Source organism: Amblyomma americanum, chromosome 2 (genome assembly GCF_052857255.1).
Source record: "Amblyomma americanum isolate KBUSLIRL-KWMA chromosome 2, ASM5285725v1, whole genome shotgun sequence".
In the NCBI taxonomy this organism is placed as follows: domain Eukaryota; kingdom Metazoa; phylum Arthropoda; class Arachnida; order Ixodida; family Ixodidae; genus Amblyomma; species Amblyomma americanum.
In genome coordinates this window covers 84,035,595-84,179,773 of record NC_135498.1, presented here as the reverse complement: position 1 = coordinate 84,179,773, position 144,179 = coordinate 84,035,595, and the positions used below count along the sequence as shown (strand labels likewise).

The 144,179-nt window shown below is 44.2% G+C and overlaps 3 protein-coding genes and 1 long non-coding RNA gene across 4 annotated transcripts; 3 read left to right on the top strand and 1 right to left on the bottom strand.

The window, feature by feature from the left end:
* Positions 1-6,444: 6,444 nt before the first annotated feature.
* On the top strand, positions 6,445-12,733 carry LOC144118747 (uncharacterized). Its single transcript, XM_077651589.1, has 4 exons — positions 6,445-6,582; positions 10,073-10,131; positions 11,041-11,130; positions 12,092-12,733. The coding sequence occupies exons 1-4, from the start codon at positions 6,516-6,518 to the stop codon at positions 12,212-12,214; spliced, it is 339 nt and encodes a 112-aa protein (XP_077507715.1). The 5' UTR covers positions 6,445-6,515; the 3' UTR covers positions 12,215-12,733.
* Positions 12,734-54,094: 41,361 nt separating this feature from the next.
* LOC144121535 (uncharacterized) lies at positions 54,095-63,530 on the bottom strand. Its single transcript, XM_077654796.1, has 6 exons — positions 63,482-63,530; positions 60,066-60,085; positions 59,920-59,994; positions 57,599-57,666; positions 56,152-56,241; positions 54,095-54,309 (listed from the first exon to the last, which is right to left on the bottom strand). Exons 3-6 carry the CDS (start codon positions 59,984-59,986, stop codon positions 54,172-54,174), a joined length of 363 nt encoding a protein of 120 aa, XP_077510922.1. The 5' UTR covers positions 59,987-59,994; positions 60,066-60,085; positions 63,482-63,530; the 3' UTR covers positions 54,095-54,171.
* A 24,219-nt stretch (positions 63,531-87,749) lies between these two features.
* On the top strand, positions 87,750-122,091 carry LOC144119848 (sodium-coupled monocarboxylate transporter 2-like). The gene is made up of 13 exons (XM_077652370.1): positions 87,750-88,316; positions 98,837-99,097; positions 103,209-103,274; positions 105,123-105,174; positions 106,561-106,628; positions 108,888-109,045; positions 109,408-109,548; positions 109,625-109,754; positions 116,707-116,795; positions 117,396-117,505; positions 118,401-118,468; positions 118,558-118,644; positions 122,074-122,091. The coding sequence occupies exons 1-13, from the start codon at positions 88,206-88,208 to the stop codon at positions 122,089-122,091; spliced, it is 1,359 nt and encodes a 452-aa protein (XP_077508496.1). The 5' UTR covers positions 87,750-88,205.
* A 3,058-nt stretch (positions 122,092-125,149) lies between these two features.
* Positions 125,150-139,613, top strand: LOC144118746 (uncharacterized). The gene is made up of 4 exons (XR_013312122.1): positions 125,150-125,326; positions 127,949-128,053; positions 131,707-131,797; positions 139,468-139,613. It is a non-coding gene; the product is annotated as an uncharacterized LOC144118746 (long non-coding RNA).
* Positions 139,614-144,179: the final 4,566 nt, after the last annotated feature.

Genomic DNA, 144,179 nt, shown 5'->3' with positions numbered 1-144,179 from the left:
TAGCTCATTCACGGGTAGAAAGGTGTACCGAAAGAGATGCGGCACTCTGGAGGATGACATTTAGGGATATGCCTGGGAAGGAGGAAGAGTTTCGGAGAATTGAAAGTCTGGAGCTTCCGTACAATAAAAGAGTATAGACGTTATTCGTGTTAGGAGTTTTTGGTGTGGGAGGAAAAACGCTTTTTCAAACGACCTTATCATAGACTCGGCTACCTACACCTTCCGCAGTGATTCCTAAACCCTGGACTCGAATCCGATGCAGCACCACAACAAGAAAGTAGGTGTTAAATCGAATTAAAAGAGGCACGGGGAAAGCCAGCTGCCCTCAAAAACCACCAGCCATATCTGCACTGCCAGCCCACCCACCGTCACTGTCGACCCACCTTCAACGTCCTGAAAATTTTTGTCGAGTCTTTAAAGCATCCGTTTATTGCAGAATTATTCAGTGGAGAGAAAAAAGAAAACATCGAAGTTTATTGCAACTTCTTTCTTGCTTTTGGTCACTTATCGAATCAGATGCGCAAATTTCTATGGTATACATATATTTTTTTTTATTAGGATACCAGCCACTACAAGCCACTTCATGACAGGAAACTGTTAACACCAATTGTACTAAAGCCTACGCCCTAGCACGGTTCCAGAAGCACACCTCACCACCTATTTAACGTGGTTGGCGGACGGCGCTTTCAAAGGTCAGTCAATATCTTTAGTTAAAGAAGGGCTTCTACTAGGGCATTCATAACTCAATATTAGAAGATTTGATTTAATGAGATTTTCTGCAAGGTCTAATCCAGTGATTCATGACAATCTATGTAAGAAAATAGTGTGAGGCTTAAAGCGGAAAACGAAGACAACGGAGAAACGACGTGACAGAACAGTCTGATGAAATGCGTTAACACGGCAGCGGTGACGTAATACTTTGAAGGTCCACATTGTAATAGTGAGGAGAAGGCTTTTGTCGCTAATCTCTACAATGTAGCTAGGTAGCGCGAAATCTTGTAAACAACAAGAAATACGAGCCGTAAAAAACGCAGACATCGTAGCTACGAACGGCATCCTAACCAACAGTCAGAACATCTTGTCTGCGAAATGCAAGTCTACCAGCAAAAAGGGCGTTCACCCTGCAAATTTTCTTGAATTCACTTTGCTTTGTCACACTCACTGTGCGCTTTTTTTTGCTGAGCCAAGCTCTAACTTGCTCTTCTTTTCCTTAGACGTTTTTTTATTGCGCCATTCTGCTACCGACACTCCTTCGAGAAATTGCAATCCTAGACATTCTACTTACCTTCCTACACAGTACTCTGGCAGCACTGACTATTCCACTGTGATTAGCAGCATTACATTTGATTAGCACAAGTCATGGTATTAATCAGTCACCCAGTTTATACATTTTTCTCTGAAAACTTACAACAGCTTAAGTGGAGAGTCGTTCCTTCACTCAAGGGCTTCGGAGTGGTAGTAGTACGCTTTGGGGACACTGCATGGCTGACAAGAACATTATATGATTGCCTAGAAACCTTAGAAAAGGGTGGTACGTTCATCCTGCCTCTAATAGTGGTAATAATCGGATTGTTCACTTGAGAGAAAAAAAGACCGTATTCACAAGAGCTGCTGGCCTTTAACAGCGAAAGCAGTACTAGTTTTCCACCCCGTTCATCTTCCCAAACCTGGTGTCTCTTGAAAGGAAATTTGTAACCCAACTGAGGGGTATCAAACTCCACCACCGCCCTCCAAAAGCACCTCTAATCAGACACATCTCTATCGCACCCCTCTGGCTAAGGAGCCGCCGATCACCGCGTGCCACACTTTAACCTTCATTCCACCTCACCGCCGTCAATCTTTAGCCTACGGAAGCGCCATCCACCACTTATATACCCAACGCCACTCTTCAGAACCGCCAACACCTCACTTCCTTCGTCCACATAGCCTCCAGTACTAGAAGCCCATGCATCAGCGGAACCAAAAAACGGCATCTAAATCGAATTCAAAGCCACAGTAGTAAAGTCAGCTGCCCTCCAGAAGCAGCACACAACAGTTAACTTCATACTTGTTTTACTAGAGGTCTGCACCTATCCTTCGGCTTGCCCTGCCACCTGTGCCCACCTCATACCTCGAGCAAAATACTTTCGTATGTGTGCAGCCACGGCTTAGAGCAGAACAATTCATTAGCGATAACACATCAAAGTACTCGTGAAGGCTAAATCCAACTATTTTCGTAGAGCTGTCGCGTCTGATGTTTGATCACCCCTTTGATCACGACAAAGCATTAGGAGTGTACTGAAGACGAAAACTGTCTGGCGTCCCCGTCTCTTTGAAGCCCCCACATTCCAAGGGTCGCTGGTGAAAAGATGAAAAATCCTCCTCTCTACTCTTAGGAGCAAGAAGCGACAGACCGCATTAAGAATTACTCAGCAAAATTTACTATAAATAAGAATTACTGCATAATTAAAGACGACGAAGAATGCATCACCACAAAGTGAAGTTTTCGAAGCAAATGCTGTGTGTGAGTGAAACTTTCTTGCTTTATACACGTTGCATGTCTAACCACTTGGAACATTAACGACGGAGGTTGGACCATTTACCAGTGATCCAGAAGCAGCCCGTCGAGCAGAAAGAGCGGTAACAAATTTCTCAGATTAGAGCGTTAACGAAATTTATGTAGTATGAAATTTCATGCCTACCATTTAACTTGATCGCCTTTTTTATTTTTTAATGTGGTTTCTTTGCCTGAAGCCTCCGGAGACAACACTGCACCATACACATGGAATCGTCTCAAGTAAAGATTAAGCGCGTATCAAACGTGGTAAACTGGAACTCGGAAAAACATACAGATGCGTAGGACCACAAAATATTGTCTTAAGGTTCGCATAGATTGCCGAAAAGAGCAGAGTATCAACTTATACTTCAAGTTTGCTTATGACTCCATAATCATTGAAACCACTGAAGCTATTTTGTTAGATAGTTGGAATATTGATGTAACACGGGGAAATGGCAGCAACTAATTCCCTCTACGCAGCATTCAGGATACTTGAAATGAAATGAAAAGAACGTATTTTAAAAAAAAAGAACTTTAAGCCGAGGCAAGCGCCAGCTACTTTGCAAATATCGTTTCATTGGCAGTCAATGACTAAACATTGGTGCATAACTTTTTACTTTACCCAAACTCTGGTGTGAAGTACAAACAGTGAGCTCGTTGCATTGTCAGAACTATGCCAGATCAGTTTTTGGAACGAAAAAAAAAAACAGTTCTCTGAGGTCTGGTATGTTGAAATAATCAGCTTCTTCTGCACAGAACGTAACCTAAGCACGTGAGACACGCAGGAAGGTAAGAGAAAACTGAATACCTGCTCGTACTGTGCTGCACTATCTTGCGTGATTCGGACTGTGCGCTATTGTAGCCTGGCATGCACTTTCATTTACTTCATAACTCTCTAAATATTGGTCACGCAATTCGTGATGCTGATTCCTTTTTTGCAGGGAGAGACAAGAAAAGCATCATGCCGCTCTATTGTAGCGGAAGTAGTTGGGACTTGGCATTTATCCTGTGCGCGTTGCGTTTTCACTTTTCTTGCTGCGCAGCTGACCTGCTCAGTTTGGTTAAAAAATTAATGAAATTGCATTTTGGGCACTCGGCAAGGCACGTAATGGGAGAAATTCATAGCTGCTTTTCACACAATGGTACTGACAACCGATTCATGGTGAAGGTATCGGGAAAGAGGAAGACTAATGAAAGAAGCAAGACACAGCACGACCGCTGGTGTCGTGTCTTGCTTCTTCCTTTTTATTTATTTATTTATTTATTTATTATTACATAAACCTGCAGCGCCCAAAAGCATTATTTCAAGGGGGGGGGGGGGGGACACAATAACTTCTGCTCGTTTTGCCGAAAGTAGCACACGTTAACAAAAATACGACACAACTAATAATGGATGAGTGGAATCATGCAATGATGGAGGATAACCGCGCTCCATAAATACATATACTCTAATGAAATGAAATACACGCGCAAGAGAACTGCGCGCCACGTCACACATCAGATCAGAATGCGCGGAATTGATATTCCGTGCAGAACTCAGTGACGCCGGCTGACGGCCTGTTTCACTCATTGATCGGGCTACCTTGAACGTGAATTCGATTTAACTCGCCCAACTTCCCTCCTTACTACGGAAAACAGGACGTGCTCGTTAGGTTGGTAATCAATGCCGTGGTTGCTTGAGTGGCCCTTCATCACAGATGAAAGTGAGTAGATCAGACTCCCCAGCCTTATCCTGCTTTTCTCTCATTTTGCTTCCGCTATCAGTCGAGGATATTTGGAACGCCTGATTACCGTGTTATCTACCAGACTTCTGAGCACATGTTGGCTGCCTGCTGCAATAGAGCTGTTATCGGGGGAAGCCTTAAAGTATAATTATCAGTGCTCAGCCAAGGATACTGTTCTCGGTTACAAGTAGGCCAAAGCAGACCTGAGTTATCATAGCAGATACGAGATTTAGCGGTGGTAACGCATTTCTGTGGAGTAGCAATGCATGGAAGCTATTCTCATTACCTTTTATCATGGGAAATTATAGGCGGGCTATGTACAGCTAAGAGTGTTCGAAAAAACCATTCCCCTAAAAGATGGCAGTGCTATCCCAAACAAACTCCATTCACGTCTCAAGAGACTATTGAGCTTTACTGTCAGGGAAGGCAAAATCCCCACAAAGGGTTTTGTGCGGCGCCTTCAGTCATATAGACAGAATGTAGTGTGCATCAAGTGGAGCATTTTCCTGGTGTCATAAAGGTCATAATTTTTGGGGGTTGGCTCATTCCCGTCATACATATTGGTGCAGGCAGGAACGCTTTTGTTATGTTTTTCTCTTTTTTTCCTGTTTACATAATCAAAGGCTCTGGAGGGAATTACATGAGGAGAAGGGGCGATTGAATAAATAATACAGAACTTTTGACAAAACAGGCAATTACATAGATAAAACAACCACAAAAAAATGAATGCCATGTACAGGAGGCTGAAAGAGTGAAAAGAAGAATGCCCTACAGACACTGAAAGTCCAATGAAAGCATAATGCGGCAGTTGTTTGCTACAAATTCTTTTTCTTAGTCCTAATAGAGCATTTGCATGTTTGTTTTTTGGGCTTCATGTCGTTAAGCCTGACTTGCTAAACAATATGTGGTGTACTGCATAAATAACACACGAAACTTTGAATGCGAGCTAGAAGCCTAAAATTTTAGGCTCACGCTCTAAAACCAATCATGTTTTTTTTTTTTCGTGTGAAGCTATCATATATATATATTTCGAATATCAATGTGCAACTTTTTCTACCATGGTGAGAGGGCCGCGATTTCTATTTGCTTTCTCTGCTAGCTTCGAATTTGATATCATTTGACTCGCATGTTAATAGTGCGAATTTCTCGAATATGTGCACATGGGAGAATTTTATTGAAGATTAGGTCGCTTGGAGATGTAGAGGTAAATATGACTAGCAGTAACAGCTGCGCTGTACACGCAAGTTACTGACGTTGCACTAATAAAGGTCGTACTGACTTTGTCACCAGTCAGCATTAACCATTGCAGGCTTCGTTTGCTTATATTAGTGGCGTTGCCACCTAAAATTAAAGTCCCCCGGCTAGGGATGGGCCTTCGGTACAAGTAGGTCACGCTACGAAGATGACTCGTTTCATATATTCAGAAGACGTTGAATGTTTTTGAAATTTAATATTCATTCAATTTTTTATAGCCTCTTACAAAAATAGCAAAGCAATGCAGGCAAATATATGAAAGTCTGCAGAGTTTAAACTTGCAAAAACGTTTGTACCACTGACTTTTCAATCACGTTTCAGATATTAACTAGGAGTTCAGTTGCCGGTGAATGGCGACTCGCCAGAGACACGTGTGCTTTTTCTGGTGAAAAGCATGAAGGACTGACAAATTTAATTTAGCAGGTGTTTCTTTAGTTCTTGCGCAGCCTTCTTAATAAATCTTTTTGTCAAACAGGGTTCCGTATATCGGCCGTTATATTTTTCTACCTTGTAGCGAGTGAGTGTTGATCAATAACTCCTCGATTATTATTGGAAAACATAATAATTACTGGAAAGTCCTAAAATTCATATGAGTTTTTTTTTTACTTCCTTCCATTATGAGACTTTAGGAGCGCTGGAAAGACTAACTCAACTTATTTAGGGCACTTTGATAGGCACTTTTAGAATTACATTTCTAGGTACTTCTGGCCCAGAAAAAAAATTGCAAGCGACGCCTGTAATGATGGTGTGGCTCCATTCATAAAAAAAAGAAAACTAGAGCGGAAACTGCTGCCTGAAGAGAAAACATTCCACTGCTTTCTGGTATCAGCCTACGTCACGTGTCTGTCCAAAGGACAAGAATGTGTATTGAAAGCGACTGTTTGCCGCCCACTTTTGCATTGTAGACGCGCGGAGATGACACACTTTCTCGCAACATATAAAGAACAAAGCGGCTTCTCAACATCTCTAGTCTCAGTGTAGTCGGACACGCAGACGTCAAAATGAGGTTCCAATTTGTGGCCGCCTTTTTAGTCGGAAGCTGCATTTCAATCTCCCTTGCCACGCGAGGTAAGCCTTTCCTTTAAAGTAAGGAGCATTCTCTTTAAAACATCTTTCTTTTAGTGTAGCCTATCAGTGAAAGGCGCAATCCTGGTTTAACAAAAAGAAAATAATATGTTCATGACAACTGCACTGAGACGTATCCTTATTTAATTATTTGTGCGTGTGGTGCTCCTCGTTCGCAAACAGTATAGAAATTAGTTTGAACGCTGATGGGTTTTTATGAGGCGCTCCGTGGATTCACAAAATTTGCATATGTAAAAAAGGCTTGCTCAAAATGAACAAGACTGCTTACGGTAGCATACCCTACCTAAAATTTTAATAGGCTTAGATGATAACGTGCTGTTCCTAAATTTCCTTTTTTATATCATAGTATTCGAAGGCAGCTAAGGGTTTAACGAATATAAGATGTATTTTTTCGATGCCGTGAGAAGCCGCCGCGGTGGCTGAGTGGTTATGGCGCTCGGCTGCTGGCCCGAAAGACGCGGATTCGATCCCGGTCGCGGTGGTCGAATTTCGATGGAGGCGCAATTCTAGAGGCCCGTGTGCTGTGTGATGTCAGTGCACGCTAAAGAACCCCAGGTGGTCGAAATTCCCGGAGCCCTTCACTACGGCGTCTCTCATAGCCTGAGTCGCTTTGGGACGTTAATCCCCCATAAAACCAAACCAAATCGATGCCTTGAAAGCATCATCTGCGCTACATCACTGCGAAGACGATGAATAATAGCTGCTGCATTTCCCTCTACTTTTGATAGATATGAACGTTGCAAATCTAACACGTGAAACTGAACTCACTCACAAATGCCAACACTATTTTAATGCTTGACATGTACAGAACAGGCGCAAATCTGCGCACATGTGCACCTGTTACAAATCTCACGTTAGTTTCCACATTTAGAGTATTATAATGAATAACTCAGTGTTGAGTTTGCACAAATGACTAACGCTTTGATTTTAGGCGGCACTGCACGAAACTAAACTCATCAGCGGTAGTTTCATTAGAGGACAGAAGGAACTTATATGTATATTGTTATCGCACGCACGACAAGAGGCGAAAAAGAAACCTAGAGGACGGAGCGCGGATGTTCAATTGAGGTTTATTTCAGAGATACGTCACATTTATACGTTCGTCCTAATCACGCCTGGAGCTAACAAACAACGACCACAAAACACTGTCATGCTGGCGTGTGCGGGACAGATTTCCAACTAGATACGGAGCTCCTTTTTAGTGAGCGAGACTGATGTTTTGCGGACGCGCGAGACGAATTCCTTCTTTAAAGAGGGTGCTTCGAAAATTTATGGGCAAACTTGGGACGCGAACTTTTTCGAGATTCTAGTTCCAGGAGGAAGAATCTAGGAGAAACCGTCTGTCAGGGCCAACTCCAGAAAATTTTATCTGCTTATGCTGAGGGAACTAAACGAATTTAAATGAAGCGCTCCTCGTGCTATGAGATGACTAAGCTAGATTAGCTCGAAATGCTATTAACCCTTTGTAAGGCAGCGGTACACGTATCCCACTTGCTTCAAGTGCCGACGAATGAAAAATGGTGTTATTTTCTGCCAAACCCTGCCGAAGATTCAAATGAACCATTCAGCGCGTTTTTATTTTCTCCCATAGTCCTCCTTGGCGTTTTTTGTACTAGTGCGGGTGTGAAGTGCGAAAGCGCCAAATGAGCAGAAAAAAAAATAAAATTGTTGAGCTCTTGATCTTCTCCATCAGTCAACTGCCACATAATACTTTTAGAGCAATTTTTACATCTAATGCAAGCTGTCTCATACATCCGAAACATTGACGTACGGATACGTACCATATCTGAGGTCGTTTTTCGAAGTCATTGGCACAACTTTTTGCCCCCACTTCACGTAGTCTAACCGGCTCATCGAGTTTGCCTGAAACTTGGCCTTGAGGCTGACCGTGGCTAAACCATAAGTAAAAAATAAACAGATTAAATATTGTGGCGACTGGGACTCACACCTGCGGCGGCGCGAACAAATCAACTTCACTCGGCAGTGCACGGGAGTGCTATGCTGTCGCTGCAGCCGATGACGCCTCGTGTTAAACTGCGACACACCCTCGCTCTGTGTATTGATCGTCATCGTCTTTTTCAACTGACATTAATACGTTAAAACCATAACACGTTTTCCCGACAAGACCAGCGGTCTAAATGTCTTACCGTCTTAAATGTGATGCCGTTCAGTTCTTAGTCATGTGGTATTTTACCTTTCGCATTCTTGCTAGACATGCGTGCTGCTCGCGCTTTCTAAAGAGGAATATATATCGACAGATTAAAGTATCAGTATATTTTCACAACCAGCATAAATTGATGTTTGCAAAAGCACCACTTTATTTATTTCGTAGTCGTTGGAGGAGTACAAAGCCCGAGCCCAAGATTAGCACGGGATAACACGTACTGCCGGCCTCTCTGCACTGCGTCCCGCGTTGGAAAAATGATTAGCCAGACTATTTTCGAAATGGGAAACACACCTCCTACTGCTTTCAGATGGGACATATCACTTAAAATATTATTTCTATTATCAATCCAAGCAACACAAGTAATTGGCCCAACATTGGAACCGTATTGGCAAAGGCCGGCCCTACAAAGGACCAGGATGGAACCATCATGTTGCAGTATTCGGCCGATTACCTGTATTGCTTGAGTTAACTTCTCTGCGCATATTGCTCATGATTTGCGGCCGAAGAGCAAGCCGATGCGCTTCCTCGCGTTTAGTGCCTGGTTATGCCCTAGTCTGGCCAGGTTAGGCGCGTTTATGGCTATCGCATTCCTGGCTGACCAACTTTTGTTTGCTAACCAGGCTGACAATTTTCACGCCTGTGAAGATTTGTAGCTTCTCTCTACCTTAAGAACCACTCGCTCACCCACAAACATTCTACGGTGTGCAGTCCACGTGAAAATAGACCTAAAGACAAATCACTTCACATCTTCGCTGTGGCTTGCTCTACAAGAATACTCCGAATAGAGAACGCGGAGCAGCTTTCATTCAGAGATGCGCAAGACTTGTATCCAGAGATAATATAACGTTTTGGGCAGCGAGTGTTACCTGAAGGCTAAAAATCAATCAGCAAGAGTTGGTACATACAGGCTATAAAAAAGATTTTCATTGGCAAGATACGGCCAGTATCGCGTCATATCAGCATGCTTGCACTTGCACTTCCAACACTACATCGAAACACGATCGGCACTCATACCTGGTCACCTAATTTCTCACCTACATTGGTGTCTTGAATTGGCAGTATTTATACGCAGACACGAACCAGCATATAAAACCAGTACGCGCGAATCCTTGTCTTGTCCTCTATTACTGTCCTCAACATGTGCGTGCGCTGTTGTTCTATACCATAAGGACGATATTTTTGTTTGCACTAGCACTGCGCGTTTAACGCTAAAAAGTTCATATGTTTTTAGCCCGGATTGTTTCAAAGTACACGTATTGACAACAAAAAGTTTTCATTAAGATTTCTTTATTATTTTATACGCAGGTGAGGCAATAAAAGATTTTGGAAACAAAAAATGTGAGAGAGCTGTTCCCTTACCGCCGGTAAGTATTAACATATGAAGAAAAATTGCATCTTTAGGGCTCTAAAGAAATCCTGAAACTGCTGTCTAAGACCACACAGTCGTCACTTTTTTATGTCAGGTTCGGCGCAACTGTTTTACTTGACAACCAACCGGTAAAACCGACCGATAGGCCCATTTTGTTTTCAAGCATCAAGGTCAGGTACGAAAACTATTGTTCGGCGGTCAAGCATTTTGATAGAAATACCGCCACTTATGATGGGACTTTTTAGAGTTACTAATTTTATTTATTTTCCCAGCGATGAATATTTGTAAATTCAGCGATAATGAGTATTATCTTTTTGGTAGCAAGAAATATTGGTAGGCGGATTGGTTCGTTAACTGCTAGAATGGAGCGAAACACACACGATAGGAGACTGAAGAAAGATGGTGCGTCGGGCTCCTTTGTCCTCGTCACAAGTCCCGCACTGCACCCCATCGAGATTTTATTTAAACGCCTTCAGTGCCCAGGCCGCAGCAGCCAACTCTTCACCCTTACGCGCCGTTTTCTGCTTGATTTCGAAAGAATGAAGTACAATGTTACTGATCAGAACACAAAGTCAGTATTTAGTTCAACAAACAAAAAAGAATAATGTTTTTACACAACCAATAAAAGGAATCTGTTCAGCGCTTGTCAAATAAAGAAGCAAAAAACTGAACGAGTCTCAGTGTCAGCAGGCTCATGTTTTGGTAACACACCCTAAGAGCGTTTCAGGTGGTGTTATTCCTCATTAGCTCCCAACATGTCTTGAGCAGTGGTGCAAGTAACTGTAATTAGTGAGAACAAAGATTTGCAACAACAGATCAGTTCTGCTGAAATGCTATCCTTTAGGGTCTCCTATAGCTTGTTGATTACAAAAGATTTTATTATGTTTTTTTTCGTGGTCATTAGTGGGCATCCGCCTACCGAGGAAAATGCACGTACATATGCAAAGGATGGCCTCTTCGTGTGGAAAATGAGCCTGACGGCATCGCTTGCGGGGTAAGTGTGTTCCTTGCCATGCGCTATGTGGTAGTAAAAGCATATTTTTGTCAGCATATTTATTCACACAAAATCCAACTCATACCTCTTCCTTTTCAAACTACACATAGGGCATTCGAGACCGCAGGGAAGTGTCCTAAAGGCCCACATTTTATTGCGCAGTCCTGACTAAATTTTTCATATAGATTAGGGCCATGCTTCGACAATAGTCTGTCACACTTCTGAAGATTTAACTGGTAATTACAATAGAGTAAGACGCAGTGCATATATTACAAAGTACAATAAATGCTGCCCCAGATGTCACGGAAAGCCGTGCTTACTTGCATCCCTTCCTGGCTTTGTGAACGCTTCATTCAACAAAACGGACTGCCAACTTCGTTATCTGCTGCACCTACTGCTGCACATCTGCTGCAAGTAATATCTTTTCACTCACCGGCTTGTATTCGGCAATATGTTTATTTCAGTTTTTTTTGTTTCTCAAAAGCTCCTTTCATACTTGCAATGAATCTATGTTTTAAACTTCTCTTCTTCACATCGTGAGGACTATTTTTGACAGTACTCTAGGCTTCGCGCGAATGCGATGCCACGTATCTATCCAGTTTGGCGGTGTGAATTCATGCCATCTGAACTGATGACCTGACACAAAGGCTGCGGCGGAAAGGCTGTAGTGAAAAATATTGAGCTGTCGTCATCTGCCAGGAGTCAAGAGAGCTGCTCTATTTTTCTTGGCAGACATATGGTTGTACTCGGATGAGTGGTACAGATAATTAAGCGCAATGATTAGAACAATAAATATGGCCCTGTGACTAAATTAGTATGAAACAAAAGTATGACGTAGATATGATGGCAAAATATGCATGAGCTGGTTTTTCACTGTTGAGCTTCCAGCCAATGCAGTCCTTCTTAGCTGCTCGTTGTTTTCAAAGTAATCATACTCTCAACGTTTTCATTTCACGAGCAGCTTGTCACCATCAACCCCAGGAAGCGGGTCTGCCAAGCCGGTCACTGCGTGAGAGCTGATTGGGTCAGCGGTCATCCGGCAGCAACGACAACCTTCATGCCTTCACTGTTCACCAAAGACTAGAGCTTCACACCCTAGGCACCATCTTGCGCCGAAAAAGGTGCGGCAATTAAGTTGCCATATGATACGAAAGTCGCTTTCTGAAATGAAAATGCCTATGAGACGCACTCATTGAAAGTGTTACGTTTTATGTTAAGCTTGTATAATATTAGAGGCATTGCATGTATGGAATGACCTATTTGTCAGAGATAGAACTGAAGTTGTCGGATAGTATAAATGGCAGATTGTTATTCTGGGTGTGACAAGCAGAAACGAATCTTGAACGCACCGCGAGGAAATGTAGGAAAAGATGCCCATTATTTCTGCGCTTATATAAATCCGAGGACTAAATACTCAATTTCTCATAGTTCCTGACATATTTTACCAAAAGTCTTTCTTGTACGTTCCTTCACATTTGCATGCGCGTTAATAAACTGATCTCTCTCGCGTCGCTGTGATGGATCCTTGTAGTCTTATAAATTATTTTTTTAACGAAAGAATGTGTTTTGTCACGTATGTGCGAGACTGCTTAAATAAAAAATATTGACGGTTACGAGTGTGTAACGAATGTTTCAGCGTCAGCTGTTGTGAGACAGCCAACAGCGATGCTCGGTGGTTCGTTTGAATGCATTAGCAGGAAACGTTCATTATACCCGAGGTGGTACATTTCGGTTCATTATATCGAAGGTCAATACACCATGTTCGTTAGTCTGAGGTCCAGACACGATAGTTCGTTATATCAGAGGAGGCGTGATTCGGCTGTGGTCTAGAGTCCGCCAAAACCCGTATTACTATGCAGAAAAAAAACCGTGTACTGATCTGAAAAAGCCAATTTTTAAATTTTATTGCCGGGTTATCGTGGAACACCTTGTATATTTTCTCCCTCAATAATCTATTTGCATTTTGAGCAGCAGAGAACAGGCCATGGCAAACAAGAGAATCTTGCTACAAAGAAACTCTATCTTAAAGCTCTTGTTACTAGAAACTGATATCGCGCAGTACGCAGAGCGCTTCTGTGTGAAAAAATTGTAACGTGACCTGTCACAATTCGTGCAAAGTTCACATCGGTCAATTCTGGCTTCGAAAAAATTGTTTACTAGAATATTCGCACCCGATGCGCTGTCCGCAACCGGCAAATCGTCCACACCCGCCGCATAGAATTGCATTAGGCATTTCACAATACGTGGGGCGACAAAGAGAATGAAAAATCTATATTCCCCGCACCGGTACTTAGTACGCAAAGCTCAAAACCTTGACTTTTAAATGCATATTGGAAGCGAGTTACGTACTGATATTGCGATACTATTACATCAAGAAGCAGGCCTACCGCAAATACAGACGCGTAAAGGAAACACAACTCCGAACTTCTAAAGCTCCTCAAGGGTTCGCGGAAACGACTGCCTGCTATGGAGGTACTATTTGTGGCAGCGGAATGCAAAAAATGAGGATATTCTGTGCTATGTCACCGTATTCTCAATAACCTCAAGTGAACGAAATTAGTCCTCAGTACTTCGACGCGGCGGCTCGCCTAGTGCAAAGGCACTATGGGTACATTAAGCCATATCTACTACACCACAAAAGAATAAGAACAAAGGAATGATGACGAGCTGCTTTTGCGGTAAGGAAGTAGTGAGTCATCCAGAAACATTTTGTTTTTCACGCGAATGGTGTACCCACTGTTGTGGAGATTTTAACCGCGCTCCTGAACATGATGATTCAATATTATGTTCCTGGAAAATACCGCACACCTTTGGGAACACATTTAAATTGTAATGGACGGCGACAGCCGCTTTCTTCCCGCTGTTTCTGCAAAACGTTTATGCCATGAAAAGCCGAGTAGATTGCCGTCAGTATCCCCACCATGTTAAGGTAATGCCACTAAAGCAAAATTTTATGCACCTTTGTAAAGCTTCTCAACTGATTTCTACCAAACATACTTGATGTGGCAAAGCACAACAAAACCGAACCCCAGGTGCGTCGCTCACAGAGAAGCAGCAATTTATTCTGAGCTGATGGGAATGTTCTGAAATAATACGCACAACAAACTTATGTCTTATACTGCGATTCCTGTCATTGCGCCGCTGGTGCCACTCTACTGCGCCTTATTTCTTAAGTAAGCTTTGGCGGAAGATACACGAGAGTGATAAATAATTAGTACAAGTTGCATGTACGGATGACCACTAGGTAATGCGTTCCCCACGCGCTGTGTGAAAGTGATTGATGCCGAGTCCATGCCCAATTGTAATTAGAACTCTTGCGAGCACAGATTTTTTTTTTGTCCGGAGCGATTTACTGAGTTGCGTCATAGCAGGCTCTTTTCCCGGCTGTAACACAAGAAAATTTTTCCTAAAGGTAACAGAAATATACCGTTCAAGACGTTTTTCTCACATAATCGATGAACATAACCATGTTGAGCTTCCTGCTGCATTGTACGTGGCAGAGAACAGTGAACTTCATTTTTTTTCTTGTGTTGCAGCATAGTACTTTTTTTCACTCCTACGGGGAAACACGAGCTCACCAGGCGCTGTAGATTTCTTTCATAAGGTATACTGCAAGGCAACGGCTGAGGTTCCACTCAGGTTTTTGTACCTGTGATTTAAAACTAACAAATTAGCAGCCTTGTTCTCAGAGTGCGGAAAATTGAAAGCATGATGCGAACATTGTCTGCTAAAAGTGAAGACATCAATTTCAGGCACGACCTTATATAGGGGAATTTAGCCCTCTTCTATGCCTATTTGTTTTATTTATGCTGTTTATTACTCTCACTCGCATGCATCTATGAGCATTAATGCACAGCTTTGAGCGTGGAAAGCAAGCGGAACAAAACAGAAACAGATGATCTCAGACAACCGTCGGAGAAGAGGTTTTTGGAGGCGTCACACGATGCGTGAACAAACAGGAAGGTGGTTAATGGAGACCGAACACTTTTACGGGGCTATTTTGGGATATGAAATTGGTTCCTAATGTCGGGAAAAAGACACCACCATAATGTGAAACAATGCCCTTGTAACAAAAATAAGGACCGAACTTAAAACCGCCTGCTGCGAACGCTTATTGGATAGAATGCTTGGCAGCTAGCCACACTCCTGAAGTAATATGGTCACAATAAAGAACCCGATGATAAGTGCCAGATAACACACTTCAAACAAAAACAAAAGTAGTACTTTGGGCTGCCCACTACGGAGGGGAAATGGCTTTGACTTGTGGCTACTGGCCGCACCGCCGCCGGTCTAATTTTTGCTGCTGCACCAGCATTTACAAGCAGTCGCGTTGCATAAGTGAGCAAGAGTTTACATCTCAGTCTTATAAAGGACCACCGGCAGTAATATTTATTCAACCGGAGATATCGCTTAAGGCATGCCTCAGAACCTACCGCCTTCTTTGGTAAGTAAACTTCCGTTAAGTCGACATTTTCAGAGCTCATTAATTGATAGAACGTCAATAATAAGGACTGCTGACTCGATTGATCTTTTACAACTATCTGACAGATACTATACGCCGCGAGCCCAGTATGTCGCCCGCGAGGCGAGCAAGGCAAGAATAGGCGGCGCTTCCATCGTGGTATAAGAAAAGGCCGCCTTCCAAAAGTGGACGGAACCAATGCCTCCTTTGTTATAAATGCCTTTCAGAGTATGCGCTTTTTAATGGAGCCGCGCCAACGCCTCGTTGCGAGCTCCAGCAGGCGCACCCATTAAGCACTGAGGCTGGGACTCCGCACGGCGCATTTATATAGTTTCCGCTACACAACGCAGTCCAGCGGCTGCTGTGAGCCACCTGTGAAACCATGCGCTGCCCCTGTAAAGGCGCGCAGTCCCCTCGTTCACCGGTTATTCATGCTGTGGTGCCCTCCTTCCTATGGCTCCGTGGCTCGGCGCATTCGGACAGGACGATACGTGTGCAACATAAATTTGTGTATTCTTAAAAACTATAGAGTGGTGACGGGTAAAATGAGAGGAATAAGAAAGATTTGTGTCAGGATTTTAATATTATATGTCAAGCATTGATAATAAAAGAGAGGTTGACAGTATATACCTAGCGGAAATAACACGGGCTCTCGCACTGTTCACGAAAAACATTAGCGCAAAGTACTCCCCACCACGACATATGAGGTTTACTGCCGTTGTCGACTAGACCTCCTGATACTAAGTAACCTACTGCCACCTGCCTTGCACCGCGTGGCCTTCACTCTTAGCAGGAACTAGGATGAAGCAGCCGTTGGTGCGTGAGAAGCACGTGGGCTACGCCTGGCTCACTGATTAAAGCATTGATTCTAGGGTTCTCCCCTACGCCTGCCTTGACAGCTACTTCGATCGTGATGAATTAATTTTGCGTCTCCGGTTCGCTTTTCAGACGTCGCTTTTAAGAAGCTCACACTAAAGTCGGTATCGGTAAAACTCCCTTCGGGCACTAACTGGGCACGTCAGCTTTAAAACCCCATTTTAACGCGACGTCGATGAAGACGTCATTAGCTCCATATAGAGCTTCGATTAGAGCATGTAGTGGTGAAATGTGTAATACTTCACTGAGCGTTTACAGTTAAACTAAACCTTTTAATATTCTCCGAACAGAACTGAGAATCCTAATTACCGAACTTTCTTCCTCTGTAACAGTGGCGCCCACTGAAGACCCATTGTGGCCTTTTAGCCCCTGCGTCTTTTCAAACTTTACGTTAATTCCTGATCTGCTGAGCATTCTTCGTCCTTGCTTGGAGTCATCTATTTTGGGTACCTTGAAAAGTTAAGCGAAATTCGTATTGTACGCAAGAAGCACCGGAGCTTTACCACAGTGTTACATATTGGTTTTTGTCCTGAATGTTCTTAGTCTCTTTTCAGTGACAACATTTATCTAATGTTGTAAATGAAGCCAAGAAAAAAGCTTTGCACAGCACTTAGTCAAGATTTCAAGAGACCATACCTAAAATTCTCAAAAATTATCAACCTTACACGCGGATGAGGGCTCTGCAGTTGGGACGGGAGAAACTTTAATATACGATTTTCAAAAGCCAAGAACGAGGGCGACCATTCAGCTTCACCCAATGCAGCACAGCGTGCAACTCATGCAGGCTCCTCCGAACGGATACCATGCAGTCAATCTTATATAGCCATTGTTGAAGGGTGTCTTATCAGTGATAGCAGAGATTAGATAATAAGCAAACATTTGTAATAAATTTAGGAGACTGTGCATGCAATCTACGCCAGCCACAATCTATGAGGTTTAGTTTCAATGTATTGCTTGTTGAAAGACATCTTTACTGTCAGAAGAGCAATCAAAAGTCTTGGGACCCAGTGCTTGAATTATATTTGTAATGTTAATTTATATTTATGTTTCAAAGTAGGAAATAACGCTTACAGGACTACAAGAAAATAATGTTTGTTCATTACAGATACTTACTGGTTTTGCATTTTAATGTTAAACTATTGTTGTCGACATACCATATATCGTTATTTGATAATTTTTAACACTAATCAAAGTTTTAAATGCACCTTTCTTAACATTTTTATAACATTATATTTATAATCAGTGCTACCCGGATAGTGTAGCTTTTGTAACGCATCTACAATGAAAGCACCCCAAGCGATAATAGGGCGAACCGGGTGCCCTAATTCTCTAACTGGTTTTAGACTTGCAGCCCACTGTGTCAGCTACAACTTCACGTCAAGCAAATGATCATTCCGACAGGAAAGCGAGAGCATGAGTCGCTTGCAGGATCACCGTTACCCCTGTGCTCAGGTTACGCTTTCTCGATTTCAGCTTGTAATTCGTATACAAACTTTGCTTTCACCGGTCGAAGGCATTGCTTTAAGCATGTCGTTTTCCGTAATCATCCAATGGTTGCGGTGACATTTTTTCAGAGAACGGCAGCCAACGTCAGGATATCACGACATCGGCGCCATGCGTCTCTCGACGCCTCACCTCTTTCCGCGATCAAATCAGTAATGTCGCACTGCCGAAGAATTCAAGCTGAATTCACATCCATACAGAACCGCGCATCGTGTGTTTAGGCCACGACACTAGCCCAGCTTTGATGCGTGCGCTCAGCTCTCGTGTCCCCACTTAGCCTCTACGCGTTGTTTTCGCAACACACAAGATTACGGCACAGCTACGCTTTTTTGTCTTTGCCTCCCCGGCTCGAAGCCGGTGCACGCCTGCTGCTTTTTGTTTTTCATCCAACCCTCTTATCTAATTTTTCTCCGTTCTTCGGCTGTTTCTTTTTTCTTCCCCGCCCGACTCACGAGCTAAGCCAGCGGCTACGCAGGCTCTCGTCTTCTGCTTCTGTTTTCCTTTTCTTTCTCTTATCGCCCTTTTCTCCTCTCATTCCTAGCCATATCAGAAATTGATTCGAATAAAACCTCCACCTAAGAACATGAACCGGCATACCGGACAGGGTCGGCGGGAATAAGAGATAGAGGTATGCATCGACACTTTCAGATGTCATCTACGTCGATGCAGCCAATTACCAAGACAGACTCCCGAGATTCGCTGTCAGCGGAGTATCCCATCCTCGGGACTCTGTGTCGAACACTGCACTCATGGCTTCTACGGTATTCACTAAAAACAAGGAAACCGCGTAATGAGCCGCCATGGCAGCAGTCATTTCCTTTTCGGGCGCTAGAGCCATTCTTTTCGATTACAAATATTCCATCACCAGTTTTGTCAAATGCTGCATCTCACTCACACTCACGGTCAAAAATATCCTAGAAAATGTTGACGATGCTTCCGCCTCCGAGATATTGACCCTTTATGGGTCCTGGCGCACGCCGTAAACCCCGCAAACGAGGCTGCTCATTGACACAGTCGAGGTAGAGGCGGCCGTGCAGAGGACGTTCCGAACCCGTAGTTAACCGGCGAAGCTCTAACCTCCTTCCACGACCACACCACACCTTTAAAAATCAGACGAAGGTTATTCTCTCCGCCACTGCGCTCGCTCTCGAGGGAGAAGCAGGTGGCATAGAAAAGACTTCACACCGGCTCCTTCTTCGACCCAAATGTGTACTCCCACATTGTATACTCAAATCTCTAGCCCGTATTGCCGCGTCTGCGGCGAGCAAACCGCTTGAGATCACACAATCCGGGACAGTAAAGCGCATCATCCACCCTCAGATTTTATGACTGCTCACTCAACTGACGAGTCGCTTTCAGTAAACGCCAGCGACGACCGAGACTCTCAAGTCAAGACCTTCGAATGGGCCTGTGCTGCACGGGACCGCATGGTCTGGACATCACCTACCGACCACCACTTTACTACTTTCTTTAATCAAGTTTTTACTCACTCTCTCTGATCATCTATTTTCCGACGCGTACCCCTTAATCAGCTGGTTCCGGAGAGCACGCGCACTCTATCATTGGCCGCTTCCACATCTCGCACGCCCTTTCTCTCCCTCCTCGTTTCCACTTTTCGTGTTCGCTTCTTCTGTCGTTCTCGAGCTTTCCTCCTTTTTATGCAACACGGTGATGCATCACCTCAAGATCACGATTTCTCGGCATGAAACCTCAAAAGATTCCGCATTAACAGGAGAGCCGACTCTGCTGGTAAAAGCGCGCGTGTAGTGCTTCATCGGATGGGCCGATCAATATATAATTTTCAAAGAATAAACAGGACCGCTTTAGGCTGCGCCTGCCAGCATCGCGTGATTTTGTTTGTGAGGAATGTCGACAGGTGATGCAGCTAACTTGTCGTGTTGACTTTAATCGTGTCTCTCACACGTAGCAGAGTTGCGTGAAGGTTCACCTAAGCCTTCCTTCGCAGTAAAACTTGCAACGAACGCCTGCGAAAAAGCCGCGTCTTTTAGTGCATGAGCTGTAAACGTGGAAGTGGCGGTAGTTTTCAGTGGTGCGCCTTTTTTTCTAACAAGAATGTTACGCTACCGGTTGCCCATGCTCTTGGCACACTGCCTATAAAATTCTCGGAACATAAAAAACTGTGTTAACTGGCTTCTTTTAAACCTCGATGTGCTTGGCGAAGAACAATACAAAAATTTGTGTGTTGTTTGTTGTTTTCTTCCAAAACAAAAGTTTAAAACTCCTTATAAAACATCAGCGTAGGAAGAAAATGAAAGGCTGGATAAAACAAGAGACAAAAAGCACCTGCATAGATGCGCCGTAAAGCCGGAAATATTTTATGTTTAGATCTGACTTCATCTCGCTATTGCAGAAGCCATGGGCTACGCATCTCAGTTGTGTTCTGGGTACCGCTTGCTTCTTGTTCTTGCTTAAAAGGCGCTCCTAAATTTGACAGGCATCGCTCAGTGTGCATGTCCTACGAATCTGGGCTGCCAGCACTGCTTATTGGGGGAGCGCACTCACCCGTTCTCGGGCCTCTCAATTGAGCTTGTGTTGCTGCGATTTAAGATTTAAGCACATGAGAGTAGTGAATAGGCAAATTAGTGTTCACATTGCGTGACATTCGAGCTTGGGCGTATAGGGACCCTGATTGAGATGCGCAACATCGGATACGCGCTTGAAAACCAGCTGCGCTAAGCTCGGAGTCGTCATTCTATTCGCTCTAATTAGTGAATAATTAATTAATGGCCCATCAAACATCCACTTGTTATCACCGTGTGGTCTATCCGCAGTTTTGGTTCACTGTTTGACCACTGTTTGCAAGAACCCTTAGGTTTTATAGTCATCAAATGAATAATCGGGCATTAACTGTGACTTATTACTGGGGATCTGGTTGTTGCGATATCACGTTGGGCACTGCGTTTTGGTATCCTCGATGAACCCTAATGTATACCTCGCACATTTCCCCCTTAGAACTTACCAAATTTCGGGAAAGTTAACTAATACGAAGTTTCTACGTCACGAAAAGTATCGATTACAGACTGCGTTTGCAACCCTCCCCCCACCCCCACCCCCTCCCGCCGCCCCGTACGGAACCGCACTCAAGAAAACGCACCACATGCGGTCGTGCTCTCCGAATGCACTATGTTCATTTTGGCCTTTGTAGGAAGTTGACAGTCATTCGCGCACAATCAGAAGCTTATGCTTTGGGTGCTGTCACGGTTTCTCCTCGAGGACTCCAAAATCTTCTTAATATTCAACGATATATACATAAAGACAATACTCGTGGAACCTTGTGGGCAGAAAAAACTGCCGCGTGTGGTCTATCAAATATGCAAATGTGGACGTAGCCGTCCTGTACACATTGCAGGGTGAAACCACGCTCGCATAATGTATGCGTTGCTCGAAGAAACGAGCCGCTTCTACTTTGCTATACCCCTCTGAGTTTCTTTATCAACTTTAAACCACTAACGCTTTGTCCATATCAGGTGTGTCTTTTCACATATACACTTTTAATACTTAAAATAATTGAATCTGGCAATCATTCTCAATTTCCTATATAAGCGGGGAGATTCGTTCAGGTTGAGCAATGCTAGAGTCCGTGAGCTAATAATTATCAAATCCTTCTTAAAGAACTTTGCAGAGTGCTTCCCTTGCGGATCACTATAGGGAACGAAAAACGCACGTAATAAATTATTAGAAAGTGAGTCTTTCGTAGCAAGCGCTGTGTACTGCTTTCTGTGGAATACCTCTAAAATATTTCTTCATGCCTTGCAAATGCGAAGAAAATGTTTTGATGAAAGATATATATATATATATATATATATATATATATATATATATATATATATATATATATATATATATATAGTATAGAAAGATAAACGTATTTGGTTGCTAGAGGCAAAAATTCAAAGTTGAAAACTCTTCATTTAGCCATAGATTTATTTTGAGTCGACGTTTCGGACAGAGCCTGTCCTTTCTCAAGACTGAGGCTACATGGGTCTTCTTCCTCTTCTTAAGGAGTTGGCACTGGCACACATGTACGACACATGAACAAAAGAAACAAACGGAGGCAAAGAATACTAGAAAGGATACAGATAGAAAGGGAAAAAAGGGGAACAAATAAAAAAGAAAAACGTGTTGTCCCCCGCCGCCCTCCCCGAAGCCGCGGGGAGCCGACCCTGGACGAGGGAAACAAAAAAAAAAAGAAAACATGGAGCGGGAGGGGATAATGGCTACCCATCAAGGCAACAGAGCGGCGGCGTGTAAGGTGGACAGGAACAGACGGTGGCGGGATCGGTGACGGTGGCGGGATATCTTGCAGTAGTAGACGGTACATTTCGGGGCAGATATCGCAGAAGTGTTCTAGAAAAGAATTCCAGCAATCTATAAATTTGTGTCATAATGTAAGGTCCGTAAAATAATATTATAAACAGGTGACTTTATCATGGACTGCTCGCAAATTTACGAACGCAGCCTTCTTCCTGAAAGCATAATTTTTCGTAGCTTTCGTCTTCACCTTAGCAATGCTCGAAGCGCCGAAACATTCTTAACGTCACCTGCTTGAAATCATTCATGCTCCGCGAGATGGTTGGTATACGCGACGTTCGCGCTGACAATAGCTCGAGTGGTGCGCTCCTAACCAAGAAGTTGTACAAATCTGTGGGCATGAAGGCTTTGACATTTCCTTACGTCACAGGGTTGCAGTTTTGAGATTTGCTTTAAGTCGGCGCGCTGCAAGCGTAGAATGGTTTCGTAGAGCGCTGCGGTGTTTTAGGACGTCCCTTCGTTACATAGATATCAAACTGACCGTAGCTCAGAGTGCTTGAAGTTTAGTAATTTTTCGACGGTTCTCTTCCCGCGTGCGGAGATGCTGGGTGATATCTTCGTGTTGCGTGCATTTAAGATTGGCCATTGGCGATAACTTGGCGTTCCAGAAGCGTAGAATGTCTTTGAAGAATGGGTGCCTGAGCGCTAGATGTTTCCTAACATCCCAGGGTTCCATAGCAATGAAACTGGCCGTAGCTCAGCGTGCTCGAAGCGCAGTACTTTCCAAAAATTCTGCACACGAGTACGGTGATCATTGACGATACCCTCGCGTTCCATATCTTTCAGATTGCTCATAGCTCTGCGTGCTGGAAGCATAGAATATCTTTCTAGAATGCGTGCCAGAACACAGTGACATTTTGAAAGATCTCAAGGTTCCATGGATTTCAAACTGGCCGTACCTCGGCTTGCTCGAAGCTTTCTAATGTTCCGAAGATTCTGTGCCCGGGTGCGGTTATGCTTTCTGATATAACTGTGCTCCGTAACTTTCAGAATCGCCAAATCTCGGCGTGCTGGAAGCGTTTTTTGTGTTTGTAGAATGTGTGCTAGAGGGCTATGATGATTTATAATATCCCGGGGTTCTATAGGTAGGAAACTGACCATAGCTCAGCGTTCTCGAAGCAAAGAAATTTTCTAAGGTTCTGTGTCAGGGAGCGGAGTTGCTACGTGATATGCCCATGTTCCATAACTTTCAAATTCACCACGGCTCGGCTTTCTGGAAGCGTACATTATCTTTGTAGAAAGCGTGCCAGAGCACTGCGATTTTTAGTAAGATCCCGGGGTCTCATAGGTATGAAACTGGCCGTAGCTCGGCGTGGTCGAAGCTTAGAAACTTTTAGAAGATTCTGTACCCGGGTGAGGCGATGTTTGGTGATATCCCCGTGTTTTGTAGCTTTCAGATTTGCCGTAGCTGGGTGTGCTGGAACCGTAGAATCTTTTTGTGGTGCGGGTGCCAGAGCACTGCGATGTTTTGTAAGATCCTGGGGTTGCATCGGTATGAAAGTAGCCGTAGCTCGGCGTGCTCGAAGCGTAGTTATCTTTCGATGACTCGGTACCCGGATGCGGCGAAGCTTCGTAATATCCCCATGTCCCGCCCTTTCATATTGGCCGTAGTTCGGCGTGCTGAAACCGTAGAATCTTTTTGTAGTACGTGTGCCAGTGCGCTGCGATATTTTATAAGAGCGTAGGGTTGCATCGGTATGAAAGTGGCAGTAGTTCGGCGTGTTTGAAGCGTAGTAATTTTTCGAAGATTCTGTACCCGGGTGCATCGATTCTTTGTGATATCCCCGTGTTCCATACCTTTCATACTGGCCGTAGCTCGGCGTACGAGAAGCGTAGAATAATTTCAGAAACTGCGCAACTGGTTGCTGCGATGGCTTGTAAGAGTTCTGAGCTCCATGGCTTCCTGACTGACCATATATATGTGTGCGCGATGCGTAAAATCTTTTCCCAGGCTCTGCACCCGGGCTGTGCGAAGTTTTGTAGTACCTCTTGCTTCCATAGCTCTCAGCGTAGAAGTTTTTCCGAAATTGCATATCTGGGCTTTCCGACTTGCTATAAGATTCTTGTCTTTCATAGCTTTCAGAGCAGCCGAAGCTGGGCGCAGTCGAGGTGTAGAAGCTTTTTAAATATTGCCCACCTGGCATCTCTGATGTTCTGTAAGATCCTTGGCTTCCATAGCTTTCAGACCGGTCAAATGTCGGTGCACTCGAAAGGTGGAAGTTTTTGCAACATTGCTTTGAGCTCTGCACGGTTCTGTAAGGTTTCTGGCTTTCATACCTTCCAGAGCGGCTATAGCTCGGCGTACTCGAAGCGTAAATTTTTTCCCGATATTCCGTGCTTGGCTTCTTTTTTTTTGTTCTGTAGGATCCATGGGTTCCAGAGCTTTCAGACCATGCGTAGGGGATGTGCTCGAAGCGTACAATATTTTCGAAGAGGGTGCATAGGGGCGATGGGTTGTTTTGTAAGACTCCTTAGTTCCAAAGTATTCGTACTGAGCGTAGTTAGCCGTGCTAGAAGAGTAGTAGTTTTCTGATGAGTCTGCTCTGCACCTAACTGCTTTGATGTTTTATAATATGCCTGGGTTACATAGCCTTTAGACTGGTCGTACTTCGGCATGGTGTAAGTGTAGAATCTTTTCGTAGATTGTGTGGCTTGGCGCACAGATGTTTTGTAATATCCTTTAATTTCATTGCTTTCAAACCTGCCGTATATAGACGGTTTTGAAGTATAGAATCTTTTCCAATTCTCTGTACCGGACCGCTGCTGCGCTTTGTTGTTACCCTGTGGTCCATAGCTGTCAGGCTCAAAACGGCTTCGCATGCTCGAGATGTCGAACCCTTTCCATGAAATTTTACCAAGCTGCGCCCATAGTTTCTCAGATTTGTGTATTCTGAAATTATTAGAATCGATGTCCCTTAGGGCGGTCGACGCGTCCAATATATTAGCTGCTTCCGGTCCTCCACGTAGAACTGTCGACGCGTCCAATATATTCGCGGCTTCCGGTCCTCCACGTAGAAATGTTCCGTGAAGGTCCTGGGTCGCATTTGTTTCAGACGGTCTGGTAATCACCGAACTCGAAGCACCAAACCACTTCTATGAGTGCCCTGCTTGTATGCCTGTAACGCGCACCAAAATAATAACAAAGTTTATCTCTATAGTTGCTCTTCAGTGAGCACGCAGTCTTAAAAGCTTTGTTATCCGGAATTTCACTGCAGTTGGGAAACATATTATCTCTGCACAGTATAAGGAATCTATTTTTTCCTGCACTCCAACTCACAATCGAAGAAAAATATCCTCAGACTCTCTCAGTACATGGACGAGGTAAAACATTTGCTAATCTTTATTGTATTGGCAAGATATCACCTTATCTGGTTCGCTTTGTAACCGCCATTGAGTTCTGATAGGCAAGTGATACTAATGTGTGAGCGAAACCATAGGTGTCATTTCAACACTAATGAGATATTCATTATCACCCGACACCAAGCAGCATAAATTCACTAGTAATTGCATGAAAAGCACCTAATATGTGTAAATAATCTAACAACCGAAATTTTTAAGCTGTAAATTTTTTTCGCTTTAGAATTGAGCAGAAGATCACCCAGTGAGCGTTCACCCTATAGCATTTTTCATGTCTGGATGTTCCCAAGAAAGTACACACAACTTTTTAGGCTTAGGTCGAAGAGCGTTTTTATCTATGGCTTTCTATACGTTCGCTGCTACGAGTCTCTGTGCCTGCATTGAAATGCAAAACATCTTATGACATATAATTAAACATGTACGTAAAATATAGAGTGCACATCTAACTTACGATATAAAAGGATATTAGCTTAAAGTTTGAGAAATGCTGGTATGTTCGAACATGGTTCGGAGCATACTGACGTAGACAAAGCAAATTTAGAAGGGTGCCGAAAGCGGCGCTGTTTTTACACGCTTCTTTACAAGATCACTGCGTGGGAGCATTGTTAGGCGGTAGAAGTAACGTGTTATTTTGAATCCTGTAATTGAGAAATAGGCGTTATAGGGCACGCGGCATTGTAGAGCTTGTAAAAATATTAACAAAATAAGATCAACATAACTGCTTTTTAGAAAGGTTGCGAGTCTCTTGGTAGAGAGCATTTGTGTGGTGTAGGTTCTTCGGCATATCAAGCAAGAGCACAATGAACTTGAACATATCGAAGGGCAACACCAATAGCAGCTACCACCAATGGGCTGCGTGCTACGCAAAAAAAAGGAGTGGCACTTCATCTTGTTTTCGAATGCACCTATGCAGAAGGTATGTGTCGCTTGGTAAACGTAGCACGTTCAAGTAGCGACCACAAGTATACGTAGCCGTAATTCGGTATCACCCGTTGTCTATGCTGCCGGCAGATTTCCCTGCTGGGCAGCACTTCGATTTCGCCTGCTGCGTTCGCGGCTTTAGGAACCTCTTTCATCCGTCACATTTATTTAATAAGACAAGCTGCCGGACTAGTTCGTGTTGCGTCACATTGGTCATCAGCGCTCAGGGACGGACAATGAAAGCGAATATGTCTTCGTGCTTTGTGTTTTGTCCGTGTGTCTAAGCGTTGCTGACCAACATTTGTTTAATCTGCACTGCCCGGTTAGAGATCCGCGCTACTCTTGGTGCATAACTTGCCACCGGGTTTCGCCACTCCGGTTTTTTGTCTCGGGGACTGCACTGAGTGCACCTCGCAGTTCCAGCCATTCAGGCATCGTTGCACACGCCGGCTGTTCGGCTATATACAGTGGCGCGTTCGGCAGGCTACGCCACATTGTCTAGTTTCTGTGTGGCTACATAACGCTTCCTTTGATGCATAGGTGAGCCTCTCTTTTTGGACTCATCCCGCTCTATTGCAGGGCCATGGCAGCAACGCCACTGGCGCCGAGCATTCGAAAGCACAATAGGAAAGGAATGAAGATGTTGAATATGTCCGTTTAAAACACGAGGAGCGAAAGGTCGCTAATCGAGCACGTACCAAGAGAGGCCGCTGTGGTGGCAGAGTGGCCCAAGGCATTTGGATAGGAAACTACTCTGCTCTTTGTATAAAAGCTTGGAAAAATTGCATAAGGGAATGTTTTATTTTCTGAAGGATTTCAATAGGACGGAAAATAGCAGAATGCTCCGGGTCGGCTCAGCATAATGCTTGTGCTAAGTTTTGTGGAAATTTACTAAGGGTATTTGTGGGAATGAGAGCGAAAACGTTTTTCGGGCTAAATTACGATGCTGCTTTATGGTCGTGGATACAAACCAATTATATCGAGCAAGCCTTTATAGGCAGCACACTAAGCGGTCGGAAAAATAGAAATAAGTGGTAAAAAACGGCTACCGACCCACAACACACTAATCTGTCATGGAAGTAAAAATACTTTACCCGTATTAGATACTATTCGAAACTGGCCATCGGTTACAAGCAACAACTTTTATCATTGAGCCAAGATACTCCTTTCTGTGGTGAACCTGCAACTGCGCAAACCCTAAAATTTCCTACCCTCATTTCGTTGTAAATGTGCAATTTTAGAAAGCCATGTACTTAAAGGCTTTTTAGGAGTCGCGCTAACTGTTACTAAGTGCACGCGCACTTTAGCCAGATGCAACACCGCCATTGCGCTGATTGCGTCACTGAAGAGCCCAACTGTCCCACTATCGCACCAGACCGGGAATGAAGCCCGCACGACCAACGACCGTGTGTCGTCGTAGTGTGAGGGGAATTATAGTCGGCGGACAGTCGCCCAACCTGTACTCGGCAAAGCGGCGGCCGGGCGAAGACTTCACGCTAATGAAGGGTGTCACAAAAGCCTATGCACGTTTAAGAAACCGGTAAGGCGCGAAATAAAACTCACACGCGTACGCCCGTAGGTAGTAAAAGAAGCTCGAGAAAAATTCACCAATCACCGCCGCTGGTTGCCTTAACTTGCATGCGCTAAATGATGACGTCTCCACTTCGCCCGGAACTGACACTCTCTCAGCGAGAAAGAAACAATTGAAACCTTCTCAAATATTTGTGAACCGGCGAAAAGCGACACGCGCGCCGGTAGGACGCGAGGGAGCGCTTGTACTGCGAATGGTTGTGTAGGGACACGCCTGCACTAGCACAAAGTAACTAATGACTCGGGCGTCGACAGCAGGATGACGTTTAGCGCCAGCAGCAAGCCCGTGACGTGGTCGGGTTGCTTCGAGGAAAGCGCTGACGCGTTACTCCAGAGGTCAAGCTTCTGTAGGCCAGCCAAGCGAGCAACAAAGCGAGTACCAGTCTTCGGGGCTGCACAACCGTGCTCCTCCAGTGGTCGGACTGTCGCAGTGGCCGGTGATGAAATTGTGTTTCTTTGTTTGCCTCTCTCGTGTATAACAGCACTGCCGTTGCAAGACCTTTCACATTGTGTGTAGGCTGCACTATTTGTAGGACAGTTTGCACGTGTGCCCTGTAATTTCCTTATATTGCTTTGCCGTATACATTTTCTCTTTTAGGCAACCTTTGATACCGACCCAAGTCCGGTTTGCGAGCGACGACAGCTAGACAACAAACGACCATTATATCTGAGTTATTACTTTGATTCCTCCTGAGCTCGCCACTCGATGTCGAAGGTATCTCCTGTGAAACCGGCATGCTAGACCACACACGACCCGAGTGCATGTGACAAGACGATAGCTTGAATAGCTGTGCTGGCAACTCCACTAATAGAAATACGTAACACGAGAGGCTGCACCGAATGTATTAACACTTCAACAGTCAACTACGATAGGAACTTTCCAGACTTTCTTTTTTTGTTGACGCGGCCGCCTTTCGCAGTTCCTTGGCCTTGATTGCCCGGGTCGTTCGCAGAAGATTATGAAGAGAAAATCTCTGTTTTAGCGTATGCTAACGAAGATCGAGTGTAAATTCTGCAGAAGTAGACTAGAATCTACCATTGCTTGCTTTGCACGGCAAGCATAAATTTAGTGAGAAACACCGGGACGAGCAGGGCCCGGTTGCTCTACATACTATTAGATGGGAAATAGGTTTAGTACTGAAGCTTTCTTCCCCACATAACAGCTACTTTGCACCATTCAAGGGAAACCCCAAAGATCCGCTAGGTGCTGTCGGCAGGAAAAGTGAATGGACAACCACTCAGGGCAGCGAAGCAACTGCGAGGCCGTACCGCAGTGCTGTCATCTCGAGCCCGTTATGTTGCCTCGATGCGCGCGCCCTCTCTCCTGCACGGAGGGGCCGAAGAGCCGGCGCATTGAGGCATCCTAACGCCTCTCACTGGTTAGCTTGGCTGCGGCCACAGTGCCAAGAGTGACGACATACTTTGCCCTCGCTCTAGCGCGGGTGTTGAAACTTTGCCTGTGGCCTGCCTCCACGGTTCTGGGATTTTGGGCAACGCGGCCCAAGACGGCAGCTAACTTAACACGCGCTTTCTGCAAGGTGGTGCGACATGTAACAGACACGGCGAGCTTTACTGCGGGCGCTGCTTCTCTTACGAGTCTCTTTTTTTCGGCATTGTTTCCGAATTGGGGTTAATGATCTCTCCAGCAAGTCTTCTGATGACCGTTTTAATATAATGCTATGATACAATAAGGCTTGTCGGGCTAGTTCGTTCATACTGCGCGAAAGGGTTAAGACAGGAGAAAGGAACACAAGTAAGTGTCGTGTATGTTCCGTTATCTTGTCTTAGCACTTTTGCGCAGTTTGCCCTTCTCATACGCTACGATACGTAGTCCCTTATGAAAATTTCTTTACGAAAGCACCGTACGGGGGTAGTATACCAATCGAGGAGAGAAGGCGCATCGTACGACTTAGCTTAGAAGGTGCCCTCAGCATGAAATTTGTAGCCACATTGGAAAGTCCAGAACAGCGGTGAGCTTTATTAATACAGTATACAGAGACGAGGACGGCATCACACCCGATGCAGAGCGCAGTGCGCGGCCAGTGGACACAACGCTTCAAGAGTGCCGTAGTTGTCGCCCCTTTATAAACGACAGGGAGGTTCGAGACGCATTTGGCCTCAGTTACTCCCGCGACGCCATCAGGCGCAGGTAGCAATAGGCGGGCCTAATGAACTGCGTTGTGGAACAACAGCCACATCTCCCCACAAACCAGAGGGAAGAGCGACTAAACTTCACCCGAGCGTTCGAGCAGTGCCCTGCAGAGGAGTCGCGAGAGGTAATGTTCACGGATGCGTCCATGTTTTACTTACGCTTGGGACCATCAGCAGCGGATGTGGTGTCCGCATAGCAGGCATGTATGGCCTGTCGTTCTTGCAGTTAAAAAAACGGGGTGAAGTTCAAATAACTTGCAAGTACTAAAATACAAAGTATGTTTTCCAACACATCGTGATCTTATCAATGTAGTGCAGCCTCGCCTCTGCGTTTGTTGATTGACCTAACAGAGATACAGTATCGAATAAGAAGTGGGTCATTCTCTCATGCTGCACACAAACATGATTATAATGCTGGGTTTATGCTTTTAGCCTCAGATTCGTTCTTTTTCTCCGCCAGAACGAGCTGCCTAAATATTGGTTAGTCACAAAGTAAACAAGGGTGGGAAAAACCTCAGGTTGTTTGCCAACATTTCGACAAGAGGACTTGTCTTCGACTAGTCCTCTTGTCGGAACGTTGGCAAGCACCCTGAAGTTTTCCTCTTCCTTGTTCACTTTGTTATTATGAAGAATCATCTGACCAACCACTCTCTACCATAGACTCTATTTTCGTTAAGTTCAGGAGCTCACATATGTTTATGGTACTTGGAACGAGTTTTCTTTCTTATGTCCACGCATCTCCTTGTGCACACCCACAGCGTGCACATCAGCGGCCGCTGCTCAGTGTCTGTCTGCGGCACCGTAACGGCCTCGGCGCACTCTTGCGGATTGAGGGCTCGTTCACCGGGCCGAGCTACTGCGATGTCCTCATTGGACAGCTGAGCCCCTACGCCTTGGACGTGCTAGCACGACCGCAGCCGCGTGCATAAAGCTTACGCTGTGAGCGAACTCCTGAAAAGCTACAATACATGCGTTAGCTGATGTGGCCACCTAACGGTGCTCATCTGAACCCCATCGAGAACATGAAGGGTTGTTAAACATGCAGGTGTTATTAAACATGAAGGAGTCTTAAACAAAGAGCTTTCCTCTATGTTCAGCATGGATCATGGACCAGCACGAATCCGCATGCCGTCAAAGAAGAATGGAAAGCACTGCGCGGCCGTCCAGAACTAGTGGCGCCGCTTTACGATTGGATTCCGACACGATTAAGCTAAGTCTATGTATTGGGCAGCACCTTTTCGTCGCACTAAGCAAACTATCATGATAGCGAATGAGATATTTGTCTGCTCTCTTCAACACAATATCTTGACTGACAATTCTTGTGACTCGTTTCCTAACAATCGCGTCATGACGGTTCTCTCGTAAACAAATTTTCGCTAGATGCTGCTCATTGCATCAACCAAATAAAGCTTCTTCGAGAAGACTGTCTCAACTGAATATTACACCCATGGCAGTAACAATGCCCAAAAATTGTCATTAGAGATTCAGCGCCGGCCGCAAAGCTCTCCGTGTCTGTTACATGTGGCAGTGACGGGAGAATGCGCGCGTCAATGTAGCCGCCGCCTTGAGCCGAGTTGCCCAAAACGAGGCAGCGGCGGGTGCAGGCGACAGGCAATAAAGTTTAACATGAGGGCAATATAATACGACCACAAAATCAAAATGGCGCCGCGTTCGGTCACACTGCAGCGGTTTGATGAACTGCGCCCGTCCGTTTGCTCTGCCACAGCGAGATGTGCTCGACCACTGCTGATGAGCGCTGCGTTTTTTTGCAGCTTCCATCAGCAGAAAAGAAGCCGAACCGCATTCTAGAAATTTATCAAGCGTGACAAGCACCCGCGCCAGAGTGAGGACGAAGCCAGTCGACATTTGGGGGGCACTCTGGCCTCAGGGTGAGCGGCAAGAGATAACAGCGCCGCTCCGCTTCCCTGTGAGGATGCCCATTTACTTCTGCGTCCAACAGTGCATCTTTTTCTTCACCACGGAATGGAAGCAGAGACGCTCGCATTCGATCAAGTTTACTGTGCTTTCTGCGCTGCCCATTGCTTTCATTGGCCGTGGGTGGTGCATTTCTTTAGCACTCTGTCTATTCTATTTTATGCCACGAAGAACAAGTGATCAGTACTGGCCCATTACGAGCTCGTTTACTCATTCAGCTGTACCTAAGCCCACGAGACAGGCCGCCATTGGAATCTAGACCTGGCAACGTTTAACGCTAGAACTTTAGCTAGTGAGGCTAGCCTAGCAGTGCTGTTTGAGGAACTAGCGGGAATTAAATGGGATGTGATAGGGCTTAGCGAAGTTAGGAGGACAGGTGGGGCGTATACAGTACTAAAGGACGGACACATACTGTGCTATCGCGGGTTAGAGGATAGACGAGAACTAGGTGTGGGATTCCTCATTAATAAGGATATAGCTGACAACGTAGAGGAGTTCTACAGCATTAACGAGAGGGTAGCAGCTATAGTAATTAGGCTGAATAGGAGGTACAAGCTGAAAGTGGTGCAGACCTACGCACCCACATCCAGCCATGATGACCAGACCGTTGAAAGTTTCTATGAGGACGTAGAATCGGCAATGAATAAAGTAAAATCGCAGTACACTGTACTGATGGGCGACTTCAATGTGAAGGTGGGCAAGAAGCATGTTGACGACCACGCGGTAGGTGACTATGGGATAGGCTCTAGAAATAGCAGGGGAGAGTTATTAGTCGAATTCGCGGATAGAAATAATTTACGGATCATGAATACCTTCTCCCGCAAACGAGAAAACAGGAAATGGACCTGGAAGAGCCCCAATGGTGATATTAAAAATGAAATCGACTTCATACTATGCGCTAAACCTGGCATCATTCAGGATGTGGCCGTCCTCGCAAAGGTGCGTTGTAGCGACCACAGAATGGTAAGGTCTAGAATTAGCTTAGACTTGAAGAGGGAACGGAAGAAGCTAGTGAAGAGGAAGACCATTAACGAGTTAGCCGTAAGAGGGAAAGCAGAGGAGTTTAGGATAGCGCTGCAAAACCGATATTCGGCCGTAACTGAGGAAGATGATCTTGATGTTCATTCAATGCACGATAATCTGACATCAATAATTACGGAGTGCGCAGTAGAAGTAGGCGGTAGGAAAGTTCGAAAGGATACCGGGAAGCTATCTCAGGTAACGAGAGATCTGATTAGGAAGCGCCAAAACATGAGGGCATCTAACCCTACCGATAGAATAGAACTAACGGAGGTATCAAAGTTAATAAATAAGCGCAAGGTAGCCGACATAAGGAAGTTTAATATGGAGAGAATCGAGCATGCTATAAAGAACGGAGGTAGCCTAAAAACAGTGAAGAGGAAACTAGGCATAGGTAAAAACCAGATGTATGCATTAAGAGACAAGCAGGGCAATGTCATTAACAATATGGATAAGATAGTTAACGTAGCCGAAGAGTTCTACACAGACCTGTACAGTAGCCAATGTAATCAGAGCGCTAATGAGAAAGAGAGCAGTGCACAGCAATGCGTCATCCCGCCAGTAACGAAAGATGAAGTAAAGAAAGCCTTAGAAGCAATGAAAAGGGGAAAAGCAGCTGGGGAAGATCAGGTAACAGCAGATCCGTTGAAGAATGGAGGGGACATCGTGCTTGAAAAACTAGCCACCATGTATACGCAATGCCTTATGACCTCGACTGTACCAGAAGCTAGGAAGAATGCAAACATTATCCTAATTCATAAGAAGGACTTGAAAAATTACAGGCCGATCAGCTTACTATCCGTTGCCTACAAAGTGTTTACTAAGGTAATCGCTAATAGAGTCAGGGCAACGTTAGACTTTAATCAACCAAATGACCAGGCAGGCTTTCGTAAAGGATATTCCACAATAGATCATATTCACACTATTAATCAGGTGATAGAGAAATGCGCAGAATATAACCAACCTCTATATATAGATTTCATTGATTACGAGAAAGCATTCGACTCAGTGGAAACCTCAGCAGTCATACAGGCATTGCGTAACCAGGGGGTAGAAGAGCCTTATGTCCAAATACTAGAAGATATATATAGCAACTGCACAGCTTCTATAGTCCTCCATAAAGTCAGCAATAAAATTCCTATAAGGAAGGGCGTCAGGCAAGGAGACACGATCTCGCCAATGCTGTTCCCCGCATGTTTACAGGAGGTATTTCGAGGCCTGAATTGGGAACAGTTGGGAATAAGAATAAGTGGAGAATACCTAAATAATCTGCGATTTGCTGATGACATTGCCTTGCTGAGTCACTCAGGAGGTGAACTGAAAATCATGATCAATGAGTTAGACAGGCAGAGCAGATCGATGGGTCTAAAAATTAACATGCAGAAAACCAAGGTAATGTTCAACAGCCTAGCAAGGAAACAACAGTTTACAATTTGCAGCGAGAGCCTAGAAATAGTGACGGAATACGTCTACTTAGGGCAGGTAGTGACAGCTGATCTGGATCATGAGAGGGAGATAACTAGAAGGATAAGAATGGGGTGGAGCGCATATGGCAAATTCTCGCAGATCATGAGTGGCAGTTTACCAGTTTCCCTCAAGAGGAAAGTGTACAACAGCATAATCTTACCGGTACTCACCTACGGGGCAGAAACGTGGAGGCTAACGAAAAGAGTTCAGCTTAAGTTAAGGACAACGCAGTGAGCCATGGAAAGAAAAATGATAGGTGTAACGTTAAGAGATCGGAAGCGGGCAGAGTGGGTGAGGGCACAAACACGGGTTAATGACATCCTAATCGAAATCAAGAGAAAGAAATGGGCTTGGGCAGGGCATGTAATGCGAAGGCAAGATAACCGCTGGTCCTTAAGGGTAACGGAGTGGATTCCAAGAGAAAGTAAGCGTAGCAGGGGGCGTCAGAAAGTTAGGTGGGCGGATGAGATTAAGAAGTTTGCAGGCAAAGGGTGGATGCAGCTGGCAAAGGATAGGGTTAATTGGAGAGACTTGGGAGAGGCCTTTGCCCTGCAGTGGGTGTAGTAAGGCTGATGATGATGATGATGATGATATGAAGCCCACGAGAGGCGCACATTTATTGTCATGATAAGAACAAAGTCTCTGCAGTAGCGCTCCTCCTGCACGAATGCCGTGCCGAACGTTTGCACATATGGGACGGGGAAATCTGCGAGAGCGTCGGAGGTGCTTCCTGAATGTATTCAACGATAAAGATCTGCCCAAGTTCCGTGGCTTTTATAAAGCTGAAATAATTTTTTCTCGGGGACTTAACGTGAGGACGCTGCGTGCATTTGTGGTATGGTGTCTGCTTTGTGTGATCCGCTATAAAAACATACATCCTCGCTGAGATGCAACCACATCCTGGCAGCATGGTCTTCTGACTGCGCACACAAAAGTTAAGTGCTCGTTTCTGGGCTTCTTGTCGTAGTAGTGTGTTGCTGTTTTGTGTTGTATGTCGAAGTCGTCGTAAGCGGTGGGTGCGTTGCCATAGGAACCGTTCGTAGAGTGGTTACTATGCAAGGTTTAACGTCTCACCTGTGCGGGGAATTGCGTAACCGGTGAGTGGTTACCGTGAAAAGAGGAGGAATCGAAAGAGCAGTAAAGTCTACAACCAGAGGATGCTTAGCCTGGAAGGAGGAGGGCATGGCAAGCGCGTAAGAAGGCGTAACTGGTCGGCGGTTGCCACGGAAACTACTCGCAGAATTGTTACCCTGCAAGGGCGAGTAAGGTTACCAGAGAACGAGGCTTTATAGTGAGAGTGCAGGAAGGCATAACTAGGTCATGGTTACACAGGTCGTCCGGAAAGGGGTTACAGTGGAAGGAGCAGGATATACCGATGTGAAAAAATCCTCAAACAGAGGGTGATAACGTGTAAGGAGGAGGGTATGGCGAGCGCGTCAGAAGGCGCAAACGGTAAGTGACCGCCTTGGGAACCAACCGTAGGGTAGTTGCCACGGAAGGAGAAGGAAGGCTGCAGTGAAAGGCGCTTAAAGCAAGAAGAAGAGGTTGTTCCGAGAATATATTAACGCGTAGCACGGTAATCATCCGGAACGTGGTTACCGTAGAAAGATGAGGAAGGTTATGACGAGAGCGGAGAAATGTAGCACAGTTCATCTGCTGCAGGTTATGCGAAATAAGCCGCCCGAGGAGAGGATCATTGGCAGCTCTGCGCTTCTAGAGCGGCTAATTGAACAGAATACCCTTACGAGAAACGAGTATGCGTGGAAATAAGAAAGAGAGCTTTAGAACTATGCAGATGTGAGGGTCTCTCTGATATTCTGTCACATATCATAGCGCAAAGGAAACAGCTGTCGCTGAATCTCGCGTTAGCAAGCGGTGACCGTCCTGCCAGTTTTCATCTTCAATATAAGATATTCTGGGTAATATTAAATTAGTTATCTTATGCCGTAATAGTTCTAGAATACTGAACCTTTTTTCAAACTTGTGCATAATAAATTTTGGATGCTAATTAGCAATTTCATGAACTAAGCCGATCAGCAGTAGGGCGAAAATACAGTTGCAGCCACCGTCCCAGTCTTCTGTGAATATATTTTAATGATGTTTCTATTCAGTCGCAGTTTCCTCACCGCTCCGACATGTCATCTTTCTTAAATGTCGCGCCTCTTTACTCCGATCTCGAAATCGTCCATAGAACGCCGCTAATACTAGCGGCTAACTTTGACTATTGTGGCGGAATATCGATATATATCGGTATTGCGGGAAAGTAGAAGTATCCGTATTCGCCAATAAAATTGTCCGGTATTTTCGAATCCTTCTTATCCATGGTGGAACGGGAGAGGCACTTTAACATGATATTGTTTAATACGCAATGAGCACGCATGCATATCAGGAAAACAGGCATTCACTTTGACGTCTGAAATTTAACAATTTGTGATGACCCCCATAATGCGCAGGTCCACACGGGACGGAGAGGCAAAGAGACACCGTATGGCTCAGTTTAAACAAACAGATATATTCAATAATTACACATGATTAAGATTATACATCAGAGGCTGGGGCGTCCGAGCTTACGTGCCGACGACTTCATGGGGGCGATGGAGTGGCTCCGGAGTTGGGCTCGAGCGGTTGCTGGCAGAAGCTGCACGCCGTCGGGCTTCGGCGCTGAAGGCCCTCTTGGCGAACGATGTCGTCCTGAGCGTGCTTCTTCCGTACTGCTTCTCGATTTTTATATCCTCTTCTCCACACTCCCTAGGGTGAGGACGCCCACGCCGGAGGGGAAGGAGGGGGGCTAGGGCTTTCACTTGGGCGCACAAACATACCACCGCACTTATTGTCTCGCCCCCCTCACGTGTTGAGTCCGAGGGAAAGAAGGTTGTCTTCGCGGTAGCGCATAGCGTCGGCTGTGGTACGGCGCGCTCTGGCCCGCTGACAGTTCCCGCGGGTCACCGGCCTCCATTCTTCATCCATCAACTGACACTCGCTCCTCAAGGTAAGGCGCGCTCTGGATCGCTGACAGTTCCCTTGTCCTGGAATGTGCCCGGGAGGGCCGCCCCTGGAACCGCCACGCCAATTGGGGAGGATAAAGCCTGTTTCCCCGCGGCGGCGGCGGCGGGTCCGGTTGGGTCCGGTTGGGCTTAGACCCCTTCGTTCTGGTTGTCACTCTCAACGAGCATGGCTGGGTAATTGATGATGCCTGTCATCTGGGTCTCCGTCTACGCCGCGCCGTCGAACGTGGAACCTCGTAGCACACACAAGGAATGTACCTCGTAGCACACACAAGGAATGTACCTCGTAGCACACACAAGGAATGTACCTCGTAGCACACAAGGAATGTCACAAATTGCTTCTGTCGATAAGATAGATTTGTATTGTGCGCGAGCTGGAAGAAGGAAGGAACGAACTCACGTTTCTACGAATTCGCCAGAGTATTAACGAATCTAAAGAAGAGCAGCCAAGTTTGCCAGCAGCACATCTTTCTAGCTGCTTCACTAGAAGGAGCATGCACAAACAAACCATGCTCGGCAGAATAGGACTTCACAATTTCGTCTTTATGTTTATACTCGTTCTTTCACTCAGAAATTTAATGAGGCAACAGAGGATGCAGCCCATCTGCTGTTAAGACCCGCCCGTGCAGCAACAGATAAACATAGCACGCGTGCAACTTCCGGAGGTCTCTTGGAGAGTAGCCAGACCGCGCGGTGTAAAAAAGTACGCCCGTGGCCATGGTATTTGCGAACGAGTGATAAAGTCTATGCGGCTGGTCTAAATAGTCAATTATTGCTTAATTCATAAGCGTAACTGATGTGTGTGTGACTATCGCTGTTTCGCGCTTTCATGCGACCAACAGCTGTAAATGCAAGTCTATGCTTGTTGTGAAAGGGCTTCATCAGAGTGTATGGAATCCACCTGATATTATTGAAACTAATAGCCTGAATCAACTCTGCTGGTTTCTCAGCGACTAGTTGCCATCTGTTGAGAAAAGCATCTTTAGAAAGAAAAAAGGGAAATCCGAGCAGGAGCAGGCCAAATTTAGGCACGGACAACAAAAAAAAATAGTTTGTGGTCATAATTTATAATCTTAAGGTATCTCACAGCCTCAGAAAAATAGCACTGAATGATAAAGTAAAGGCTGTATTTTCTGCAGCTCCAGCAGCCTTTGTTGAATTCCATCAGGGTGTTGTTTAATAGACTAGCCCCCGCGGTGGCTCAGTGGTTATGGTGCTCGGCTGCTGACACGAAAGACGCGGGCTCGTTCCCTGTCGCGCCAGACGTGTTTCGATTGTGGCGGCATTCTAGAGGACAGTTTTATGCGCCATGTCAATTCATGTTAAAGGACGTCATGCGGACTAAATTATCCTAAGCCTCCATTAAGGCATCCTTAATAGCTTGAGTCGGTTAAGGACGTTGAACTCCATAAACCAAAAAACCATTCATTAGACTGAATTGCTGTGTGGTACACTGAGCATCGGACAGACCAGCGGAGGTCTGATTGAAAGCCCCTATGCGCATAATCGCAAAAAGAACCTCACTGTTTCCGACCGTTTATAATCCACTGCCCATATTGTAATCACAAACCTGCTTCACAAACCTACTTTCTCGACGGCAAACTACCAGGTAGAAACAGTTACAAACGACAAAAGAAATCATCAAAGAAAAGGAAAAGCGCACGTTGCTCGGGAGCCAGCACATCATCCGTTTTACTCCCATAAAGTTTACCTGTGGTTGTGGATAAGTTGAAATACACAATAAATGGTTTCAGGCTCATATAATGTTTGTTCCGCTTTGTGCGTTTGTTGTTTCTTGTAGTTAACGCAACGCACTTCTGAATAAAACTTGTTTGTAAGACATTTGTTATCTGCGCTGTTGTTCTTAAACCCTTGTGTTTTTCCGCCCGTCATTCTGCTCATTATGGCCAATAATCTAGCAGCCCCCAAGCAAGTGTCGCTAAGCCTACCAGCCAATCAAGTAGTTTACTGCTGCCACGTGGTCATTGTCTTTCTTTTTTATGTCAAGGACGGTCTCAGCGCAGCATTTCAAATTCGAAATTATTAAATGGAACATCAGTCCCAAAATTGGGCGTTGACCAAGTGTCCAGAAGAATGGGCCGAAGCCAACAAATGACCTCATGACCTCTTCGGCGGTGCCTACATCATCAAAATAGAAAAAACGTAAAATTTTCTTCCGAAGTTCGTTGCGAACCTAGGCCGGAGCGACAGATTAGCTTTCCTGGACACTTCTTTGGAGCACAACGCCGTCACCTGGGCACATCACCCGTCGCAGGAAACTGCCAGTTCTCGCTAGAGGTTGGGTATCGTCATCTTGCTCAACTTCCTTTCGGGGTGGCGCAAAGAAATCTGCTTCAGTGGCCACTGCATTACAATACTACGCCATCGCCTCAGGCAAACACAGCGCGTGCATGCTTTCGCATTCACAGAAGGGTAAGTAGTCTTAACGCATCTCTTTAATTTTAATTGTTCAACGACTTTCATGTCCCGAATAACTGGTAGTGCCTGTGAGAGCACAATCTTCTACAATAATGTGAAGCATACGATTCCAGGTGCCACACTCGCCGCCCCGCATTGGGCTCGGCTCACAAGAGCCTCCCTCATATGGCGCAGAACGTTCATGGGTAGCCAGCATTTAGGCAGTAATCGGGGAATTTCCGGTACAGCGACACAACAATGTCAACAGCCACGAACGCTTTAAAGTCCCGAGAGATTTTGGGATGTTGCTGTCGTTGTGATGGAAAGGAAAAACTGCAAGCCTTCGCAATTTATTAGGAAGGGTATGAAGGAAGCGTGGAAAAAAGGCGAAGAATGGCTGCGCGTTCAATACAAGCTCCATAACTACGTCTGCTCTTCGATTTACGTGCGTGCGTGTGTGTGTGTGTGTGTGTGTGTGTGTGTGTGTGTGTGTGTGTGTGTGTGTGTGTGTGTGTGTGTGTGTGTGTGTGTGTGTGTGTGTGTGTGTGTGTGTGCGCGTGCGTGCGTGCGCGCGTGCGCGTGCGTGCGTGTGTGCGCGTGTGTGTGTGTGTGTGCGTGCGTGCGTGCGTGCGCGTGCGTGTGTGTGTGTGTGTGTGTGTGTGTGTGTGTGTGCGTGTGTGTGTGCGTGTGTGCGTGCGTGCGTGCGTGCGCGCGCGTGTGTGTGTGTGCGCGTGCGTGCGTGCGTGCGTGCGTGTGTGCGTGCGTGTGTGTGTGTGTGTGTGTGTGTGTGTGTGTGTGTGTGTGTGTGTGTGTGTGTGTGTGTGCGTGTGTGTGTGTGTGTGTGTGTGTGTGTGTGTGTGTGTGTGTGTGTGTGTGTGTGTGTGTGTGTGTGTGTTTGTGTGTCCTCTGCCCGTGAGCCGCTGAGGTTGTCATGCAGCGCCAAACAGAGGCTGGCAGAATGTAATTACTCATATAAGTCTACTACTTCATTCTTTCTAAAGAGTAAGCTTGGTCAAAAAGAGACGTGGTTGTAGTGAAACACCGCTTCTTCACATTCACAAGGAGGATATTGTTGTTTCATGTGTGAAGTTGTGTGCAAAGTGCGTATGTCCAATGAGAAGGCGACATAGCTTTCCATCAATTAATCGTTCTTGGTATGTACACGACTTTCAATCGCCGCATCATTAATAAGACCTCATTCGTTAACCAACGTAATCTTCTATTCAAAATGCTTCTTATGCTTCGACTACCTGAACAGCTTTCTCGTTAAACATGGTCCGTAGAAGCGACAATTGGAGTTGGGTGTACTCGAGTGTTATCTATGTTAACAGGGGCGACGCTATGCATCGGGCAAAATTATTTCGAAGCGCGCCGGTCTGCACACGTGTTGCATATTAGCGAATTTTGAGTATTTTTTGTTTTGGCAGTCAACACTGCAAGAGGTCTGCTTTTCCCGTTCCATTTTCCTTCCCTTGTATTAATGGGAGAAAATCTGAACCCTATAGCTTTAGCCCTCAGACAGACATCGCTCACTACAAGTTTCAATTATTTCTCCAGGTTTTGCAATATTCTAAATTTATTAAACTGCTTGCCACACAGCCTGACGGATTTTACACGACATTAAACCGGCAAAATGTGAAAGCACCTTCCGAAATTGAACACTGTGGAGGCAATTGCAACAGCATAAGGGTATTTCCTCTAAAAAGCACCGGTACATTAAAAGTGTAGTACAAGTGGAGAGGAACACATTCATATTATTCGCGGTTTTGAACATTAAGCTGTTTTAAAGCAATGGTTCGAGCCACACAGACCAGAAATATGTACCCCCCCCCCCCCCCCCTCGAACATGTCTGGAAAGGAACATGTTCCTAAATATTTAAGGCCTCAGCCAGGAAAACACACCATTATCTCACTGGCCTTATTCCGCCCTAGAGAGAAATAAAGCGGGAAGAGGCATTCATAATCCAAAAGCTTTAGAATCCATCAGGTTGGTTGGATTCAGATGGGCAAACATTTTTTGCACGACGATGCCCCATAATTACCAGTTAACACTCGTCCGAGTCTGCTCTCGGTTCAATCGCCATTTTTTCTTTGGTTTGAATTTATCGGGTTTTACATCAGAAAGCGACTCGGCTTTGGGTACGCTGCTTTGCAGGCTCCGGATAACTTTGACCACCTGGGGTTCTTCATCGTACATCGCTATCGCACATTACACGGTCCTCTAGTATTTCGACTCCATCGAATGCCGTGGCCTGGAACGAACCCGCGTCTCTAGCGTTAGCAGCCGAGCTCTATTTACCGGTGACAAGCGCCTCTGTCATTATTACTAAGTACAAACAAACTTGCCTAAATTGCAATTTACCTATTTCGTTTCTATTTCATTACTCAAGAAGCATATTCGTTTTTAATTGTAGAATTTTTCTTCGCCGGTAGCTCTTGACTTTCCTGACAACCTGCGTGTTAGCCGGATCTATTTCAAGAGTTTAATTGTAATTACGGTCGACAATAGTGCACGATCGGGAGTTCCACAAGTGATGTGTGCCGAAACAGACATCCATGTAAGAAGGAAGCTTATGAGACCTAATCGCTTCGCTGCATCGGCAAATTAACAAGCTTTACTACTGCGATTCTTACAGAATTGTTTTTTTTTGCCATGGCCTCTGCGATTTATTTGAGAGTAAAGAAATGTCATGTCGCAAAGTGCTATGCAGCACGTTACTGTATCACTGTAAATTAACTTGCATAAAAACAACACCACTTTTACAACTGATGGATTTATATGCTGTGGTCGCTGACAAAAGTAAACTGCTTAGTCTCGCAGATTCAACAGAACCTAAAATAGATTATCACGTGAAACAGGTATTGTGATTATATAGATGCTTGCACAGTCCAAAATAGAGATTTAGACACTAAAGAAGGAAAATGCCGTTGCTGCTCTGGCATCGCAAGAATATTGTCAAGGACTAGAAAACGACGAAATGGCATTGGCGCTGCATGAAGCGCTCGCGCCAGGACCGCTCGTGCCATCCTATTTGAGACAGTAGCAATAGCAGCAACGACCGCAGTCATTATAATCATGCATCACCACCCGCCGTGTCATCCTGTCTTCATCGGCCTCTCGTCACATGATATTTGGTGTGAGGTGCGGGGTGCCCTCATCATCCCGATCCGGGTGATTAAGAGCCTACTCTGTTGGGCGCTCGCGGTGTTGCACCTCCTGGCATTGCCCAGCCCGCCTGATGCGACCCACCGTCGCCGTTCTTCCCTGCCACTCCCCCAGCACCGACAAGAAGACACGACGACACGACAAGACCACGCTGAACCGAGACCGCCGCCACTGACCTATGGCTCTAGTGACCACCCATCCGCACATGAAAACACAGCACACCAGCTCTGCCATTGGGTGCGCCCACGGGCCTCGGCAATGGCTTCCAGCGAATGGTGGCTTTTTACAGCGAAAGCTTTACTAGACTATGTCAGCGGGGATCGTGTCCGCAGCTGTCTGCAGCGATGTCCGGAGCGATTGTGAGGAATCAGGACTAGAGATTCAAAAGAGTGATTGTAATCGAAAGACATACATACATACATACATACATACATACATACATACATACATACATACATACATACATACATACATACATACATACATACATACATACATACATACACACATACGTACATACGTACATACGTACATACATACATACATACATACATACATACATACATACATACATACATACATACATACATACATACATACATACATACATACATACATACATACATACATACATACATACATACATACATACATACATACATACATACATACATACATACATACATGCATGCATGCATGCATGCATACATACATACATGCATACATACAAGTTTTATTCTCCACAAAGAAGTAGAAGGAGGTGGAGGGAAAAGCCGTACATTTGAGGCTTGAAAAATACTCCCCCCCTTACTCTGTATACAGCAGCAGAGTGGGGCAGTAGACAGTCAATTCTTTTGTTGCAAAGAGATAAGAAAAACAGCACTGTATCGCATCAGACAATAAAATAAGCCTAAATAAGAGTTTCAATAGAGCACTGGATTTGGACGTCTGGAAAAAAAAATTTTTTTTCGAAAATGAAACAATGTAATGTAATTGAACATAAGGTTAGACCTTTGCATTCATTTACAAAAAAGTGTATGAGTAGCAAAATATTTGTACATGTTTGGAAGAGACATATTGAATAGATCAGCACCTTCTTTTTCTGCAGCATTCAATAATCGCTGAAGATTATACCGGAGTGTTTGTTGTCCATAGGCAGTGCGACATTTTGGAACTTTCCATCGTTCTGGAGTTCTGGTGCTGTAGGTGGGATAATTCGGTCTTAACTCTGCCATTTCTTTAAAACCTGTACTCTCTCGTTTTTCACTTAAACGATACTGCCTGCATAATTTGTATTCGTATATATTTCTTGCTTTCAATAAATTAAGCGAGGCAAGGATATGTGAAGAAGGTGCTGTGTATTCAACGTTTTCAATTATTCGTACTGTTTTTTTCTGTAGCCTTTCAAGCTTCAACACATTTGTTTCTGTTGATGTTCCCCAAACTAGACGGTGAAGTGAAAGTAGTGGGCAAAGAAATTTGATTACAATCAGACATTGGTCAATTAATCAGGGCCAAACATGTAAAAAATGTCGAAATATGGCGGACAGCGATATAGTTGAGTAGACGGGGAAGAGCAGTGGACGTCAAAATAGTGAAAAATGGGCAAAGGTGTGGAAATAAAGTTCGCAATGAATTGAAATGTATTTTCTGAGTAACAATTATTCAAAAAATGTTTTGATAGTCTAAGATTAGTTAGCTAATTGATTAGAAGCAAAGTTAAATGAACGGCGGAATAGGCTGCATGGGCATATAATATAGTAAATTGACGGGAAGCAACCGTGGCGCAAAATTTTAACTCCCAAAATAGGTGATTGAGCAAAGAGATGGGTGATTTAGATGGGTGATAGCAAAGAGAGGCGACGAGTATGAAAGAGAATGAAAGAGAAGCAAAGAGGGGCAAAGAGGGGCAAGGAGGCGTCAATGCTTTCGTCTTACTTCAATGCGGATTGCTACAGTGATCTCTAACGTTTTTAGTGTTCGCGGATCTCACTTCACCCGCTCATCATCATCTCATCTCTTTCTTCGTGACGGCAAGCCCTTCACATTCTTCGCTTCTCTGTTCAACTTCTCTGTGGCGGCCATCGTCGCGACTTGCGTTTCATCGTCAGTGCCATTCGTCCAGTTCACGCAATCGGTACGATAGCTCGATGGCCCTGGTCGCGTCACGGACTAGAAGACGACGAAATGGGGAGTGGTGCGGCAAGGTGTGCTCGCGCATCTCCGCAAACATTAATATCATGGCTTCACCATCCTTCATGTCATCCTGTCTTCATCGGCTTTACCTTCTCGTAACAATACGTTTATTACACTGCCGCTCATTTTCATGTATTCTGCATTTTTGCTTCAATATGTAAGGGTAATTATTAGCCTATCTACGTATTTTCGCGGTTTCATAAAAAGAGCGGCAGATGAAAATTTTATAGTTAAATTCGACAGCAGAAATTTCTTATTACGTGAGATGTTAAGTTGTCTTCAGTTCCCATCTACCAGTTAAAAATGTGTGTTTCGCGTATGCGCGCTGTAGATCACGCTGATAAATTTTGTGACTCCTGCCTGAAACTCCCCATAGGATGCAGTAATAAAAGACCGAAGTTATTGCAACAGAAATGCTTTCCAGGTTGGCCTCAATCTTTAAAGCAAATGCCTGCGGGGATATAAGTACATGATTACCATGTTGCATAGCACTATTAACTGACACCTCGCCGATCTGGACCTCAAATGTAGTGAATACTGATTACATAGTACTTGCACATATATATTAATAATAATATTATTATTAAAAGCATTGTTTAGGGCATAAGTACTACTTAAACAAAATCTTTTCTTTCTGTATTGAGTATAAGTGTCGCATATTTCTTCCACATTGTTCTCATTACTGACATTGTAACCTTCTTGGTACAATAGAGCCTTTGATTCTAGTCTTGATACTTGAATACCACTATTTAATTCTATAGAGGTGCTGTTTTTGTCATCTTTTAAACTTTCTTTGGTAAATATGAATAGCATTAAAATATAAATGCTTTTGGCGCAAAATAGTGCCTTGAAGCTTCTGAAGAGAAAGTGTACGGTGAATTATTTGCGTGATGTACGCTTTTAGTAGTCGTATTGAAAACTACACATTCTAGTTACGTCCACCCATCTTATATTATTTAGTTTTTGTGACGACAAACTTTGAAAAAAGATTCTTGTTTCCACAACTTTTCGGCGTTTCTTCAGGTTATAACCGAAATGTCTGTCAAGCATAAGCCGAGGAAGCAAGAAATGAACAAAATTGCGATGGAAGCGTTGATTGAACCACTTCTGATTAACAAGACACGTGATGAAATACTTAGGTGGAGAAACATCTGCGCAGGGCGTTCTCAGTCCCTAGGTATGCCAAGAGCAATACTCTGAACAATTTCACCACTGCCTGCAACTATTTCTCAGCGAATCTGAGTTAGTGGCCTCCCCTATTCTTCTCGAGGGCAGGTGGTAAGGCGAACTTGATATCTGAGAGACGTCCCACGTTATAGGATGTGGCTACATTAGTCACAACTGGGACATGTGCAGAGAATCAGTTATCGGTCATAGCTAGGTGTCTTATTGAGCCACGGTATTCTTGTCGTCGAGAGAGAAACCTCAGCACTCCCAATACGCTCAAATGCATTTCTCAATATTCGCAATATACTTCTATTAAATAACTAAGGCAGTGCCGGTGAGGTCTAGCAGCGGCTGGGTCGTAGTTTCCCAAGCAGCACAAGCAATTGGCCCAACATTGGAACTGTATTGGCAAAGCTGGCCCTACAAAGGACCAGGATGGGACCACCCTGTTGCAATATTGGGCCGTAGACCTGTGCTGCTTGGATTACTGCTTATCACTGGTAACTACAGTGCTTTCGATTTCGCAAAAGCCGCGCTTTTTTCAGAGCATTCCTCGCCCAACATTTTCTCGTTGCTGTTAATGGCCTCAGCCGCGAACCCTCATTAGAGCCACCGGGTGGCCGAAGGGCGAGTTGCGCATTAGCACTCATTGTGCGGAGCGGCCTCTCTTAGTTATCATCGTACCACCAGCGCAGTCCAATAGTGGAAAAATTTCCGGATCACAAAAGTGGCAGAGTTGTGTTTTATGGCAGATAAGCAACTAAATCTGTCATGTACCGAACGTAGAGTTGAAACGTCTTTTTACTGAATGAAATAAAGTTTTCCAAAGTTTGTTTAAGTCAGTTGCTTCCTTCCGAAACATAAACATGCGGGCTAAATCAACAAGAGAACTTTCACCTACGAGCAAATTTGGGTAAAATTGGATGTGTTCATTGTGAAACAAAACAGCGTAAAATGGCGTTTTCTTAAACTTGAAACTTTCGGGCAGAAGAATAAAACGTGTTTTACTGGGAGCTCACCTCTGCTTGTTTCACACAGGGGTTTAACCTTGTATAGCCAGAGTGAAGTTATGAGTAAGATGTTGGCATCCTAGGCTAAGACAGCAAATACTCGTATCTGTGAAACATTCCTGCTGAGTGGATGACTTCGATTCCCTTCATATGTGTTTATCAGGTGTAGGTTGTTATTTACTTCGTTTTCCGCACAGACTACCATTGTTTTGTAATTTTACGCGCACTGAATTCATAGAATGTATAGTAAAAATTTAACTCATGATTTCCTCGTTGCTAGCTTGAGCTGCGCGCAGTAATGCTGTCTTGTCATTAATTACCGCCGGACTCTGGTCAAGAGAATATAAAGTTATGTCCTTGAGTTGCGATGATGGTCATATTTCGTATGATATTAGCAATTAGTGTGCCATTGAATACCTAGAATACCTAGCTTTGAGTACGCTTAGGCAATCGCTGTGAATAATACTCTGTGATGTTGCCGTTTATTATTCCTTCAATGGCGGCAGCAATGAAAGAAGATGCATGGAAACGAATTCATGCCGTGCTTTCAATCTGCGTGGCGGACGGCTACACGCAGCGTGCGTCAAGATGCAATAAGAACAGCTACATGCTTATTGTGGCTGCGACGCAAGCAGTGTTGTAAATTTTGCTTCCAAAATTGCCAACGGGTAGCAATAAAACAAAAACGAGGCACAGCCAAGATAAAGGTCAAAATTTTGTAAAATAAATGAACCAAGTGACCCTTGAGCATTTTTTAAATTCATACTTACGTATTGTCACAGCCATCACAGTTCATGTAGTGAAGCATCCAGAGCAATGCTCAATTCACTGTGTCGTCTGTTGCACTTTTGAAGCGAAAAGCTACACTAGGCTGGTCAACACCGGGCTTCGCGTGAGCCACACTACAGATTTGCCACAGATGCGCATGCGCGAAACCGAGTGACGTCACGCGGAGCGCAGGTGGCCGCTGCTGTCGCAGCCATCGTCGCCGCCGCGCGCTGCCTCCGTCGTCTGACCTTTCGCTATGGAAGGAGAAGAACCAGAAGTGGTAGCGTGGGAGTTGGAAATTTTAATAGCCTTGTATAACGATTGTGCGAGCTTTGTATACCTAAGACAACACGTTTTGGAAAAGCTAGAAAGGTATACCCAAATTATAACAATATGTATGAAACCTTAAGCTAAACCACGAGTATCGCCACGAAGCTTTTCGCTTCGAGATATCCAGGCTTAACACTTTAGCTAAGCCTCAGCCCAACTTTTTCTTTCTGGCAGCAAAGTTTAGCATTTCTTTGTGCCGTCATATTTTTCAATAACGTTTTTCTGGCCCCAAAGTATTCAAAGGTGAGGCTTAGCACAAAAACAAACAGCGCGTAAGCGGAAACACGTATCTGGAAAACACACCGTTTGTTTCCTTTTGTTATGAGGCGTTCTTAATGCGGCAAAGTAAAAATTTGCGTTCCTGCTGTTGCCATCAAAGTGTATAGCGTACTTCGGAAACCGAATAAACTCTTTTCTTACGGGTTCTGAACGTTCTTTTTACTACGCGCAGAAAAAAATGCTACAGCGACACTAACATGCAACCTACTAAAATCAAGTTTAAAAATTCACTGACAATGCTATTCATGCGGCAGACTTCGTTAGCGCTAGCCCTCTTCGCAGACGAACCATCACCTACCGCTCACGGGTTCAGACAGCACGATCTGTTAGTCTAATCCACTCCATCATCCACCGTGTGACATGCCATAGCCCCGCTATATTCTCGCGGCCTTTGGTAAGCTTAATTTGCTTCGAATGACGCTGCCACGCCTGAGCTGGCAAGCATTATAGTCTGCTTTTGGCAAGGCTACGACGGGGTTTTATGATCTTAGAAATTCGTTGCAATAGACTTGAAAATCTTGTCGCAAAGTGCATTTGCTATCAGCCTGAATATAGTATATACCTAATATTTGGCCTGGCGCACGTGTTTGGCAGTGGCCTCCCGCATACGTGTCGCCCTAAAGGCATACACTCCACCACCACTGCATTACCAACCTCCGAAAATGCATATGGCGTACCGCGTCGGCGCTGGCAGGTTGAACAAAACTCTGGCGGCCGCTACTGCGCAGGCATCTGGGATGCTACCCTATGAAGCCATTATAGGATGTCATCTCGAGCGCCGCATGCAGCGTTCGTCAGCTTCTTGTTTAGGCAGCGTACCCAACTTGATGACAAAATTTGCACTGTAATAGTGCACACGGTGGCAGCAAGTTCGCGGACGTTCGAGAAGGAGAGGCACACCTACTACGCGAACGCTTGAAACCTTCGCCTTAAGAGTCAGTGCTCTGAAGGCGCAGAAAGTAGATAATAAGCCCCAAAACCTATGCCAGGGTTCGCCAATCGCGGGCAACTGTATGGAATTACGATAAGGAACGCTTTCTCTTGAACGAGGAAAATAAACAACAAGCAAATCAAATAAACGTCAATGACAAAGGATCAGCGTTGGCGTAAAAAGTAAATATTCTAAAAAATCTGCATGCCAACAGGAATTATAGGTAGTGTGAATCCCGTTAAAAAACGAGTGCGAAATGCGCTTCCATATCAAGGCAATCATGTTGAATTTGGCGAAGTGATAATGCATAATCGATTATAGCGGTGATGGTTCTTTGGTTTTGGCGTTCGCATGCTAATTTTAAGGTCGCATATCCATGGTGTGGAATTGTATGGACGCCAGTGTGTCATGAGATGTTGGCATGAAAAACCCCAGCTTGTGTAAACAAATCGGCAGTTCTCCATGATGCATGCCTCAGAGCCCATGACTCGCTACACGATGTTTAAAAGTACAGAAATGCACTACAGAAGATAAATATTGTGTAAACGTCTGCGACAGCTCTCTTATCCTTCAACAAGGTTCAACCTAGACCATCACTTTCGTAGGCGCACAGAAATAGTTGCACACCGCATCTATCATTTCTACCGTGCCTTTGAGGTTCAGCAAGATGTGATAAAGCCCATTTGACACCGCTGGCTGTTCTTTCCAACGAAATCAATGCCCTGCCATATACTGGGTATAAAAAGAGGAGGTATCAAACCGCGTGATCAACATAACAGCAATCAGCGCTGCTGCTTCCTCCGTCCTAGCTGCAATGATGCGTTCCTGGGAATTACTGCTGCTCTGTCTTTATATTAGCATTGCTCAGACAGATTGGGCGAGTGAGTTCATTATATTTTATCGATTATGAAGTTATAATAAATTGTATACTTGGAAAGAACAACGCCAGATGTTTTCCATGTTACTAAATATTGTTTTGAGGGTAACTCGCCAGAGAAAGTTTATAAGCTAGTGAGTTTGTAATAAAATAGGTCAGTCTTCACCTCGAGCAACTGAGAGAAAATATTTCGTCCTTCTATTGCACATTTCAATTCTACTGCGCGTTAATATTTGTCATAATTTGCTCAGCGTATCATGAATTGTGCTGTATCACGACTTGTTTTATTACGCGTTGATAACACGGCCTACGAGCATTTCATATAATTTTGTTGTTGTGATTTAACATGTCTTGTGTTTTTTTTTACTTACCTGCTGTTAGGTTTATTACTGTGTTGTTTTTGTTGTGTTCGTGCAAATTTGCTATGTCAACTGCATTTTTTTACATATTTGTCTGCCGATTTTATGAGAAAGTGTTCAAAATGTGACACCCGTGTACACAATGGCCTACGGACCTCCAAGACATTTAAAATGACTGAATAAATAAATATCTACTGTCAGAACCCTTGTAAGGAATGCCTAGAAGACCGTTAAATTTGCCTTTCTAGAGGCTGAAATCACTGGGCATAGAATTAAAATTTTCTCTTCCATTCACTAGTGAATATTATTTTTAGATCACAAGCTGAAAGTCACGATATCTTTTGGAGTAACACGGAGAGCCAGTCGTAGTGTTTTTCACAAAATCCGGAATATTTGCGAAATGTTAGAAGAGATAGCATCCTAGTCAGCATGTGCATGTCAGTGAACTGTATGATGTATATATACTAAAAAATTTGGAGCGTAAACTTCTTGACAAACACACCTAATGTGAAATATATTCAGATTGTGTTCCAAAACAAAGAAACTTCTTAAACAGAATCTCAGCTCGGGAAGCGAATTAAACGCTTATCAGGACTTTTCAACAGGTCCGAACTGATTATGCACAAGCGAACAAGTCTCAGCACTTAAGTTAGTGAAAGTGCGATAACTAGTAGTGAAATGTCCGGATAAAATTTATGCTTAAAGTAATTGAAGTATAAGGGAAATGCGACATTACGCTAAGCCATCAACAGCGGTAATTTTCTTGGGAACCTCAGTTTTGCCTTCTATTACCTCCCTTTCACGAGAATCTGCATACTTTATGGCTAGCATTGCCCAAGACGAATTGAGATGTGCAAGGAATAGAAAAACAATATAGCGCTTTATTTGGAACCAATGTTAATTGCAATACTGTACAGCACCTCGCAGTGGCAAATATTTACGAAACCTTCCTTTAAATTCCACATATTGTTCGAAGTGTGTTTTGAATCTTCATCGAATATAAATGCATGCTTATTGGAAATAACAAAAGGCCGTCTTAAATAAAGTCAGGCATGCTTCAGAATTCTACGACCGATAGCAACAGTCTGTTACAAAAATGAAAATTAAGTTTCTCACACCATGTCGCCTGCTTCACTAATAATAAAGGATTCAATACTTTCCCTTTCTTTTCTCTAAGGTCCCATGTGCATATCAGACGTAGTGCCATTTATCCGGAAACAATGTTCGCAACAATTGCAATGCTGAAACAACTATGCTGCTCCGGCAAGAGATGAGAGAGCCCATCCGTCGTCACTTATCCGGTCATTCGCGCACCTTCCACTTTGGCTTATATATATATACTATGCAACAGGTAAGCAGGAAACTCCCTTTCCGCATGTCACAAACTTAGTTTGATGCTCCTTGCTTCAACATGGCTTCTTCGCTTGCGTGACTGCTGATCATAGCCGTACCAGCTTATCAGGAGCCGTGAACAGAACACCAATACTACACTTTTGTGCAACTTTTTTCAGGCGCTCGGATCGACAGTGGAAATAAGGAAATGTGACTCGCCGCTTGAGCCTTTCTTTGAATGGCTTCACTTTGGCACCGTCAAAATCGTCATTCAGTTGCCTTATCTTAACTCCGACCATCTCACTAATTCGTTTCTTTAATGTTGTCCTCCTTTGCCTAACCATCTGCTTGCTCTTGCAGACTGGCTTCCATGTTATAGGGGCACAACTTTTGCAGGTCCGCATGCAAGCCGTTCCTCACAATGCCGCGTTCCACTAACTTCGAATGAGCCGAAGCATACCTTAGCACTCTTTTCAGATCGTGGTTTGTAGGCCCATTGTGTGCACTCATTCGTGATGGTCGGGGAAACCTAAAAAGTGGAGAGTGCCATTCACCGTAAGTTTATGAGTGAAACGAAGAACATCAAACACCTGTTAAAATCTCCAAAATACTAGAAGCAGTTCACGCGCTTTCCTGAAGGCTGTTTACCATTACAATCATCAGATAATCGTCTGCATATCTAAAAATATGTTCCAGCAATTTTATCTAAACACGAAGCGAATTCCTTGTTATACTGTGTTAAAATATATCACTAAGAATTGCGTAGAGCTAAACAGGATCCTATACAAATTCCTTTCTTCTGAATGGAAGATTCATCTCTGAAACGCACGATGGTTGCTTTAACATAAAAAGAGAGCAAATATAAGGAAGCTATTGACTGACAAACCACACTCGTTCTGAAAATCTATCACGCCCCCGTCTACTCGATTAGTTGTGGTTGTGGAATGTTTTAACGAAGTGCTCATGAGTATTTTGCGTTTGTCTTTCGAACTTCAGTAGATTTCTATATTGCCGCCAGCCATCAATCTACATTTTCGACTGGCATGCAACTTCTGTCTTTACCGTCATCTTCAAGGAGCATTTTTGACCCTACTTTAAATACCCGTATAAAGTCGCGAGATAGAGCATTTATTTTCAGGTGTGGACACCTACCTTGCCTGCATTATTTCTTCTCCACCTGTGAACGCCTACAAACTTATAGTGTGTCACTTTTTTACACAGCATACTCGCAACAGTAGGTTTGAGGTTTATTTTATTAAGTAGCGGTATTGAGATGTGTTGAAATTCGTTGTTGGAGACAGCAGTTCATTTCCTCGCGACTTGATGAGTGCACAGAACACAATTCGTATTGGTAGTAGCAGCATTTTAGTACATCAAGTGCCACAGTCCCTCTGACTTGACCAACAGAAATGATTGCAGAAAAGAAAGATTTTAAAATCTTCAGTTTAATACAGCAACTGACTTCTGGAGGACGTTTGCCGCAGAGAAGAAAGAAGAGAAAATATCGGTGGAGAAATGTTACCAGTCTGCTTTATGCATCATGTTATTGCATGTCAACAGCGTATAAAGAGCTGAGGTGATGCGTGTCATCACACAAGTTTTTTTGCTTCTTGCTGACCAGTCTTTGGCTCTGCTGCGTTCGCATAGTCAAAAGACACCATGGAATGCTCAGTCTTGACGCAGCTTCCAGCCAAGCACACTCCTGGAAGCCGTTTCTTCCCGCGGCGCTGAAATTGTTGCAGAAGATTTAAACACACACTCGGTATAAAAATCTGCTTTCCCACAAGCGTAATATTACATCAAATGCGCTCGCGGAATTATCGAGCTTATCCTGGAAGCTCGCGATAAAAAAAGCTAGATATTTGCGCAGAAATGTGAAATGGTAACCCCTTCACAACAGCGTACTTATTCGAGTGTTTTAAAGAGAAACATTCTACCATGCAACAATGGACTATTCTACAAAAGGTACTAAAACACAAATTTGAAGCGCACATAAACTTGAAAGGCGAAGAAACCTAAGCATTGGCGACTTTGAACGATAGTGATTTAAAGGCAGGCATCGTGCTTTAAAAAAATCGGTTGGACTGGCAATATGCACAAATGCCTAGTAGCGCAAGGCACGACTACAAGTCGTCGAACACGCCACCTTCTAATTCTGATATCTGTAGAGGGCCATTCTCGATTATACATTCATATATTCCTTGGAGCCCTCATACTCCTGCTGGCGCAATTTTGCAGCGGTAAAGCGATGTGCCACTGCGACTGCGACCGTAGGTGCTCCCAGCGGTGGGCCTTGTGTGGTTCAGGTTACCCTTAATTCCTGAGTGACCAGTAATTAATTTATCTGCCACCTGCAATGGTGGGAAATTTTGCTCACAATCCATTGAGCTGGCTGTGATGACGCCGCAAGGTCAGCTGACCGTGGTGGTCCATCTGCCTCCTGGGTTGCCCTCGGGGCACCATCTGCCAACCAAGCGCGTGTCTTTTTGCCCACAATGCCGCCGCCGGATTTTCTGGGTAACGGGGCCGTTAACGCTATCGCGTTAAGGATTTCCGAACTGATTGCCAACAACTCTGCTTGTAGAAAATGGCAGGTGACGATTGTTTTTAGCTTCAGTTTCTTTTAATTCGGCTTCTTTAATCAAGAAGGGAATATTGATATTGATATTGGTTTCGATACGCGGTGCAAAAAGCTTTCATGGAGCAGGATTGCTTTCAGTTTTTTTTTTTACGTTTTGTTCACTGTTTCTTTTTTTGGACAGAAAATTTATGAGTGTACGTGTCTGCGTAATAAAATTTTCAGTTGAAAGTCAGTGCTCGTGGTTTTTTTTTTTCGTTCGTCGTATGTGCGCTCTATATACGTGATTTACTAAATTTGCACTCAGTATAGCGCTTGGAAGTGGCTCTACGTAAAGGTGATGAATAATTACAGAATTCTTTTCGCCGCCGCGGTGACTAAGAGGTTATGGTGCTTGGCAGCTGACCTAAATGAGGCGGGTTAGATCACGGCCGCGGTGGTCGAATTTCGATGGAGGCGAAATTTTTGAGGCTCATGTTCTGTACGACGCCAGCGCACTTAAAGAAGAACCCCAGGTGCTAGAAATTTCCAGAATCCTTCACTACGGCGTATCTTATAGCCTGAGTCGCTTTGGGACGTTAAGCTCCCATAAACTATAAACACCAAACGCATTTCCTTTCTTTTTCTAGCCGCCGCGGTGGCTAAGTGGTTACGGCGCTCGGCTGCTGACCTAAAGGAGGCGGGTTTATCCCGGCCGCGGCGCTTGAATTTCGATGGAGGCGAAATTCTAGAGGCCTGTGTATTGTGCGATGTCAGCGTACTTCAAAGAACCCCGTGTGGTTGGAATTTCCGGAGCCCTTCACTACGGCGTCTCTCATAGCTTGAGTCGCTTTGAGACGGTAAATCCTCATAAACCATAAACCAAAACCATTTCTTTTCTTTTTTTGTGATGGAGAGGTAACCTTGCAAGCCAAATTTTTCGGCGAAAAAGCTGTCCGTTAAGCCGTGCGATCTTGAAAACGCGCTCGATGATCAACTTGCTTTCACTCACGTCACAAGGTGTACCATTTGGCTCAAGACCGATGCGCTTAGGTGATCCTTTGCAGACGTACATGCACTTGGCTCTTCCGTCAAGCCGCATCTGCAAGTGGTGTTTACACGAGAAGATATTTTTCCTCCTTACTACTGGCACTTACATAAGTTCACTCGAAATTTGTCTTCAGCTGAGCAAAATAGAATTTATCCTACCAAATACGAGTACATGCAAATAAAAGCACAATAGTAGCAAATGGACTGCAGCTAGGCATCCTCAGTCCTTCCTCTTTCAACGCCGACTACGTTGCAATGGCATCATAATGTGCACGAAAAGGAAGGAGGTGTAACTCGACTTGTAGCTTCTTACTGTCGTAGGCTCTTAAAGTGCACCACTCAAGTACAGGGTCCTTGCATATTAACTGTGGAACATTGTAAGGTACGGTTAGAGAAATATTGAAGGCAATGGCCCATTCTCGCGATGCGCAGCAAAATATTTTTTTCGAAGCTTGTCCATCACTCGCATCGCGCAAAAACTACCATCAAAAAGTGATGCGACACGTTTTTGACGACAGAAAAGCGGTAACTACAAAACAATGCATGCCTCTTGAGGCGATAGGTGGAATGCTACGACATATGAAAAAAAGCCCGTTGATAAGCAACTTCCGGTTGAAAAATGTGCTGCTGCAGGCTTTTTGGCTCTGAAAAATGCCTGAAATCTTCTCGTAAGCAGTTGAGCTAGAGGAAGCTAATAATTATGATTTCATTGCCTACCGAACAGCCTGATTTGGGTGATTAAGAGAACTGTCAATTTTTGTACCATTGTTTTTGCAGCAGATTTTCAAACCATTACAGGCGTTCTTCGTTCAGTATCCGCTCTTCGTTGCTCACTTTTGCCAATGTGCTGCTGCCGTTGCTTGCAATTTAATATACGCATAAGTACAATGGAAATAGTGGCAAAAGATTGATTTACTGAACATTATTATTTTTTAAAATTCAACAAGCAACAAATTGTCTTTTTTGATAAAATACAATAATCATGGCTTCCAGATGACCTAGAAATTCGAGTACGGAAGTTTAGCCTGCTTTGATGAGCCTCAAAAATTCTACAGGCTTCAAAACACCCCCTAATATATAAAGGTATTAACTCGATTTGGTGGGCTGTGGCACGCTTCGAAGCCATTTCACCAGCGACTTTCATTAGGCTAATTTTCTGACAAGACATTATGGCGCGTTCGCATTTTGTGACAATAAACACTTTTTTAAGCAAGAGGAGCTCCGCAGACATTTCTTGTTGCTTTGACGTCATAAATTAACAGCCATTAGAAAGTACAGCATCAGCGCAATAATCCCTTCCGAGCGTTAAACCGGAAAACGGCTTCAAGATGCTCAGTGCATCTGCTATGGGCTCCCTGAAGCGTTCATCAGCTTCGGGAAAAAACGGAGGGTCGTTGCTGTTTGCTCACCCTTTCAATCGGGCGTGCGCGCTGGCAGTTGGGATCTATTGGGCGTCGTGAGGGTCGAGGTCTTGACGCTGAAAGGAGAGGCGTGTGAACTCACGGTATAACGAAGAACATCTAAACAGTTTAAAACTACGAAGAATCAGAGAAGTATGCAATTGGCTGCGAGAACAGTTTCGACGCAGTTTCTTAGCAAGAAAGAACTGATTTCCCTATGCTGCGTACGAATGGATACTCTGCGTACACAGCTGCGTACTCAGCTAGTTGGTCTGTGAGCTTAAAAAGAAGCAGCACACCCCAGCGAAGAACCATGAAAGCACGCTACACAGGCTATAACTTGCAAAAAGTTGTCACGAACAGCTACAGCAGTCTTCCGAATGCACAATCATGATTGCACGATGATCAGTACAGTCGGCCACAGTTTTGAAAGTACCGCGCCAGCGTCAAACCCCGCGCGCAGCGGCGCCGAAGCGAAGTAGAATAGAAATCGGGGGAGGAAACGAGCCTGCGCACCGATCATGCTGCTGGAGCGAGCGTTGTCTGCTTGGCTGTTCTGCTTCGTGCGAAGCAACCTCCGCGAAGAAAGTTTTATGGTCGACTTCTGACAGCGTTTGTTTCGTGTTCTATCTGATACGTGTCTTCGGACAGGTGCCAGCGCACAACATTCCAACACATTGCTAAGTCCCAGTTACGTCTGCGGGCACAGCCTCGAAAGCGTTTCGTTTATTCTAAGGTAAGGCGCCGATATCGAGTGTCCTCTACAATAATTTTTTTCTTAAGGTGCGATTGAAAATGATTTCTTGGGCGTGCTAGGATATTAATCGCAAATCCGTCCTCGTTTCAGATATCACCCGCGCTATATCCAGCGGATAAAAACATTATGTTGCAGCTTCTTATAAGGTTTTCACGCATAACAGCCGACAATGGGCAGAGGTTGCTTTGCACTAACCAAAACCGCATAGCAGACGACGCTCACTCCAGCAGCAGGAAACCCTTACCCTAAGATGTTTTCTCCTCTTCTTTGTCTTCTGGCCCAAAGCGCCGGGCAGTGGACGTTCGCGCGATACTCTTAAAAAGTGCGGACGGTACAGGTAGCCTATGTAGACATCGGTTGGCGACTATAAATTTGTAACTTTTTTGAACTACTTTCAGATCATGTTTTTATTTTATTTTTTTTTTGCTCTCCGATACTTTCTATTAGAGTGCTTTAGAGGTTGATTTAGTACAGTGCGTCGGTATTGTGTACTTGCTTGGTTCTTTGTCTGGGCGTGCGATCGTTCCTTGCAACATTGCTGCTAGGTTTAAACAACCCAATAAGCACATAAATATATATTTTTCTCCATTCTATTAGAGAAATGCATTTTCTTTTCGCTCCATGATACGCACCTTGAAATATGACAAGGAACAGTAGAGAACCCCTTTTTGCAAAGCTTCTTTAGACAAGCCATGCAGGACCACCGTAGACCTGAAAACTACACACTGTTCTCGGCAACTCTTCAAGTTCCGCGTAAAGAGACCATGCTTAGATTCTGCGATCACGTATAAGCTCGGGCCAACGAACAAATGCAGTACTTTTAGCAATTTTGGGGCAGGACCGCACTCTGGAACAGTCGACACGCGAACGCTTATTTTTATCGTGGTCCATTGGGAAAGCGCAACGCATACGTATGCCGGAAAAGGTCCACTGGTGGTGAGATAGTGGTACACACAAAATGAGCGCCTGTTCATCGACACAGGCTTGATGGGCATGCGATTAAGGTACGCGCAGAATTATTTGGATTCAATTATAATACGTTTTACCGCAAGTTCCGGTGTTGCATTTGTATTAATTCAGTACGATGCGTGCGTAGTAGTGGACAAAGATTTTTAAGGTTCCTAATAATTTCAGCAACATCGCTGCTTCTTTAAAACAATTTTTTTCAAATCGGAGGTGGCCATTACGACAATTAATATTATTTCGTATTTTGGCGAATATATGCAACCTGGGCGAATTTTCTAAGTTTCAAATGCTCACCCAGCTGCTGCAAAACAGCTGCCGCATTACGTGAGTCGTTGAAAGTAACGAGATGTAACAAAAATCAGTGAGTATATGCGAATATTGATTGTCAGTTTGCGAAGAATTATTTTTCTGCGCTTAGAGCGGGCAGCACAACGACGTCAATAATTAGGCTGCATGGTTTTTTGCTTGTTTAAATTTGAGAGTTGAACATGTATCAAAAATACACTAGAAGCATTTATCGCGTAACCCCCGCATTTGCAGAAAACAACAGAGAGCTACTCTTTTCTGCTAGTAATAATAGATATCTCCCCTCTCTCTAAAAACTTACTTGTTTCGGCTGCAACCAGGAAAACGCCAACCCCAAGAAGAAGAAATTGTGCTAGCGACAGCCTCATGTTGGCGGCTGTATGGAAAAAGGCCGGAATGGAAATGAATGCGCCGTATGCAGCCCGGCTTTGCTGCCGTCAACGTCACCTGAAAATGGACCCACTGCGCTGCAAGTGAGAACAGACGAGTTCACACGTTAAAGGTCTCTGCGCCCTTACGTTGTGGCTCCGAGCGAAAGATAACCGACTTCCGTCAGAGACATACGAAAGAATGCGGGTGATAGCACGCTGAGCCACATCTTCCATTTCCTGCACACACTCTCTCGTGGTGTGTACACAAAATTATTGACTCCATGCGTCACATTCCTCGCGATAGTAAGCCACATGAGAACATGCTAAGAGGGATGCGTGATCAAAAATAAAGTGGATGTCTCAAGTGGATCAGAAGCTGAATCTTGGTTTTATTTCACCAAGATTTCGAGGTGTCTGGAGAAAACCCCAAGCTAACTCTGGATTCCGAGCGCAGGCTTCTAGTCTGAAGTAACTTTTGTCATTGTTCGTGAGAAAAACAGTTCCCTGGAATAAACACGCCGGCAAACAGGAGGGGAAACGGTTTGCGGCTATGAACTCAACGTTATCACTGCTCACTACCTATGTAGGTTTACAGCAGAGTGCAAAAACCTAGAAGCAGAGAGCACCAGCGAGTGGAAATATAAAATTTCTTGGTACTCGTGCCTTCTATCCCAAAAGTAACCAGAACGAGGTTTGTTCAGAGGCGTAAAATTGGGTTCTTATCGGCACCCTGAAAAACCAAAACTCTTATCCTTATATAAGCAGGGTGCTTCACCGAAGATTTTACATAATTTTTTTAAAATTGGGTCCGTGGCCACAGCAGTCGACTGCCCTCAAAGCATACAAGGCACTATTTGTTTACTTGAGAGCGACTGGATTGAGTGACAAATTTTGACAGCGTTGTGCGTGTGTGTGTGTTATGCCCTTTTCCCCTTCTCTCTTCCCCCTTTTAGCCCCCTAATCCCTCTTCCCCAGTGCAGGGTAGCCAACCGGAACCCCTTTCTGGTTAATATCCCTGCCTTTTCTCCTCCTCTTTATCTGTCTATCTATCTATCTTTGAAAATAGGCTTTTTGGGTTAGGACAGCGCTTATTTCAACACAGCATTGTCAGCGGTATAGAACATCATAATACCGCTATAATGTGCTAACTGACAAGATGGTTAACCAAAATTGAATAGTTACCTTCTTAACTATTACTTTAACTATTGGGAGGCATGTAGCCCACCGCAATTATTTCTGTATCAGTTTTTGGAGTTTCGAAAACGCGGATACGCCCGGCGCTGCGGCACAACTAATTTTGGCTAAACCGCGCTAAAATATACGCGCTTTCGAGACGCTTGCAGGCAAAGCAACCTATCCAGTGCACGTAATTTGTCGAAATAGGTAAAATTTGCCTGCCCACAGTGCCGAGGGTAACCACATTTTCGTAATTATACAAACTGATATAGATATTAATCGGGGCGAGCTACGCGCTTTCAATAATAAAGCAGCCTTACAGTAATAGATAAAAAGTTAACTGTTCAATTTTTGTTAACCAACCTGCTAGTTCCCATGCCTAACCTGTATGCTGATGTATTACGCCGTTCGCAATGCAATGCCGAAAAAAATGCTCATTTGGCAAAAAAAACTGTTTTAAAAATAAATTGTGTCATATCTTAGCTGAAGCAACCTGTGTTGTCAGAGGTAAGCGCTGGTGCATGTGGATGGAAACTGTAAACGTTTGGGCGCAACTGTGAGACGCCCTTCTGCTTTATTTCTAGGAAAAGCAATTTAACAACGTAAACTAACAATGCAAAGTTCAGCCGAGTAAACAAAATGCACAAGACACAATGGAGTTTTCTTTAGCGCGGCCGTTTCTAATGTTATCCAATAGAACAATAACAGGAGTTCACAAAGTGAAACGTCGTAAGAGAAGCAATTTTATTTAACGTTTATGCGGTTGAATAAATAACGCTCTAGTCGTCTTATCTAAAGATTTCTTGCAAAAATATATGAAATTTTGTGCAGGAAAAGCACTTGCGCAGCTGACAGAGACTGTCAGACACGCGGCAGTCACTAGTTTAGGAGAGCAACCTGTCGAAATTAACCGCAGCTGCTCAGACTGGCGCCGTCAGTTCCTGTTAAACACCTGCTTGAGAGCGCAGCAGTACGGTAGTGCAAAAACGTAATCACGTGTTATTCTTTTGATATTTCATGGGTTTTCTTCAAATGTGTTAAAGTATAGGACGACGCAGGAGGTATACTTCTCAGTAAGGAAATGATTTACACATTATAGTACCCGCGTTCATCTTCGAGGCCTGTTTGGGCTTAGTAAGACTATTGCGAATATCGCATAATAATTATTGAGTAAATAAGTAATTATAGGCAATATATAAACTACTCTCACTTGCGCCACAAGAAAAAAAATATATACGCTACGTTCAACAAATTGTGATGCAAAATTTTTTTAAGCCTTGACTCACTTAAATTGAAACACTCTATATCTGGCCTGAGTTGGGTTTACAAGTGCTTTGAAGGAAGAAAATCACCATATGGTATAGAAACTGAACGACTTCCTTGCTCCAGGCCGCGTCTTAACCATGGCTAATATAACAGATATTCACCTGACTGCTAACAGATAACATGGATGTTTTGAAATAATGCATGTAAACAACACAGAAATACATCCGACTTTGTGATGAGAAAACAATAGGATGACCACAAGGCACCTTATTGACTAACAGACGAAAACTAAAGCTCAAAAATTTTTTAAATTTATTATACGATTCTGGCGGCAGACACATAACACTTCTAATACGCATTATATGGCGATGAAAAAACACTCGGTGGTCGTCACACATGTCTCCACGGTTAGTGCTAACGACTACAGAGAACTCACTCGTTTCATACTCGATAATGATCTTCTGAATAAAATTTTTTATGGTGTTGTCTTTCTTCTTTTTTTGCTGGAAATGCAGCGATTTTACGTGGGAATATTGAACATTGACGTCTAAAAGTTTATAAGACATTACATATTTTCACCATGTCCTCAGATTTGCGTTCTCTGCAGGACTATTATGCCGCAACTAAGAAATATTCTCAAAAATAAGGCTAGCAGCACATATTAAAAAATAAACACGAGCTAATTACACAGCGCAGCAAAAACCATGCTACAAAACCCCGCCATGGGGGAAACTAGATTCGCAATCGAAGGCGCGAAAAATGTTAATTAGGTTTGTCTGCATAAAACTTGAAGCGCTACGCTGAACTGTATTGAGCGTGGTCCTGAAAATCTTTTTGCAGAAGCTCCAGCTCAATGAACATGGCTCTTAAAACTACGAAATTCTAAATTAAGTTGATAACCCATGTTAAACGGCACTTTTTCTTTGGAAATTTTTAGCAATTATTTCTCAGAGACTCATGCGCTATTTCGTACAGTAGAAGGAAACTTTGCACCATAGTGAGTTCCTGTAATTAGGCTCTAACGGCACCTTAGTAGTCTGAAGCACTTACCGGCACGACAGACTAAACTTTTGGAAGGTTCTCGCCTGCAGACCACTTGAGAATTGTATGAAAACCTGAAAAGTAAGGCAATATGACAAGAGAACTTTGAACTCTCTAACAAAAAAAATGAGGCGTTTTAGGATAGCGCTCGGATAATTACAGTGCAGACTGTCGAGTGTAAAAAGACAATCCATGCGCCAAAGGTTCATCTTTTTATACTGTTTACTTATCGCCTGGAAAAGCCAGGCTGCGCAAGCGGCCTGCGTCAGAGAGATAGCCAAAGTATCTCTGTGCTCTCCTCTTGAATGAATCGGAGCATTGTTCAAGACTTGCTTATTTACAAGAGACAACACTGTGTCGACATTTTTGTGCTCTTTTACAGGAGCATTGAGCAGTCTTTTCGTCTGCACCCATGTTCATCATAGGGTACAGGAGATGTGCAGGCATGGTCATTTTAGCTCTATTGTTGGCGTCATTTTCAGTCATGTGGGCCACTTTGGTCTGGCTCTAAGTGCCCTGAAAAGGGCGAGGCATGGCATACAACACAGCCATGCCTGGCATATTTCCACCTCCGGGAAACGGAGAAACATTGGAAACATTACCTGTCTTCAAGGTAATGTGTACATCCCTCTATACTAAAGTAAAAAGTCAGGTAGGATAGGCGCGATAAAACTTTGCTTCTGGGGAGCCAGTTTTCCAAAATCTTCAGCAGGATTCTTCAGGACCTTAAGGAAAAACAACCGTCAGGAGATAATTTGCCCTTTATTAGTTCCCACACGCGTACATGTTAATAATACAAAAACGATCTAACAGACGAACGTGCCCTACAGGCATACGTCATTCTTAATCATTTTAATTATTTCTTGCTACTGCAATTTTGCTTTCGAATTTTATTGCTGTTGACGGAAGGCTTCTGTACCGAAGGAAAATGGCAAAAATTGGGTAGTAACCATAAAAGTGCAAGCAAACGACTATGAGAAACCACAAGCTGCAAAGTACTGAGCACAGCAAAAAATAAAAAAATAAAAATACAAATTGTACTGTTATTTGAAAACTCTGAAGTTACAGCTATAAATAAAACGTGAGCTTTGATAAAGTAATATTTTCAGGTAACGTTCAAAGAAAGTAGCGGCAGGTTCATTGGCAAAGCCACCGTGTTAACATGGTCATTCCACTTTGTTAAATGAGCCGCCGCGGTCGCTGAGTGGTTATGGCGCTCGGCTGCTGGCCCGACAGACGCGGGTTCGATCCCGGCCGTGGTGGTCGAATTTCGGTGCAGGCGAAATTCTGGAGGCCCGTGTACTGTGCGATGTCAGTGCACGTTAAAGAACCCCAGGTGGTTGAAATTTCCGGAGCCCTTCACTACGGCGTCTCTCATAGCCTGAGTCGCTTTGGGACGTTAAACCCTCATAAAACCAAAACCAAAACTTTGTTAAATTAAGATAAAGTCCACTGTCTCGTCCACAACTACGGCAGCATACGTAAAAAATGTCGTTCATCGGCAGGAATTTTGAGTTCTAAATAACGTTCTTGGGAGCACTGTATGATTAACTTTTGCCGGTTTTGTTCACCTCAGGAAAAACCAGTCTGTCGCGAGGTTTGCTTTAGATAATATTTAGATACAGACAGCGGGTTTTTACCACTTTTTTCACACGTGGCCTCGGTGATAGCCCCAGACTATCTCAAGCGGCATTTTGCGAAACAAATGCTTTCTGAATAGCTTCTTTTATATCTTTATCTCGACTGTTGGGAACCGTTTGTATTTCTATGGCTTTCTGAACCAGAGCGCATTCCTATCGCATGCATAGCGTTCCGTGGCATGAAGGTGCCGCGCCTCAGTGTGACATAAATGCACAAATAACTTGTTAGTACGTTTTGCATCTTGAAAATCAGGATTAAAAGCGCTGAAGCTCTCATATAAAAAGAAAAGTGACGCCTAATTCATTTACAGGGGACACATTTGCTTTGATTTGTTCATGCGTGTAGAGAACACAAAAAAATTCCACTACGCATGAAAGAAGATTTGAAAATGAGATTCCCCCTCTGTATTTTTGAGTTCCCAATGTACTTTGCAAAACTCGACGGTTCCTTGACGGTTCCTTGCGTAGTTTGCCTGCTGAAGAGCTTGTAAGTACATTGTCTTTTCATATTCGTATTTCCATTTGTATCCACTCCTGCAGTGTCTTTCACCAGAGGCAGCAGTATATGTAAATAAATAAATAGATATATAAATAAGCAATTGGAAATATGGAACAAAACAAAGCGCAATCGTGGTGGATACATTACATCATTCACATTCAGAAACATTTCGTTTTTACTTTTTGGCATACAAACGAAGCAGTCTGAAACCAAGTAAAAGCATTGTGGGACACCACTTATTCTCTTTCACCAGTTCACACAAGGGCAGTAGATGATAATATTACTTGTGCAGTCGATTATCTGACTGCAAATTTAAGAAAGAGAACGTACAACCAGTTCGATAGAGTCCCAACCACTCCGTTTTTAGTGCTCCTCGAAGTCAAACACACCGAGGCCGTGTTCAAGTGATGAAATTATCCACCAAAGCAAGTACTACTTTTTCCAAGCGACAGCGCTCACGCTGGAAGAACACGACGACTCAGTGTTTTATGGCTCAGTACTTTCATTGAATTCAAGCTATGAGTTCGGCTTTTTTTATAAGCTGCTCCGGAAAGCCATTGGCGCGTTTTTCAGATGCATACCGAAAAAAAATTTTGTCCTCATTCTCTATCGCTTAAATGCTTTATCTGGCAGTGAGCGTGAGGAAAGAAATGTATAAATGAGCGCAAAGGAATTATTTCATTAGATTCTTCGAGGAACTCACACCTAAATGGCGGTGCTTGGCTGCATCGCACAATGGGACGTAAATCCCTTGGGTCTAGCTTGTCCCGCCCTAGCCTACTCGAATACAGTGGGACAACTGGAGCCCCCTGAGCAGCGCAGGTTCCGTGCAGAATGAACGATCACGCTAGCGGCGCTTAGAATAAGCCATTTCGTAACTGTATTATACCTTCTTCAGCGAAACTAAATATTACTTAAATCACCGTCTTATCAATCAGGGTCGACATATGCCGACTCAGGGCATTAACACTCTTGCTATTGCTGATCCCGGTAGCCTGGGCACGACGTTCTTGCACGGTCCCGCTGTCGCTGCTGCTTGCCGACGCTGGAGCATCATACGCTTAATTGAAGTTTGCTCGATTTGCTAGAGATTGTGTAGTACGTACCTGCAATCTCATTCCTTACGGTATTTTGCATTATCCAGCTCTCCGAGACCACAAAAAACAAGGGCATGAAATCTCTCCTAAGAGCTGCCAGCTAGCTTGCCTGCTGCGCATTCACAAGTAGGCGTCATGGCATAGCCACTATCTGAAGAGACGGTGAGCGCCGAATGCAACCAGGCGCGCGGTTATTAAACGCCAGAAATGCCGTCATGCAATTATATATCTTCAAAATCTTATTGCATATGCGGACAATTGTAAGGTGGACTGTAGTGTTGTTTTCTTTACTTCTCGATTTTTATTCCTTAACATTGCCGATACGTTAGACAAAACACCTCTTTTGTATTTCTTAAGGCAAAGATATATCCGTTCCTTTCTGCTTCAGATTGCTAAGCTTTTGAAGTCAACAAACATTTGATCGCAGCTCATCACGGCGCCTTTTCAAGCTCGTCGATTCAAAAAGGTGGTTTTCGGAATGTCTCCTGAAAAGCCGATTCCGTCGCTCTTCGCTCCTTCCCTCGTAATGACGACTGTAATACCGGAGGCACCAGATATAAGAATGAAGCCCAGTCCCTCTACAGAATATGTTCAATGAGACCAAGCGAACTTAGCGCGATAAAAGAACGAAGTTCTCGAAAGGCAAAAAAGACAGGGCGCTTTCAGCGCCAATCCTGCATGCCCGTTCGTCCGTCCTCTCTGCCTCCCCTCTCTGAGCAAATGGACCAACAAGCCCGAAACTGAAACTCAATAACCCGCAATTCCATTGGCTAAAAAACAAAACCTCAAAGGGCGTTCGCCCTTTCTGAATGGCATTCCTAGGAAAAAGTGCGTGGCTTGGAACCGAAAAACAATCCCTCCGCTGACTACGATCATTACCATACCTTGTCGGTACAGATGCTAAGCTTCAAGCACAGCGGCTTGTAGGGAGGTGGATTATAGAAACTGCAAATGGTTTCCTGACCGTGTACTCTAATAGTACCTTATGGAAATATACCTTGTGGGTCGTAACGTGAATCGGCGTAAAGTTCAATCCTGCCACAATTTGAAAATATAATTTGTAAGGCACCAACTTTGTTAAAGGGTAATCTTGAGTGGATAATTCAGTCAAGATACTAATGGCAATAGAAATTTTTCGAGATTCTTTAGACAATAGCTCCTCCACCATGATCGCCACCATAACCGTCGTCACTAAAACCAATCTTCATCGCCGCTGGCTTGCCTCGAACACTTCTCTCAGCATTGCGTGACTTCAGCGACATCCTCTGTGCCGCGGCAAGATCACTTTCTCAATCTCCTTTTCAGTCCCCTTCGCATTTTCTATCTAGGTTCATCATTGGCATTGGGCAGAAAATTTACAAGGAAGATAAAAATAGGAATAACTTGATATGTTTATCTAATAAAGCGTGTATATTGCGCCATTGTCACCAACATACCATTCAGTATTTATGCAATATCAAAAGCAATAAAAATGGCTTGTTTTTCTGGGCACTACTTCTGGAACTAATTTTTGACGCCAATTAATTTGAAGATGCCATCGAAGTGTACCTCTCACACAGAAATGAAGCATTTTAGAGTTTCTGTGCAACTAATTTGTTAATATATTTCCTCCTTGTTTAAATGTATTTTGCCTCTTCCCACTACTGCGTTGATCTAACTAACAGCGGTTGTGTCGAGAAATAAATGAATAACTGAGCGTATTACTAATGAAACAGCGAATTTTCCGCTATGAAGTAGATGCATTTAGAAGCGCGCATATTCAGCTCTGCCAAGTAAGACAGCAAATTTTATTTGACTCCACTTACTAAGGTATTATCTTGTGTTGTCAGGGCGGACATGTAACAGAAGTGTACGATGGGTGCCATATCAGATTTTTCACATCGGTTCCACGCGGCGGCAGCACCGTGATATATATCGAGAAGGATGCGGACGTGGGAAATCACATCCTTTCTTCCTTATAGTGAGCGGTTTTCTGGAACACTCGTTCGTGGTTTCTTGTGGTATGCGTTTAAAATAAATCTGAGAAGAGCTCTGACATTATTGTTTTCATACTTACATTGCCCGAGTAATCTCCTGCCAGCGATACAGAGATAGCTTTGGGAGCATACATTTTTCTACTCTGGAGTGGAACGATTGTCAGAATTTCATGCGTACAAGATATGTCAGAAATTGCTACAATGAAGATTGGGTTGCCAGAAGGTTTATTCTCGTTTATAGACTAGCCTATATACAGGCGTCACACCGAGCAGAACCGGCAGTGGCTGACCCGGCAGTGACTGAGTAAGTAGCGCAGGCAGACACTACCCTCAGCACAACATGAACAGACGCTATGCCCAGCACACAATATGCTCACCACAAAAACTGCGAGACGTATTCGTATGCATTTTATGAAATGCTAAGTGCTAGAAAATAACGTGCTGCCTTCCACTACGGCCTGCTGATAGCGTAATTATGTCGAGTAAAATCTTGTGACAGGAAATAAAAACGAATTTCGTACTTGCAGCAGCCCAGACTTCTAATCCTATATCACGCATCAAGACAAATTCTTAAACATTTATATTGACTAAATGACCTGCTTATATACGATGTGTTCTGTCGTTGAAACTCAAGAAGCGCGCGATTGGTGGTGACGTTTTAGTGCATCAATAGAAAACAAATTGAGCAACGGAAAGTAAACAGAAGAGATGCAGAGAGAAGAGCGCTCATTTTTTTAATACTTCAGTTACTATACTCTCAACTCTGGCTTCTCAGGCGATGTAGACGAGTGGTTTTACTGAGATCCCTACGGTGATCTGTTCCCTGCCCTCCACAACTGTGTGCAAACAATCGCGCTTGGTTCCGGCCAGAATTGGTGTGACGTCTCATTGGGTGGTTTTCTGGGAATTAATGAAAGTGTATTTGCTAACAAACTACGTAGGGAGCAGGTGTCAAACAGGAGAATTTCAAGCGCGGACATGAGTGTCTCACAAATGACAGCACTTTTTGCGTCTTTTCATGTATGGTAATAATATACTGTAAGACAGGCCTTGGGCTTCGGAATCTTCAGCAGCTGGAGCGGAAGCATGAAGGCGACAATCGCCGAACGCTCGGTCCCTCGTGCGTGCTCTGGACTGAACGCTGCCTGTGGTCTGTACCTGGACGGTACCACTGGTTGTTCGCGATGCTGTGCTTTGTAAGGCGTTCTTTGTTACAATTGGTGGAGGTGTCAACGATCCTGTCACCCTGGAGCTTCGCAGCCGAGCATTCTCTACCGCCTCCGCGATGCCTTTGACCGTTACCCAACCTACATCACCACTTCCCTCGGTTGCCCTCTCTTCTGGGGCAGCGCGGCAACGTGACCCAGCCATCTTCAGCGGCACAGAGGACACTGAAGTGGAAGATTGGTTGGCCTCATATGAACGCGAAAGTGCATACAATAAGTGGGACGACAGCGTCAAGCTCAGCAATGTTATCTTTTATATGAGCGACGCTGCCAATCCGTGGCTTCGAAACGACGAGGCTGACATCTCAAGCTGGACGGATCTAAAAACAGGCCGGACAGATATCTTCGGCCATCCCGCTGTGCGTCAGCTGCGCGCCGACCAACGCTTCCGAAGTCGGTCCCAACAAACTGGTGAAAATTTTACCAGTTATATAAAGAGATCATCGACCTCTGCAAGCGTATCAACACATCTTTGAGCGAGGCCGTCAAGATCACATATATTATGAAAGGCATTGACTATGATGCCTTCGATATACTCGTCGCCAAGAATCCTCAGAGTGTATGTCCGATGTCATCAACAACTGCCAAAGCTTCGATGAACGGTGAAAACAGCGCCTTTCCGTCCGGCATGCCGGGTTTCAGGAGGCCACACTTTGTCCGTGAGGAAGTCAAACGCCAGCTGTGTTTGCCTACTTGCTCGCCTGCACCTGCGTCGTCGCTCACTCCAAACCGACAGCGTTTCATACCTGAGCAGGTCGCTGAGGTCCTGCAACCTCCTCCTGAGCCGCCCCTGATCGCGGCTCCTCTAACGCACGCTGATGCTCTGGTGCGGTCACGGCCCTTCCCTGCTGCTCCTGTCTACAGGCCGCCTCACCACCGGTTAGAGTCCTAGCGAACTGCAACTCCAAGTTATCGCCCGGCTGCCCGCCCACGATTACAGCCGCAGGCTCTCAACCCCTGGCGCACGCAAGACAACCGCCCTATTACACACGTCTGTGGTGTCGCTGGCCACATGGATCGTTTGGGTCGCCGTTGTCACCACCGTCCGTACAATTATAGGCGTAAGCCGACGTACAGTTTCTACCGTCTTTCTCACCTGCGTCACATGAGCCGCCTCCCGATTCTCCTTCTAGTTACCATCTTCGCTCCCACCGCTCGCCGTCTCCTGGCCGTCCTTCCCTTTCAATGATGTTCCACCCGCCAACCTACTCTCCACGTGAAAAACTAAAGGCTGCAGTTCTGAAAAAGAGAACTGCGCCACCAGGGACTCACTCGATACCTGTTTCCGTGCCCGCCAGTATTATTACCGTGTTCATTCAGGGAGTCGCCTTTGAAGTACTTGCCGACACTGGCGCAGCCATAATCACACCCTCTGTCGCAGGCCCAAAAAAGCGACGACGCCTCTTCCTGCTGTTTCTCGTCGCACCGCCAGCCCTCAGGACATTCCACCATTAGCCGTCTGCATCGCCCACCTGCTTATCGGGGACGTTTCATACAGAATAGGTTTCATCCTCCACGCGCGCTCATCTCATGACGTCATCCTTGGTTGGCACTTCTTTTCCGCACTTCACCCGATTATTGACTGCGCCCGTGCTCAGCTCGAGTTATCGAGCTTCAGTGACACCCCAGTACGTACCCGGTTCTGCCACCGCTGCCGTGGCCGTCTTAGAGGACACAGTCGTTCTGCCTTTCTGTTCAGCGCTGGCGTCTTTTTCTTGTGCTGCTATATCCAATGGAAGTTAAGTCGTACACCCTATTTATGATGCGCTGAGAAGAAATCCGTTTTGCTGCCTCATGCCATGCTGACAATTATTCGTGGCCCAAGCGTGTCCAACCATCTGTCCCAAATGCGTTCAACCAATTCTCCTGTCCTGCCATCTTACTCCGTGGCCAATCGCTTGGTAGTGTTGCCTTGCTCGATCCCACCGCCGCATACCCTCTCGTCACAAGCACGGCCGACGTTCACATCAGAGCCATTACGCCTCTTCTCATCGTGAATCTGTGTTCTCTCGACATTTTTCACCACTCCAATCGACGCCACACTGACGACTGCACAACTAGTCCAACTTGTCGCCGTCCTACACAGTTTTGAAGCTTCGTTTGACTACTGTGCAGCAATCTTCCTTGGGCCGCGCTACGACTGTTACCCTCTGCATTGACACTGGCACCCATGCCCCTTTCCTCCAACGTTTCCGCTGAGCGCCTCATCATTGACAAAGAGGTGACCGATATGCTTAAGTGCCACGTGGTCCAGCCGTCGCACAGCCTGTGGGCATCTACAGTCATCCTGGTCAAGAAAAAAGACGGTTCCATCCTGGTCTGCGTAGACTACCACCGTCTGAACAAGATTACGCAGAGGGACGTTTACCCTCTCTCTCGTATCGACGACACCCTCTATTGCTTGCAGAGTGCTTAGTTCTTTTCTACACTGGACTTACGCTCCAGCTACTGGCTGGTGCCGATGGCAGGGGCTGATCGCCAAACAACCGTTTTCGTCACACCCGACGGGCTCTATGAATGCAAATGTGACGCCCTTCGGTCTGTGCACTGCACTCGCCCAATGCGAGGACTGAAATGATACACATGCCTTTGTTACCTGGACAGCATTGTGATCTTTTCCTTGGATTTCTTTGGATTGAGGGTGTTCTTTGATGCCCGGCCGACGCTGCCTTTAAACTAAATTTTAAAAAAGGGTCGCGTCGTAGCTCGGCAGCTCACCATTCTCGGAGACGTCGTGTCAAAGGATGACGTTCTCACGGACCCGGGAAAGTTCCGAGCTGCGGATAAATTTCCAAAGCCCCCTTCTGTGACGGAACTCCGCATCTTCGTCGGCCTCTGCTCCTACTTCCGCCGCTTTGTCCGCAATTTCGCCACTATCGTTGACCCTCCGACCAAGCTCCTTTCCAGCCATTACCTTTCAGCCTAGTCGACAGCCTGTAATGAAGCCTTTACGACATTCTGTCGCATTCCTGCGTCATATCGGCCCTCGTTCTCCCACAGAAATTCACACCGATGCCAGCAGCGTCGGCCTCGGTGCAGTACCCGCTCAGCGCAATCCTGGCCTTGACGAATACGTTGTCGCTTACGCCATCCGGACAGGAATAAAAGCTGAAGCCAACTATTCCCTTCACCAAGAAGGAGTGTTTAGCCATCTTCAAGGCAATCGTCAAATTTCGACCTACTTGCACGGGCGCTCTTTAGACGTTGTCATCGATCACCATGCCCTCTACTGGCTGTCCTCTTTGAAAGATCACTCCGGCCGACAGGCACGTTGGGCTCTGCGACTTCAAGAGCACGACGTTTACGTTCTCTATCGTTGTGGCTGTAAACATGCAGATGCAGATGCCCTCTCACTTTCCCATCTACCTTATGAGGCAGTGCTTTGTATATCCACCCTGAATTCTTTGTCGTTTGAGCCCACTGATATGGCTTCCGAGCAACCCAGAGACATATGGATCGCTTGCGTCGTGGATTTCTTATCTGGCTGATCATCACGACCTCCTTCCCGTGCTCTCCGTCACCAGTCCCATCATTTCGTTATCAGAGACGACCTTCTTAAGTGTCGGACCAATCTGCCGGATGGCCGCAAGTGGTTGCTTGTCATTCAGACCCATCTGCACTTCGTCATTTGCACCTACTAGCACGCTGATCACCAGGGTACCCGCGCCTTCTTATTGAAGGTCTTCACCGGCCTACGGCATCGGTACTACTGGCGTAATATGCGCCGTTATGTTCACCAGTTCGTCCAGTCCTGCCCCGAATGCCTGACCTACCGCTCCTCTGCAGCCGCTCCCCTTCTACTTATGACACGTATACGTTGGTCTAGATTTTATCGTCACTGTAAAAAACTTAGATTTCCCAAAGGACATGTCGGCTGTGAACAGCTATGCTTTTACGCGAGAGGCTTTCAAAAACCAGCAAATGTTTTCTTGCATTTTCTCGTTTATTACTTGATGCCCTAGAGAAACGAAAGTGTTTGATTTAGAGGTGCTCTCAGTGTCGCCATCGCCCATCATTCCTGAGTGAACCACACACTTTGAACACAAGCGCGTATTTTACCTCGGTGGAAAAAAGTTCACTCCGGTTTATAGTTGCCATATTAGGAGTATTCAGGCTTGCCCTCTTGTGAAAGTCGCTAACAGCAGTCACAGGACACAGGCCTCGCCAAGATCATGACTGAGTACTGCGGAGAACGGCTGTTCGTCAAAACCCTTTCAGTAAGCTTCAAAGGCACAGTAAGGCACACCAGAACACAGCGAGCGGGCCATCGATTCCACGTTATTCCCAAAATTACTGTTTGATATGCCGCACTTCGATACCAAAGCCAAAACTAGTTGCCCACGCAATGTCGCGCACTTCGCGGCGACGTTTGTGATAGCGGGATAGTCAAAGAAGGCCTCGCAGTCGCCAAACGTACATCGTCACGAGATCTCAGCCTTTCTCCTGGGAATCTGCTAGCCACCCCTCCGCTCTTAAACGGAGCAGGAGCGCAGAAGGGGGACACCTTAAAAGAGGTCAGCACTTAAACCCATTTTCAGCTATGGCGAGCCTTCGGATCCAAAAAAGCCGCCAGGAAAAAAGTCGTGTCATTACGCTAGTTCACTGTTGTATGAGCGGATGTCACGTACAGCAGATGCTTTTAGAAATCGGCACGGAAAGGCAGAGTGATGTACCGGTGAGCGAGCAGCAGCACTAGCACTGTGCCATTTTCGGAACTAATATGAACACAGGTGTCTGATGATGCGTCCGTCCCTCGGCTTGTTGCTGCGCTGTTGACATTCACACACGCTGACTTCTCCCTCTTTCTATAGAAAACTATAATCCTGGGCCGCATTTGCGCAGCTTTCACGCAACGCAGCACACTTAACATTAACTAGCCTCAACATTTGTAACACCCAAATGAACGCTAGCATTGAAAGAGAAAACCGCGGGTCATAAGAAAACCTTTGCCTGTATAGCACGCAAAGGTATGAAAGTGTATCGGTAAAATTAAATTGTTTTTCAAGCTCCTTTCGCCGTAACAATGTCTACAGTTGGTGTTTCTCCCAAGAAAAGAGAAGAGACGTGATGTAAGATGGTTGTGCTTGTGTTTTGGTTGTTAGTCTCCTCATAGACGTTTGGCCGGCGTCAGTAGGCCAGCCCTGGTTGGAACTTACCCTGATGCAGTGAGAACGCGCACACAATTCCTGTAGGGGATTGGCTCCAGTTATGGGGTCCTCAGAATTAAGGGGCGTATGTCTGAATACTAGGTAAGAACAGTCATCTGAGCTCGGGCTGCAAAAAACGCCATGCGAGGTCGAAGAGCCACAACTTTAGTTTGGTGTCTTAGTACTGTAATAATTTTCAACCGTGGTGTTCATGTTTCTCCGGGTTATGAATAAGGTTTTATTGGTATGGAGGGCAGAAAACTTCCGCACATGCACACCCTATGTCCGAGCACCGGTATTGGCGGCTCCCTTGTCCGATTGGTCGAGTAACGATTGCTGCTCTGGAGGCAAAGCTGCTTGACCGCTCCTCGCCAAAGGCGTGAACAATGTGTTGTGCGGTGGTCGCTGGTTAAAAAAGCCAAAATTCTGGTTAGAAAAGAGCCTGAATTTTGTAGCTAGGCCATATAGCTTCATTTCCAGTAAAATTAGACGGGAACGTTTTGGTTTGGTTTGGTATTATGGGGCTTAACGCCCAAAGCGACTCAGGCTATGAGGGACGCCGTAGTGAAGGGCTCCGGAAATTTCGACCACATAGGGTTCTTTAACGTGCACTGACATCGCACAATACACGGGCCTCTAGAATTTCGCCTTCATAGAAATTCCGCCACCGCGGCCGGGATCGAACCCGCGTCTTTCGGGTGAGCAGCCGAGTGCCGTAACTACTGAGCCACCGCGGCGGGTAGGAAACGTTTTCGGTAGAACAATTTGAGATGTTAATCCCAGAACCGGTTACTTGCGCTGACGTGCGTCAGCTGCGGAAACTGCTTTCATTCTCTGAGCAATACCTATCTATGTGTGATTCGCAATTCTGCAAACAAAAATAAGGAGATAGCAATGGCCGATCACCTTCCGCTCCCGACGGCAAAGCCGATCACAAATGCACAAGAAGAATAGTGACGAAAACAATTACCCTGGTGCCCTTGTTCTTCTACTGGTTCTTTCTACCATGGGCAGTGTAGGTGTGTCGTGGAGTAAAAAAAACGGAACTCATTTTAGCCAATCTAAAAAAGTTGGGCTGAGGCTCAGCTAAGCTGTTAAGCCTGGATATCTCGAAGCGAAAAGCTTCGTGGCGATGCTCGTGGTTTAGCTTAAAGTTACTTACATAGGGTTAAAATTTGGGTATAGCTTTCTAGCTTTTCCAAAACGGGTTGTCTTAAGTATACAAAGCTTGTACAATCGTTATACAAGGCTATTAAAATCTCCAACTCCCACGCTACCACTTCTGGGTGTTCTTCTCCTCCTTCCACGGTGAAAGATCACACGACGGAGGCAGCGCGCGGCGGCCACGACGGCTGCGGCAGCAGCGGCCACCTGCGCTCCGCGTGACGTCACTCGGCTTCACGTTCAGACGATGGATTCAGCGCGCAGTGGCTACGACGGCTGCGGTAGCAGCGACCACCTGCGCTCCTCGTGACGTCACTCGGTTTCGCGCATGCGCAACTGTGGCAAATCTGCAGTATGGCTCACGCAAAGCCCGGTGTTGACGAGCCTATTAAAGCTTTTCGCTTCAAAACTTGAGGCTCATATCCAAGATAAAAAAAAAATGTCTGGCGGGTTAGCATTTCTAAGCACGAAATATTGTGCGAAAGCACAGAGTTTTGCAGGTGGACACCACCGCCACATAGCTTAAAGCTCGATATTGAGGTGTCCAATGAATGACCCAGGAAGCCAGTTATGCGCGTCTCCGACTTCACATCGTCATTGCCGGCTGCCTATTCTCCTGGAGCACTGCAGCGTAATCGGCGGCCTATGCTCCAGTGCAGTGTTTCTGCAGCAATGTTGTCAACGCCAACACGTTTGCTCTAGTGTCGTGTTTCTGCCACAGCGCAGTCCACGTCAAAGATCAAGGAGCGAATAGTAGTTTTTCTTAATAGTATGATTTAATAAAGAAGATGATAGTGCAAAGCACAGCGCGAGAGGGTGTTGCAGTTAAACACGAGGCGTTTTCCAATGTGACGGTAGCCTAGTGCTCTCCTGCAGTGGTCAGCGAAGCTGATCTGTTCGCGCCGCATCGGGGTTGAATTTCTGTTGCGGGTATTTATTTGAATTCTTTTTATTTACTTATTTTACTTTCCCCAAATCCATATACTTAGCACACCCACTTGGCATATACCCGCAAACATTGGAAACCCACAAACATCGCAAAATCTTGCGCGGGGTTTACCGATCGGAATAATGATTTCGCATTAAAAGCAATCTCTCCCCCCCCCCCCACTCCCTAGAGGCTTTAGTCTAGTGCAAAAGGAGCCACTTTGATTTAGTTGAGCAAAGAAAACCAAAGCAAGAGTGCACGTTGTTGGGCCACTCGGTCATACATCGTGAAGAGAGGGAGTGCGCAATACAATTATGGACATGAATGCTGGGCGAGTTTGCTCTTGCTCTTGTGCTTTTCTCCTCTATTTTTTTGCAGTTCAGTCTCTTGTTTAACAAATAAAGCGAAAACACAGCGGTTTTCGTGCTTTGCGCTTCTTTTCGTGCTTTGGCATCATCGCTGTCGCCTCCCTAGTAAGCTATGACATTCGAATCTATATGGAGCAAGACCATCTGCAAATTCAGCAGAAGAGGGCACGCCTGTAACATTCGTGATCGAGTTACCAAAAATAGTTCAAAATAAAGACTCAGAAAGAAGTTTCATATAAAGATATCTCGAATCGTAAAACATTTCGCGCACACGCAAACATTCCGTGCTTGCTGGACTTAACTGAAACATCTTGTGTTACCCATAGAGTTAATACAATAAGGCGACGACAACCAGAAGCAAAAATATTCGTTAGAATAAATGATATTTTACGAGACTTGAACTCTCTAGGAGTTGCTTAAGAGATACCTTGCCTGCAATATAACCAGGTACTGTATTCTTGAAGCAGGGAAACTCGAGCAAGCGAACAAGAAGGACAAGTTGTTCTACCCACGGTAACTGGACGAAAATAGGCCGGCTCGCAAAATAGTTAGCACATGTACAGAAACTGCTTGAATCAAATGTGGTAGAGTAGGACTTCAAAACTAACCAAGCAGTACAGTAGAATCTCGTTACAACGAACTTCACGAAACCGCCGAATTTAATTCGTTATTTTGAAATATCGTAGTACTGAAAAACCTTTATTTTCATGTCAGTAATGCACCACAAGAACTAAAATTACGTACCTTTGCAGCAGCTTTATGTATTGGTAAGTAAATAATAAACGATAACGCTGGGCACAGTTTAACTACAATTTATTGCTTGAAGAAGTCTGTTATCTTCTTCCGGCGAGTAGACGACAAGCGCTGCAGGACGAACGCCTCCACATCCTCGACCTTCCTGTGCACGTCATCGGGGACATCTTTTCAGCGCCCCAGGAATGATTGGGTCTTTTCTAGAAAGCCTAGGACATCCGAGCCGGAAACAATCTCTTCCTCTTCGTGCGCTGATCCAGTGTCGGCATCGTCTTCGTCGCTACTACATTCTTCTTGCTCATGCACTTGATTCACGATGTCTTCGGTGGTGAGCTCCGCGGATGTAGCCGCCACGCTGTCGCTGTCCACATAATTCGAAAGTCGCTGTCCACGGTAGTTGCCCAGCTGCAGACGTTTTCTTGAGGGAGCGACTCTCGATGTAGTTTTATGATCTTGTCCCGATCTTTGAGCATCGTTGTATTTGTTGACTGTGTGATATCAAGCTCCCTGCACAAGTCCACTTGCTTTTTTCCAACATTCAGCTGCAACAGAATGTCCGCTTTTTCTTTAAGCGAAAACTGGCGTCGCTTCTTTTTAACGCGGGGGCCAGGAGAACTCATGGTCAGCAAAGCTAATGCACAACACAATCACAGCGCCGATAACTTTGCAGATCCTACCGTTCGCTGTCGACGTGGTGACACTGCACTGAATAGGCTTAAGACTACGGCGCAGTATGCGACCACACGCTGGATGGATGATAATGGCCTTACCCTTTGTATCGGGCGGCAGCTTGCGCCGCCTAGCCTATATTCATTCAACGCGACACTAGCGTTGATCCCGATGCCGCTGGGGCTGTATCCGTTGCAACGGGTTCCCCAGTGCATAGCTGCTGCTTCGGATGATGATGATAGGCGTCAGCTTCAGGGATTTGGTACGAAACTTTGACGGAACTTCGCAATAACGAAGCGTCTTGCGATGATTGCAAGATTAAATTACATACGTTATTCTGAAATATTCGGTAATTTGAAATTCGTATTAGTGAAAGTTTTTTACATTTAAAATATAGGCATTTTGGCGGGAATTTTAAAAAATTCGTAAATCTGAAAATTTCGTTAATCTGAGGTTCGTAGTAACGAGGTTTTACTGTATATAGAAAATGAGAATGGGGAATTGAAAAGCTTCAAATGACGGCCAAAAAAGGTAAACGGTGGGAGGTGGAATAATTCAATACAAAAATAAAGCAAGCTGGGGACCTGTACGGGAAATGAAAATCACAAATCAGATAAAAATTTTTGCAAGATTTTTCAATAGGCAGCGTCATGATCTTTCAATGAAGATCAGTGTTTTAGAACGCAAAGCTAAAGTTACCTCACAAGTATGACACCTATTTTGTATGGTGTAAGTCCGCAGAAAAAATTCAACGTATTTAAAGAGAATTAGGCGTTATTAGCGGGTGTGCGAGCATTCTAAACGTTTTTATGGGGAATCGAATATCTTCTTATTCGATTCGCTGAACAATTTTTTAAGAGCTTGTTCATTATTGCAAACCAATGAAATCCTTCCCGAGTGTTGGACAAATTTTCTAATATTTGGCAGGAAGTTTAATAGGTACTGTGTAGTTTGTTGCAATGGCTGTTTGAAAAGAAACCTTTTTTTCGAAGCCAAGCTGCCTGCTGTCATGATCGGTGTGTGCGGGAAAGGGGTTCTGGCCGTCGTCCGGTCCATTGTTATAGCATAGGTGACCATTCTCGCACATATCGCCTTCAAGATCGCGCGACGCGACATGCCTCGGCCAGGCTTTGCAAACCCTTCCTTCGCGTCCGGTATCGAAAGCCATGACTAAAACTCTCGTCTCTCTCATTTTCTAAGATCTGACGCTAATTCGCTGTCGTAATTTTTGGGAAAGGATCATTGTCCTTTGCTTATGATCTGACGTTTATAACTTAATATAATGAGTTTCTTCACCATACACAAGCGCCGAGGCAACTGTTACGCCTTTTTACAGCTCCACCCTACCTCCATGTCTTAGAGAGTCACCGCTAACATTTTACTCTTTCGTTTCAAAAATCTTTTTATATGAATATTCTCACAATTAGCAAATTATCATAGAAATATTCCGTTTGCATTCGATTCGGTTGGAAAGCTGACCAATTCTTACTGCATTTGGTTTGAAAAAGTACTAGTCACTCACCACTAGGAGTTATACATCCAGATGTTGATACAGTAACGGCAACTCTTCCTGAGGTCCTAGGGCTTAGAATAACAAATGTAATGTGAACAAGCCTACAGTGCCTCACAGTAAAAAAATCATTACAAGATTCGTGCTTTAAAAGCAGGAGAGGACATAAACATGGAAAATCAGAATTCAAGAGTAGGATTGCGTAAAAGTGTGAGAATGTATTCTAATTTGGGAAGGAAAACTTTATATATAGTAACACTAATGTGACGAATTGGTTCGATGAATATAAACAAAAAAAGAGGATTCCTTTTGAATGAACATTGCTAGCATCCACCACTGAAATGTGACCCCTTCAGACAGCCATTTTTATTACGTGAATGTTATAAAAAAATTTGCAAATGGTAGTATTACAGAGATCTCATTCAATATTTGTGCTTTACTGCTTACTATTCCTTTACCTGTGTATGTTTGCGCTACTGATGTCGCTTAATGAAGGCTTACAGATAGTAGAATTGAAAGCAACGTAGCTTATGGCGTTTATTTGAATAAAAACAAAGCCGCAGGGAAGACGCATCAAACTCTGCGAATTGAAGAAATCTGAGCAGAACGGGACATAATGTACAGAACAAAATTTGAAGGGAAACCAAAACGATAGAATGCACTGGCCATCGCGCAATGAATGATCCCTAATAGAGGCCGAATAAGAGAAATGGAAGCGTTATCGCTAGAAACATTGCTAAAAATATGGTTCTTGTCGGTTAATAAAATAAAAACATAAGCTTTGCCGAGTCCCACTGTGCTGCGGGAAGAGAACATTTGCTAGGAACACAGAAGATAATCGCAGTATCTAATGAAAAGCCGAAGTGGGGCAGGACAAAGCGATGAATTGTACAATTAGAATCGAAGGTGTTTGGATAATGCGGAGTTACTCAGGTCTTAATTTATCGCTTCTTCAATTGTGCACACCTTTCATAGTATGGTGGCTAGCAAGAGCGTTTACACGAGACAGACACTGGAATAAAGTGTGTTTAATTATGCACGTTCCATGGTATTTTAATGCTACACACGTTACAAACCGTGTGGATCGTTAAAAATTTTATTTCGCCATGACTCCTATACCTGATTAATAAATCATGTCCTCAAAGTTAAGTATGGCTTGCCCTGTTGGAAGATGCAAGGTAAGAGTTACCGCAACCGCAAAAATGCTCAGTCATGGAGAAATTTTGTACGGCAAACAGCTTGCTCTGTCAAAAAAATATTCACCGGGAGCTTTTGGTAACTAATTAGTCAGCTATAAACTCGTGCACATCTACTTTCAACGTTCAGTAGTTTCCTCAAAGGCAGGATGCTGCGTAGTAGGTACAGCTTATGTACGATAAGACGCCCATCTCTCTAGGCCCAACTGTCTGAAGCCGCCATTAATATGATGGACTTGCAAAAAATGAAAGGTGTAGTCGAGGGTTCGACGGCATACCGTCTGGTCAGGAATCATGGCTTGATGAGGTTCACTGGTCACTGACCAAGGTCAACAAAAAAATGACGTTTCGGGAGCGCTACGGCTCCCTTGTTCACAATGAGCAACCAGCTGGACGTCCCGGGCTTTTTGTAGCGGTTACTATCGTTCTGAGGCATTTCGCGTAGATAGGGTGCAACGTGCCGCCATTCTTATTTATTGTGTTGGACGTAGTCTGGATGATTAATGACTCGAGATTTCGGCGGGCTGATACATTCATTTCCGTTGTCACTATATATGCTTCATCCCAGTTAATTTCGTGACCAGTCTCTAGTGCATGCTCCGCGATTGTGTTCGTTGTCACTTTTCCTTTTCGTACATCGTACTGATGTTCTTTCAGGCGTCTCTTGAAGTCTTTCGTTTCCCCTATGTAAACTGATGAACAGTCGGCGCAGGCAATCTTGTAAACCACGCCGGGAAAACTGGCACGAGGGAGCTGGTCTTTCACGTTTACAAGCTCATTTCTTATCTTGCTTGTTGGGACATGTGCAACATGGACGCCGTGCTTGCGGAACATCCACGCCAGCGCCTCGCTGATCCCCGGTACATACGGGATACCGGCTCGTTTCGGTGCGTTAGCACTTTCGTCTTCCCGGGCAGCAGGCTTACTTGATACAGCCACTCTTTGCGTGTTCCGAATGAAGGAAAGCGGGTAGCCGTTTCTTTTCAAATCTTTTTCCACGGTCTTCATTTCGTGGTTTAGGGCGGCGTCTTCACTGCATACTTCCCTGGCACGGTTGATTAGAAATGCCACCACTGACCGCTTATGACTGACAGGGTGTGCTTAATTGAAATTTAGGTACCTTCCGGAATGCGTCGGTTTCCGGTAGACGCGAAAACTAAAACCTGTTGGAGTACGCGTTACCACGGTGTCGAGGAACGGAAGGCAGCCGTCAGTCTCTTCCTCAACAGTGAAGTTGATTGAGGGCTCAATGGCATTAAGGTGATCGAGGAAAGTGCGGGTGTGCTTCCGGTCTATGACGCAGAAGCAGTCGTCCACATACCTAAAAAAATACTTTTGGTCGCGGTTGGAAGGTGGCCAAAGCTTTGCTCTCGATGGCTTCCTAAGCGATGTTAGCCGCTGTGACCGAGATGGCTGCCCCATTGCTGTGCCAAAGGTCTGTTGGTAGAAGTTGCCGCTGTACGTAAAATATGTGTTGGTGAGACAGAACTGCAAGAGTTGGCAAAGTTCCGCTGCTTCGAACAGTGTCCGATCCTGCCACGAGGTGTCATTCTCGAGACGTTGCTTACATGTCTCAACTGCGAGATCAACAGGCACGCTTGTAAATATCGAGTCATTAAAAATCTCGAGTCATTATTCGACCAGACTACGCCCAACACAATAAATAAGAATGACGGCACGTTGCACCCTATCTACGTGAAATGCCTCAGAACGATAGTAACCGCTACAAAAAGCCCGGGACGTCCAGCTGGTTGCTCATTGTGAACAAGGGAGCCGTAGCGCTCACGAAACGTCATTTTTTTGCTGACCTTGGTCAGTGACCAGTGAACCTCATCAAAAAATGAAAGGTAGCTACTCATGACATTTGCAACACTTAACTTTCGAGGCATCCTTTGAACAAGAACCTTGCTCATCCAGCGAAGCCTGTGTGGCAGTTGCTTTGCCTGAGCTTTCATTCACGGGCCTCGTAACCGGTAGAAAGCTGTTGCTATAGGAAGCTGTCACCAACAACATTAGTGGCTGTGCCGTGGACAAAAAGAGCAGAATTCATGCGTTCAATTTAAGCAATATTTTGATTTCATCTGTCTTCCTGGGAATTTGGAGGAACGTTGGTTTATTTCACATTTAGTGTGGAAATGTTGCGACGACTTAATTCGTTTATGGATGCCTTGTTGTGAAGCCGTTCTCGAAGTCAAATATTTATCATTACTCTCATTTTAATGGCCAACAGGGGTCATCAAATTTTTGGCGCTTCTACCACGGTTCGCGCCCAGCGCACAGGACCTACACCACTCCGCTAGTTCGAACCAAAACTATGGTCGCGAAGAGCAAAACACCGAGGATAGCCCGCAGGCAAAACAGTTTCTCCGATACAATTTGCAAGTTGGCTGACCCCATGAAATTTATTCAGGTGGATTAGTTGTTTATTATGTGGATTAGTGCGGATTAGACAATTAGTGCGTGTCTTGAGCTTGGAGAGTGTTTGGATTAGCATAATCCCTTATGATGATGCAATGAAAGGTTGTGGAGTATTGTATGCCTCACTGCTTCAAATTTAGCGATGCTCATGATGTCACAACCCTCTAGTCCAACCAGACAATTTCGTTAAGGAGAAAGCCGGTAGTTATTGCAAAACAACTACATAAATGTTATCGCAAAAAAACAAGCAACAAGGGTAACACCCTTTGGGAGCACAGGGTATGACGACGCCATCATGCAAATGGCACTCTCACTGTGCCCTTCCATAAGGTTGGCGATTAGTTTGGCAATTCACCCACTGGTGCGCCATCTCAATGGCCTCGGCTCTTGTGAGAACACGAAGGCCCACCAGATGAAGCAAAAAAAAGTCCGCTGATTGTCTCCCCTCGTGCTTTACAGTGTTTGCTTTGCTGTGCTAGCATTATTCGTTCATGACTGCATTGGTTCTCTCGCACTCAACTTTGCTTAACTTATTATGTCTGCCTTTATCGTCTTATTGGTGCTTCCTTATGTCCGCCCTTATTGCTTATTATTCACATATTTTGTGTTTATTATATTCCTTTTACTGTGGATATCATTTTGCACTGCTTAGAATTTTATTTTATTTCGTCTTACCATATCAGGCGAGTGCATTTTATCATTTTTGCTGTGTATTGTGCATTCATGTTTGTATCATTATGCCTTATATTACCGTTTTTGGTTTCATTCTCTTATGATAAATGAAATAGGGGCGCCCCTATCGGGCCCAAGCCTCGCTTTTATGTCCATTTATCAAGAGAGGGAAAAAAAGCTGCTGCAGTTCCTGGCTGTCTGATTTGTCATCCCTTTAGAAGTACCAAACTGTACTCGCCTGGCTATACAAAATACACCGATGAAAAGTTCCTTAGCAGTCATTATTTTCAGGCGCTCTGCTAGTTCAGGAGTTTGCGATTTCAGCCCATGCGCGAAGTTTCAGCATGAAGGTCTGCAAGAGGTTATCGCACAATTCAAACACTTCAACATGAAATGCGTGTTTTGCAGCTTAAAAGATGCATTGCAATATAGCATGGTAGCACGCTTGCATAATATGGCAAGTCATCACGCGCTACTAACCACATATACAGGGATATGTACCAGAAGAGTGGAGAAAGTGGTTGTGAGAGACGGTGATTCTTCTGAGCCGACACGTGGTTCACGTGAGCCACAGCTAAAGGAAGTGACGCTATTGCTATAAATCCTAGATGTCAGTAGCGTTCAATAAGAGGACATTTAAAGATAACACGGCCTATCGCCAGGCTGCCTAACAAACCTATGAACACACTTCTAAGTTGTAATAAGGAACACGACCGTCAATTACCTGCTTTGGAAATGTGGCGCAAACACATAAGCAAATCAGGCTCATTGAAAGACAAACAATAGCGCATGGAAATTGGCGCTTAGGCAGCCTTCACAGTTGCTCCGTCGAACGTATGCATTTCGATTTTTCCGCAAGTAACAAATGTGCGTACACAAGTGTTGTTGCACAATAACGCGAATGGAAGCTGTCTTCAAGGTTGCAGCATGACGCCGCAGTCGTATGAGAAGTCAAAGCGTGATACCAATGATCTTTGTGGCTGAAATTAGTTAAAGGTCGCTGTGGTGCCGTTCAGTCGGAAACAGTCGAATCCCTTTTGCTGGCATGGTGACAGAATGGCCAGATTACAGCCGAAAGCCGTTGGAAATGAATACGAAAGAAGTTTTCTTCTGTGTACTTGACCAAGTTTGGGACAATATTTATCATAAAGCCGGAATAGTAATTATTGCTTGAACGGTACTCGAGTGTTGATCTGTGGCAGCTCCAGCACAGTCGCGAGTAAATAAGATTAGCACAGTGACGTCTCGGAGTGGTGAAAATTGAACCGCGCGGCTCGCGCGGCACCGTGCTTTGCGAACACACCTGGCACTTCTGTTATGGCGTGTTCGTAACCGCAGCACCAAGCGTCGCTTTTACCGCTCCTGTAGCACGTCACTAGTGCGAATCTTTTTGCTCGCGACCGCATATTCGTATTGCGGGAGTGTGTTCAAAAATACCTCGGTTAGATGATAGAGGAAAGCACACGTATCAAAAACCAAATAACGATTTGTCGAAGCCTTTTCTTTGTTCAGAGAGAGAGATGGAAGGTTGAAGCAATGCCCAGTTACTTAAATAATAGGCTCTTTTGGTATATTGTTGGTTGAGATTTGTTGTTGAAACAGCAGTGTTGCCTTTGTTCACGTGTACATTCAGGCCGGGATAAAACGCTAACAGCACATGTGCAGAAAAGAAATTATTTTGCACGTGTACTTTCAGCTGCGTTATACAACCCACCTGACTCATGCCACTGGGTAATGCGTCTACCGATAGTAAACATTCATAAGCGTTGGTCAAGGATCACAACACTTTAAATTGCAAAAGTATGGCATATGCGTGCTCGCGTTTGATTTCGATCTGACAGTACTTATGAAGAGCCTCTCGCAGCATATTGTACACCCGGTTTAAGGATCAAGGATCAAGACGATTAATAGAGTCGAGCTAATATGATGTTACTTGAATTTAAATAAAGCACATGTGCTCTTCAAAATAGAATTATACTATATAATAAATCTAGATGTTTCTTATTCAGGTTGAACAAAATGTTTGCAGCTCCGCGCATGGTCTTCGTTTTATTCAGTTTATTGCTTCGTGTCATTGTAGCCGTATTAACATCAAACTTGTAGGGGCCCTTCAAGCTACAATTTTTCTAGATGTAAATGACCACCGTTAACAGTACAAAATAGACTAAAAATATTTTCGTGCCCGAGCATTTTATGACAATGGGTCATGCAGTGAACTAAACATTCTTGTGCAGGTTTGCAGGTTGCTTGATATGTACCGTAATTTTGAATTCTGAGCTTTACGACCTCCAACTCACCAAACTCACCATTTCACACAACTTCTCGGCTACAATGGCTTTTTTGGACTGAGTAGGGCGTTTCATATGAACTGGCGCAAATGCTTCTTTGCGTACTTTTTTTACGGCATGCACCATGATCGCCGTTAGGAATTACGAAAAGACATGGTTCATCTCAAGACGCGCGATTTCGTTTGGTTATCTTTGAAAGGAGACAGGCGCGCGACACTCCCGCAACCACGGAACGAAAACTCGGAACGCACCATTGCGGTGTTCCTTCAAGAGCATGCCGTCATAGAAGTCCGCCTATAGCAACCGGTACAGAACAAATAGCCTGTTAATTTACCTGAAAACGTGATGACGGCACTACGGCGATGGTGAAATTTACAGCTATACTGGAAAGATGTGCAGTGGAGGCATTGAAAAGTTGGTCATATCGACGTCAAAGTCTCTGCTAGGCCTACACACGTGTGCATACGTTTAGCCTTCGCCCAAATATGCAGAAAGCATGCTGGAACACGTGGCTACAGTGAAGTGCGTGTCTCATGCGTATGGCCAGACGCTCGATTGCAACACATGCGAAATAAAGGACGAAACAGCGGTGAAAGTGCCTCTCATCCGGTCTTCTCATCGCCCGGCTGAAACGGTTACAACAGCCGAAGCAGCTGCAGGTGTGGCACATAAAACATCTACCTTTTGCTCTAGCCTGTTTACAGGTTACTGCCGTAGGGACGGGAATTTGCGCCGAGGCGTTTCCTATACAGTGAGGTTCTTTGCCTTGCACCAGCTGCAGATAGAATTTCACAATATCCGCTAGCGCGAATCTGTTTCGCGAAACTGTTATATTCCGTTATTTTTTGTTCTTTAACGAATGGTATATGCATCGAAAGCGCTGATTCATTTCGGCCACCTTAGAAGCAGTTGACGGGCGCACGATGTCGAGCTCCTGCAACGCACTGTAGTGAATCGAATTTCGTACAGCCTTCTCGAGTAAACGGTAAACCCGCGCGCTATCTTCCTAACTAAGGCCGAGGTCTCGGATGGTAACGAAGTGAAAGAAAAAAGTTTATCCAATGAAAACTTACATAGCATAAAGGACCAACGGTTGTTGCCTATTTTTTCGAACGCAGACATATTGAACTCACCGTATAAGCACCACCAGACAGTTAGACTCCTGAGCAGCCCAGCTGCGTTATGTCTCCGCCGAAGAACCTGGACGCCGCCGACTGCGCTGTATTCGGCGTGCTTACAGTCCTGGGATACCTCGTTGGCTTGTACTTCTCGTTCTCGCTACGACGGAAGCAGGTTAGTTGTTTTCAAATTTTACTAGGATCGTTTTGTTCGCTGCGTGCTTATTTTGCACAGCAATTTAGAGAAAAAACCAGAATTTGCAAAAAAAAAATGCCAAGAAGGTACGCCTAGTATAAAGAGGTGAAAGTGGCTATTCGGTTTTGAGAGCGTTATAATACACTGACAGACGGTCGCAAATCAATAGTCAGTCGAAATAATGCCAGAGAAAAGCAGTGCACACCTACGCAAATCTCGTGACTGTATAGGTTTCAATCAGAGGCGGCAGTCATGCCCTCTTAAGCCTAATAACCGAAGTAAGGCATAGACTTGTATCAAGGCGTTGTCATGGCCTTCAAGCTCTTGACATGCTATTGAAGCAGTGTGCGTTTAAAACGAAAAATTGAGAATTATTATGCACTGTCTCATTCATATTTATACTAGTACAATTTCGAATGGCATACACCCACAAAAAATTACACAATTAAAATAATCGTATAAAAAATAGTTTTCCAGATTGCAAATTTTGCAAGATCTTTTCTTACAACAAGGGTCTTCCATGCACATAACATTTTCTGCATCTACATTTCCTATGATTTTTGCTTTTAGCAAACATTGTATTAATTCTACCACTCATGTAACAAAAATATTTAGAAACTGTGGCATATCTGGAATACCACCAGACTAATTTGAACTCACTAAACCAGAATGTACAGGCAATAACATTTTTGGGATGCAACTGCAAATTGGAGCCTTTAACTCAAAAGCTTTCCCACGCTTTAAATGTTTTTATTAACACTGCTGGCCAGAACAAAAATGAAGTGTGCCAAATGTTTGCGAAGTTGCGATAGTTATCTACCGCTTTGTTTTCTTATCTGCGAGTCATTTTGAATGTATTTTGTTTTCTGTAACAACAGCTGTCCTCTCCTTTTAGTTCCTGTTTTTTGCATTATTGCGGTGTTTGGTATACCCATTTTTCATCATTAAAGCATTGGTACTTATGCGCACAATTGTTACCCTTATGCTTCTTATTACTTTCTGCAATAACTCCTATGAGCTCATTAAGTTTTTCTTTACTGTCGTGACTGTGTTTTATATTTTGTTGCCACGTTTGCTGTGTACGCTTTGGTGTGTAGTGGCTTTTTTCCCTAGTCAAGTTCCCTTAGCAGCTTTAATACATGAAACCGTCGAGAAAAACCTGTTAAAATACAAAGACTGGAATTGCGGTACAAGCCGCAAAAGTGTCTCGCGGCCTCAGAGCTAGGTCCTCAGACCCCGTTGTATAGATGAGTCCCAATAGTGCCCGTAAACCCTCACTTGTGGGGCTCTTGATTCTAAGATGCACGCGGGAGATCAGAAGACTATTGCCAGAAAACAACAAGCGAAATCTCTACATCTGTCTCTGGAGTCATTAGTGACTATCTTATGTATGTTGGGAAGGTCAGCGATGGCAAGCACGCTGCTACCTTAACTGGTGATATTAAATTCTTCTGCTGGCATGCCTCAATTGTAATTTTATTGCAGGAATGCATCTCGCATCAACATATTATCCAAACGTTTTTACTTTCCTTTGTCTAATCCCGCTTCATCACTATAAATCCCCGAAAATATAAAACGTAGTAGAAGTGTTAAATTTTAGCGAGATGCAAGTGTACACTGCTTGGGCCACTAACAAAAAGCGTATTCCCCGTATTCTTTCGCTCTTTTTCCAGCATGCCAATGGTCACCATTAGCCTGCTTTATATATATATATATATATATATATATATATATATATATATATATACATATATATATATATATATATATATATATATATATATATATATATATATATATATATATATATATGCAAGGAAAAATACTTGTGGCCACGGTGACTAAACAGAGACCAACGTTTGAAACAATGTAACAATATATTTGACGTCTCGACCGTGGAACGGCCTTCATCAGAATGCCCTGATGAAGGCTGTTGCACGGCCGATACGTTAAATTCATTGTTTCAAACGTTGGTCTCTGTTGAGTCACTATATATATATATATATATATATATATATATATATATATATATATATATATATATATATATATATATATATATATATATATATAAATATATATATATATATATATATATATAGTGGGAGCAGTCGGGGTTGCTCAACAGGCCAGTGAAAACTTCCACAGTGAAAAGGTCACAACTGGTTCGATTATCTAGGTTTATTCACCAACGGTTTCAGACGATGGACCGTCCTTCATCAGGGTTATAAGTCGAATGAATACACAGATGTGCGCATTTAAGGGCCTAAATGCAGATGGAGAGGAGGAACTTTCTCTCTTTCTGTGTCGGAGTCTACTAAGGGGGAAGGAGAATTGTGAAACAAGTTAAAAAAAGCTCGTTAAAATACAGAGGTGACAGACATGCAGCAGAGCTGAGAGGGTTGGATTTTCTCCGAGAAGACTTAAGCAAGAAAGGTTTCCTTCTGCGGAAGCGAGAAGTTCGAGCACAAGGGGAAAATAACGAAAACACGGAAAACAAGAAAATAACAAAAAGGAAAACACCAGAATACACTGAAACAAAACACAAATGCGCACATAGCATGACATTACAAGAGTTCTTAACATCTGCACCGCTGGGGAGCGGGTCATATATATATAAATATATATATATATATATATATATATATATATATATATATATATATATATATATATATATATATATATATATATATATATATATATATATATATAAGGAGCAGACAAGCCAAATGATATGCGGGGGTCGTTTCACAAGCATATGAAGGAAGCTGACAGTCACTGAAACCAAGGTTCATAGGGGAATGTTTTTATTTTTTAATTTGTAGTGCCAATAAATGGGAGAATATTACTTCGATTAATCTGTCGCCTAAAGAAAATTACTTATAAAGCAGCAGGATCCGAGCCCACGACCTCCGAATATCGCGTCCGGTGCTCTACCAAGTGAGCTACCTCTACGGCTGTCCAATCTGCTGCTTTCGTGGGCATGTATGTTTTTTTTTTGCGTGTAAGCGGACATGATAGTGTTCACCAGCGCCACCGTCCTCCATTGCGGTGGACGTAGCACGTCCTGTAATATCGCGAGTGTGACGTAGAACATCATCTAACGGCGTGGGAGGACGCTGTGCAAGAGTCTCTTATGCTACCTATGGCAACAAGACTGCCAGAACCGAGACCCCGTTAAGCTATTAGCAGACAAGGCAAATGAAATGAGGGGCTCGTTTGACAAACATATAAAGGACGCTAACAGTCACCAAAACCAAGGTGCATAGGGGAATGTTTCTATTTTTTTTTAATTTGCAGTGCCAATGAATGGGGGAATATTATTTTTGATTAATCTGTCACGTAAAGAAAATCACTCATAAAGCAGCAGAAATAGCAACCATCCCGCCGGTGGGATTATCCCAACCTATGACATCCGAATACCGCGTCCGGTGATCTACCAACTGAGGTTTGGCGACGGCTTTTCAATCTGCTGCTCTCGTGGATATTCAGGGTTAAGTCGAATGAATTCGACTTAACCTAAGTCATTCCACTTAACGCTGATGAAGGACGGTCCACCGTCTGAAACCGTTGGTGAATAAACCTACATAATCGAACCAGTTGTGACCTTTCCACTGTATATATATGTATATATATATATATATATATATATATATATATATATATATATATATATATATATATATATATATATATATATATATATATATATATATATATATATATATATATATATATACCTTTTTAAAGGATGTGTATAGCGACTTTTTTATTGTGAAAGTGTATTGTCTTGATTAAGGTAACCCACAAATATTCGAATCATTTCGTTTTTGTAACGTCGTTCTGCTCTTCGAGATGCGCCTATTATGATTATGCATTTGAATGCACTATCCACACTGCTGTAACTCTCTACAGAAGGGTGCTGGGACGTTTGTCAGGCTCTCCATGCCTTTAGTCCCAGTCTCCGCTTGCTTTATTGAAAAATAAACGTCTTTCTATCAATTACAAATGCTTCCGCGCCGTTCATGAACATGCTGCGCAATACGACTTGAAGCTAAGAAACTAGTTCTATTTTCTCATTATGTTTTTCCTTCCTGCGCGCGGCGACTTTTAAAACCTTTGTGAAAACAGTGGAGCGCAGACATTGTGAATGGCCACCACTGTGGTAGGCGTCTTGAAATGCGGCCAATTGTGTGATTCACCTGTGTCAACGGTAATTTTTTTGGACGATCTTGGTAGCAGTGACTTTGAGGATGCTTCATCTTCGCGTAGTACATCACAGGGTGAATAAGTCCGGAGAAACCAGCCCGCAACATCAGTGCCATTCAGCCTGACACATCACCTTCATCATCATCAGTTTCAGCACATTTCGGCTTGCTTTGCTGAACTCAGCGGTCATTTTGAAAAGGATCTTCATGTCACCGATGCTACTCGTCTTAATTTTAGGGTTCTCACATGATATCGGATGATCCGATACCACCTGCTTTGCCAAGGGTCCGCCTTACTGTTTCGCCAGAACAAGTACAAGGCTATTTTCCCTACACTCAGGGTTTTCAGAACGAGAAACTACGTTAAACTTAACTTTGATTTTTTTTAAGTTGCCGTTGAGTGGAAAATTATTTAAATATTCTAAAGTTTCTTTTGAATAATTTGAAGGGGTAACAGCATGTATCGACAAGCTTTGATGGAAGTTAAACGACTTGCCCTGATTTCGCAAATAAAATTTGATAATAAGACATCAAACAACTAACGAATCTAATGAAAATAAAAACTGTTATGTTCATGTCGGTGTATTTTCATAGAATTTTCACATCACAGTAATTTCATCAAATGGTTTTAAGAAGAAAAAACATGATTTTTCTCGCGGTAGGAAAAGAATAAACAAGTTAGCGATCAGAGCAGCTAGCGTTTCCGGCAGGAATTTAAATATAGTTACTTCGTTTAGCCGTCATAGTGTACATGGCGGCAGGACGTTTTCAATAAAAGCTTCCTCTTGGAGACCTTGACTCTCCTATGTTAGCCAGATGCTTTTCTACAGTAGGAAAACAGTGTATGACATTTAAAAAGGAAATGCTGTATTCCTGTTTGGGCGGGGCTTATTTCACGCTTTGCTGCATGCAAAATACAATAGTTTATCTGTGACAAAAGGACCATAAAGAGCATAAATTAATAGGATGGAATTCCAACGAAAAGAAAACATTAAGTTTGGTTTCGGAGATAAATTTTTTTAAGAACTGAGAACTAATATTAAAGTGAAAGCCATTCTGCAGGCGTGAAGTGTGTCTTGAAATGTTTGGCAGCCTTGCGTCGTTCTGTACTTTTTAATGTCAATAAACGACGTTTCTTGTAGCGCAGACTTTATAGCCTTTAATCCTAGTTTTGGAAATTGGATAGAAAAGAACGTATTAATAATGTCCCGTTTTAGTGCCTAGCATTCGATACAATTAGAAATTTCGGGAATTGTGAGTATATTAAATTTGTCCAAAACAGTTTAGTGTGGTATGTTCTAGGAAGAAATGCACTGTCAAAAAGTGTGTCACATGAAGGCGCTCTATGTGGAAAAACGCTGTTGAATCAAAGCTTTTTTTTTAGTTTAACCGTAGTCTTTACTGCTCAAAATCTAGAGCTTCTATCCACGCAAATTTATTTTGTAAGCCGTTTTTTTACATCCTTTTAAATAAAAAAGGGGAGCGCCGAATTCACGGTGTATATTAATTCATTCACGTCCATTCCTTAAAAAGTGAGAACAGCCGTTTGCACATGTTTTAAAGTTGGCAAGGATAAATATGCACCAAATATTGTTGATAAAATTATTTCAAAAAATGATTCTTTATCTCTACAGCGCACATCGCAGTGACCTCGACCTACTTGAGATGTGTACACTTTAGTGATGGTAACCTCTATAGTAATATTTCAACAAGATTGCATTCTCTACCTTACGTGACCTCGGAAGCCAGGGCAATTGAGATTCAGGATTAGTAGTTCATGACTTATAAAATAGAAAGATTTTGTAAACTGTTTTTGTAGCTTTTCTGTTTTTTCTTGTCACCACTGTCCACCAGTGTGCTCGCCTGCGGTCTGCCTCCCCCTGCGTGTATGTGTTTTTTTTTCACGTGGCTTTTATAAAGGCCGCAGGCATTGTTATGCTATCTTTTTAGATTTGGGCTCGTGGCTTATTCTGAAAATTTATGTATGTTTGAAAATGAAGTCTTTTTTGTTTTTAGAGATCCTTATTACTTTTTATTTGTGAGCAATGTGCATTATTTTAAATCCCGCTTTGGCATAACAGCACAATCTATGTAGCCATAGTTCAGGATTTTAAATGTTTAGGTACTTATAGTTTAAAGAATTTAAGCTGGAGCAAGCTGCTAATGTATTAAACACTGTAAACAACAAATTTTCTGAACTTAGCTAGCTATGTCGAAAAATCTTCTATATCTACAATGTATAGTAAGTCTTTTAGAATACGCAAGTGTGAGTAGGATAAAGCCAGTAATATTCTTAGGACACTTGAACCTATACAAAGCCATGCAGTTCTTTTCATCTCAAATGTTATGATTGTGTCATCAAAGCTACCGCGACAGAAAGCATCTAGGTTGGGAGTCCCTACAGTTCTGGCTTACTTTGCTCTGGAAAACAGTTTGAAACTACATGCTCAGTGAAAAACTTGTCATTGAGCAAGATGAAGAAACCAAAGCAGTAAAGTTCAACCAAAACCATTCGACAGAGGTTCTGGTTGAGATCGGAAATTTAATTTAAGTTAAAAAAGAACGCAAAGCCAAAAAATTTAAAAAACATTGGCGGTGGTTTAGCTCTGGTTAACCTTGGAGTGACGCTATAGCTACAGCTGGCAAAGTGGAACTTGCTCAGTTGAATTCTAAAGTCAGTCTTTCGCCGCTCCAATTCTCTGGGCGTTCCTTCTTCATCTTCGTCCCACTTGACACGGCGCATGCGCACAACTCTGGCAGCTCGGTTTCGCCGGCGCCCCGCGCCGCCGGCAGTAGCATCTGCTCCGCGCCACGTGGCTGCGCCGCCACCGCCACGACGCCGCCACGCTGAAGGCTCGAAATGCTACCGTTATGTAGCTATCACAACAAAATGAAGAAAAAAACACAAAGTTCGAAACTAACCCGGTTTTCTCATCAGGTGTGACTGCGGGCGAGTTGCAGCTTGCTTTCTTGCGCCCTCCTTTCGTAAACCGTCGGGTCAGTGGCCGTAGGCCTTGGATGTAAAAGGGAGACGACTTCTTAGGGAGCAGTTTACATTTCCCCGCTTCTGCTGAATATGCCATGCCATGACTGAAGTAAGAGCCTTCTGCACGAGCATGGCTTGGTGCCCAGCACATTGATCCCATCGAATCAATTTGGTGGTCATGTGCCTCGCAGTGTTCCGCCATCATACTTTGACCTCTCACGATTTGTTTGACATTCGCTTCGTGCTGCTGCATTATATCGAGGATGTTCCTCCTTTCGCCAATCTACGACGCTGAGCACTTCGAGCAGGGGAGCTTGTATACTACACATGTAGCGTTTTCTTTTTGGTCACGGTGTCTTGGGCTGGGGAGGTGGCATCCAATGCTGGAAGTCGGACTGTGTGCAGCTTGCATCCATTCCTTTTCGATGATAAGGGCCAAAGTTTCACTACAGCCTTTCGCATAAGGACTGCAAATTCGTTTTTTGGCAATGGCATTTGCTTGGTTCAGAGGTGGAATTATTTTTTGTTTTTCTTGCCTATTTTTGGTTTTTCATAATACAAGGAATAAAGGAGATGGGGTATCGATTTTTTTGTAGGTCAGACAGCTCGGTTCTTTTCGCTTCTTTTTTATTCTGCAGAAGAACAGATGGTGTCGGCTCTCTTCAATAAATTCCTAAGACAGATGCCTTGTGGGTACCGTGTGGGTTGGTTTTAAGTTCACAGAGAACCGTGAGCCTTCTTGGCGTCTTGTGAGTAGAACGCAAAGAAAAATGAAAGCTGCCCTGCTGTTCGCGCTTGACAGTAAAGTGTATGACTGGTTGGATGGAATTTAGGTGAGATTGAAGGTTTTCTCTCTGCGAATTTCTTTACACTCAGAAGCAATCGTCTGCGTAAGGTAGGAACAACTTTGGTTCGGAACTCAAGGTGTGAATGGCACGTCTCTCGATTTTATCCGTAGTTAAAGTAGCCTTTGTGACAGAAATGAATGCCCCCCTAGAAGTCCCAGAGGTCTGAGCTAAAGTTGCACGTGAAAAATGAAATCGATACTGCAGAGTGACGTCACTACACTGGAATTGACGTTTCTTACAGCAAAGGCATCAACAGCTGACAATTCTCTTCCAATGCGAACACATATTGGAATTAAGCGCCGCTGTGCATTTTTTTTCGCTCAGCTTCCTTCGCTCGCGAAATAAGCGAGTAGAACAGCCTCTTAAACGTAAATGTCACATTTAACGGCAAAAGCTCTCCGACCGTTCTTAAAGCACATCAGCGAACACTAATTTAGTATTGTAACTGCAACATGTGCCGTGAACTCGGAGTAAAAAACAACAGGTGAAGCACGCATTCGGCAGCAGTTACACTGGCCTAATTGTTTCTGGGTCGAGGAGTTGTATGTGCGTTCATGGGAGGGTTGCCAAACAAAAGGAAAGCTGCAAGGCAAAGTCAAAGCTCCAATGCAACTTGTTGAAATCAGGGTCAGATGGAAATTTTTATCGTCCTTTTTTTAATAATGTGACCAAATGTGGTCCCAGAATCCCAGAGATAGAAATTACATTGTTGCATACACATGCATTGCTTGAAATACCAGTGAAATGGTCGTAGAATTTCATTAATCAGTCATGTGATATTTAAACTGAACTTGTGGTTCCTACGTGAAACTCATTATCACTATTGTTGAGGAAAAAGAAATACTGGCTGCATATCTTCAAATAATATCTATGTTGCCGTTGAAAAATCATGGCCTCATCATAGAAAAGCAGTGCACAGAATCGAGAAATTCACGCGAGAAACACGTATATTTAAGAGGAGCACTGAACGAGCATGCAGGATGCGCGCCATATAGCCCACAGATGGTCCAGCACCATGCCATTTGGCGCGCTCGACGTCGCCTTCAATTCACATCGAGGACAGCACCCGTACCCATAGTAGAGTACGGACACGTAACAAAAATGACACGCCGCTAAGCGCAGGCGCAGTGACGCCAACACCCCAAGGCAAAGAAGGGGCGGGGATGAGGGAGGTGCTCCTCGTGCGGCACAAAAGCAATCATTCGGGAAGGCAGGACAGGAAGCTCTGGTCCCGCTCTCATAAACGCCCAAAGTGATCGTGCTACGAGTGCTCGTACCCAAAGTTTAGTCTCCGCAGGATGTCACCGGCATTATGGGCCCGCCACATAACTCGCACTCGAACTACTTAAGCACCATCCTTCTCAACGAACATTCGTAAGGTTTGCGATGAAACAATGATTTCGCAGCTTTCACGTGGCTGTTCAAAAGCAGTAAGAAAAATGAGATCACACCTGGTAGAAACTGCACAACTCTCGTCACCTGACCCATTATCACCGTCTGCTAGCATTCTCCACCGCGGACTGCGCGCTCGGGTCGGAGAGGCACAGCAGTTTTAAGGGGTGAATAAATGCATTACTGCAATAGAAAAGATAAGTAGGTTACTCTGGTCGAATATCGGTATCCTACAGCTACAATTTCGCAGATTCTCGAAATTTATAGATTCACAAGCCTTCCTTCAGCCCTGGAGTAGGATGCATATTTTCGGCTCTCGATTCAACTTCAACCTCACTGCTGTCCTGCCTGCCTCCGGGAATTTGAGAGAAATATGAGCCGGAAGTTTTCAAGAAGCAGGTGTGAGGCTTAATACTCGAGCTTCTGGCAAATAGCTGGGCTAAATGACTAAGGTAAAAAGAACAAGCAAAACTTGGTGCTCTACACATGCCACAGAAATAAAAATTGTTAGCAAAATTCTATTCCACATGGCGGTTCGCAAAATTTGTAAGAAATAACTCGTCCTTCAAGCAAAGGTTAGTCTAGTTTGAGAGCTTCAAGGAAGAATGCTAGGCAGCAACATAACCTACCATGTACACATATGCGCTCCTGCATTAAAATTTGTGTTCATGGACAGTAGTCACTGCATATCGAGGAGAGCAACACACTTTAGGCATCGACTATTTACAAATAAATCACACAATCCTGATTAAATTTAATAAAAGGGCCTGGCTGTGCATAAAATATGTAACTCCTCTTCATCTTTTTGTTGCCTTGCTTTGTTCTCATGCAGTAATCCCCAATGTACCGCACCCTTGCGGAGCACATATAGCTTGCAGTTCCCACGTATTATTTCCTTCGTATGTGTCGTCCTTCTCTCAACGTTTATTTCTATTTTCTGTGCCAAGGACGGCCTCCAGTTGTAACAAAAACACCGATATTGGGAAAGATATAAGAGTACATCGTCAAGTCACGTGCCCTTATGCATGTTTACCTGAAGGGCATGCACTCTTTCGTTTGCAGGTGGCGTCTGGCAGGAGTGCTAAAGAAAGTGCCGAGCTGGAAGCATTCTTGGGCGGGCGCAGCCTACCTCCCTTGGCTTTGGCCGTCTCCGTCCTTGCGTCTGCGGTGACTGGGATGCACATAGTGCCCACAGTTGGATACTACTACGCTTATGGGTTCCCCGTATTCTTTTTGAATGCATGGATCATAGGGGCTGCAATATTTTCTACATTCACAGTGGTGCCTCTTTTCTACCGCCTGCGGATTTCGACCATATTCCAGGTATAAGATGAGTACTAGATACTAACGTATATATCGAAGCTAACCTCTTAGACACGCCTCTAGAGAATTTGTTCATGTTTTCATGACAGGACAGTGACATCTCATGCCGATGAAATTATGTATTTTGTAGTTTCACTTGTAGAAAAGAAGAGATTAGAAAGAAGTCTGCATGGTGACCCAAAGCTTACCTCTATTGAGTGTAACCTTCATCTAGTATGAATACCTGCTTATGTGGCGGAAAAAAACTCCTAAAATTTTTCGAAAAGTTAGACTTCCTATTTTATTAAATGCATTGCGGAAAAAAAGGAGATGCAGGGCTTCATGTAAAGACCGGCAGCTGTATTTGTTTCCTTGTATTTTGCCTCTTCACCACCTGTAATGCTGTATTCGCGCTGTGGGTGCAGTGAGAAATACATAAACTGCCGTTAGGGCAATGCGAACAGATCACCTTCGCTGCCCCATGCATTAGAGTAGTACGCCAATGCCGCAGCCGAACACTCCGCGTGCATGCTTCCGCGTTCAAAGCACGTTACTAAGATGAAGTGTCCTCGCTAATTATTCTTCTAAAATTATAATTTGGCACAAATAACCGTCTGGGTCTAGAGGGGTAGTACAGGAGAGAATGAAATGGAGTTTGTATATATTAACAATTCTATTCATGGCAATATTTTGAGCCAGGACAGTATCTCACAGCAGCATGAACCAAACAAAGACGCTAAAAATTACTGTGTTCGCGCTAATGCACGAGGCAGTTATTCCATTTGTATACACTAGACAGCGAAAAATGCTGTAATTTTTTGGCGCCTATGTCTAGCCTGGAAAATGCTTTCAAATTTGCAAATTTTGAGCAATTTGGGTTCAAATTGTTCTGAAGTAATACATACAGAATATGACACTGCTGCTTCGCTCAGCTATAGCCAAAGTATAAAGGCCTAGCGCAATTGTAAATGTTCACTACGTGAGATCGTGCACTTGCAACAGTGATAAAATAACACACAGCACTTGTTTGAATTATTTCAAGCCAGTGTCTGCTAGCATCCGTGAGCAAAAACCAGATTATAATCGCATGTTCTAAGATCGGCCGCACAAGTGAGACGTAAGTAAGGGGCTTAGAAGTTTGAATAGTTCAGTGCCGGAAGGCACCCTTAACAGAAAGTAGCGTCTGTATCTCTGTGCCATCTACATGTTGCAAATACCCTATCTCGGTCAAGACGCAGGAAATGACTCATATATTGCTGTGCTTGGTTACAATTCGAATGGTGAAAGAGTTAAGATCCGAAGAGTAAATTCATTTTCGTTTCTCGCTGTAACACAGAATAAACACATTTCTAAATTTATTTACATCTGCCAGTGATCACGGCAATAATAAACTTCTGTTATGCATTGTCACGTTTCACTTGATTACAATGCCTCTGCAATTTTGATAAGGCACGTAGGCATCAGTAAATAAACGATAACTTACAATAAATTAATTTTATTATCATTTATGAATTTTAAGATAAAAAGCGCAGAAAAACAGTACCGTGAGGAATACCGTAAACAGAGCATTTAAGTTAAAAAAACAACAGAAAATAGCAAGTCCCAACCCGCAAACAATTTGAGAAGGATTGCAAGAGCGGTAACTAAGCTGCAGTAGAACTCTCCTGCCAGATAAATAATTACGTGCACATCCAGCACAGTACCATCCTCTTCCAAAGTTTGTGAACGAGCTTGAAAAGTAGGTTCGTATCTGAGTCCGCATCCATGTGTTTAGCTAAAAAGGGAAATAACATATCTATCTGAGACTGGCTACTAAGATCTCGCGGTAAGAACTGAATAATTGATACTAGTTTAGGAGCAATAAATGGTCCACTATCCACTGAAGAACTATAATATTAATTTATACAAAATTTATAATGATAATCAAGAGAAAATGCGTAAGTTTTTTCGACCCGCAAGTTATTGTTATAAACCGCTAAGTACTGAGAATGAAATAGCATCCGATTTATAAGCTGGAAGAATCTTAGAGATGAAGCACTCTGCTGGCATATAGTTGTTTAATACCAATTATCAGTATAACCAGTTTAGATAGATGCCGACTGGTTCTGTTGATTGATTTAGACGCCATTCGGAACTCCATCACGGCTGCTGCACTTCTGTACGTCGACAATCAATAACACAGAGGGCAAACAAGTTTCAGCGATTGTAGAAAGCCGAATATTTTCTTTATCCATTGCCAAGTGTAATTGGGCGCTCTGTACAGTAAGCATCACGAGTAAGTACTGACTTAAAATACTTATAAAGCATCTTTATCTTTATTTTCCCCACCACATGCTACTCTGGTACGCACTGAGTGTTTATGTATCGCCAAAATTTATTGGATGGTTCCTGATGAAGCGATATATAGTTGTAATACATAAGTGCTGTTTAGAGTATTCAGTTTTTTCTATAATAGTCTTCGTAGAAAATTTAAATGTTAGCGACGACCGCTATTTGTTGCTTTTTCGCAGCCGCTTAAACTTGCGCGTTTATGAAGTATTATTTCACGCGTATTCCTCGCAGTGTGTGTGCTTAGGTACCGCTTTTATTACTTTAGGAACATAACTCATATTACAATTGAAGATAAGTATCTTAAACTCTTGCTAGATATTATGAATATTGCTTTGCTTATTAGCACAAAATTATTAACCTCTTTGCACTCGAAAGAAGGTGCATAACAATAACAACAGCATTTGCCATGTTATAAGCATTTGCCATGCTATAAACCCAGCCGCAATCTGTACACGACTGGTAAAATCTCTGTTTTAAGCGGCAGACTAAGTTATATGTAAGCCCCAGCCTAGAGAAGTTGCTATGGCGATAGTTGAATTGTGCAGAGTGACTTCCCCGCGCCGACAGTATCACACTAGAGGCATTAGCAAGAATTTCCCAGAAACAGCATCATTCTTCTTAAAAAGTAAATTTTGCCACTGTATCGTTCATCTCGGCAAAAAATTTTTCCGCACATCTACATCCCTAACGCATTCGCTAATGCACTACACGGTGACCAATTTTTTTTGTGAAAAGCTTTAACACTGCACTATGAAGAGCGAATTAATGGCTGAGGCTTTGCTACTGAATGCAACGAATATCGGGTCATGCAAATGACGTTCTGTATCAAAATTTGCAGCAGTAATCTAGGCCCGGAATAATTTTCTTTGTCCCGACTACGCTACCGCTCAAAACGAGCCTTGCCGAACGCTTCAAGCAAAGAAAAAATTTTTCATTACGTGCTATGTAGCCTGACCCATTTGGAAACCAAAAAGTTTAAGCACATATTCTTCTTGATAGCATTCAAATATAGGTATCACATCTGATAGTTATTTAGTAAATATTTCAATACGCTTCTGAGGAACATACAGGTTATCGGAACAAAGCTGGATAATGAAATGCAATGCGTATGACAGCCGGAACGGCGCGACAACACAGAAAGCAAGCACGAGACACGAGGCTGTAGTACAACATCTTGGACATTTTAAGTTTTCTCTATGTTTGGCTAAAGATAATAAAGAGTTTGTCACTGAATGAATGACCATAGTATCAGGTCCAGGTTAGAAAATTAATCTCTGCCCTTTGGATTAGAAGGCGACTCATGGATGAATGAGTCACATGGAAATTAGCATTCCTCAACTTCCCCCTCGCAGAACCTCGACACGTTATAGTCACCACTTAGGCAGCCAGTACGAAGCAATTAAGCAATCAAAATGTTTCTTTCTGTGTAGCTAAATGTGGATACTTAAGGAAAGCTTTGTCTTCCTTCGTTCCAAAAGAGTATTCTTCCAGAAGCGCATTCAGCAAAAGTGCATGCCACCACTCAGAATCATAATTTGTGACACCTAAATCACCGTGCGCTTGCCGTACGCTTGGGCAGTCTACAGGTTTAGCCAGCAAGTGGTTGCACACAGCGCGCCTTGCTTTCCTGCAGGCCTCGTCACAGGCATGGACTCGAGTCTCGCAGCGTCCCCACTGCTGCTGTGTTTCCGTCAAGACGCTGAATGAGGCAGTGCCCACTTTGAAATAAAGCTTAATAACAAAAACATGAACGCTGGTTCGGCTCTTCTCCTGTACTGTCCATCTTTGGTTTTTTTTTCAGTACCTCCGGCTGCGTTTTGACAACAAGGTCGGCATTACGGCTTGCGTCATCTACTTTGCCCTGACAGTAAGTTTGGAGCCATTTTGGCGACCAGCTTCACTGAATCACATTGGTTACAGTCACGTATTGAGCTGCGTCTATGAACGACTTTTTTTTTAACGCAAGTAAGATTAACTCCGTCTCCTACATTCTTGGGTAAGCTGATAATAAAGTCAACGATTCTTGTTAAGTTCGCTAGAGATAATAAAGCGACGGAAGACTGTAGCTATTACCTTTTTTACTCGTACTAGCTCGTCACCACTGTCCTGCCGCCTGAGCGCATCGTAAAGGCCAAGAATCTTCTATACTTTCTACCACAGATACTATATAAATGCTTCCCAATGCGCCCGAGTTCACATTTCGTTCGGTTAGGCGCACACCTGTAGACTAATAGAGCGTAACACGTACGGCGGAAATGTAGGAGACACTACTTTCAACATTCATCATGTGACGATGCACTTTGCGACAAAAAAAGAAAGACAGGAGAAGGAATCACGGGGACGTGAACAAGGAAATGCACATGGTTGCTGACCAACACCTACGGCGATGTGAGGGGGAAGGGGGATAGAGAGGAGAAGGAGAAAGGAGAGCAGATCTTAACAATGAAGTCTTGAAAAGAAGTTAACACTTTGTGTACGGCAAAGTCAGAGCGCATCGAGATGCATTACGCCCTTCAGAACCCTGCCTGAAAGGTGCAAGTCCAATGGTAGCTGCGACCTTAATCCGAGAATCTATATCCCTTTATGAATATCTTCCACATGATTACTTTCAAGATCAACAAGATGCCTGCTACCATTTCACGTATTCTGTGCGTAAATAGCGCGAAATCCGAAGGTCGCAGACCATCCGCACTATTGGTGTCAAAGAATACTAATTATTTTCGCTCCACCGGCTCTGCATGGTCAGTTTTCTTGGATGCTCATTTATGCTTCCTGATCTAAATCATGCTTCCTGTACCGGCGCGCCAGCTAGCAATGCCGGCGTTGGCTCTTCATTTGTACTGCAAGGCTTGCGTTGTCACCCTTAGAACAATTTGCCATTGAAGCAGAAAGCGTGCCTACGGGCTCTGCCGGCAAACTCCCTTCAGAGTCATAGGCGTGGGTACACCAGAACAACTTAGCACAATGTCAAGGCCATCAAGCGCATTCTTCCATCTTGCGAGAAAAGAGAAAAATGTTTCATATTTAGGGTGCAACAATGTTATCTCACAAGAAATGTTCAAGATTGCTCAAGATAGTCTTCACTGTGTGTTTAGTGGCGACGCTATATATTGACTAAACAGCTTTCGCAAGCATCAAAGGTCGCACTGTGTCTCGTTGCGACATCTCTATTCCTGACCGCTTGGCAGCGCAAGGTAACATTACTAGCGCTGTAGGTTGCTAGAGCTGTCTGCTCCTCGTTGGGAGCAGACCGAAATGGCAACGGGTAGCAATGCCACACCAAGGGCTGTTTATCGTCGTGACTGTTCGAGCAGAGATAACACCTGTGCTGGGGTTCCAGTCGATACCTAGTTGAGCTAGCTACATTCATTTAGAGCTATCTTGTTCTCCCCGTAGCTCTTCGTATGGGCTGTGACGTATTTAGGCGTAGCGTGGCGGCCGCTGTGGTGATCTGTATTATGGTTCCGGCGCTTATACTTCAGAGGGATGCCTATGTGGCGCTTATGTTTGCAGGCGCTGTGCTCAGTGTATGTGGGCGCTCTTCTTCTGATTTCTTTCTTATCCTCTTTCTGGTAATTAAAAAACGCTCCACTTAATTTTTCGATATTTTCATTTGGAGACTATGTATCAAAATGAAATCCTGGAGTTCATTTTGTATTTTGCAGAAATGATGGTTGGTTAAGAGCTCACTTGTTCAATATCTGCGTTATTTCAGCAAACTCTAGGTGCTGTGGGAATCTACAGTGCTGCAGTTGCAGTTTCAACAAGTATGTTACAGCGTTGTTCTGATTGTGTGTCTAACGCGAAGATCTCGAATGAGTTACAAGGAAAGTACATGTGTACTACACATTTCAATAATAATGCCACTCTCCTCCAGAATTCGTTTAACCTATTCACAGATTCGAGACCCTAGGGTGACAGCAAATAAGCACAAAGCTTCACGGCGTTCTTTTCGGTTTTGGAAGTGGGTGCCTTGATGATTGATGACGGACGTTATTTAAGACATACACATATTAGGACCACCCCTAAAAAATGAAATGGCGCGCCACATTCTGGAAACACGGTGCTTTCTGTTCCCCAAAGAATGCTCATACAGCGACCGTATTAAAAACTGTTGGTAATGCCGTTATATTAAAAGACAACTCCTGCGACAATAAACGTTTCTAGACAGCTAGCTAGCACGCTCTGCAGCAAGCATAACTTTGAATCGATAATATTCATTCCGTACAACATTATACAAACACGGTTTAAACGTTGCACCTATTTCCCAGAAGAAACGACATCAGCATAAATATTTTCATGGAAGAGCGTTTACAGCCTCACATATTGTCGGGAATTCACAATCCCATTTCTTTTATTTTTACTGCTGTAATTTCCCTTACTCATTCCTCTCTTTAAAGAGGATCTACTAAGGAGCCTACTAAGGAATGAATAAGCGAACTAACAAGCAGAAAAAGAAAAGGAATGGGATTGTGAATTCCCGACAACATGTGACGCTGTAAACGCTCCTTAGTAGGCTCGAAAGTTACCAGATAATATCCAACACCACAGAGCGATGCAAATGATTCAACACCATGCAAATACAGATGTGCTTTAGTGCTAAGAGTGCCCTAGAAGCTGTGAATGTATGGTGTAGTTCCTATCCCTGTAGTAATAATTTTAAAATTGCGCATGCATTGCAAAAGGTCAGGCCTCTGCTAGCACTGATTTTCACGGCACATTCCTTGAGGCGAATTGAAAACACGACATTAGTGTCTTCGGCGGTAAACCATTACTGACGTTACTTATAAGTCATGCATTTGTAAAACGAGTCTTTGCAACAATCAACAATAAGTGGAAATAAAGCGGCAAAAAGTTAATTGGGGCAAAAGGGTATGTCTACTGATGTAGCTGCCCATCGTAATTTAGAAATAATTTTACAGACACGGACCCTGAAAATGAAAACAAAATTCTCACACTATGAGACACTATTACTAAACGCGATGGTGTAAAAAATATCCAGATCTCAACATGCGAAATTGTAAGCCTGTAGATTTTCTCATGCGTGAAGGTAATTCATGGAGTATCGCTGAAAATGACCGCAAGGGTTGGACTTCCATCCTCGGGAATGTTTAACTTAGGAACATAATTAATGCCTTTCAATGTATTTTCAGTGTTTTCACTGCCACTGGTGTACACAAACATTGTCATTGGCCTAGCTGGCACGACGTACACTGCCTTGGTAAGTGTGTCGCCTTATGCTGCATATTTGCATGTAATACATAGGTTCGCAGAAGAAAGCCGCTGTGTTCCTGTTTTACCTCAGGGAAAGTTACTTCCACAGACGAATGAAAGGTTCCCCTAATGATTCTTGTTGTAAGAATTCACAGTTAGCATAATTGTACTAAATGCTGACTGTTTTAGTGTATGCAATAAACTATAAAAGCCCAAACACACAAATATTTAAAGGAGAACCTGCTCAGTACACGTTATTCATATTGAAGTGAAAAGCTAGTACAACATTTCGACAAAAAACAGCACAAAAAGACGAGACGAAGAAGGACTAGACACACACGAGCGCTGACTAGCATTTGATTGTACTTAATGCGTGAGCTTATAATTACACAGGCGCACAGATGGCGGAAGAAGGGAATAAATACAATCAGTTGCTTGTCAGTGGTCGTGTGCGACTGCTGCACCTTCGTCTCGTCTTTAATAATAATTGGTTTTGGGGGGAAAGGAAATGGCGCAGTATCTGTCTCATATATCGTTGGACACCTGAACTGCGCCGTAAGAGAAGGGATAAAGGAGGGAGTGAAAGAAGAAAGGAAGAATGAGGTCCTGTAGTGGAGGGCTCCGGAATAAATTCGACCACCTGGGGATCTTTAACGTGCACTGACATCGCACAGCACACGGGCGCCTTAGCGTTTTTCCTCCATAAAAACGCAGCCGCCGCGGTCGGGTTCGAACCCGGGAACTCCGGATCAGTATTCGAGCGCCCTAACCACTGAGCCACCGCGGCGGGTTTGTCTCGTCTTTCTGTACTGTTTTTGTCAAAATGTTCTATCATCAACTCGCCGAGCAATACAATTTAATTCCTAGTATAACATGAAGCTAACTTGATTTAGTTTGTACGCAATTTTTGCGCACTTTAACCTGACATTGCCCTCTGTAACCATAGTATTTTACGCCCAGTAAATGGCGTTGATGACGTAGGTGATCGTCAGGTTTGCTGTAGTGCATCCTTACTTTGATATAAACTTCCATTGTCTGATAACTTGCAAACGAATGTCCAGATGGTCCCTAATATCTGCGCTCACAGATTAGGAGCGACAACCCAAATTTCTTTATCTAACGATAAAAAAAATTAGTGCGTTCAAAAGCTGAACCTTCGCAAGTGAAAACCAGGAGAGATAATGTAGCGGGTACCTGGGGTAAACACACGTTATGTTGAAACGCTGAGTTTTTTGTTTCTTAGCTTACAATTTTTTTCGACAATCGCGATCAGTGTTTCGTGCCTCCCGCGTGGTAAGGCCGCTCAGCGATTAGTTGCAAGAGTGAGTAAACTAGCATTAATCACACACTTGTATAGCTTTCACCCTGCCACGTGGGCTAACGCATTCGGCTATCTTTTGTGAAAGAAATTGCAACCCAGAGACCGCGACGCTTAGCGATTAGGCCCGGAGAGCCGGCGATCCTTTCAGATCAACCTAACGAACGGTACCACGAGCAGCGGCTTCATCTCTTGCGAGGCCGAGTGCTCCGCAGTTCTTTTCTTTGTATTACATTGTGTAACGTGTAAGCGCCATACGGAATGTCATCTGCTAGATTACGTCCCCTGCATAACAAAGACCTCTTCTCGCCACCTTCCTTGCGCCTGTGACACAGGAGCGTACATAACATGCGATAATCCGCACTGCTCATTGCCAGAAAAAATGAAGGAAAATTCCCATCACTTTGTCTCACGCAGCGTTTTATACTGCATCCATTAAAACCTTTACGAAAGCGGAAATAGGAATTGCTGCTGATCAAGAATATTAGTGTAGCCTTTCTTTTGACCAATTTGTAGGAGTCGTTTTTATTACGTTTTTATACACAACAGTAAGCTTTGTTGCCGGGCTAGTTAGTTTTGCATGTTAACTTGTGATACAAGGGGCTACGTTAACAGTAATGTAGCGCCTTGTATCACAATTTATCGCACGCAGAATTTATGATAAAACGCAAGAAATTTAAAATATAAACCTGAGGCCCAAAATCAGCGACAAGACATAATTAAGGAAGCAGGCACCGTTACCTAACCTGCTCTTTAGGATTCGTTGCTTTGATTTTGTTCCCGTAATTATATTTATTTCTCGAAATATGTCCCTGAAGCTTGGCAAGTGTTGTTCCCATAGATCCACTAGTAAACGTTTCTGGAAAATGTAGGCCATATTTGATGCCGCGAACTTCATTGTTCCGAGTTATTTGTTTTCATTTCAACATTTTGTTTTTTTTTCTAAAGGGAGGACTCCGCAGCGTGGTATGGGCGGACTGCATTCAAGCAGTCGTGATGCTGGCATCACCCATCAGTATCATAGCCAAGGTTGTCTACGACTCGAGTCGTGTGACGCCGCCCCTTAGGCCCATGGCTGATTTTAATGTCACCAAATATTTTCTCGGGTAAGCACTAGAGCAAGGGTAAGCAAATATAATACTATGTTTTCTTTAACCTGAAAAAAGTGATACAGTTTCGGCTTGAGATAACGATAACAATACACCTGCTACCTTCTCTCCATTTTCACCCTTCATTTTCAAGTAACAAATTCGCAGGAATTTACTTATTTATCGCTTTAGTTACAACATACTGCTGGCTGAGCACACAAGTGCAAATGGCTCACACTCAAGAAGTTGCACATTTTTGGAACGTTAAAATTGTTCCTAAGCGTCAGTAGTAAGGCTACAATGTAACAGGTACCAAAAAAGGATCACCCAACTAAACTGAATAACGCAGCAGCCTACCTGCTTTGCCTTGGATTTCACAGGCGAGGGTTCGATGTGACCAATGACGATAACGTTTGGACAGTATTGGCGACCAGCACACCGTACGCTCTTGTGCGTATGGCATTTGACCAGATGGCAGTACAAAGATTCATGGCTGCTAGGACACTGGACGAAGCAAAATGGCAAGCATATGCTACATTATCTTGTTATTTCATTCTAATAAACAGACCTGAGTGTTTATATCTCGGCTTGTTTCAGGATTTCTATCGCAGGCACGCTCTTCATGGTAACCTTCTTTGCGGTCGGTGCCGTCGCCGCCGTTGCAATCATATATTGGTACAGAGACTGTGACCCGCTTCTGTACGGTGCCATCAAGAGTTACGACCAGGTAGCTAGTTTTATTCATTTTGGCGCTGGCATTTCGATGAGTAGTTGCAAGGCTTGTCGATGGAAAGGTGGTTTATTATTCTATGCTGCACAACTCCCAGGAATTTCCTTCACGAAGTTCAGATAACCGTGTGAATGCAATAGTAGCATTGGACTGGCTAAAACATTACGTCGCTTGAACACGTTTGATATTTTAATTAAGCCCTTAATTTTTTATGAACATCTAAGAGATGCCTTGAAATTTCATTCACTCATTGGGGGCCACTATTCTTGGCATTCACATAAACTCCGCTGTGCTCACAGTAGCTGCATTTACGGCTACACACTTGCCAATCTACAACCCTTGGCACCCATGTGAAAGGTATATCCTAAAGGATATATAGTTAGTGTGGTGCCTGACCTCGAGGGCGACCTTTTCTAAATCATAAATACAAACAAAATGAATTTTGTCGCGACAAGTATTCGAACCTGCGGCGGGCCAACCAGTCAGCTTCTCTGGCGACTGCACGAGAGGACTGGGCCGCAGCCGATCACGACTAACGTTAAATTGCAACACTCTCTCGCGCTGTGCATTGTACATCACATTCTTCATGAACTAGTACTATTATCAAACTAATATTTGTGCTTTGAGCTATGTGGCGGTAGTGACGGAAGAATGTGCGCTGCATGCGTTGCCGTGCACAACGCCGTGGCAGAAACACGGACCTAGATAAAAAAGCGTCGGCATTGACAACATTGCTGCAGAAAAGTGGCACTGGACGATGAGCCACCGGCGAGCATTGGGGAAACTGGCACTGACGATGAAAAACTTAAATAGGCGCATAACTGGCTCCCGGGGTGAGCGGACAGTTCAATCACGCTGTCGGGTACGTCGTGGTGCTCTCCACCTGCAAAAAACTCTACTTTCGCGCAATCTTTCGTGCTTAGCAATGCTAAACCGCCACCCATTTTTTATTTGTTATTTTTTCATATTCAATGCAACATTGGGTTAAATATAAGCGGCTCTAAACAAGTGCTCTCCGACATTTCCAACGTCTTTTCTTACATCTTGATCACTGCTTATGCATCCGTAGTTATCAACCAACTGCCAGAGCCACTTTCCCTGTCTCGAATGAAATAAAAAGGCAACTGAAAAATATTGTTGGGGGAAAGAATATGTTTCCTACATTCAGGACGTGTTGGCCCTCTCCCACAAAGTTGACAATAACATGCCCGAATCTGACAAAGTGGGTCAAGTGTTGAAGGGGATCGCCGACGACGCCTTCAACCTGCTCGTCTGCAAGAACTGCACTACAGTCGACGGCATTATTAAGGAATGTGGGCGCTTCGAGGAAGCTAAAAGCAGACGTATTAGTCAGCCGTACACACGCCTCCCCAACACGGCGGCGACTTCCTCATGTGAAGACCTGCTGTGACCCGCATCATTCGACGCGAACTCGAAGCTATGTCCCCTGCCTCCCTGCCTCTACGTGATGGCGACAAGCACTTGCCCACCATCTCGATGGTACAAGCCGTCGTCCGTCAAGAGCTTGCAAACCTTGGTCTCCAGCCCGTCAGCCATGTGCGTCCTTCATCACCACCCGACATTACTGCGATTGCTCCTAAACGACCTTCCTACTTCGCTCCACGTCGCCGTAACCCTAACGACTGGCGCACACCCGACGACAGACCCATTTGTTTCCTCTGCCACCGCATTGGCCACATCTCCCGTCACTGTCGCAATTATGGGTCTCGTCGTAGCACATACAGTCATCTAAGCTCTCACCGCAACGATTACCAGCCCCGCCACTTCACGCCCCCTCCAGCCCAGCAGAGTGAGTGCTGCCGTTGACGGCCAGATTTACCGCTCCAGCCGCACCCCGTCCCCCCTGCGTCGGCAGTCTCGTTCGCCCCTACGCCGTCGCTCCTTTCCTGGCCCCTACGGACGCTCTCAAGCGGAAAACTAGACGCTGCAGTGTCTGGAGGTGATGCTGCAGTACAGCCCCAGTCCCAAAATCCTCGCTTAGCCCTTCGCGCACACCAAAATTTGCTCGCTATTCATGTCGATGGAGTCCCTGTGAGAGCCCTGATCGACACGGGCGCGCACGTGTCCGTCATGAGTTCCACCTCAGAAAGGTACTGATCCCTGCACCCACAGCCGTTCTCCGCGTTGCCGACGGCGGAACGCCTCCTGTGGTTGGACTATGCACAGCCCGTGTGACCATATCCGGCCGCCATACATCCGTTCTATTCTGTTCTGGACCAGTGCCCTCATGACGTCATTCTTGGCCTCGACGTCCTGTCTGAGCATTCAGCCCTCATCAACTGCGCCACCAGTGTTGTCCAGCTTGACCTTCCTCTTTCTGCTGAGTCGCCGTCCCCAGTTGTACCTTGTCTTTGTGCTGTCGACTTTGTCCGTCTACCGCCTCAAGCCGCAACTTACATTTCTTTCTCATCTGTTCCCCCTGTCCCTGATGGCCCCTACGTAGTCACTCCGGACCTTGACGTTGCCCTCACGCGAAGTATTGCGCTTGCGCACACTGTCTTTACAATGTCCGCAAACCGTGCGTACCTTCCGGTTCTGAACTTTGGCTCATCTATCCAACCGCTCCCGCAAGGCATCTCACTCGCCACGCTGTGCCCTGCTGCCGAATGTGTCATATCAGTGGTGGACAGCTGCTTACCTTCCACTCATCAATGCCTGTTGCCTGCGGCAACATCACCAGAGAAACCAACGTATGACTGCGCCGACATGATCTGTTCTGACCTACCAGCGATGCAAGCTCACTATCTTAGGTGCCTCTCATCATCTTTTCGCGACATCTTGGACTTTGATGCCCGTGTTTTGACTCATACCTCTGTGGTGACGCATCGGATAAACACCGGTGATGCCGCTCCTCTCCACAGACGTCCGTACAGCGTGTCCAGCGCTGAACGCACCGTCATAAATCAAGAGGTCGATAAGATGCTCGCAAAAGACATCATCGAGCCCTCATCAAGCCCTTGGGCTTCTCCAGTTGTCCTGGTAAAAAAAAGGACATCAGCTGGCGCTTCTGCGTTGATTACCGGCACCTAAACCGCATCACAAAAAAAGACGTATATCCTCTCCCGAGGATCGATGATGCATTAGATTGCCTCCACGGCGCCAAATATTTCTCTTCAATTGATTTTCGATCGGGGTACTGGCAAATTGCCGTAGATGAAAAGGACCGTGAAAAGACCGCCTTCTTGACGCCTGATGGCTTATACCAATTTAAAGTCATGCCATTCGGACTCTGTAACGCGCCGGATACCTTTGAACGAATGATGGACTCCCTTCTTCGCGGCTTTAAGTGGTCTACCTGCCTCTGCTACCTAGACGATGTTGTGGTTTTCTCGCCTACTTTTGCCACGCACCTCGAACGCCTCTCCAGTATTTTGACAGTTTCGTAACGCCGGACTCCAGCTGAACTCATCGAAATGCAAATTCGGTCGCCGCCAACTCACTATACTCGGACACCTAGTTGATGCTTCTGGTGTACGCCCAGATCCAGTCAAAATTCAAGCCGTGAAGGAGTTTCCTCTTCCTAGGTCGTCGAAAGATGTGCGCAGCTTTGTCGGCTTGTGCTCGTATTTTGGACGTTTTATCAAAGATTTCGCCGGCATTGCTCGCCCCCTCACCGACCTTCTTAAGAACGACACCCCCTTTATCTGGGCCCTGCTCAAGAAAACTTATTTTCCTCCCTTGTTCAGTTGCTAACCTCTCCGCCCATCTTAGCCCATTTTGACCCGTCGTCTACCCCCTGCAATATCACCGGTGAATCCAACTTTCCATATTGCCTCACTGGTGATATTCTGCGCCGAGACGCCCTGAAATAAAATATATGAGTTTCATTGATAAAAGTTTACAGGATGCTTACCACTGTCTAACGCGAAATTAACTGACAGCTTTTAAGGTATTTATATTTTACATGTTAGGGAGGCGAATACAAGAGCAAATCCATATTTGTATAGTTCAGACCACTCTCAAGCTTTCCCCGTGTGATTGTTTTAGAATTATCTTTTCTCTCCTGTCCGCCACATGTTACACTCCACAAGTTACCCTCTTACACGTTACCCTCTATCATGGGGCCACATGTTACCCTCCCCTCTGGTGGTGCGTTTCGCACCAGCCATTCCAGATGGACCGTGCTACATTGCTCAGTTCTCGTCATTCTCTCCCTTCTGCTTCCGCATTAACCACCTTCCGGAAGGCTCCCGCGATACACACCTCCCGCTACCCATTCATATGCTCTAGTCAAACCCGCCTCCTTTAATAGTTATACTTGCCTCTTCATATTCCAAGGTAACTACCATCAGGGCTCTTCCCCTTGACGACCGCCCTCGACGTGCACTCACGCTATCAGCATACATTCCTCCTTCGACGTTAACCAGCCTCCCGTTAAGCTTTCCTATGCTTTCACCATACCATTCCACATACTACTCCTTCGACGGTAACCACCCACGGTTTAGGTCTTCCTACGCCGTCGCCATACCCCCCTACTTCCGAAGTAACCCTCGTCCCCCATTCATTTGAACTTTCCACCGAGGGGTTCCCGTGGCAACTACCAACCCGTTATGACCTGTAACACTTTCGCCATATGCTTCTCCTCCATCCAGAGTAACTACCATCCCGGTGCTTCCCGTGGCAACCAACCACGAGCGCCTACTTGCGCTTACGACATATCCTCTTTCTTTCAACGGGACCATTCTGATTTGAATTCCCCGCTCTCGTCACACCCTGCCCCTTCCGTGGCGACCATCTCCCCGGCGGCTCCTGCGGTAACCACCCTCCGGTTACGCCTTTCAACGCTATCGCTATAGCCTCCTCCTTCCGCAGTAACCACCCTCCGGGTGGTTCCCATGGCAACGCGCTCTAGACTACGCCGGTGACTACGACACATTACTACTGCTACTGGTACTTCGACGATGACGCGAAACCTAGCAACGGCTGCAAAAACATCTCTAATAGGAACACTACTCCATATTAGAGGCAATGGAAACTGCAGAAATAAATCTCAAACTTGTTGATGAGCAAGAAAAGCTGAGCCTCAATAGCATTAATTTGATTCTCAAAATGGCAGGCAAGTGTAAACAAGCTCCGTCGCCATGTATCATGCTGCTTTACACAGCCGATAAAAGGATACTCTTGGCAAATTATTGAAGAGCCTGCTTATGCCTGCTGTCCATTTGGCCTATGCATTTTCTTCGCGCCCATTCGTTTTTGGCGAACCATAGAAAGGTTGCGAGGCAATCAGGGATCTCAACCGACAAATCCGCGAGAGCAGTTCGATTTAACCCTCGATGATCACCTTGATGCTTCTACTTCACTTCGAGCTTTTAATCTTAGCTGAGGCTACACACGGGCGACAGAAGTTATCTGTGTGGTAAAGGTGGGTCGAGGCTGGCGGTGGCTGGGTCGGCAGCTCCCTACCAACAATGTGGGGAGGATGCTAAGTAGAGGTGCTTCTGAAGGGCAGTGCCTCTCCTACTGCATCTTTGAATTCACTTTTCCCGTCCGTTTTTCTCGCCTGTGCTGGTTGGGCTTGTTGTTATAGAGTCCGTGTGGATGGTGGAGGGATGTGGTGGATGCAGTTTCGGGAGGGTAGAGTCGATTGGCTGGTTGATGAGCGGCGCTTGTGGAGAATGAAGTTAGTGGAGTCGCGCGGTTAAGGATCGAGGTTGGTACTGAGAGGGCGGGCAGCCCCCTGTCTAGTGTAGGCAATGGGCAGGTTGTAGGTGCTATTAGTGGATGGTGGTGTAGGGTGGAAACTCCAAGTTTGGGCTAGAAGCGCCACCTCAACGAACATGAGATTTCTATTCGACGGGGAAAGGTTACGGGAGTACTGGTTTCCCACTCCTATTGCGATAAATTTAATACACTATTTCCGCCAGCACAACGATGAGCTGGTTAAGAGATTTGAATAATAATTTCGCATTCCACGGATAGGTGTCCTTTCTTTTTTCCCGCTACCACGAGTATCTGTATTTGGATCAGTTTCCCAGTATGGGAAAATTTTCAGTAGTAAATGATACTGCTCTTATTAAAGGCGATGAGATGGTCCCATTATTATAGTGCCTTGAGAAAAACACACAATTACAAACGTATAGTAAGTGAGTAGAGGAGGTTTTCCAGTTGATAACTGGAAATTCATAATTAGTGCGAGGCGTTCGAACTAAGTAGTGAGAGTCAGTTATGTCTTTATATGAAATGCAATCTCATCGTATTTATCTTCAGAGCGGTGTCGACCTAAGGAACCTCGTTTTCAGGTCTAACTATAACTAAAACTGCGGTACTGAAGCTTGAGGCCCTATTGTTTTGAGTTGTCAGGCACAAAATGAGATTTCGTAAAACGAAACCCGGTGAGAATATAAATTTGACGAGATATATTGCTCTGAAAAAAAATTTTCTAATAGGGTCTGCAACCTTGAAACGAGAGAGAAGAAAAAATTGTGAATTGTTCTTGTAAAGAATTACAAAAGTTAGATATTGCAAATTTTTTCCTACTGTTGTTATTGCGTTCCGTCGTTTGTGTTATCGCACAGATGAAGAGCATTTCCGCGCCGCCGATAGACCTAACCACTTTTACACGAGCGGAGCAAAAACATGATACATTGTAGCAGAAAAACAGTATTGCAGCAGACCTCCCATAGCATGCATATTTGCTCCAAAAGCGACTTAGCCTGGAGCCTTGTTGTGGCGGCTTGCTTCCAACAGCCCCATAACCTCGGCAGTTACCTCAATAGATTGTTGCTCGATGGGCTGTGGGCGCTCGTTTCGCTCCATCTTCATAAACCTTTTGCAGACGATATTTCCTTTCTCGAAGCAAATCTTGCTGCAAAAGCGGGTCTAACCGCAACTGTCTGGGACGTCACTGAGCTGGAAATATGTCTTATCGCTTAATTTTAATTTACGACGAAGGGTTAGAATTAAAGGTTGACGTTTTATGTTTTAGATCGTTCCTTATTATCTGAGGGAGAGCCTTGCTGACGTCACCATGTTGCGGGGACTGTTCTTGGCTGGACTTGTCGGCGCTTCCACAAGGTGCGGCGCTACTACGCATTTCTTCCCAGTTAAGCTTAGGACGATGCGCGTGAGAGTTGAGACTATAGCTAAGCCAACATGCATAAGCGGTGGCCTTGTGGTCTGAGCATCCCCCTCGCACGTGGGAGGTGCGAGCTTCGATCACCAGTACCATCAGGTAGCCACTGGTGATATAGCGGGTAGAAGCTGCCCTTGGCCTGGTTCTCGGCTTGATAAGAATGAAATTCTTCGGAAGTGGGTCTTTCGCCCCACACGTGGTACCACGGCGCTATTCGGCGACAGATGCCCTTGCGCAGTAAACTTCATCTTGGTCGCTATAAAGCAAAGATATGGAGATATGATAAAAAAGAGGTTTTTTTACCGAATAGAGAGTAAGATTTTGCGTCACTGAACGCATCTTGCTTTACAAGAACTTTGCCTTTTTTTGCGATTACTGCCACGTGACAAAGCTTTTGATAGCAGTATGTTACAAATGTAGGCTCTGGATCAAATCATTGTTTTATGATATGTGTGGCGAGTTGTAATTATTTATACAGTGAACAGTGAGACGTTCTGCAAGAAAGCATGAGGCACTGTAAATTCTTTCCTAAATCTTTGCAGCACGGTTTCCTCTGTTGTCAACTCGCAAGCAACGACGGTTTACATGGACATTATCGCAGCTTTTTTCAAGATCAGCGAGCGCCGAGCCGTCGTTCTCATCCGTTTTCTAGGTAATCAGTATGCCATGTCTCGTCTCGGACAGTGATCATTTAATATAACACAGTTTTAGCGCAAAGTCAACACAGTCAGTTTGTTTTAAGAAGCAGTACGGATAACCTGAAGCACTTTATTTCAAGAAACGAGAATTTCGGTCAATGATTAATACACGCTTTTTTATCAATCAACCTTCTTCAGAGGAGTCATTTCAGTCTTACAGTGATAAGAAGAGAGCAGTTGTTACAATGCAAGGTGTTTTAGATACTTGAGGGACAGTATATTAGTTCGTAATCGAACTAGTTATTAAAGACGTGGGGTCCAAAAAGCAGCTGGAGATGCGGTAGGGGGAGGAAAGAAAGAGATATGCGAGAATTTACTCACTGAACAAGTTATCGACCTTTTATTTAGAAGAATGCCCGGCTGCCGACGTGTTGAATCATGAAACCCTTAAACGAAAGTCTAGGAGGGAAAGAAAATAGACTGAATCAGCTAAAAGGCTACACAATTGCGAGTGCCGCTGCTTAGCAGCTCTTTAAATCTCGTCAAAGAAGAGACAGCTTACCTTGCTTGCAGTGAGGAAAGTTGAAGGTGAGCTGTATCTAAAAATATCTTCGACATATCCGTTGAACAGGTAAAATATGACTGCTGGGTACCAAAAATGTGCTTCTCACTGTTAATACCGCTTCAGCAGGATTTTTTACAGTCACAATTTTTAGATTAAGTATTACATTTTTTTTTATCACGATTGACACGTGGACAACCCGAATAAACTAGTATTTCCGGTCTACAATTGCAACCTAGCTTAAGCAGGACTATGTACAAGCTGCGTTTGAAGCCGCGATCATAGTGTCTATTTCCATGAGGTGTTTCTGAGATTAAGGAGGTAGCTAAATGAAATTCTCGTTTCAGCATTTGCGAGCGGCACCCTGATGACCATCTTTGCAATTTTTGTGCCACTACTTGGAAGCGCCACACGTGTGTGTACGCAGTATTTAGGATACGTTTCTCTTTCTCGCATGCACTTATATCGCCTCTCTGTGCCCTAATCAGTTTTATTGTGGTGCAGCTCTTCATGTCACTAACCTCCTCGGGTTCTGGCCCATTCGCGGGTCTCGTCTTGCTGGCTATATCGTCGCCATGGGTGAACGCTAAGGTTTGTCTTTATATTATAAAATATCATGTCCCACCAGTTCTATCATGTATTCAAATATAGAACTCTCAACAGCCTAATAACTAGTGTTTCGGGGTGTGTACACTCTCTATTAGTCCTCGTCTTTCGGCTGCTTTATTTTATTTATTTAGTTCAAATACTTCACACAATGCATTGTCCTAGCAGGAGAAACACATTCAAACATTTTTACATAATGCAACGTAAGAAATGACAAGCATATGCAGATAATATTGACAGAGATGAACAAATAAAAACAACAATTAATTGTGAACAAATAAAGACAGGCGTCGTAAAATAAACCAAAAAAGTGATGAATAAGAAATCATAAAATTATGAGGTGACGTTCCAATTCGGGTGCAGAATTGCCTGACAAAAAGATATGAGAGGGTTAGGCATTCCTTTCGGACACAGTTCTGGGAAGAAGCTATATTTAAATGTGTTTGTGCGGGCAAAAATCGCGGCCAGTGAGTGTTCATGCGTGTCTGGTCCTCCTGGTACAATGAGTTTTGACGCATGAAGGAAACTTCATTTTTATGTTTCCTTGTAGAAATTCATTAACCAAAGTGAGATGACTGAACTTCCTTTGGAATGCCAAATTATGCATGTTGTGTTGCTTCATTAGCATAGATGGTGAATCATGCCTTCTATATTTTCCAAAAATAAAACGCACAGCTTTTCTTTCCGCACGAAGCCACCACGGTGGCTGAGTGGTTACGGCGCTCGGCTGCTGGCTCGAAAGACGCGGGTTCGATCCCGGCTGCGGCGGTCGAATTTCGCTAGAGGCGAAATTATAGAGGCCCGTGTACTTTGCGATGTCAGTGCAAGTTAAATAACCCCAGGCGGTCGAAATTTCCGGAGTCCTTCACTACGGCGTCTCTCAAAGCCTGAGTCGCTTTGGGACGTTAAACCACGCGTAAACCAAACCGAACCATCCTTTGCACACGCTCAAGTTGTACTATATCTTTTTTATTGTGTGGGTGCCATACCACTACCGCTTAGTTCTTACGCAGTTGTTACATGCAAGATGTTAACACTGGCAGCAGCAGACCTAAGCTTTCGCCTTAAGAACCACAGTTTGCGAAGTGCAGTAGCAGAAATTTCTATTATGTGTTTCGATCAGTTTAATTTATTTGTGAGCGTAGCCCCTAGATATTTACAAGACTCAACCTCTCAAATATTGTTGTTCTGAAGCTTATATGTAAAGGTAAATGTGTGCGTCTTCCTTAATACTCTTAAATGCACCGTTTTGTCTATGTTTAATTGCGTACTCCACTTTGCACACCAGTTGGAAATAGCTGCTAAAGTGTCCTGTAATGTTACTTGATCTTTTGTGCAGGTAATTTATTTTAACACTAACACAGCGCATTCCTCGGCCAATAACCGGGCCGACACTTGCGTAGGAATAACATCAAACAAATTAATAATGAAAATAAAAAAAGGAAGTGGAACGAAGACACCTCCGTGGTGCACACCGGAAGTAACATTCAACCTCCGAGAAGAACAGTTCCTAATGGTGACATACTGTTTCCTGTCAGTAAGATAGGCTTTTATCAAGTTAACACTACTTGCAGGAACACCAATACATTCCTGTTTAAGCAGCAGTTTAGCATGCGATACCCGGTCAAAGGCTCTGGAAAAGACTATGAACAAAACATATAATTGGCCATTCCCGTCGAGTACATATCGAAGTTCATGCATACTTCTGATCAATTCTTATAATACGTGGTTGTCTTCTAAGTGTTGTTCAATATTTGATGGTATAACATGTTCCAGAATATTACAGCACATTCTTGTGATCGACACTGGACGATAGTTCGCGAGAGAAAACGGTTCACCTTCTTTATAAACTGGAACCACACGTGCCTTGCGCCAATGAGCTGGTATTTCACCTGAATATAGTGATAACCGCAAAAGGTTAGTCAGAAATGGCGCCATCTGTTAGGCGTAACGCTTTAAGAAAGCATTTGGTATTTCGTCCAGTCATGGTGATTTGCTCTCATCAAGTTTAAGAATCATGGCTACGACTCATTCACGAGTGTCTGTAATACTTCCTGATTCAGTACAGTTCGGACACAGCTGTCGGTATCGTTAATGTCTTGAAAAAATGGTCTGTAAATACGTGCTAAAATGTTCCGCGATATTCGAAGCGTCAGAAGTTGAAACTTCGTCAATATTTATTTTCTCAATGTCATAATTTCTCTGCTTCAAAAAGCGCCAAAACTTTTGAACATCACTGGTAATGAATTCATTAACGCCACGGAAGAAATATCCACTTCTTGGCTCTCTTACTTTATGCAACAGCTATGTTTTAAGTCTGCAAAAAGTGGCGTTGATATGGTCTTTGAGCCTCCTAATTTTGCGCTTGATATGAAAAATTTCTCTAGTTATCCAAGAGTTACAGCTTCATTTGCAAACTTGTTTCGAAGGGACGAAGGTGTCGATACAAAACCTAACCGTACCACAAAACTTATTGCAAAAACCTTCGGCATCATATTCACCTATGTTAAGAATCAAGTCCAAGTAGTCAAAATCGAGGTGTCATCTGCCCGAGAGAAATCTTTCCTGAAAGCAACTGTTTCAGGTGATTTGGCATGTTCAGACGGCAATGTAAGAGATAAGAATAACTTATGATCTGATATTCGGTTTTCAGCTTTCACGGAAGCTCCCCAAAATATTTCAGTAGTAAGTAAAAGATCCAGAGTGGAGTTACCGCGAGTGGTTTCGTGCACCGTTTGCTCCAAGTTTACTGAAAACATAACATCTAAAGGCGTATCCCTCTGCAGGGAAATTCCATAATTAGTATCGCTCTAGTCATACAAAGGAAAGTTAAAGTATCCAGTTACTATAACGTTTTTACCACGCCGCCTAAGAAGATTATTGGTTAGATTAGACATGAACATGTCATCTGCGTTTGGGAGCTGGTGCGCTGCGCAAAGAAAGAAAAAATATGAACTCGGAATATATAACTTTCAATAATAAACTTTCGCATCCAGAAGTTTTTTCACTGGAAATGACATCAATGGATGCTTTTTATAACAACTGCGACTCCTACACCTCGAGATGCTCTGTCACGCCGAAAAAGTTTATACCCTGGTGGCAGAATTTCATCGTGCCGTAGAGATTCGTGCAGCCAAGTTTCAATGATGACACCTAAGGGCGGATCGTACAAAAGAAGAAGCGCTTCTAAGGCATCTGTTCTATTTATCAGACTTTGAGCGTTAAAAGATAGGAGGCGTAGCTGACTGATTTCTAACAGCTAACTTTCGGTCAGGGAAGGATGACTATCACATTTCGATAAGCGAACGCAAGACATTGTTTTGTCGTCGCACGTGTACAACTTGCCATGTATGCACAGTTTGTCGTGAACTAGCTGAACTTTTTCCCTTTTTTGTCGTTTTCACTGTCCCATAGGAATCTGCGTCTTCTTAAAGTGTCAATGCAGTAGTCATTTTTGGATGGAGATATTTGATCCTTTCAATTTATGAGCATTGATCAAGACAGCTTGTTCTCTCTCGAGTCTTGAAAACAATCAATTATTGGCTGTTTCGGTGAAGGTTTACCAAGCCTGTGTATGTGACTGACTGATGTGCAGCGGAAGCCTATGGTGCCTTCAAAAGTTTCTGCTATAACCCTATCACGCAAGTTGGACTTGAATTTGTGAGGATCTGTCAGAATACCAAACACAAGCAGGATAGAATTTCGGCTGTAGTCCTATAAATTGACAATCTTGGCTTGATTTTTTTCAGTGTAACTTGAATTTGAGCCACGGTGGACTGTAGTTCTAGCCATCACATTTACATTATATGTATTCTGCTCCAGTTTGAACAAGCTTCACTACGCTATGTTTTCAAGAGGGTAGCGTAGTACCGTTCATCGCCTTCAAAAGTTTTAGAGGTTAAACCTTGAAGCAAAGTGACGAAGGCCGTGGGGCACTCACGTAGGCCATGGTGGTGCATGCATGGCAAACCAAGATGGTGGGCCAACCCCAAATCTCTTGAAGAGCAAGGTCATTGAAGCGAAAGCTTCACTACTCCAGGTTTTTAAGAGGGTAGTGTAGTTCCGTTTGTGACCTTGAAAAGCTTTAGAGGTTAAACTGTGGAGCAAAGTCACTTAGGCCACTCATCGTGGTTTGGCATATATGCCGAACCACTATGGTGGGCCACCCCCAAGCCTCTTGAAAGTCAAGGTCAAGGTCAAACTCAAACCCAAGGTCGCAGTCAAGATAAATGAAGCGAAAGCTTCACTACGCCAGGTTTGAAGAGGGTAGTGCCTTTGATGACCTTGAAAAGTTGTAGAAGTCAAACCAAGGAGCAAAGTCACATAGGCCATTGAGCATGGTCACGTAGACCGTGGTGGCGCATACATGCCATACCAAGATGGCGGGCCACTCCCAAATCTCTCGAATGTCAAGGTCAAAGGTTGAACTGGGACAACTTGCGATGCTGTGCGACGGTGACGTCTTATAAAAGAAAGTTGAGTAAACTAGCACATCTATCATGGAGGTAGATACCCTGCTTGACAACGGAGGTGAAGCCACCATCTTTGACGTCAATATAGATCTGTGTATGTATACCAATGGCGAGCAGCGAGAGTAGAAACTGGCTTTTCGATGGACGAAGACGAACACCCTGCCATGATAGCGTGCCGGAAAGCGAAGTTTCAACGTTTCAGCGAGGCTAGGAAGAAACGCTGTGCGGAAGAGACAGAAGAGGAACGTACGACACACATCAAGAAACGACAGAAGAGTTCTACTAGGCAAAGAAACGGCTGAAAGTACCTCAAGCGGTGCGTCTAACCAGCGACGCAGAGTCAGAGGATTCTTTTGCTTCTCACCAGGTTTAGTCAAAGCTAAACCACAGTTAATTTTTTGCAAATCTATGTATCAACTAACTCAGATTTCCTGGCAGGCTCTGTGATAGAACTATAAAATTTGTAGTAGAAGACGTCTTGAAAGCCCGAATAGGCGCTTATTAGTTCTCAGGCGAAAGCCTTATCTATCTGTCGTTTGGCCTTTCATCTGGCCCTAAATTTGCAATCTGGTAGACGCTGTGTTTTGATACATGTAGGAAACTTGTCATCAATTTGAGGCCGCATGTCTAAAAATTAAGTACGAAAAAGGTCGCGGATAGGTCTTGAAAGGCACAAATCGCGTTTGGTGTACCTAGAAATTACTTGCACTGCTTCTTTAGCATGAACGACAGACAACCGTGTCATGGTTACATGATTAATAACTAGGTCTATTGGTTGTTGACACTTAACGACGTTGAATATGTACAGCAGCGCTGTGTTGGCAGAAAAATTTAAGATACATTTCGTTTCCTGCGGTCAATCGCGCTAGGAAGAAGATAGAAGGCAGCAAATGGATCAGTATATTGCCTCTCTAGTAAGGAGTTTTGAAAACTTCAAGCCGTGAAAGGAGTATGAAGTACTGACATTCATTAAAAAACAGATAAATTGTCTACGGCCGGCGCCTAATTAAGGCTGAACCAATTATTGCTATTGCTGATCTAATTTTTTGCCCTTAAAGCACATATGTAATAATGCGTTAAACCTCGGTGTTTTTCCAGATGGTAGAAAAATCCAAGAGTGATTGTTTTGCGCAAAATGGCCAGTATGACAATACAAAGCACTACAGAGTCATATCTGTCGTTCCTCTGTCCTTCCTCTGCATTCAGTCATTGATATTTTTTTTTGCCGCAACGATATTAGCGTGGAAACGGCACGCAGACGAGATATTTCGCATAAAAACTGCCTCGGTGGTATCTCCACGCACCCGAAATAATATGGCGTTCTTTTTTTGATATTTAAACTTTGAAATACAGCAATGGTTATTGTCCCAGTGTAAGCAGACAACTGATATAAGCTCACAGTATATTCGGGTGCTGCAACGTTTTCCATCGGGCTAAATATCGATGCCACACCAGCTAATATTTAGCTGAATGAGCCTGGTAGCAGTCCTGCCCTGAACAAATTTTGTCTGCTTAAACCTCACCCAAGCCACGTTAAATAGACATGAGCCTGTTAAACGCATATTTTTATCATCGAAAAAGAAGTTGAAAAGGTGCCATCAGCGCATAAATTTTCATGAGTACAAAATTTATTGTGCAATATAATAGCAGGCACGCGCACTGCCTTTATTAAGAAGAATGCTGGGGCTAAAGTACCTTTATTAAGAGGGTTTTCTCTCTTTCATTAACCTGCACTTTGTACATGTAATATAACTCAAAACATTATTTCGGATTCTGCTCCCGGGTTGACACATTCTTTTCACCTACCTTATTCTTTGTACAAAATAATTTTTCATTAGTTTCGTCTTACGATGTCAGTTCCTGCATGAAAAGCTAGGAGCATACAATTACCTAAAGTTACCTAGGGGCCTATAATTAAGTAATCGTCTACTAAAGTTATTATACCAGACAAAGATTGTTTCAAAATGCAACTTTAAGTACCTTTATTTAAAAAAGTCCTTTATAATACGGCAGGGTGCTGGGTGGGCCGGCTTGCTGGTGTGCGGGCTCCAACTATGGCATGCGCTTGGGAGGAGTCTCGCTGGTTTTGCGCCGTCGCCAATACTTTATGGAACTCTGGACCGCTGCCCAACGCTGACAAACAGACATAACAGCACCAACTCTTCTAATTATGTGAGCCCACCGTCGCCCGAAAGGTATTCACCCTACTTAAGCTAGAAAGTCTAGAACAGTTTTGCTTAAAACACATTTGGAAAAGATATATTTCGAGCCATCGCAATGTCTTTAATGTTGAGTATCAGCTGGCAAGAGCAAAGAGGTATAGATCACGTTGTACTTCACTGATGTTTGTTGCTCAGACATGCGGGACATGCGCCAAAACTACTCTGTTTTTTTTACTATATCTACAGTAGCACTTCAAACAGTGTACAACCTGGAATATAAAGTAGTCATATTCAGAATGCATGCTTTGGTGTTACCTCGTGTATGCAATTCATACGTGGACTTGCAATACACACTTGATGATGGAAGTGTCATTGAACGTGTCTCCTTTTTAGCCTAATGTGATGTGGTTTGTCATTTCATTTGTAGTGAGAGCTCTTGTGGGCAAATACTACATTTCGTTTTATTTTTCCGTTGCTGCAGACTGGCACTTATAAAGCACTGCTTTGTTTATTAGCACACAGTTTTGCACGAAACTCTGCAAATGAATACGCAATGCCCTTAATTAGCGGACTCCTTTACACATTCATGCAGTGCTTACACATTCCAGCCTACTATATTCCAATACACTTGAATTTAGCGTGTTACAGAAGTGCATTCGGGAGGAGAATTACATGATACAACCGGCGAACAGCTCAGCAGTTCAGGTTTTGAAATTAGCAAGTCTAGGTCTGCCTTGCTAAATTGTGTGTATCGACCAAACCACGAAAGAGGAAGAAGCATAATGAAAATAGCAATGAATCGAAATGCATTTGACACGGTAATTTTCGTTAATTTCCTTTAATCTATCGAGATTGCAGATAACAATAGCTATTAGTTGCACTGAGTTACGGCCCGGATTTAGAAGGTGTAAAAATAGATATAGCTGCTGCCAAACGGCTATCAACTGGAAAAATCCCCTATGTAAGCCGAGGTTTTTTAAGGCGTAATTTGGCCACGTATAATAACAGCCGAGCGAATATTTACATTGCCGATATTTTATATCATATGCAAATAAGACAAGTGCTGGAGCCAGCCCATTATTTTAAAGAGAAGTAAATCTGTTGTATTGCTCTGAGGATGTTCGCGCCTTCTTAGCTTTCCGCTAGCAGACCGGCATTTCCCTCCATGCATATGCAGTGAAACTAGTGGTTCTTTCGTCCTGAGGGTGTGTCTGCCTTAAGTGTTGTTTAAGGTGCCAGTGTACATACTAACTCCATTATTCCGTGTTTTTTCTTCACTTCCTCGATTAAATTGAATTCCAGTTTAATTTAACATAAAAAGCTGGCGAAGAGGTGACGGATTCCTATTCATTCCTGCCACTGGTATCAATCCTTTTTTTCGCAAAATATTTTTGTTCCTAGAAATTCTCAAGAAACAATTAAGCAAAGAATGTTGATCTACCAATCCAGAGAAATTAGAATGTATTACAAAATCTTACCAAAATCTTTTGTGAATACTTAAAAGTTCAATATATGTCGGCTTCATTCTTTATGTTCCTTATTGTGCACCCAAGGAAGGCGTTTCATTGGATTCATAATACATTAGAGTAGCCGTTGGAGCCCCATCATGTTGAGAATTTTTCTGGTAGCTTTTAAAACATACTTCCGCATATATGAGACACTGCTGTGTTTCAGCACGATGTTATTTGTAGTAGCATGACAACCGCAAAAGTTTAGTGCCTGCCAAGAAGGACATTAGGGGCACACGTTCAAAACTGACGACATTTTAAACTTGGTCATAGGACCGAACGCATATATGTAAACGTGTAGGCAAAAAAAAATGCTTCAAAAGCAAAATTATAACTGCTGAACAAATGTTTCTCTAATAGGACTATAATTCTGAAAAATTATGGCTGTTGTATCCTTCAGTCCCTTCGCGTAAATAATTGTACTTTCATATTATAAAGCACTACCTGAATCGACTTACAAGAATGTGGTGCTCCAGCTTATCTCAGTCATAACAGAAGTTTTAGATAATGCCAGTGAGAACGCTAGTGGACCACATACCGATGTCCTAAACTGCGGTTGGCCGATATGAAAAATTTTTGCCGGTCGTCCGCGTGCTCTAAAGTTACGAGCTGAATTTAATTGTTACATTTTTTGCGCGCAGTTCTTTTTGTCATTCAAGTCTTCCATTTTGTGAATACCTGCACTAAAGTAGGTGAAAACGAGCATCCGATAGTAAATATTAACTGTCTGAAAGAATGACAATACCCTAAATTAGTTTCGTCTAATTTCTATTACCCAAAATTTTTATCACCCAAGTACTAAATATCTTTACAACATTTTTCCAGATCTTAATTAACAGATTGCAGGAGCAATCTCAGCCGTAAGAGAAAGAAGAAAATCACAGTAACTGTTGCATGCAGTTCTCTTATTTCTCCTTATAATGGCTGAAATTGTAGGTAAGGACATAATATTTAAAGCTGAATGCACTGATGCTCAGTATATTGGTTACGGCTAATCTCACACCACCGCTGCAACAGTGAACAAAAATATTGCGATTAAAATATCCCTAACGTTTTTTATTGTTTCGTAAAACTGATGTTGAATAGCAAGTTGAGGTTATGTGTAGGTGAATAGCCTGTAATCTCTTTCTCTGTGTTCTTTATGCAGGTCAAGCGTGTTCCCGCTGTACCAGCTGTCATTCTTTTGGATCTCCTTTATTGGTGCTCTGCTCACTATTATACTGAGCAATCTTTTTAGCTTCGCAACCGGCGAGTAGCTCACACTCCTACCTTTTTTGTGTAACTGCGATTCAAAAGCGGCGGTACACTGGCACCGAACCAAGGGGAGCAAATCAGTCACACATAGATGTTATCCTTTCAGGGTCAGCACGGCGAAGATGTTGTTGTTGCCTTGGTCACATGACACATACCCACGACGAGGGATAGGCCATGGTTTAGTGGGGAGACCCCATAAAATAGGGTAAACTGGTGTCAAGCTGCTGATTGTGCCTTGGGTGAAATTTCAGAGTAATTTAAAAGAAAAGGAAGAAACAAAATATCAGGAGAGAACACCTGAGAATTAAATAATTAAATATATGAATATACCCAAACACTCTTTTGAATGCGGCAATTTTGGAAATAATTAGCAAGGGAATCTGACGGTAGCTCTGGGCCAGTTTATCTGCGATATGTCCTCTTCTTCTTTTTGCCCCTAACGATGTTATCCTACGCAAAAAAGGTGCATTATGGGCAATCGCAATCAAAAGTTTACAGGACGGAAGTTTGCACAAAGAAAAAAAAAGAGACTTGCAGCTTAGACACGTATTTCAGTCCCCTCTAATGTGTGAATGTATAAGATGACGCGCATGCTCTATCTGCTGTTCACAATACCACACGACGTTATCGCTAGGCAGAGCTGCAAAAAAAATTTTCCGCGTAAGAGCGTCCCACAAGCTTTTGGCCCAGATTGTACCTACAGAAGTTGCACATGATGTGGGGCGTCTGTGGGTCCCACATGGGCAATTAGGTCTGAATCAACCGCTCAGTATGGCTCTCTATTGGTAAAAAATGGTATACTTTGTGTCATTAATAGGGGCAACCCTAAATCGTCTTTACCCCATTGAACCCACAAGGTTGCATATCATATTTCCGACGGGTACTTGAGCCTTAATTTTTACATTCCGCCCATAGACGTCCCTTGTAGGATTCAACGGGGAGATGCCACGCAAGTGTAGGCTTTATGAAGGAGGAACTTAGGCTGCCCAAATGAGAGCGCTGTATGTTTAGCATGGGTCATGGCGAGGCTGCAAAGCAGGCCAGGCATAACCTCATGATGCCCACATGGGTCTCTTGTGCGACTATTCAGAGATACTGCCACGGAGATGTAGGCTTTATGCTTAAACAACAATGGCTTGCACAGAAGGGGTTTTGGCACAAAAACGCTGTTAGTCCCACAAGGACAATAGAACAGCTGGAAAATGGGCGTGCCCGCGTGATGCCCACATTGGTTCCTTCTGGGTTGCTTGAGGGCAGATGTAACTGAAATGTGGTCTTTATGCCTACACACTTGGGCTGGCCCAAACAACGCCGCCGAGAAAAAATTGCTGCTGTGGCGGAGACTATAAGCCAGCTTTCCCGCACGCTGCCCACATCTGCCCCTTATCGGTTAATTGAGGGGCGTATGCAAGAAACAAATCCTGGACGTGTGCGAGATAAAATGCGGCCAGCACAAGTGGGGCTGTCGATGCATTGATGCCATAGGCCCTGCAGAGGCCATTTGGTGCTCAACGTGGCATGCCTCTCTCCTATCGTGCGGGCTGTAGTTCTAAATATCTAATTTCTAATGTACCCATTGATAAGTTTCTTTTATAGCTTATTCACAGATTAATTCTAAGAATATTTATTCAGTTACTCAATATTACATGTTTATGACTCTCGCAATCCTGTAAACTCTGTAAAATGACCGGACAATGCGCAGTAATAACTGCGTCACATTAGCGGGATGTACTAGACTACGTTTGAGCCAATGTGCAAGATCGAAATACAAGCAACACCTCTTCGCACTGTAAATTTTTCAACTAACTTTAGGAGGTAATGACATTTTGTTACAAAAAAGTTAGGATTGGTGACAAATTAGTGCACCGTTTGGGTGTGCATTAGGTCTCCGGGGAAGAATAGGGACTGTGAAACCTCCAAAATACCCACATCAACCCCTTTGGGAATATATGTACAAGCCCTACTTCGGGATAGGCCACGCAGTACCCTAATTTGTCCCATTTGGAGTAGCGGAAAATAAACACTTCGACCCCATGTGGTTTATAGGTAGGCCAGCCTCAAGGAACCGCTTCGGCCACATTAGGGAATGAGAGCAGCCCAAAATTATAAACTTAGGGTTCCTATGGGGATTGTGTGGGCTGGTGCCTGTAGAACCGGCATCGAGCCCATATGAAAATCCTGGCCAAATGTGGGCAGCCGCGTTTAGGCTGCCCTCATGAGTCTGGAATGGGGCCCATCGGGGTGATTTCCGGGAAGCCGACAAGGAGCCCCTCTGGGCGCCAGTTGCGAAACTCACATAGGCTGCCCACGAGGAAGCCGCATGGGCCCCCACCTCACTGGCCCATTTGTGTTATTTGGTTGTGCACAGAACATCAGAAATTTATCTGGGCTATGTTTTGGGGGGTCAGAGTCAATTTTTGATGCACGAGAAAATCTCTTACACCAAGAATAGCACTTATAAAACCAGTTCCTCAGAAAAGGTCAGAAATAAACCGTTCAATGAAGCGAAAACATTTGACAAAATAAGAGCTGCATTGGTGTTTCCGGAAAAGGCAATTTTGTATCATACTTCTGCTGCTTGAAATTTTGTAAAAGAAGTTTTTAATCGTTACTCAGTATTACAAAGTGACTGCCCCATTCAGATATTAGTCTATGTTTTTTATTGAATGTGCTGCACATCACACACACTTTTCTGAAGCGCCAATTGCAGAATGAATATGTTTGCTGCACGAGCAAAATACATGACTATTTCGAATAAACCACGTGCCTGATAATTTTCCTCTTAGACTACGAAAACTCTCGTTCGTTCGGGATGAAGAGCGCATCGGCGGAACGTTTGGCAGGAACGGTCACTATTAAGCGGCACTTTCTTCTCCAATTTAATGCATGTTTTACACGTGCATTCTTCACTGCCCCATCTGGAGTTGTCAGTTGCCTTCAGAAAAAACTTGATCTTACAACCAACCGATTGCCGCAAGCAGATTTCGCCTTTCAACTTTGACCGCGCTAATCTTAAAAGCAAGAGCTCTGTGTTATGTCTAGCTGAGAAAGCGACTTACCCAAATAAATAATGGCTTGTCGTTTTTCTGGTGTGCCGGAAATAGACGTCTAGTAATTGCTCTGCGACTTCGTGCCTTGGAATGACATCTTTTAAGCCGAAGTAACCTCGAGACGCCTTCAGGTGGTTCCGCAGATGACCTACTGAATACAAATTTTTTTGTGATACTGATTAGAAAACTTTTCTTTATATCATGTACAGTCGAGAGTAAAAAATATTAGAAAAAGTTACGTGTCACTGGAGTCAAGTAATTCCCGGTCGCTGTGATGCGGTTGACGAAAACGTCAGTAACGAAAATTGCATGCCATTGCCAACTCGGAGTCCTGTGGGAGGTTGAGCGGAATATCAACGCCTGCAAACAATTCGATTTTTCTTCTTTTAGGCACCCAGCCGACCATCGGTTATTTAAGCCATTCGTTTTTACTCGTATGTGATGTCATGTTAGCACCGACTACTTTGTGCCGAATACTACAGAACGGGTGTTCCGTAACTTTGTAGTGCTCGCATTTTATGTGGAAATTTTTTTTAACTTTTGCTGACCCAAACCCTTTTTTAACGGGGCGAATTGTGCCGCATGTCTTTTACACAGGGAGTGTCAAGACACCAGGAAAATATTTAAACCTCACGAGCAATCCTTTTCTAAATGTTTGGAAACGAAATAAATTATTTCGTCGCAAACATCAGGTGAGTTTTCAAGGCCTGTGCTTGTTTGGTGCCTTGAGCGTGCTCGGTTTTAAGCAAACTTTCATGCGAATTCCGAAGTACAAGACAGTGCATAACATATCGCCCTTTCAGAATAATAACGTAAAAGCCAGCAGGCATTGCGATTTAATTCCTCCCGCAAAACAAGCCTGCATTCTTTTATTAGTGGTCCGTCTGACTCCAGCAGAATACTTTGCGACTAGAAAGGTTTCTAGTATCTTTTCTATATTGGGAGCTGACCCGTAAGGTGGCAGAAATCGGGTAGAGAGCCTCAAATGGGAATGGTTTCTATTTCTTACAAAACTACACTTCTTCAGCGAACTACAGCACTGAGTTTCGCTCATGCACAGTTCGCAAACACACGTGATGACTGCGCCGCTGTTGAACATAGTGACGTGAGACATCTACAACAAGAAATCTATTTTTGCTCACGATTGTTTGCAAAAAATATAATCGTAAAATTTACTATGGCCGATTTCTGTGCAAGTGGCTAAGCAGCCATTAACTTTCGACACATAAATTGAGAGTACACACGTGTCTGCTAGCATACTCATACCAATTTTGTGTTTATCACAAGCCTTCGCTAACAGAACTGTTCCATCCCTCTGTGGAGCCACCGCAGTGGCTCAGTGGTTATGGCGCTCGGCTGCTGGCCTGAAAGACGCGGGTTCGATCCCGGCCGTTCAGGTGGAATTTCGAGGGTCGTTAAATTCTAGAGGCCCGTGTACTGTGCGATGTCATTGCACGTTAAAGAACCCTATGTAGTCGAAATTTCCGGAGCCGTCCACTACGTCGCCCCTCATACGCTGAGTCACTTTGAGAACTTAAACCCACATAATCAAAACCATAAACCAAACCATCCTCCTGACCGGGCTAAAAAACTAGACGATGAAGAAACGAAGATCTCATAGTTGCCAACTTGCCTATGTCAAAAGCCTCATATAAGAATGATGTTCAGTAATATCGCTCCCGTGTAACAGTTTAAGAGGTGACATTGAAATAATAATAATAATTGGTTTTTGGGGAAAGGAAATGGCGCAGTATCTGTCTCATATAACGTTGGACACCTGAACCGCGCCATAAAGGAAGGGATAAAGGAGGAAGTGAAAGAAGAAAGGATAATAGGTTCTGTAGTGGAAGGCTCCGGAATAATTTCGACCACCTGGGGATCTTTAACGTGCATCGACATCACACAGCACACGGGCGCCTTAGCGTCTTTCCTCGGCTGGTGACATTGAAAGCCGTTTCGTTATTTAGAACTTTTCATCCAACACCGCATGGGGTAAATCGTCAACAGCGGCGGTGCACTTGTGTCATCGGTGCGCTAGTCGCTTCGCGCTGACTCAGAAGCTTAGTGAGAAGGTGAAGGGGGGGGGGAGGGGGCGGCAACCTTTTACTCTTAATTTTTCGTGGAAAGTGCTCTGCTTATGTATCGTACTGATGCGTTCTTATGAGCTGTCTGTGCCTACACAATTGCTACGTCTTGCTAAAAGGACTAAGAAAATCAGATGCTGATTAAACGATCCTTGGATAGTTGCGCACGTTTTTATGTGAAAAGCTTCTTATAAGAAGGGTTCTTAACAGCTTTTTCTCGTGAAAGTTTTGCAAATGGCGGCCCTGAAACTGGCTTTATTAATTTATAACTTTCAAACCAACTGCATATTACATATCAGTAGAATCTGCAACAGCGGTGGTGCACTTCTGCCACCGGTGTGCTAGTCGCTGCGTGCCATCTTAGAAGCTTATTGATAAGGGGGTGGAGAGAAGGCAACCATTTGCTCTTAAATTTTGCATAAAAGTTTGCAACTTGACATGTCGGCTAATATACACCTCCTTCTTTATGAGAACCCTGGCCAACAAAGTTTCTTCTTATTTCTGACAGGACTAAAAGCTGGAAACCTGAAGTAACGAACATTTAATAGATGCCCATTTATCTATATCCATTTTCGCTCTCAGCGCAACACGAATGGGACACAAGACGAAGGACTAGCACAAAAAGGCGCTGACTATCAACTGGTTTTTTTATTGAAGAACGAAAAGCGTATAAATACAAACTGTGAACTACTTATCAATCAACAAAAGTTATCTGGAAGGCACATGGGAGGTCAGATAGCTCAATTCCCTCTCGAATAACGTTATGGAAGGGCTGCTGATACATTTTGCGCCGTTGTGGTAAATACAAAAAGCTTCCATTACCTCGCGTGTTAATTTATTGTTATGTCGGAACAGGATGCGCGTCTTCTTGTAATCGTGAACACATTGGCACTTTTTGCACTGGAAAGACGCCTGGGCAAGGGGGTCCCCTTTAGCTCTCCTTTCTGCATGATCCTTTTCATGCCTACATTGGTATTGCCTGCTGTGCAAGCTTGTGTGAGACATGGGGTCATTTTTCCTGGTGTTTTCATGCTCCATCAAGCGTTTGTTAACGCACCTGCCAGTCTGGCCAATTTACATGGCACCGCAGGAGAAGGGGACCTGGTATACCACCCCTACCTCGCAAGATATAGATGGCTACACATGGCGCAAATCACAAGCATCCCTCTTGCTCTTGCCGTAGTGCCTCTGATTGACCTGTTTGCACATTGCGCTAAGTTTTCTAGGTGCATAAAAGACGACATCAACGTCGTATCCGCCCGCAACTTTTTTCAGCCCATGTGACAAGCAGTGTGCATACGGGACCACAGCCGGCTTTTTCTCCATTTTGGCTTCTCTCGGCTGAGCCCCATTTTTGAGCTGCCTAAGAAGTTTCTCCGCTGCCCTGGAAATGAGCTTATCTGGGCACCCGTTCGCACGTAACCTGCCTGTTTGCGCCAAAATGCTCTCTCGCGTCCTTTCATGGCAAGATTTCCTGAGAACTGATTGCAGGCAGGATGCGGCAATGCCATCCTTTATGAGCTTAGAATGGCCAGACCTGAAGTTTAGCAATGGTTTGGCAGTCCTCGGGCGATACTACGAAGACAAGTGTTTTTCCCCCCACACAGTGCCAAATCCAAAAACTGCAGTTCTTTGTTGCTGGGAACCTCAGTTTTGAACTCCAGCCCACGTCCGCATTCCTTAAAGGTCTTCAGACCGTCGACTAGACTTCTGGGCAAACTGCCTGTTCGGGTGGGCACCAAGTAATCGTCGACATACCGAAAAATTCTGACAACTACCCATCCAATGCTTTTTTAATTTCCCTATCAACCCTGCTTAAAAAGATGGCGGCCAACACAGGTGCCACCCTTGAGCCAATGCAAACCCCCGGCGCTTGTACAAAAGTCTTTCCCTCCCAATCAACCACTGTTGCATATAGATAAAGGGACAAGATTTATAAAAAAACTGTCAACCGAGACTCCGCATCTATCGATAAAAGTACTTTTATCATTGTCCTGTGTTATGCACATCTTAACAGCTTCCATGGGTTCATAATGTGGCAAGGAATAATAAAGGTCCAACACGTCAATGCTGAAAAACATGCAGTTACCGGGGTTATTCGTTTTGAGAAAATCGACCAGCAAGTCCGAATTGGGAATCACAAATGGGTCCGGAATGTACAAAGAAGCCAGTTGCCTCTGAAGATACCCTGAGACGACATGCTGCCAAGTCCCCCGTTCAGAGACGATGGAACGAAAAGGATAGCCTGGCTTGTGCGTTTTAATGTTGAAAAAGACTTAGAGCTGCTGACCCGTTGACTTGTTGGCTGCTTCAGCTAACTTGTTCAAGTTGTGGCCTCTTAGAAGTTGCACTGCCTGTCTTTTCACCTTCGAAGCTTTGAAGGCAACCTGTCTTAAGTTCTTCCGCAGGGCTTCGGACGCTTTCTCATCAAAGGCCCCCGCTGGAAGGACTACAAAGCATCCCTCCTTATCAGCTGTCAGCAACTTCAGACCGCTTCCAGCCAGGAATTCAACGGTGTTGTTCATGCTCCCGCTGTTCAGCTGCTTACCATGGGTTCTCTCCAGCACGTCCACGCAATGTACGGTGCAACGGGGTCGCATGTCCTCTGGTGCCAAGCGAACAATGTTCCTCGAACACGCCACCTTCTCTGCGGGCCTCAGACGTGGCTCAAAGGCGAACTTCGGTCCCATGCGCAACACCTTTTTGTGTCTTTCCGGTATCTCCTGGTCGCTCAGGTCGATGAACCTTCCTTGTTCCACGTTAGCCTGTTTCCTTTTAGGCAGTGTTGGCTGAAAGGCGTTCCATATGAATTCCGTGACCCTTTCATAATTTGGACACCACTCCCGAAAATCCCGTTCACGCTTTTATCTATAGATGCGGTGTCTCGGTTGACAGTTTTTTAGAAATCTTGTCCTTTTATCTATCTGCAACAGTGGTTGATTAGGAAGGAAAGGCTTTTGTACAAGCGTCGGGGATTTGCATAGGCTCCAGGGTGGCACCGGTGTTAGCCGACATCTTTTTAAGCAGGGTTGATAGGGAAATTGAAAAGGCATTGGATGGGGTAGTTGTCAGAATTTTTCGGTATGTCGACGTTTACTTGGTGCTCACCCGAACAGGCAGTTTGCCCAGAAGTCTGGTAGTCGTTCTGAAGACATTTAAGGAATGCGGACGTGGGCTGGAGTTCAAAACTGAGGTTCCCAGCAGCAAAGAACTGCAGTTTTTGGATTTGGCACTGTGTGGGGGGAAAAACACTTGTCTTCGTAGTATCGCCCGAGGACTGCCAAACCATTGCTAAACTTCAGGTCTGGCCATTCTAAGCTCATAAAGAAGGGCATTGCCGCATCCTGCCTGCAATCAGATCTCAGGAAATCTTGCCATGAAAGGACGCGAGAGAGCATTTTGGCACAAACAGGCAGGTTACGTGTGAACGGGTTTCAGATCAGATCATTTCCAGGGCAGCGGAGAAACTTCTTAGGCAGCTCAGAAATGGGGCTCAGCCGAGAGAAGCCAAAAAGAAGAAAAACCCGGCTGTGGTCCCGTATGCACACTGCTTGTCACATGGGCTGAAAAAAGTTGCGGGCAGATACGACGTTGATGTCGTCTTTTCTGCACCTAGAAAACTTAGCGTAATGTGCAAGCAGGTCAATAAGAGGCACTGCGGCAAGAGCAAGAGGGATGCTTGTCAGGTGCGCCATGTGTAGCCATCTATACCTTGCGAGGTAGGGGTGGTATACCAGGTCCCCTTCTCTTGCGGTGCCATGTAAATTGGCCAGACTGGCAGGTGCTTTACAAACGCTTGATGGAGCATGAAAACACCAGGAAAAATGGCCTCCTGTCTCACACAGGCTCCCACAGTAGGCAATGCCAATGCATGCATGAAAAGGATCATGCAGAAAGGTGAGCTAAAGGGGACCCCTTTGCCCAGGCGTCTTTCCAGTGCAAAAAGTGCCAATGTGTTCCCGATTAGAAGAACACGCGCATCCTGTTCCGACATAACAATAAATTAACATGCGAGGTAATGGAAGCTTTTTATATTTACCACAATGGCGCAAAATGTATCAGCAGCCCTTGCATAACGTTATCCGAGAGAGAATTGAGCTATCTGACCTCCCACGTGCCTTCCAGATAACTTTTGTTGATTGATAAGTAGTTCACAGTTTGTATTTATACGCTTTTCGGTCTTCAATAAAAAACCAGTTGATAGTCAGTGCCTGTTTGTGCTAGTCCTTCGTCTTGTGTCCCGTTCGTGTTGGGGTTAGAGCGAAAATGAACACTTACCAACTCGTCCAAATTTCCGCCTTGCTGAACGTTATCTATGTCAAAAGCCTCATACAGGAAGGGAGTTAACGAAGCTTTGTCCTGTGCAATTTATGCAAGCATTGTGATTGAAACACGTTTTATTATTTAGAACTTTCAAACAAACAGCGCATCACATTTAGGTATGATCCTCAAGAGCGGCCGGGCATTTGTGCCACCGGTGCGCTAGTCACTGCCTGCCATTCTAGAAGCCTCTTGCGAGGACGGTGGAGGTGTGCCTCATCGCCCTAGGCGATGGGGCTGCCTGTAACGTATTTGTTTTTTAAATTTGGAGACAATGTGGAAGATCAAAGGCACATGGTCACAGCTCAAATGTTGTTGAGTGGAACAAACTTCTTTCCTCTATACATTGTGTAAGTATAGCACTCTGGTGTTGTATGAGCTGTCTTGCCGCTCATCGCAAGTTTCAGTGCAACACTTTTAAATTATTTCACTTAAGTTACAACCCGGAAGGCAAGGCAGAGGCAACAGGCAAAATAAATTATTCGCGATGTTCACGAAATCGACGGTGCTCTGCTGTGCCGCGGCGAACAGGTTTAACTAGGGTCAGCGTACGCGTTATCACGTTGTCTGGCCCGTTGTGCAAACGATTCCTCGGCGCATGCAGACATTGTTGTACCGCATTTGCTGTAAAAGTACATCTCGGGGTGTTACATGTGTTTATATTATAACGAGAAAGGAGAGCCGCTAAGGATAATCGTGTTATTTTTCTGGCGATAGCAATACGCCAATAAATTTGCAGTTAGCTTGTTTCTGCGATGTGATGGCGCGTTGAAAGAGCATGACAGTGCAGTTTAAATCAGGCACCTAGCTATGTAAGATTTTTCATGGGCTAGAACCGCTTGCGTAATTGCGAGGCGCTACAAGTTGACCAAATTCGCCGAGGGCACATGATTGACGGGCACTCTAAACACGGAGAGATTTGTACTTGAGGGTGTCAGTAATGGTGCCTTATTATTCACGGAGTGCGACGGCCAGTATAATGCTTTTGAAGGACAAAAAGATGGGCGAGTTGTACAGAATTTATACTTAAACAGCGAGAAAAACTGAAGCAAAGAACGAGGCACCGTGTTTGACTTGCCTCGTTCATTGTCTCTAGTTTTCGCGCTGCTGAAGTATGAATTATGACTTGCTCCTATTCCTGCTCATTCGCATTTTCTTGCTCTTTGTTTCTGCCTGATGCCGTCGGTAATACTCAATGGACAGTGGATCAAGTCAGTAGATCGTTAAGAATCAAAGAGAATCGGAATCTAATATTCACAGAGAGGCCTCACATTATTTACGCGCCTTGAATCCACTGCTTACCCACAAAATAAAAGCAAAACACATAAAATATTTCTATAAATGGAAAAAAATAATAATATTTAAAGAAACATGTGGTCAATAGATTTAATGCGCAAACATAAAAGAGACAACAGCGTGTCCTTAGTAGTCAAAAACGAAGCGGCAGTTACTTTCACACTTTTCTGTCCGGTTATCTCCGCACGCACCATGACAGTCACTGAGTGCTGCAGAGGTGTAATGCCTTATGCTAAAGTTAGGGCTGGTAGATTTATCATTCGCCCACAGCGCAAGAGACCGCATTGCCGGTGTCGCTGGTCGGAAGTTCCATTCAATGCATGTCGCCTATCTAGTTCAAACGTCAAACAGCGATTTTGTTCTTCTCTTTTTATCGTTTTGAAGAAACGATAAAGAGACTTTGGCCTAACCAGAGCTAACAATCAAGTGGGAGTTTTTCCTGCAAATATAAAACTGGCGAGGTTCTCTGTTGTCTGACCGTAGAAGCACGCCTCCGTAAGAGCGCCAAGCTTGATAAAGTAAGATGCCCCTCTAGGTCTTGAAAATGGCCAATAATTAAAAACGTAGAGAACAGTGCACCCATTTGCTGTTTGCTTGCGCCAGTTGAGTGGACGGCTACTTTAAATCAATTAACAAAACTGTCCTTTTGTTATATTTCACAGCTTGACGAAACAAACCGGAAAACTTTCAAGAATGGTCTCGACGAAGACGATGACGAACTAACATCATTTGCCCCTGAGCTCCGCTCAAAGTTAAAAGCAGAAGAGCAAGCGAAGCAATTTGCTGCGTGAACTCACGGTGTCTCAATATTCACGATCACGACTGCTTAAAAAATAAAGCCTTTTCGTGAAGTGTGTGCGTCTCTAATCCTGATTAGTTACGTGCGATTACTGAGAGCTTTTCAACCGGACAAGTGTAAAGCATTGTTTTTATCAGTGAACTTGCCTTAAAGGCACGCCTAAGAAGAATACTAAATCTAACTGCCATGTATAACGCGAACAGAGTTTTTATGATCGAGAAAACTTCATAAAAGTGCCGAAATGTAGCGACTCCAGATGGAAACTCTGGATACTGCGCCTTGTTATGGGAGCTCTTCGCCAGCCACGGCTGACTCACGGCTGTTCCTCGCAGAACTCATCAGACAAGGTTAGGAGATATCGTTAAAATAGCAGCGCGAAGAAGGTTGTTCGCACACATTCTTCGAAGCGTTGCCTGCACAGCATACTACGCACAGTGATTGTGATCGGCAACCACTGTGAAAGGTCGACCGCATAGTTAGCAGCAAAAGAGCTGAACGACTAAAGCTATCACAAGACACTCGTGCTGAGTAATGTTGTAATAGCGTTCAGGTTTGTTTTATAAAGAGCGACTGGCGTAAGCAATAACGAGTTCCTTGTCGCCATAACGTTGAATCAGCGCAGCACCAAAGCTGAAACGACTGGCGTCTGCATGCACTGCTTTTAGAGTGGAACGAATGAAAGTTGTAAAATTGGATGCGATGTTAGGAGAACTTTAAGCTGCCGAAAAGAAGAGCCACGCTTAGATGTTCACTCGTAGGAAGCGTCTAGCTCTGCGGTGAAGGCACTTGAGCGGATGAGCGATGCTAAAAAAGAGGGATATAAAGCGAAGAAAATACGGACAGAGTTTGAAGAACTTTCAAAGTTCATTCAGTCGTAAATGTTGGAACCAACGCAACAGTCGTTGTCTTCTAGGTGTGAAGTCAAACATCTTCGCGGTCGACGAGTTGCCCGAGCACCAATTTCCCAAGTTCACTGAAGCAACACTGCCAATTATGTTCCATACAAGCGTGTTTCAGGCATCCCAGTACAAAGGTGAGGAAATTGTTGTGCTCTTTGAACGTCTGGAGAAAAATGACATCATGTAGGTAGCACACAGAGATTCGCCGTTACAAGCCAAGGAGGATCGCGTCCAATAATTTCTTGAAATTTGCAGGAGCACTGCAGAACCCGATGAGCATTACAGTAAATTCAAAAAGGGTGTCGCGCGTGATAAAATCAGTTTTCTACTTGTCCGCAGGGTGCATGGGGATCTTCCAGCAGCCAGACCGCAGATCGACAGATGAGTGCTATGAGTCGGAGCACAGACAATCTCTAGTGTCATCAATCTAGGGAAGCGGGTATACGTTTCTCTTTGTTACAGCATTCAGGAGGCGATACTTACCACAAATGCGCCTTATTCTATCTTTCTTGTTCCCCAGAATGACATAGGCCGCCCAAGGACTGCATGGCTCTTTATAACACCCTTTGCAACATATCTCGAACAATGCTTATTGATGGCCCGGTGTTCTGTGATCGAATATCTGCAAGGCTTCTGTCTAATGGGGTGTGAGTAGCCTGTGTTAATCCGATGCAGGGCACCTGGCGTGGGAGTGCTGCGTGAAAGGCTGGGGCCAGAGAAGTCGAAAATGGGCAAGTCTTCACTATCACAACCTCTAAAGCAGCACGATTTTTACTGTTCAGTTATTTGCTAACCATCTGACGTATTTTTGAGCCAGTGGCTGGAGCCGCAGCAACTTCCTCTTGTGCGTCCGCAACCAAAGCAACCGAAGTAGGGTCGTCTTCACTATACGTGACAGTCCATGTTAGCAGGCAAATCTTCAAGTTTCGGAGAGCAACTGATGGCCCACAATCGTGTGCAGCCCTGGCACGTCGACAACAGGCAATGAAGAACAAAAATGAATTTGGGGCAGCAAAACTAGAGAGGTACCACGTAACATCAAATGTGTCAAAAGTACGACAGGAGCACTATACTGGAACGCACATCAAACAAGGGGGGGGGGGGGGGGCACACTAATATCCTCGGATATGCAAAACACACACTGACTAGCTCGCGGTTTCTCTGTGTCCAGACGGAAAAAAAACCATGAACGCAGAGTTCCCCAGCCCAACCGTCTACAGTAGCGTCACTCATACGGAAAAAGTTAATACCTCAAATACCTTCATGCATACATCCCGAAAACCCTGCAGAACTTCGCTGTGAATTCCATTTCACCTGGGCAGAGGTTAGTACTGCATGTCCAGAGAGCGCAAAACAACTCAGCGCCCACACCATGAAAGTTCACAGTACTGTCTCAATGAAAGATAAATTTCCGGCCGAACAAGTTCCGAAACAAAAAAATCCTAATTGAGATGGTTACTCCTGTATCCACAAAATCAATTGAGGCATACCATCCACAAGCAAATAAACCACCTCCTTGAACACAATAACAAATGGGGGAATTTCTAGAGGCAGGCACTATCTCCAGCAGCTTCACCTCCAGCGGTCGCGCTGTAGTTTCTAGGAGAAAGCAATGTGAAACGCGCCCTAGGTGACGAAGAACGGCTCGTAGAGAAGTAAGGTGGTGGTGAGAAGCTTCAGTCTGAATCTCCGAAGCGCTTCCGTTGTCCGTCGGTACAGTGGTAGTCGCTCGAGGTCGACGGTCATTGCAAAGGAGAGTCGTAAGTACTGCTACTTGGCGGAGCAGGGTTGACTGCAGAGTACAAATACACATATACTGCAGAGAACAAATCACTGGAGGCTTCTTCGCGTAGCTGAGAGGCCTCGAAGGACGCGAAAGCACAATGGAACGATTTCAGAGCTTCAAAATGAAAATAAACGCAGGGTGGCCAGAGGCAGTGCGAAATACAGGAAGGTAGGTGCTGATGCAAAATGCACATCATCTGCAGTGAACCTGAACACGATGGTATAAGCGGTACGTTCTGTTATTACGCACCTGGGACTCATGATATCATTCTCGGTCTCGCTCTTGGTCTCAGGCTTTAGTTACGTTTGAGATAGGTGTGTAGTGAACAGGTATAAGTGGCCTTCTCCACTCATTCCTGCATAAACCTTTTGGGATTAGGCTTGCTTGTAGGCACACACGCATACCCAGCAATTTTGGACAAAAACATTTTTGTGGGGGAAAGCAATTATCAACGCCATTTTTCATATGATATAATATTTCATTATAACAATCAACTTATGTGCATATCACTGGACGGCAGCCTTGATGTCTTTTTTTCTGTTACCGTTTTTGCTGGCGTCAAAAGCGCGTTCTCCATTGATATTCTAAGGATGTCTTAACCGTTCGATTCGACTGATGAAAATAGTTGAAAAGAAAGATTTTGATGCATATAAAAATAATGGACCGTTACCTTCATTATTAGCGTGAAAGCACCTTACAATTTTCTAATATTCAAAATTTTCGTCGGAAATTGGTAAGCGCGACACGACCCGCGGACTGAACATAACATTTTTCCAAGTAAAATAACTTGTTTTCGGTACCGATTTCCTTTAAAATCAGATACAATAGAACTCTATTCGTAATCTATCGGGTAATTTATAGTAGAGTGGTATGCCGGCAAACGATGAACTCTGCTTCTTAGTTGCGCCCGCAGTTTAGGTAAATAAATTTGGCCGCAATTAAAAACTATGCTTGTTGTCTATTTTCCTTGAACAGCTGGACGAAACGACACCGATCAATGCACTAGAAGCAGGTGATGAGGAACACTGCCTTCAAAACTGAACTCCTCGCGCATTTGGAAAATAAAGTTGAAGCAGTACCTCCTCCTAACTGAAGTCACACGGATACAGCAAGTGCAAGAAGCATTTATTAACATAATAAACGCATTGTTCACATAGCTGTTTCTGTCATTATGCGGAAATCATAGTCTCAAGTCTAGAGGAAAACAACAGTGCGCAGAGGGCATAGAAACTTGCATCCACATGATTGATAATATATTTGCGGCCACTGGCTACATTTATGTCCTTTGCGTTTTAGCAGGAACCTTATAAATATCGCATCTTTCAAAAATAAAGTCGTATAAAACTCTTGACTGCAGATGTGCGTTCAAAGACATATTTTGATGTTCAGTATTTGAACAACGTGAAGAAGATTAGCGAGCAAAGCCTAACTCCGCTCAACAGCACACCAGCAATCAAATTTCTAAGAACTCAAGTCGTTCTGTGAGATAATATTTATCTATTGATAGTTCTCCTCATGTCCGGAGTGTCGAAAACACCCATAATTCCATAAGATCTTATCGTCTTTAACTAAGTCATGTTTTTAGTGTTTGCCTTTTATCGCTTTTATGGCCCTGTTCATCTTTCTGACGTTTGCTGCAGCTGTTAGGTGGTATGACGGTGAGCCTATATATTATGTGTTTCTGTCAACAAAAATCAGTTGTCACTAGCGCGTTGTCTTGTCCACCTTTCTTGGGAATGTGTCTTATTTTGCGCTAACGTTTGTACATAGAACTATGCGCCAACTAGCCCAGCAACAAGTGTTACTTGAGTACCTCTTCATGTACCACAAAAAGTATAACGGTGGGCAAACTAATCAAGCTTCAAGGCTGGCTCTTATGTCCACTGACGT

Coding starts and splice junctions, on each gene's coding strand:
- LOC144118747 (XM_077651589.1), top strand. CDS start 6,516: ATGAGGTTCCAATTTGTGGCCGCCTTTTTAGTCGGAAGCTGCATTTCA. Junction 6,583..10,072: donor AATCTCCCTTGCCACGCGAG/GTAAGCCTTTCC, acceptor TTTTATACGCAG/GTGAGGCAATAAAAGATTTT. Junction 11,131..12,091: donor CTGACGGCATCGCTTGCGGG/GTAAGTGTGTTC, acceptor TTTCACGAGCAG/CTTGTCACCATCAACCCCAG.
- LOC144121535 (XM_077654796.1), bottom strand. CDS start 59,986: ATGAGGCTGTCGCTAGCACAATTTCTTCTTCTTGGGGTTGGCGTTTTC. Junction 57,667..59,919: donor CCTGGTTGCAGCCGAAACAA/GTAAGTTTTTAG, acceptor CTCTCCTTTCAG/CGTCAAGACCTCGACCCTCA. Junction 54,310..56,151: donor CAAATGGTACACCTTGTGAC/GTGAGTGAAAGC, acceptor CAACAATTTCAG/CGCCGCGGGAAGAAACGGCT.
- LOC144119848 (XM_077652370.1), top strand. CDS start 88,206: ATGTCTCCGCCGAAGAACCTGGACGCCGCCGACTGCGCTGTATTCGGC. Junction 116,796..117,395: donor CTTGTCGGCGCTTCCACAAG/GTGCGGCGCTAC, acceptor AAATCTTTGCAG/CACGGTTTCCTCTGTTGTCA. Junction 117,506..118,400: donor CGTTCTCATCCGTTTTCTAG/GTAATCAGTATG, acceptor TTCTCGTTTCAG/CATTTGCGAGCGGCACCCTG.